Raw genomic sequence first — 144,179 nt, 5'->3', positions numbered from 1 at the left:
AAAAACAGATTAAATATGATAATTTTGGCAGTTAATGCATGTTTACTTTGGAGTTTACATTTGCAACTCGAACCAATATGGCAACAGCTGGCAAAAACTGTGGGTTTATAAATGTACATATGATGCACAACAAAAAATATGCTCAGTTCACAATACTTAATTCACTTTTGTACTTTTTTGGAGAATGTTTGTGTAGTCATATGAACTGTCTGTCTGTTTTATTCAATTAGGCACTGTGTTTTCTTTTACTTTATAACAGTTGCAATAATCACAACCTGTGTAATGCAAATGACTGTATTAGTAAATGTAATATAATCAAAATTATGTCTTAATAAACTTTTGAACAACTTCTATGTCTAATATTAGGATAAAACACCACTTGACCAAATAAAATGTCCAACTAAAAGTTCAGTGGCTTCCTTGTATTGCTGCCAGTCTTGCAGATTCACATCACCAAAGGCACATTTAAAAACGATATCAATCCAAAAGAAGATGAAGGTGAGTGATCCTGTGCTCTGTGATGCCTCTGTGTATGTAGCCCCTTTACGCACTCTCCTCTGCTCTATTCTGGGCACGCTGGATGAGACCAGTGAGTTTGGGGCTGATTTGAAGAACAATGAAGTGGATGTGCTGTTCTATAGACTGAATAATGAGGTTGTGTGCTCCAGAAAAAGCCACCCCCACCCCCCTCTCCTCCTCTCCCTCTCTCTCTCCCTCTCTCTCTTTCCCCCTCTCTCATAAAAGCCCATCCCCCACCTCCACCCCCCCTGCCCCCCTCCTTTCCCTCTGCTTTGATGGAGAGCTGATATATGCATAAGCAACACTTTCATGGGGTGCCAAGTCGCTAGGTTACAATATCAATGGCTGGTACGCTATGATCTCTTAGTACAGCCTATTTAGCTTGTGATAAACATTATACAGGCCATGCCAATTACCGGTCAGCTAACCTCAATTTCCATCATTTATCTCACCTTCACATAATGCCAATATTTTTTTTTTTTTTTTGGTTTTGTTTTTTTCCTTTAACACAGTCCATGCTGATCACTGGGAAAAATGTTAACCTTTCTAGTACGATGGAGGTACACTAGCTCGTGGCTCCTAGCTGCGAAAAGGGCATTCATTTGGTTTTAATGGCCGCCCAAACCACACAGGGAATTTGATTCATGTAGAGCAGAGCATAGTTATAGTCCAATGTTGTCTTTCTTCAACCCTGAAATACCATGGCCTTGACTGGATTCCCATGGCTATAATTAGATACTGCGGTTCTGAACCCAAGGTGAATCAATGTCTTGAATCGTCTCGTGTTCCTGCTGGAGACCAAAAGCTTTTATTCTCCTGCTTCTGTCTTTCTTTCCGCTCACTTCATTTGCTCAGGAACAAAATGGGGCACCACAAATAGCCCCGCTGTGATATTGTTGACACTCCGGACGATTGGCCATTGTGGTTTCACTGGCCGGACCACATCTCAGGGATTATTGTATGGAGGACTATATGGTTTAGCCTTGAGCAAGACCCAACCAAAATAATAGTTGGCCAATAAAGATGTCTGTTTACACCAAACTTCCACTGAGGAAATTTTGAAAAAGAGGGTAATGCATTGTCAAGTATTACAAATATAACAATTTCGCAGTTTGCTACACATTACAATTTAATTTAAAATCTAAGCATATGAAGACAGTAAATTAACAGGAAATTTGGTCACTATCTTCTCTGTGAAAAAAAAAAAAAAAAAAAGATAATAATAATAATAATAATAATAATAATAATAATAATAATAATAATAATAATAATAATAATAATAAATAATGTGAAAACAGCATTGCTTCATCCCTGGCTATCATAAGGTGTGTTCACACTTTGTCTTGAAGTTAGTCCAGTTTAGACCTGATGTGTGCCTGGTTTGGTCATGTTCTAGTTTAGTCCTGGTTTACACTGACTATGTTCACATGTACTCCAAAATTCTAATTATAATCAGAATTTCTGGACATTTTAGATTATTTAAATGACATGCAAACCACATCTCAAGTAATTAAAGTGACCGTGATCAGGAATACATTTGATGATTTTGCTGTTTACATCTCATTTTAATAATCGTATAATTTCAAAAATCTGATAATAAATCTGATTTTGAGTGCACATATAACCCCATAGTCCCTATTATAATCTGGTAAATGTGTGATCCACCCATATTACCAAACTTTACTAGTCTCCTGCAAAGTACCCATTCTCTCTTCACTCACCATTTTGGATTTTGTACTCCATCTAAGGTCCATAGTTGCCAGTGCTCAATAAATAAACATTTTGAGGAGGGGGTTATGTAGTGGATTATTAAAAATTATCTTACATATTAATATATATATATATATATATATATATATATATATATATATATATATATATATATATATATATATATATATATATTATTTTTTTTTTTTTACAAAGGCTCAAATTAGGCAAGTTATTAACAAAAAAATTTGCCCAACTGGGGAAACTCAAATCAAATTGAACAGAACAAAACTAACCCAAGCAGATAAAGGAACAGGGGTGTTTAAATACTTAAGGACCAACTAAAGCTAAACACAAAAGGGAGGAATTACACAAAATAATTAACTAATCTACTAACTTAATCAGAGTAACACAAAGGCAAATAATTATAATACAGAAAATAATAAGTGATAATAAAGTGACCTTAAAGCAAATTAAACAAACTAACTTAATAAAACTAACTAAATAGTGCTCCCCCCTCCTTGTGGAGTCATGATGGTCTCTCCCGAGGGTCCTCCATCCGGTGCTCAAAAAAACTCCAAAAAGAACAAGTGTATGTAAATCAGACTTATATAAACTAAAATGTGTGCACTCAAATTAGAATATAAGTCTAAATAAAGGAATTCAAGTATGTGTAATGCAAATAACTTAATGCAAATGAAATTAAATTAAATAACACTGACACTATGGAGTGGTGGCAGAGGTATCCATCACAGGTTACAAACATAAATGTATTTTGAAATGGCCAGTTAATAAGCTATGTGCACCATGTAGCTGTTTCCTGTAGAGCTTCACTGCACACAGTGAAATAACCTATGTTCTTAATTCAATTCACATAAATACAAAAACATACAGGAAGCCAATTTGCATTTCTTACGCTACAACATTTCTACAAACAGGTTTTGAATTTCTATTTAAGTGAATATGTTTTTGTACCTCCACAGTGAATGTAAATGGCTGTATTTTCCACCGCACCGGGCTGCTGTAAGTGTAAGTGCTCAGTGGAAATCAGTGCATCTGAATAGCATACTTATTCATCTGCTTAGAGATATAAAATGGGGATTACAAGATTTCTCTCCAGAGATGAATTTGCAGCGTTTACACCAAACTGCATCTCAGATCCTGCGCAGGGGCGTGCACAGCTCTGATCAGCTGTTTAAGGTACACTTTATCAAGGCTTAAAAACTCTTTAATTGACACTTTCTATTGCAAGTGGAATGGTGGGTCTCTGGAGTAATCAGTATGCATTAAATCTCATCTCCCTCTCTTTCTGTGAATATTAACTCCTCTATTGAATGCAGGCAAACAACAAAGACATGCATTTTCATTACTGCCTCTACAAAGTCATTTTTTTTACATAGAATACTTTTGTTTCACTTGCATAGAATACTGTGCGTTTGCAAATTGGGCTCAACCGCAATTCATAAATTTTGATTAAAGCGTAATATTTTCTTTTCAGAAAAAAAAAAAAAAAAAAAAAAGATTTTCCCCAGCAGCCGTGAACGCACCATAAATTAAACATTTGAAATAGCCTTGGCAATATCTCTTTCTCCTTGTATGCACATGAATACTGTATGAACATGTTATACTTGAGAATGAATCTGTGATTAATAGAAGAATAATGGAAGTCCTAATAGAAATTACATTTAGAACATTCATAATCTGCTTCCCTCTCTTTGTTCAAATACAAATGCTCGGGGCTCCAATTTTCATTTTCTCTTTGAATAATGAAACATTAAATTGAAGCTCAAAGAAGGCTGAAAGAGAAAGAACTTTCAAGTCAAATGTATTCTGACCTTGAGTTTGTCCTTTTTTCTTTTTCTCTTTGGTCCCAGTTCCGTTCAATACAATCAAAAGGTCATTCAAATGTAAATCTAAAACATGTTATAATCAAAGTAAATGGCTGTTGCATGTGTTGTGAGTTGTTAAGTGGACATGGTGCTGGGGGAGCTGTAAGAGGAGGTGCACCAGCTATCTTCTTCCAAATAATAACAATAAGTCTGCAAGAATCTTCGTCAGAATTTGAAAAAGTTGTCAAACCCAATATTGAAAGTCAGATATAGCAATGTTGGATTATGTGACCAAAGTGCAAAAAAGAAGAAATTTACAGTCTGTTAAATTGAAATACAATAAATAAATAAATAAATAAATGATGCCATCTGCTTGGCTTCATGGAGATGTGATAGGTTATGACTGGATATGTATCACTGCATGAAAATACCTAGAAAACATATGCACCTGAATTTCTTTGTCTATCTGTGTATTCTCACTGAGGGGGTCTTTCTTCACAAACCTGACCAGTAAGCCTTGTGGCTATCTATTTGTGCCCATGAAGATACAAGATACATGTAAGGCTGTACTGTGGAACATTCAAGGCAAGACCACTGATACTTTGCAGCTGGAGAGGATTGTGTTAAAATAAGTTCAGATTAAAGGGACAGTTTGAAATTTTGGACATAGAGCCTCATTTCCTAGTGAGCCAGAGTGTTGGAGATGTGTGAAGACACAAAATTCCACCCAGTCCTTGTATTTGCAGAGGTTGCAGGTGCTAGGCTAGTGCATGTCAATGGCCATAGTTAGCCTGCCAATAAAAAAACAGTCTTACCCACTCCATGAAGCACCCAAGGCAAATCTATTATTCCGCTAGACTATTGATGTAAATATCTGTGTTGATAGAATAATGTTTGAAATAAAACTAATCTTACATTGCATGAATTTTTGCATGTTGAGGGACTATTTTCTCATATATCAGTCCACCGCTGCCAAGCTTTCTATCAGGAAGTACAACTCGCTGCTGCTGCTCAGACATAAATCCTTCAAATGCAAGCTTGGTTTTAATTCTAAAATTATTCTATCAACACAGACATTCACATTGACAGTATGGCATTATAATTTTTTTTGCCTCGAGTGCTTTGTAAAGTGGGTAAGACTCCACCCACATAAGACTAGGCTAACTATGGCCATTGACATGCACTAGCATAGCACCAGCGACCTCTGGAAATACAAGGACTGGATGGAATATTTTAAAAAGTGTCTCCACACATCTCCAACACTTTGGCTCACTAGAAAATGAGGCCCTATGTCCAAAATTCTGAACTGTCCATTTAAAGTTTAACAAGCCTCAGAGAGACCAGTGCTTACAGTGAGTATCACACTAACAGGGAATGTTGATAACTTTTGTCACAAGATCCAGTTTCATCACTAGTAGTATCTAGAACAAATATATAAGACATTCTGTACCATTTGCTTTCAGTCCCGTTTTCCTTTTATGGACTCCATGTTGAGGACTATTGACCATCCAAAAGCAACATCCTATTTTTCCTCAATGTGAAAACCATAGATGGACAAACCGCTCTCAAATGTTACATACAGGATTTTCCCTCATCTTTGTATGGAGAAGTAATAATATGTGGAAAGTTATTACATCTAAAACATGTAATTTACCATCTCCCACGGCTGCACTTGGTAATATCCTGGGCATGGAAAGGTATAAATCTCTGTAAGTAGTTTTTATTTGGATTCTGCCATGATATAAATTGCCTGCACTGACATATTCATATTTTATTGTGGAATGCATTTTTCAGATAAACTAAATCAAGCAACAAAAGAGCTCTGGGCTACAGAACATTGGATTTACTGATCTGGTAATAGGAACCATAAATTCTGAGTTACATGCAGCAGTGACAAATGGGACATCAGATATGAAATTTCCTCTGGGACTTCCATCCTTTTTGCCAAAATGGCTTCTACATGAAACAAGTATTTATCCTACTAAGTGAAAAGGTAAGATGACAGTGCAGTGATAAAGTGTAGTGCATTTTGTATTATGATTATTATACATATGATTAAAGTTATGGAGAGGAGGTGTACTCAAGGACAGTGTTTGTAATGGGAGGCTACAATAACTACCTGTCATCAGAAGAGAGTGCTTTGAATCGCAGAACATAAGCACACTCCAAATGGTACATTTATTCAAACCATTCCAATAGTGTTTGTGTTAGGAAAGGAGGAGCACCAGCATACAGCTCTAAAGCAAATGACTGTGAACACAATGGTTAAAGGGTATGTTTTATCATTTCAAACACTTTCAGAAAATTGTATAATACTTTGGAACATTTTGGAACTGTCATTGCGATTTCTCCATGCAAACACTATTGGTTTTCAACTGATGACAGTCCATTTAGCAGCCTGTCAGAACAATGACTAATCTATTGATGCAAAAATGAGCGTAAAAGACATTTGCTAAATAAAAGAATGAGATAGCGGATTTAAAAATATATTACATTTTGTAGATCAGTGGTTTAATATTCACTTACAAATATACAAATGGGGTAAAAGTCCAAATTAAACCAGAGCGTAATAAGAATGAGGCCTTTCCTGTTGGGTTCACCTGGTTCCCTCCTGACACTGCTGTAATTCTGCAACACACAGAGGAAGGACACTTTTGGCTCTTCCTCTCCTTAAACTGCCCTGACACAGGATTTGCTGACCCTACCTGACCAGTCGTCCTGTTAAACTGCACTGAGACCTTTGACTGAAACACAAAGGCGACTGAGAAGCGTAGTGGAAATGTTACGGCAACATCAGCTGTAACAGTTTGCTGCAGCATAACTTGAATTTCCCTCAGTATTAATAAAGTATCTCTCTCTCTCGCTCGCTAAAGATTATGAATAAGGTAGACCTGGTGTGCAGTCATGCAAATTAATGAACTGTGGGCATTAAATGTGGGCTGACTGTTAATATTTACCAACTTTTGTCTGCACCATCTAAATATAGCTAAATATATGCATTTATTTGGTCATATAGAATAAGGGTCTATAGCTTTTAAGTCTGAAGAAACACCTAAACTCAACAGCCACATTTCAAACTGAGTTGCTAAAGTGAGCAGTATCTGCAGGACTAAAGATAAAATTGAGGAGGGAGGTGGACGGGGTCTGGAGGTATAAGGAGCAGTGTAATTGGTCTAACACAGGGGTTTCCATGGGGCCACATGAGAAACAGAAAATATCGTGGAGGGCTGGACCAAAATGCTTAACTCAATTCTGCATAATATTAATTGTGCCCACACGTCTTGATTTATGTATTGCGTTATTTTGTATGTGAATAAAAAATATCTCTAAAATCTCTAAAAAAGCAATGCAGCTTTTGTCCATGCATGAGGTAAAATTATAAAATATTTTTATTTTGTAATTCCAACTGAGCATAAACGGGCCGGTCAGAGTCAACCAAAGGGCTGTATGTGGCCCAAGAGCTGTACAATGCCCAGGTCTGGTCTAACAGGTATCCACACTTCAAACTCCGCCCCTGCAGTCAAATGTTTGTATCAGAAACACCTCAGGGCAGTCTTGTGTGATGTCACCAACTACTTGAAATTGCAGACTCCACTGAAGACGGTACAAACTTAAATTTAGACTTTTTGACCAGAAATTTGCAAATGAACTTAGTTTGTAATAAAACTATCAACAATGAACAGTAGACAATGCGATTAAAATGGTCACACACATGACACATGATCACACACATGATCACACACATGGTCAGGTTTTTATACAGCGCTTTTCCACCTTTAAGGCATTCAAAGCGCTTTACATCTGGGAACCACTCACCCATTTGCACACACATTCATAAACAAATATACGTAGACACTAGGGATGAGGTGGGTTAGGTGTCTTACCCAAGGACACAACAACTGTATTCATCTGTGGGAGCTGAAATTGCACCGCCAACTTGTGGGCCAGTGGATGACTGCCCTACCAACTGAGCTACTGTTGCCCATATACACAGTTTAGAAGCAAAAAAGTTGATTTAGAGTTTAGTTTTACTCACAGATCACGCAGCTACAAGGAAAATATATTAGCCTTCTGCAAACCGATTTGAAATTTCTTTGTAATTACCTAGATTTTGCCCTTTTCCCCAGATTCTAAATTATAGATATCCACATACCATCATCAGTCAAAATGGAAATGTATACTTTTACTTATATGTATGTTATTTTTCTCACAGACCCATCTCCACGCTCCCACAATCCTTAACATTTCTCTGCTGTTACTTCTGTTTATCTGACATTTGAAGAGGCTACATTTCGGGATGTTTGGCCCCAGAATCACCTGAGGGAACACACAGTAAAAATGTGTTTTGCTACAAACTCACTTGGCTATTACCATCTTCATCATGTTATTTTACTTTTTTATACAGGAGCAATGACCTGACAGAGGCTTGGCAGAAATAGTAGAGGGCCCTAGGGTGAGATCTCCTTGCATAAGCACCATTCCCATTAGAACAGCACTGAGGGGCAGTCTCAAGCACATAATATGGAGCTACATGGAGGAAATGTTTACCTAGATATCAAGTTAACTCAATATTATTCCAATGGGCAGCTATTGAGTTGTGATTTATAATTGTATAATAGCTATACTTTTTATGACGCATTTGGACTGAAAACAGAATTGTATTTGGCTACTTCCTTCCCCAGCACCATCTATTCCCTCATGGTTAATTGAACAGAATAGTTTAGTGTGCTATTAATTATGATGTGCTGAGATGATATATGGACCTGACAGGGCATTGTGGTAATAATAGGAGAGATTTATTTACTGGCTCTGCTCAGACCGGCAAAATTAATACGTTTTCTCTGATTCAAATTACGAGGGAAAATAAGAAGGAAATAGTGTCAGGCAAACGCACTAAATAACACACAGGGGGAATGCACTTAAACAAATGGGGGCTATAGGCGAGTGTGCGCGATACACACCGAGAATCAATGTTGTTCTTGTAGGGAAATTGTAAATGTAAAACGGGACGAATGAATCATGCTAATGGCATGGCTGACAGTTGTGTTCAATATTATGATTTCAAATGGCAAAAAGATTGATTACATAACCTTGTCTTTATTTACTCTATGGTAGGAGAAATATGGGCCTGCAGTATGGTGAGATAAACATAAAGGGGAGAAAATAGCTTTGGGAAGCACAGGTGGATAGTAACTTGCTATTATATTTACTTAAAGGAGCACAAGGGTAACGGGGAAGGTTGACTTGGACTTTTAATCACATTTTTACTGTTTTTTTAATAACATTTAGTCAAGAGGCCATCATATGTAATACAATTAGATATGGTCGATTAGGTCGACCACTCTCCCATTGATGTATATATCAAGAGCGGAATTTGAACCATAAACCTTCAGATCAGTGGACAAACACTGTCGATATAGTGTTGGCTATAAAACATGAAATACGAAAAGAAAAATACAGTTTACCAAATAATACATTCTTTTGCTACCTTCAACTACGGTCATTTCTTGCTAGTAATCTGAGCCGTACTATAGTATTGCCCAAACTTACAGCATTTGAAAGGTTGTTACATGATGGTGGACCATATAGATTTATTTCTAAGATGTATACTTTGTCGATAAATTAATGTGCTAAACCAGCCTTGTATCGATCTAAAGAAAGGTGGGAATCAGACTTAAACACTACAACTGAAGACAATGTTTGGTTGAATTTATGTCAGTACAGTTTATCTACCACCATCAATGCTCAATACAGACTTATAACTGATGAAATTATCATGTATATCTAACTCCAGAAAAAATTCATTAGATAAAACTACATTTTTCCAATCTATATTTTATTCTGCTCATTCTTGCATTACACCTGGACATGTGTGAAAGAAAAACGTTTCTGGTTTGACATTTGCCAAGCCAGAAAGCCACAGTCACAAAAACTTCGATACCTCTTGATCTTGAATTTTGCCTACTTGGAAATTTTGAGAAAATTGAACCATTAAATAAACATCAAATAATTTTTGGGAAATATCATTGGCAATGGCAAGAAAATGCATCACAGTTACATGGAAGTCTGATTCCCCCCTACCCATAATAAAATGTACTCAGAAATGAACAGCTGTGTGCCTTTGGAAAAGATCACTTATAGCCTCAGAAAGGCTTAGAACACCTTTGTTAGAATATCGCAGTCTTATTTGGATTTGGATTATGTGAATGTCACCACAATTGATCTCTATGTATCTATGTGAACTATTGAACCACAAAATGTTTGTGTGAAGCGTTTTTTTTTTTGGTGGGGTGAGCAGGGGGCTTTCATTCTTCAGTTGTTTCCTTTTTTGTGTATTGTATAATTCAGGCTAAAAAGCTGAAATAAAATATCAAAAAATAATTATATTGTTGTATTCTCACATAACACCACTAGATAAATATACTTTACTTCTGTCTGATAGAGTGCCAGCTCTGGCCTGACAGAAGAAGAAAAGAGAGCGCAGGTGAGCCTGAACAAAGGTCAGGTGAGGGGAGGATGAGAGGTTTCTGACATCTACTGGTAAAAAAGAAATCAAATAAACATACAGATGGTAGCTTTAATTAAGCACTTTTCAAACATACGCCATCACCTGAACCCAAAAACAGTAAGCACGACAGCTGTCATTAGATCATTTCTGGTAGGAACAGTGACATCTGACTGTGGATGGTAAAAAAAAAAAAAAAAAAACTTGGATAGACTCAACATAGCAAAATAACAAATCTTTCAGAACCCATTTTAAATAAACACTATATTCTTTTACCCATATTGTGCAGTGAATCTTTCTTCCAAGCTGTAAATCTGCTAAAGTACAACAGCTGTTTGTGGGTCAGCAGCTACTTTAGGATAATGGGTCCTGACCAAAGTTTACATTATGTGGACAGAAATAGCCATAATCTCAGTGAAACAGTATGCTCACCAAAATGACTGGTACTGATTTATAGGTACAAGAACTCCAACCACACCGCTGCATGTCTGCACAGTCAACATATAGACTTTCCACCATTGCATTTTCTAATTAAACAATGTAAACAACACAAATAACATTTCCATATAGCTGTAATTTAGAAGCATTCTTTTAACATGTACACTAAAGAAGAATGCACTGTGGACAAATATGGGATTCTGTCCATACAACCAACATCAAATAAGCATGTGCCCCACTAAAATAGCCATGTTACTTAGGAACAATCCAAGACTCACCAATGAATGTCCCTATATACCTACACGTCTTACCAAAATGTGGTCAAAATAAACTGCAAACTGCTCCTTAAGTTGTTGAATACAAATTAGCACTTTAATTTCCACCCTTTTTTCACCATGCCATTCTTGTGGCCATCCAAAATAACAAACCAGTGAGGTGTTCTTCTTAAAATTCAGACTTTATTTTCACACATTATAGCTATAAAGGTACACTATGTGGCTGTTCTGGTAGGTGGTCTGCTATCTGCTTGTCTATATGGAAATGTTATTGCTTATCTTGGAATGTTCCACAGCATGACTTTAAACTGATCTATCTTGCATTTATTGATTTGCTGGTGTTGTTACTGCTTAGAAATACTTTGAAAAACATGCTTTCTCACAGTGAGCAGCAGGGTCACTTTTCTACAGATCTGACTTGGTCTGTTGGAGTCACCGGCTTGTCTCCATGGAGATTAGAAGTGTGCAAAAATACTGAAATATCAATATATTGTATCATTTAATGTGATGATACAGTATCAGTATCGTGGGATGCTGTATCGGTATATCGCCAAGAGTATTTTGTGGTATATTTTACCAAATTATTTTGTTACAGTGCAAGAGTTTTGTTGCTTGTTTAGAGGAAGGGATTTTGACATTTGACATTTTCACAGTTTTGATTAAAATGGGTGTTTTTCATATGAACTTTGCACAAGAAGAAACTTTTATTATCACAGCCATGATTTAGCCTTCATTTTTATTTATTTGAATTTTTGATCGATATATTTTGAAATATATCATATCGAACCGAAAGTGCCCTGTATTGAGATAAGTATCATATTGTGGCCTATGTCTCTAGGTCTGTATCGTATCAACTTCATTACATTACATTACAACCAGAAGAAAGCTGCTGATTGAACCAACAGAAAGTAATAAAACCAAACAGTGAAATAGTCATTGATCAATAAAAGACAAGTTATAATAACCTTTCAGTGGAGACAAGCAGGTGGTGACCCCTCCACCAGAAAAGTTACATAGTACACCTTTAAAAAATTTTATGTTATTGTCTCATTATGCTATGTTACCATTCACACCTTGTCACAGAATTTCAGGATTGACTTTGTTTATTTTGATTTGCACTCATTATGTTAAGGAGAGGACTATAACAACAACAGGTGCATTGGTGCTGATGCAGACACTTTCCCACACTCGCTAACTACACAATGTGTGATCCAGTTTTTACCCATGTGATGTGACTTATCTGTGCCTCAGAAACACCTGGATCTTTTGGAGTGCTCAGCTGTTGCTTGAAACGAGAGCAAATTTTTGTAACATCCTTTTGTATGGACGTCAAGTAATATAGTCACATACAGCTGGAGGCAAAAATATGAGGCGATCGATTGTTACCAAAATTACTGCAGTGTGTTATGGTTGATTCATGTATTTTGGCCACAGAGGAAGGGCAGTCAGGATAACGCTGTTGAACAATACAAAGCACCATTGATTGTTTCTCAAATCCCATTCTTCTTTAGCACAAGCGCTCTCTCTCCAGTATCTCTCCAGTGTCTCACCTTGTGTCGTGTTGTGGTAGGCGCTCGGCCAGCTATGTTCACTGTTACATAAATGAAACAAGTCCCCGCTGTGTATGAAATGATGTGGACAAGAAAAGGATGATATAAACGTGTAATGGAAGATGGTGGGTTTGAACCACAAGGCTATTCTCGGAGCTGGAAAGAGATAATTCGATATGAAATGCTAAAGAAGTGGAAAAGGGACTCATTTATCGGTGGCTAATGATCTATAGAGTAAAGTTAATGCTGTTTAATTTACAGTAAAATTTATTGTTAAATTATGACTATGATCTTGGTGCAGTTTATGAATAAATTATGTGAAATACTTGCTTTTGTTTAATCTTTTTTCTATATGAAATTAAAGCAGGTATCTCACAATTCAAGGGCCCACATTCTGTTTTTCTGATTCATGTTTTAATGCCTCATCACAAACATAGAGTTGTATTTTGTTTAATTCACACATGTTAAACACAAAAACCCTGCATATTTAGGTTGTGTTTGTCTGTCAAAGAGAAAACACTTCTGTTCCACCTTGTGATGTCATGTGATAATACAGGAAGTGCACCACTGTGCTTTTAAACTCCATACGCCTTTACTAGAATCATTTGTATAATTTCAGCCCTGGATTTGCAAATCTCTACTGAACTAAAGGTAAAGGGTAGCTGTTTACTAAAACTACCACTTCATGACATCACAAGAGCACAGAGCATTTTTGGAGCTGTAGACAGACTAATAATGAAGTGTTACTCAAACATGTGAGTGTGAATGAAACAAAACACAACTCCAGGTATGTTTTTGAGGAGGTAACAACATTCTAACATGGCTTAAAACTCTCAAGAGTCAATAATGTGTAATATAGAACCTTTAAATGGTTAAGACAAATTTTTAGCCATCAATGAAGATGATATTATCAAAAAGTTCAACTAAACCAACTGTCTTCAATAAATTAAGTCCTCTTGGCTTAGTCAAACTTGTTGAAAATGCAGTTAAATGTGTTTATAATCAATACATCTAATGCTATTTCAATCATATCTGTGAGGACTTGTTGGATGAAAACCTCATTTGAACAACCAAAAAGCTTGAGCAATAATTTCTTTCTTTACAGTCCAGTCAGTTCCCAGATGAAGGCATGTTTCTGCCTGCTGAAATAGGTCCAAAGAAAAGCTTGAATTTGACAACTATATAGAATGGCATGTGCGAAATGGTAACATAAATGTGACTGGTAAACTGCCAATAGTGTAATAATAGCATAATATAGGCCTTTTATTGAAGTGTTTGTCCTAATGACTTCTGATTAATAGTTTTACTGAATCAAGCAGAGTACATAGCAGGAAACATGTTCTAACCAGCCCATTACCTAAGTATGGGGATAAAGGGAGGAAAAGAACTCATTTTTAGTATTTCACAATCGAGCAACAACAGAATTATATAAGACTAACACAAGCATAAACAGGCATTTAAGGGGCACATTTACAATGTCGGTCCATAGGGATTGGAGTAAAGTAGTGTAATCCAAACATCACAGGATGTGTAAACAAACACGTGGGAGATTGAACGCACTCGGCCGACAAGTGTTTTGATCCACTCGAGTGATTGAGGTCACCGCTGTACTTTTCATAAGTGTTTGTATAGCAGGGGTATTACCTCGAATAATTACTCTGCACTTCATCAGGGGGAGAGCACTGAGAGGAGCCATAGTGTAAACAACATATACGTACATAACAGGAAGCATTGATCCTATGTGAGACGTTATACAAACATTTATGTGTTAGATTATGTATTAAACTGACATTAGAGGTGCTTAAAGGATTTATTTCAGCTGGCTGCGATAATGCCCTGATTCAGTGATACGGTGTGTGCAATCAAAATGATGTGTATGGACTGGTATAGTCTGCAGTGTCATTGACCTACTGAATTAAAAAGCATGGATTATTATTCCTCAACATCCATGAATGTCTGGAAATTAATGTATTTTTCATAGATCCTACAATGTAAAAGGGCCCATATTACGTTATTTTCAGCTCTATGTTATAATGCTGTTTCCTCATCAAAAACATACTTGTATTTTGTTTCATTCACACATGTTTAACACTAAAAGTCTGTATATTTAGGCTGAGTTCTTCCCTCAAACAGAAAACACTCTGTTCCATCTTGTCATAGGGTAATACAGGAAGTGCTCCACTATTCTTAAAGTTCATACACCTTCACCAGAATAATTTGGATGATTTCAGCCCTGGAATTGTCAGTCTCTACAGAACAAAAGATGAATGGTAGCTATTAACTAGAAAATTACCACTACATGACATCACAGAGCTTTGGAGATGTAGACAGACTAATAATGCATGGTTACTCAAATATGTGTGAATGAAACAAAACACAACTCCAGGTATGTTTTTGAGGAGGTAACAACATGGCTTAAAGCTCGCAAGAGTTCATTTTGCATAATATAAAAACTAAACTGTATTTACTTGGGCCTACCTGACTACTGGGCTTTTCTGTGCAGAGTTAGCACATTTCCCCTTGTTTCTAGAAGGGTTTCCTCTGGGCAACCAAAACAAGAACAACAGGTTAAATTCCCCAGTTTAGGTACTCTTGACCAAGACTAGCTCAAAATCTGGAGATTGGTCCCTGTCTGTACACTGTGGAACCCTCTGCTCCTGGCAGGTTGCCCCAGCGTCACTGAAGGATGGGTCAAATGCACAAGACAAATTTCCTATGGAGACAAAAAAGTATACTTTAACTTTTGTACCTATTTCCATGAAGAACTACAGCACAATAATGACCAATACTTGTCAAATGAGCTCTCTGTAAGCTTGTTAGATAATTGCACAAAACATACCTGCAAAATTCAAAACAACTTGTGAATTGTGATCAGCTTGTACACATTCTTACTACATTACATCAAGATAAATGGCCTTTTAATCTGGAAACTCAAAGCAGCTGAAGTCAGTCTGAAGCCTTTGTTTGCATTCTCAACATCAAGAGCGCACATCAATCAGAAAAGCAGATCACATCTTTTTCAGGTTCCATTGAGGTGTATAGGTCATTGACTCATTTACACATACAACATGAAATTGGACTGTTGCCATGGACGCTGCAGTGTGAAGATTATTACGGGGTTTGTCCCGGTGCAGCTCTCATCAGATGCAGGGTAAAGCTATGGGCTACTTTGTATGCAGTTGTAGATTCTCTGCTTGCCACAGGCTCCTCTGTATCATTCTTCATTTAAGTGCTGCTTTGAAGAGTTCAGTGGACTGGAGTGAGATAGGAGTGAAAACAGCTGCCCGTCACACACCGCATCTTTACTCTGTGGACTGAACTGAGTAGCCACTTTAAAAGGGGAATTTATTATCAAATTTATTACATACTCGGGTCAATGAAGCCAATCCCTTTAAGAAGGTACAGTTAGAGGGTTTTTTTTGTTTTTGTTTTGGTAAATAGATTCAAATTTATAAAGGTTATGGCTGTATTCACTTCATGATCTCGAATAAATAATTGAATTGCTATTGAGTTGCATTAGAACTGAATTATGAAGCATACAGATGATGCCCAAGATTATGGTTCATATGTCATTATTGTGAAGACATATTGGTTCACTCGATCCACAACTAACAAACCATTTCAACAGACATTATTACTTATTCATAAACCAGCATAGGGATATTGCTACATAGAAGAGCCTCACTTTCAGTAATAACATTTGACATTCATATTTGATTAATACGCTTATGAACTAATGTCTGAGTATAATGGATGTATTAGCATTTGTTTTCTCTTAATGTTATTGATAAACAAGCTCTCTGAGGATATGTATGCTAATTATTGTCTTGAAATGTACTGCTACTGTCACAATATTGCCTAGGCTCTGTTTCATTACTTTGAGTTTACTTGTAAATAACAATAACATACAATCTCATTCATGTTATATTACAATAAATATAGGTACCAACGTTCCAACCATACTCCATTATTGCATCCAAGTACATATAAAGATTTTAGTTTTTTGTTATAGGATTGTCTGTCACAGAATTCCTCAATATCCATCAATATCTTTTTTCTGCTCAGACAAAATGGCACCTGATGGTATCTGTCCATTCCAGCCTGATGGTTATCACATGCTTAAATAAAGCACTGACTTGTTCCCATGGGCTCTTAGGCTTTACACTGCTCTGTTGTCGCTCACCTTTTCAAATCACAAAAAATATCAATGCATTTTTACTATTTTGAGAGATTTCAGTTTCATGGATGATTAAAGTCGGACCAAACACTTGAACTCCTCTTATAACCACATTGCAAACAGAGCTGCTAAATTGGGCAGTTGAAAGACTAAAGAAAGGAGTGAGGAGTGTGACTGGTCTAACAGGTATCCACACTTCAAACTTTGCTATGCAGTTAGGTGTTTTTTAGCCAGGCTGGCACCACCTAGTGCCTCTGCTCAATTTCATTTCTCTCCAGCAAATAGATCAGGAATCAAAGTACAATAGACGGTCAGCAAAAATCTCGGAAGTGCAAGTTCAGGCACCAGCCAGTCAGCGAAGATCCATATATTCAGTGTTGTCAACGAACGTGTTGTCATTCAGTGTTCCCGAGATCGAGGATTTAAAGCCAGAATAAAGAGAATGTTTGGTGAATTTCATCAAGGGGAAAGAAGTTATTGTCCTTCTTCCTAAGGGATTTGGGAAAAGATTAATATACCAGTTAGCCCAGTTAGCAGCTCATTACATACGTCACGACCAAATAGCAGCGATTGGTTAAATGATTAAAAGTACCCGCCTACTGTCGAGCGAACAAAATCTAAGGCTGCGAGGTCAGATGGTTTGTACGGAGTGAAACGAAGTAACCGGCTGATGAATCAGGCTAGGTGTTTGTAGTCACCTTGCTGTAATCAGGGCAGGCTTGTGTGATGTCATCAAGTACTTTAAATTGGAGGAACTTGAAACAGGACGCCACACACTAGGGATGTAACAATAACCAAAATATTGTGATATCTTATCGTCAAAATTCTCACATTAATATTGTAGACCCTCACAATATATCGAATTACAAGTCTCTTTGCTGAAATTAATTAGTTATGGTAGAGCAACAGCTAAAAAAAAGACACAGAGAACTACATAGACCATGATCCTTTGTAGACTTCCTGAAGAAATAACAGTTATAAGCACTTTTAAGTCTTAGTTCTTTGGATTAAGTCTTGTCAAGGCATTTTAACCTTCCTCTTGTGTTAGGGTCGCCACCGACCCGTTTTAGGTTTAAAATGTATAAAAGAACCACACAGGGTTAGTTTATTCCATCTTTTTGACTTTGTCAGGAATCTCTATTTCAACAAAATAATCAAAAACAATTTTTTTTTTTAAATTCTAAATTGCTCTGGTTAAAAATATACCCTTTGTGGTGTTAGGGTCGGTTTCGATCCGGTTATAAAAATTTGATTAAAAAGCAATAATATAACCAAAACTGAAATCATAAATGCACTGTCAGTCAAAACAATGATAACCAGCTCTTCTTCCAATAATTTGAGCTTTGGGGGAGTCTCATTTTGTCTTGTTTTCCTGTTTACCTGCACACACAGTGCTGGGAGTGGCATCCCTGAGAAAAAAAACAAGGAAAACGTGTGGTCCTTGATATGAATACTGGACTGCAGGGTCACAATATCACTTGTGACAACTTTTTTACCAGCTATGACCTTGAACAAGAGGTTTTTAGGAGGAAACTTACCATAGAGGGCATGGTAAAGAAAAATAAACCTAAGCTGCCTGTTGAAATCTCGCAGGTGAAAGGCAGGGCTTCACTTTCCTCAAAGTTTACTTTTACAGACACCACCAGTGTTGTCTCCTATTGTCCAAAGAAAATACTGAGTGTGGTACTTTTGTCTACTCTGCAAAAAGATGCAGCCGTGTCATCAGGAAAGCCCACAATTATCCTCAACTATAACAAAAACAAAGGCGGATTGGACAACCTGGACAAGCTGACTGTCACCTATACTTGCCAGCGAATGACCAGAAGATGGCCATGGTTGTGTTCAACAACATGGTTGATGCATCTGCATATAATGCATTTGAGTTGTGGACCCATATCGACCAAGGGTGGAACTCAAACAAAAAATGCAAGCAGAGAATTTTTCTTGAGGACCTGGGAAATTCAGGGTGCATGCTGAGCAATCCAGAGAGATCCAGAAGCCCTTAAGGCCTTGGTCAGACAACTGTGGAGCTCCCCTAGCTTCATCCACACCACAAAGACCATCCACACCAGCATCCTCCTCAGCCAGCCGTGCCTCAACACCAGCCACAACAATCACAGCCACAACCCCACTCAATTCACCTGACTGTAAAAGGAAGAGGTGTCAGGTTTGCCCAAGTAGTAATAGCAGCTGATAATGAAGTTCAATTGTTTAAAAAAAAAACTTTTTAGCCTCTTTCTCATTGTAAATATATACGAAATCAACCCGTAACACCATAGATGTTACTATAGTTAAGAACATCAAAATGAAAAAAAAATAAAACAAATTTATTTTAGTGATGTGTTCTAATACCCCTCAGTAAAAGTCAAGCAACACTAAAAAACTTTTATGTAGTTAAATTATTCTCTTGAGGTTCATTTGACCATTTTCTTTGTATTGAAATAGAGGGGTATACTGACAAAAATAGGAGCTGAAGCCCCCAGCAAAGACATTTTTCATGGAAAAGGAAGCCTAACAAGGTAACCAAGAGATGAGAAACAAATTTAATGATAGATAATTACTTGACGTGTATTTTACAGCTGATTTAGGACACGGGTCAAAACCGACCAGTTAACACAATAGATGGTGATGGAAAGCTAACACAGGAGGAAAGTTAAGAGGAAAAAGTAGCATATTAACAGTTTTGATAGCCTCCACAAAATATCACAATAAATATCGTACTGTGAGATGTATACAGTGGTCCCTCGTTTATCGCGGGGATTACGTTCTAAGGTGAAATCTGCAAGGTAGTCAACTTTATATTTTATATTTTGCATCCTTCTTAAAACTTATTGCTGCTGTTGTCCTTTTGTTATTTTCATCCTTTATGTAACGAACTGAAGATTCATTTATTCTGTAATGAAAGCCTACAGCGCAGAGTCCTGTACGGGTCCATTTTTGGAGCTGACCCACACAACCAGGCAAACAGTAAACAGGAACCACTAGAACCACAGGACCTGTGGCAGCTTACAGCCGCTATCACTCTTTGCGGACACCCTGCTTCAGTGTTCTCTCTATTAAGTCCAAGATTAGTCCTGGTTTAGTTCTGGTGTAGTCCTGGTTTAGTCCTGGTTTAGTCCTGACCCATCCGTATGTCAGGCTGGAAGACCTAACTTTGCTCTCGTAAACCTCACCGCTACTCTAGATTTTATCAGCACATCCTCGGCTTCTCAACCTCCTCTCATCATGCCCTTCACTCTCCTCGGCCTCACCTCTACCACCTCCCGTGTCCAGGCAGGAAGATATTTCCTAAACGACATCTAATCAGCCACATCCAACATCGCAATGCCTTCTGTCGGAGTCAGAGCACTAAAGATAACTCAATTCAAAAAAGCTACTCATATTTTCTTTTTGTGTCTCTCTCGGTTGAATTGTCCACAATACTATTAAAACATATTCAGAGTTTAATAGCAAAAAAGCTGATTTAGTCTGTAGTTCCACGTTAATGAGCTGGGCTGGCTATGTCTTTTTGATACCCCCCCTTTTCTCTTTCTCTCCAGTGAAGCCTAACCACCAATCTCAACCATAAAAGCTAACTCTGAGCCTGTCCTAATGTAGAACTGATACATCCTTTCCTTGCACGTTCCATTTCCACTGACCACAATTAACCTGATTCTGAATAAAGATTTTAAACCTATTCATTAACAAGCAGGACTGCGTTGAATAGAGCTCTACAATAAAAAAAACAGTTGTACTATTTGCCAAAGAAATGAGTTGGAATTTATGCAATTCATGATTAATGTTTTATTCTTAGTAAAATGAACCCGCTCTAATCAAGCACAACTGGAACACTAATCTCACACTATACTTAATGAACTTTCTTATTAAACACTGCCTATGCTGTTAACATCCCCAACACACAATTTAATCATCTATACTTCATCCTGTTGCTAATCATATGCGATATTTTTCATCTTCACTGGGTTCGCGATGGTTATCTTATCTTAAAGGCACAGAGGCACAACTTCTTTTTTATTTTGATGGCTTTTGAGATCAAACAGAGGCTTGTGTGAGAATATAGCGTGTTTTCTTCTGTCATATGAGGCAGATAGATCAAACGCGCAGCTGAAGAACGCTCTCATCATCATGTTCTATTTGACTTCAGTCTCTATGCTGTGTGTGTGAATGTGAGAGCAGTGGATTCAGAACAGAGCGACTGGGGAGCAGGGGAGGGGCTGTCAGAATACTAGGTCATAGCACATTTTGTATACGGTGGATGATTCTAGATATGTGTTTTATCAGTGGTGATTTGGGAAGATGTCTAAAGAGTTTAAAAGCGATTGTGTTTGTGTTTGAGGTTTAAGTTGGGGGTGATGGTGGTGCAGTGGGTTCAGCAGTTGCCCATTAACTGGCAATATACGGCTGCAATTAACTGGTGAATGCTGCTCTTTTGTCTGACTGGCTGGAACACTGAGTAGTTTTAACAGTTTTTTACATTTCAAACTTAATATTTGGGGATTTTGATCAACTAAGACGTGCAGTTTGTGCAGTTCAAATGACAGAGGTTAAGGACTACTGGACTGTGTGATTTAACCTGTTTTTCCAGTATCCTTGGCAACCCTGCAGTGAGCTCTGAAAAGCTACAGACTTTTTACACTGAGCACATCAGTATCCCGATTATTAGCCATATCCCGGTTGTTCAGTATTCTGGTTACTGCGTATACATGCGCACTGAGAAACCTGGATACTCATATCCGTGTATACATGATCAAATGGAGTAGGAGATAGTTCATGTTTTAGCTTTTCATTGATCACACGAGTGCAGGTCGTACGAGTGCAGACTGTGCGTGTGCAGGTTTAGCGCAGCTCTTAATTTTACAGTCATTTCACTCGTTTGGTCACTTTATTTATGTTGGTCAGTTTATTTATGTCGCTACTGTTGTGGTGAAAAGACTGGAAAGTGTCTTTTGGATGCATGCGCACTCAACTTTATGTTGCAGTAACCGGGATACTGTGTATACATGCCACAGGTATCCCGGTTACTATCGGAATAAACCAGCTACAGTAACCCGCTTTCTAATAACCGGGATACTGCCATAACCGGGATACTGAAACGGGGGTACTGCGTCTACATGCACCATGAAGAAACCGGGATACTCAAAAAACCCGATCATAACCGGGTTACTGATGTGCATGTATAAGCACTCACTAATGCAATGGTCCTAGGTCTGTGTATCAATTGTTCTTTTAAATTTCAATTAAGAACAAAAAACAATAAAATGTGAAGTTTGTAATTTCAATATTCCATTTTAGTGTCAAACAAAAAAAATTATTTCGACCTCTATTTCCAATATTTCATTTAAAGGTTATTTCAAATAACACCAATCAAAAACAGTCTTGGTGCCTGTTTCGAGACTGTTTTTGGACTGGTGTTATTTGAAATAAGCTTTAAATTAAATATTGGAAATAGAGGTCTTAACCTGTTTTTTATTTGACACTAAAACAGAATAATGAAATAAAAAGCTTTCCCATTTTATTGTTTTTTGTTTTTAATTGAAATTCAAATGAACAAATGGTACACAGGCCATCTTGTCTTAATACACATCACATAAAAAAATACACATGTTCCTAGTATACTACCCCGAAACATGCACAAGAGGTAAAATCTCCCAGCTAAAGTAATCCTCCTGACCAAGTTTAGCTCATGATCTGGGGCTGGGCTGCTGAGAGATTGTCCCAGCAGCACTGAAGTATGGGTCAAATGCAAAGGACAAATTTTCCTATGGGGTCAAAATAAAATATACCTTACAACAAAGAGCTTCATTGTAATTAGCAGACATAACTTGATTTATAGAGTATACAGTATGCCATAATAAAACTGTATTTATAGAAGCATTGCTGTTGCGATGTATGCTACGTGTGCCTTGAAAAGTCCTGACTAAGCTCTGGAGTGACTTTAACAATGTCGTAATGCTATCTACCATCAGGACAGTAATTAGCTTGTGAAAGAAGAGATGAATATAAAAACGACACACACAGGCTTCACTCTGGAGATCAGAGAGGAGTAGACGCCGGCACTGGAGGAGTGATTTAGATACAGTTGTCACCGACAGCTGCCAGCATAATCTCGCTGCCATATTGGTTAGTTTGACGAGCACTGATGAGCAGCCCGGGCCTTCGCCAAATCATTATTAGATCCCGATTGTGATTAACGTTATTTATTGCTGTCAGGCTGTATTACCATTTAAAGCAGGGTGGGACAATAGAGTGCATGGTTCAGCACATTTAACGTCAGTTTGGGTAATGAATGATATAGGCAAGAAATCACAATGTAAGTAATGTAATGTAAGTTTAAAGAAATGGACAGACATTTGGGCTAATGTAAAATAAATGTCCACCCGGTGGTTGAGGGATTAGCACAAGAGAGTCTTTGAGTGTATGTGGAGTTTGCATATTCCCCCATGTCTGCATAAGTTTCCCTTACTTTCAATACATGCACATTGACTCATTATAGCTGCATTAACAATCACCACAGTTTGGGACTAAGCCTGATAAATGTCATTGGTTGTCCAACTTGTAAAAACCGAGCCTACAAGCCAAACATACAGTACAGTCTCAACTAAGGCCATTGACTTGTACTCAAATTCCCCTTGATCTCTTTTATATAGCAGAAATATATTTATTTATTTGTTTCATTATTTTTCTTGTTTCTACAGTTCAATAATTATGCCTTATTTGACACCACTACCTTGTTAGTTTTGCTATTTAGAATTTCTTATTACATTTTTTGCTCTTCGTTATTATATTAATGTGAGCTACTATGTCCAAATATTTTCCCTTGTGGATCAATGACTTTTGTCTAAGTCTAAATTGGAATGTACAGTCGTCCCTCACTATAACGTGTTTCACCTTTCGTAGCCTCACTGTTTCGCAGATTTTTTTTGTTCAATTTTGCATGCTTTTTTGTTAGTTTTTTTTGTTTTGTTTTTTACAGTGCATTATGTTCCTGCAACTGCGTCCTGACTGGCTGAGGAACTGTAGACCACTGTCAATCAATCTCCTGCCGTGTCTCCTGTACAGTACAGAATGTGTTCTGCTTGCCAAATTTACATAAATGTTCAGTCCCTTGCAGTGTGATTCTGAAGTGCTGTATGTTTGCAAGTTTTCTCCCCGACAAAACCCACAATGTCGACGAAACATTCTGCACCAACAAAGGCTCCTGCACCTAAAAGGCAGAGGTAGATGCTAACCATCATACAAAAAGTTGGACTTTTGGACATGCTGAAGGAAGGTAAAAGTTATGTGGCTGTAGCACATTATGGAAGAAATTAATCTTCAGTTTGTTACATACAGAAGGAGGAAAATAGCATAAGTACAACTATGTAAGCAATAAGTTTTAAAGGATGCCAAAAGCGTTGTAACTGTCCTGTCTGAGAAAAGTGTACAAAGTGTGTGGTGAGGGGTTTTACAGACGTGTAAAAAATAAAACTGACTACTATGCGGATTTCGCCTATTGCAGGTTATTTTTATAACATAACACCCGTGATAAACAAGGGACCACTGTATCTTGTTCAATTTCAAACTATTTTCTTGAAATTTTGTGTAAGGGTAATAATAGCTTAGTTTATTATTCTCAGATATTCTCCTTCATAAATACTTAATGAACCAGATTAACTCCCATCAAATGTTTTTCCCTGACAAATGAAACAAAAATCACTGTGTACGACTGACTTTTACCTGCAGAGTTCAAACTAAGGCTAAACCAGCACAATGCTCACTTCAAGGGCTGCATGGTCCAATTTGGGGTTGAATGAACAGGCACCTCATCAAGGGCACATAAAGACAAAACAGGGCAGGGGGAGAGGAGGGGTAATGACTCTAATTTGCATTGGTTTAAAGGGGGTAATGAACTAATATAATGTTTATCTTCCAGGGCACTTTAATCCATGCTGCCGTGACACATTGCGGTGAACAGCAGTAAAGGCTGGTGTGTATAATGGTAGCAGATGCAAGGGGGTCCAAGGATGGGAGAGGGAGGGGCAACTTGTGTTGGCGGGGGGTACGCTCAATGATTTATTCATCAAAAGCACTAACCAGAAGCTTGTTTGGTGACCCACTCCTGTAGCACACAAAGACGATTTAATCTCTGACCTCATCATCCCACAGTAAAGGCTTATCACAATAAGCAATACTGAAAAATTATTGTCAACATATACTTATGTATTCTCATGTCAATAGTGGCCTATATTATTAAATTGTACAAAAACTAAATTTAAATGTGGACCAATTTTCAGTAAATGGAACTAGAACTAAGATAAAATATTGAATTAAAGTCTTTATTAGTTTGTTGGCAGCACATCTCCACAAAGATTAAACCAATATCTTTAAACACCACAACAAAACTGGTACTAAACCTGGAACTAGATTTGACCCGGACTAAACTAGGACTAGGACGGCACAGGACGGCACAAACATGGGTTCCAGGACGAACCAGGACAAGTGCTAACACCCTCTAAAAGACTAATAAGAATTCTGTGCATGAGTAAAGGGCCTGTACCCATCCATGTATTTACTCTGTGTACTCTCTGCTCCTGATTGTAAAGCTTTTTATTTTACAAGAATCAGGAAAAGTTTGTTAGCATGTTAGTTGTTGTTACATTACTGTGTCCGCATAATGCCGTTCTGGCTTCTGAAAGTAGTGAAAAGTCCTTATAAACTCTTCATACATCATGTAAGTGAAGAATAACCTTGGACCACTGCAAACTATTTAAAAGGAACTAGTTATGTTTTCCATGATCAGATAAAGTGCCTTTAAAAACACCATCTGTTACAACATTCAAAACTATTTTAAAATCTATATTATTATTGCTGTGGTTACTCATGTTTCCATCCCTTGAGTCTGACTGTTCTGAAAACTAACATCATTGAAGTTCCTGAAATAAGATGATGATGTAAAAAGGGGGTCAGCTGCTAATCTTTATTCCCATAGTAAACCACTCATTCATTATGTAACAGTTAGCGTTTGTATTCAGGCCACATAGCAGGCTGCACAGGCATTCACACACATATCAAAAGTATGGTTTATCTGTTATTCTGTTAGATTTGCCATGATTAAAAAAGTTCCAAAAAAAGAAATTGTGTTAAAAAGTGAAAATTCTCAATAGTGGAAGTGATTTGCTTTTGTTCTGCTGTACAAATTAATCTGACCCCAGTGGCCACACACTTCATTAGATGACAAAATTAAATGACTGTGACCTGTCAAAAGTGCTTTTTGAGAATTACGCAAATAGTCCACATTAAAAAATTGAATACAAACACATATCAAAGTGTAGGGAATCTTGAAAGTGTAAAAAATGTGTAATAAAAATGTTACACACTATAGGATCTGTTTTGTTTCTCTTTAATATTACAACAAATAGTGATACTAACTTAAGGGCATTCATTATGTAAACCTTTCGATACAAGTATTTTGAAATATAAAATGGACATCTTTTCGTTTACAGGCGTTTACAGGCATTACCATTACTTTAGTCTTTTGATCTGGCTCTTTTCCCTTAAATCCAGGCTTAGGAGGACAAACATATGCATTATATTGGCTAGTGAAAAGCTTCAAAAAAGACATAAAAAGAATCATACAGTAAACAGTAGTCAACAGTATCAGTCATTTATAAGAGAGAATTTCTAGCATGAAGAAACCAAAAATATCAACCAAATATCAACCAAAATATATGTTGTTATACTCAATCCATCCACCAGCTCTGATCATCAGAGGGGGAAAGAGGAAAGAGTCTTGTTTTGAACGGGCTGCAGGGAGCTGTCAGTGGGATGCCTGGAGTTATTGTTATAAAAGTGTAAAAACATGCAGGCAGACAGGTACAAGGAGATATGTGTCAAATACGTGAATATTTTATTGTGATGTATCAATAAATTATTTGTTGAATATCTGTTCAATTGATCTGTTTCTTGATCTGTCTGTTTGTGTGTTTGTTGCATTTTTGTGTCCATTAGTATTGAAAATGAATGGGTATTTAATTTTTTGTGACATGTGATAGCACCACTTCCTTAAGAGATGAAAAAGTGGCCAAAGAACAGGAGGCAATAATAATACAAAAGAATTTAAAAAGGTCCTATATTACACAAAATGGTTTATTGAACTGTAAAACATGTAATTAATGCTGTTACCGCATCAAAAAACATATGGGCGGTTATGTTTTATTTAATTCACACATGTTAGAGTAACCTTTTATTATTAGTCTGTCTTCATCTCCAAAGCTCAAAATGTTTTGTTCTACCTCATGATGTCATGTGGTGTTAGTTTCCAAGTTAACAGCTGCCTGTTACCTTTAGAGAAAAAATCATGATTCTAAAGAAGATGTATGGAGTTTAAAAACACAGTGGAGTTTTGTATTACCCCATGGCATAACGAGGTGGAACAGACTGTTTTTTGTTTGAGCCTAAATATGCAGGGTTTGAGTGTGAATGAAACAAAACACAACTCCAGGTATATTTTTGATGAGGAAACAACATTATAACATAGATCAGAAAATATTGCAATATGTTTATTAAAACCAAAAAGGCAGTCTGGTCGTGCCTCAAAATGCCTTATTGTATCATTTTTGGCATTTACAAGCACAATATTGACTGACAAGCCTTGCCAAATCTGATATAGGTAAGATGGGGATGGCTAAATATTAATGGGATGTTGATGTTGGCATGAGTTTATCCATTGGTATTATCTTTTTGTATTAGAATTTCCATTAGCATTTTCAATCAAATCACAAAACCGTAATCCTGAACACCATATTGTCAAACATTTTATAATTCCGTATAACTTCAAACTAGGATGTAAAATAATATGTTGACGGTCCAATCAGTGTAAGACTAAACAGATTCAAATGAAGTGTCTCATATGGAGGGCTGGTCTTAGCATGTGCCTGTGAGCTGTAGGCACTCAGCACTTTGTTATAATGGGAAATTCAGTCTTGTCTTGTTTGCCTGGGAGCTGAACAACTCTGCTCTGCTTGTGTGTGCTCTAATTACAGACGAGATTAGAGCGGGCAAATTAAACCGCTACCAGCCACACTTTGTAATTGCCACGAGCAAATGTTTGTAATTATGAACAGATTGCTTTACTATTGATAATTAAAACAACCTCACAACTTGTTTAATGACTATCGGGAGATCAGGCACAGAAATTGACAAAGCAAAGGAGAGCAAATTATTTTCAGCCTTTTGTTTTCTTCTACAGATTTGCTCCAGTTACCACAAAGACCAAAAATATCTGTTAGTCCATATTCCTGATTAGGGCTGGGTATCACTGGGTCCCTTGTGATTTGATATATGATACACGATACATGGATATTATCACAATATGGCAATACATGCATTAATTGATTAATTGATATTACCGTTTTTTGTTTTTTGTTTGTTTGTTTGTTTTGTTTTTCTAGAACCAAATAACATTTCTTTGTTAAACCATGACTTGTGCAAAGTTAATATGAAATAGAGTTTAAACATCAAAACAGTGAATATATCAAGTGCATTGCATAAATAATAGGGTTGGGTATCATTAAGAAGTTGTATGATACATACCTCGATACACCGGCCACGATACAATGCATATCTTGATACAGTGCATTTTCGGTTCGATACGATATATTTCAAATCGATTCAATACGGTTCAATACAAAATAATGGCAAAATCATGGCTGTACTAAAAGTTTTTGTTAAATCCTCTTCTTGTGCAAAGTGAGTATGAAACACAAACATTTTAATCATCAAAACAATGAAAATGTCAAATGTGTTGCATAAATGAGTTTCCTTCCTCTAAACAAGCAACAAAACTGTAGCACTGTGACAAAACAATTTAGTAAAATACAGCAGCCCACAATATCGATACTGTATCATCACACATCTCACACACACACGATATATCAATATTTTGATATTTTTGCACACCCCTAATAAATAAATTTCCTTCCACGAAATAAGGAACAAAATTATAGTCCGGTCACAAAAAATTGCTAAATGATACCAAAAAATACTCTTGATGATATATCGATACAGCAGCCCATGATATCAATTCTGTATCACCAAATTTAGCATCATGATATATATTGATAGGTCAATAATCAGGTAAAGCGGCCTTAAGAACACTGTCTGATTGAACATCCCAAAACATTTTTAAGCCTATGTTATTGTTGCTATAGTCATAGAATCATAGTCATAAATTCACTTTTCTGTTTCCATTGCTTGACTCTTCAAAAATCAAATGTAGTACTTCATTATCCCTGTAGGGAAATTGTCCTCTGTAGTTCACCCATCCTTTCAAGAGCAGTGGGCAGCACATGGGGTGCCCGGGGACCCATCTCTGTGATCTTGTTGCAAGGCTTGGTCTTCCTTAGCTGGAGGATTTTACCTGTGGTGCATGTTTTTTGGGTTGATGGGGAAAACTGGAGTGCCTGGAGGAAACCCACCCAGAAACATGCAAACTCCTCAGAGAAAGGCCCAGGCAACTCGGAAACCTTCTTGCTATGAAGGCGTGAGTGCTCCCCACTCAGCCGCCCTTATTATCCCTGTAGGGAAATTGTCCTCTGTATTAATTGTCCTCTGCATTTATATTAGTAAAGCTCCTGAAATAAGATGATGTAAAAAGGGGGTCAGCTGCTGATCTTTATTCCCATAGTAAACCACTCGAACATTATGTAATAGTTAGATAAAAATTGCTGAAAGATAAAAGAATACCCTTGGCGATATATCCATACAGGAGTCCACGATACTGTATTACTAAATTTTGTATCACAATATTTCGATATTTTGCACACCCTGTTTTTAATTGTCTGGATTTTGTAAGCAGTACGTCAGGCATATGGCATTATTATTATTAGTTGTGCAACCACTCGTCTAACCCCCCACCTGTTGTCAGCTATCTGATACAGACACATTATATGAAGCTCATGCAGCTGACCCCTCACTCCTCTGGCTAATGAGGTGCTTTATGAGGCCAGTGCCAGCAAGTGCACGCTGTCAACACCAAAGCGCTAATGCTACAACAGATACTAGACTCCCTCCTGCTGCCAGCCTGGGCGCAGGGAAAACAAAGTCATGCTAAACGGCTAGACTTTTATATCAAGTTCGCTTTTCTACTTTCAGACATGTTCCTGGCACCTGCTGAGCTTCTGCATGAATATTTTTGCTAACAAGGTAAATAAGCTGTCCATCACTGCTGTTGGTCAAATAATTATTGTACATCTCGCTATTTTTGGCATAAATGTACAACACCTCACCCTTATGTAATAGATAACCCATGTCATTTCATCTTTGTTCTGTTTCTCCTTACCCACCTCTTGTATATATGTTATTACTATATTTCTATACTTTATTTCTGCTTGAACATATACAATTGTGTAATTATGCCTTATTTGACCCCAGTCTCTTGCTATTGTCGCTACTTATTTTGAATTTATTACTGTCATTTGTATTTTCGCTCTTTGTTTTTATTTTATATTATGCAATGATGTGTGAGCTACTATGTCCAAATAATTTCCCTTGTGGATCAATAAAGTTTGTCTAAGTCTATAAGGCAATCTCAACAGATTCTTCATAATGCTACACAACTGCAATGATTCAAATATGCTATTTTTCTCTAGGGATTTACAATAGGGTTGATTACAATTGCCAATATCAGTTACACAAACCCACATTAAGTTGAATACTAATATGAGTGTTGTTTAATGGAATGTGTTTATGCCTTTGTGAACGCTTGCGTTTAGAATATGTACTTTGTTCTTTGATAAGGTTCACTAATGTCCCCAGAGCTTTAAGTTATTCTGTGTTGTTTTCATATTCTAATGAGGTCATGTCCTGATTTATTTCTATTGATTGGCAGCTGATTATTTGTTTTTGCGACGTTTGAAGAATGCACGATATAGTATAGCTTGTATAGCAACATATAATGATTCAGTTTAGTACATTTTACACCATTGTCACATATTAAAGGTCCTATATTACACTAAGTTGACTCCTGTGAGCTTTAAACCATATTTTTATGTTATTACCTGCTCAAAAACATACCTGGAGTTGTTTGTTTAAACAATCCAACATTATCAGTTTGTGTACAGTACATCTCCAAAGCTCATAATGCTCTGTTCCACCTTGTGATGGTTTTCTAGTTAATAGCTTGTGCCTTTGTTTGAGTAGAGGTTGGGAATTCCAGGGTTGACATTGTCCAAATTATTCTACTGAAGGTGTTTGGGGTTTAAAAACAAAGTGGAGCTCTTCCTATATTATCACATGACATCACAAGGAGTGCTTTCCGTTTAATAGAAGAACTCTGTCTAAATCTGCAGGGTCTACAAACTACTTTAACCATGTTGTAATTGTTTTAACTTTTCATGTACCCACTCAAAGTTGTGTTGAGTGAGCTTTATTCTCCTGCACTCAAGAAATTTCCATTTTCTCCTATATATGTCCACTGCTCTGTACTTTGTTCTCACATTTTTTCACTGCTCGCTGGCATGAACTGCATAGCTGCCAGTTTTCAAACAGAATTCCACAGACTTGTTTCTTTATCAAGTTGTTTTAGATCATTGCTATTTGAAATGTCTAAAATATAAAATGATCCACATGTTATAGCCATGTTATAATGCTGTTACCTCCTCAAAAACATACCTGGAGTTGTGTTTTGTTTCATTCACACATGTTTGAGTTCTACACTTTGTTCCACTTTGATGCCATCAAGCGGTAGATTTCAAGTTTTGTTACCTTTTGTTCAGTAGAGATTGGCAATTCTAAAATTGAAATTATCCAAATTATTGTAGTGGAGGTGTATGGAGTTTAAAAACACAGTGGAGCACTTTCTGTATTAGCATGTGACGCAAGGTGGAACAGAGTGTTTTCAGTTTGAGAGAAGAACTCAGCAGGATTTGTGTGTTAAACATGTGTGAATGAAACAAAACACACCTCCAGGTATGTTTGAGACAAATCAACACTATAACATGGATCAGAATATAGTGTAATATGAGCCCTTTAAACTAACAACTATCACATAAAAAAAATAAAATAAAAAATCTGGCTGCACATACTCACAGCGTTACAAGACATTACCATGTTCCAGTTGGCTGCTACTATGAAGTAATATGTATTGTATGCCTTTGATGGACTGTATACTTATTGCGCTTGGAAAATATAGCCACTTGGATTGAAAAAGACCTATCTTCTTCTTTTAAAGCCAATCTTCCATCACATCCCATTATCCCCAGTATTCATTATAGTCATTCTTCCTCCTCGGCTGCCTTTGATTTTTATGTTCTAATAAGGCGCCGCTGATACGATAACAGATGGCGTTTCATTTTGCCGTGGTGCTGTCACAAAAGAGCCAAAGTTGTGATGTGTTTGATTTTATTAGAGATGAGATTTAGCACATACATGCTACATTACTGCTACCCAACTCCCATTTCTCATCTGAGCCAGAAAATGAAAGTGTGATGAAATGCAATATAGTACCCCTCCGGCAAGAACTGGAGGCACTGGGAATTGCAGCACAATAAATCTAATGGATATTACTGCTCATGGTTCCTCCTCTCTTCTTTTTCACTCGTTATTTTTTCCTCTGCTCTATCCCTTTTACCTGCTCCACTGCTTTTATTCTCTCATATTACGCACACACATTTACATTTGCCTCCTCTGCCCCCACAGAAACTCACTTATGTTTACCATCAGATCCATTTTGAATCATCCTAATGGATTTCAATTACCAGCTCTGAACTTGAAAGCTAATGAAGTCGATGGCTTCCCTTGGCCCTCGCCGCATCCTAAAAAGCATTGGCAATTCACAAAGCACCCAGTTGTATGTACTATTCATTATTGGGGCATTATGTGGAGAAACTGCAGCTATAATAGAAACATCATTTTAAAATGTCCTACACAGACTATGGACTGAAATGGCCTGTAATTGTGTGCTCGACTGTAAATGTAAGAAATTACAGCTAAGTAGTATTATAATCTATTTAGGTAGCTCTGAAAAGTACATGTTCCAGCTTGTTCAGTTGAGGTAGCAGGCACAGCATAGGTGAGTACTTTCTTTATGTTTTATAACTAAAACTTGCTTTTGTGGTTTTGATTTATGGTTTTTAAAAAAAGAAAATTAAACTGACTTTGTGATTCTGTGTGAGCTGTTTTGCAGTAAAAATAACTCTACTAAGAATCAGTTGGTTGCAGCACCTGTGGAATCACGGCAAGCACAACTGGTAATTATGCTATTTATAATTATAAATAATAAAATAAACACATTGTAAATGATACTTAATGTTAAAGGTTCTACATTACACATATTTGCATTACACCAGAATGTTGTAACCTCGTCATAAACATACCTGGAGTTGTGTTTTGTTTCATGTTTCATGTCACAAAGTGGTAGTTAATACCTGTTACCTTTAGTTCAGCAGAAATTGGCAATTCCATGGCTGAAATCATCCACATTATCCTAGCAAACATGTATGTAGTTTAAAAACACAGTGGAGCACTTCCTGTATTACCAAATGACATCACAAGGTGAAACAGAGTGTTTTCAGTTTAAGAGAAGAACCCAGAACTCAGCTTAAATATGCAGAGTTTTTGTGTTAAACATGTGTGAATGAAACAAAACGCAACTCTAGGTATGTTTTTTTTTTTTTTTTTAATGAGAACATTATTATATAGATTTGGAAAATAACATAATATACCCCTTCTAATCAATACATACAAGAACAACAACAAAAATACAGTTGCACCACCGAAAATCACACCAGGAGCCGTTCTTGTAAGGATCTGTCTACATTGCTATATTAGATATCACCTTTACGCTATTCTGCACTTTTCAGTTCATGTTGCTTTCTATACCAGAGCTGATTAAAAAATAATGTTCCTCCAAAAGCACATCACATTTTAGTAGCTGGTCTCACTGCAGCAGGTTGAATTGTTTATCTTGGTCAGTTTTACAGTCTTGGTTCCTGTACAAACTATAAGATCAGCATTACATTCTACTTCTATAATTACTTTTACACTGAACTTGTTACTTCAGATGTCTTCATGCATTTTGGGTAATTCGTCATATACCTTCTAGAGGACATGGATGTTTGTATGTCTCTGGCAGTGATCTTAATGTAATTGGACATGACCTACATCGCTAATTAGACAGAGTTAGATAACTGTGCTGTGGTTGCTCTCATATGTACAGCTCATATTTCCATCTGGTCTTTCCATCTTTTCGTTTTGGTCATCAACTGGAAGAAAAAGCTTAGACAGATCAGTTATTACCTCAAATCAAACATCTGGCAGAAGACTCAAAATCTAATTCTAATTGTTGAGCAATTAAACGTATTTACTGAAGTAAAACAAAAAGCTGACTGCTAATTTGCATACAGTTTGTGAATAACTTCCTCAATTGGTAGCAACAGATTGCTTCAGCTTTTTAAGGTTATCTTAATTTTGTTAATGGAGTACTTAACAAATACAAGTACATCTCTGTGTATTTCCTTAATATACAATGACATATGGCCTTCTGCAATAAATTCAAGGTGACACGGTCCTTGTAGTTTAAAGTGTGATTCAGTTTTGCATAATGTGTTAATGAAGATGTCAATACATGCCTCGTATCCAATGTCATGCTGTGGTGAAAACAGATCTATTCTACATTGCGCGTTGCACATAGCTAAGGTTTAGACATGACAAAAATGCCATTGTTTCAAAACTGAAGACTGAGGAGTGAATGCATTTTAGAAAAAAAAAATATTATAGTCAAACTTAAAGTTTCACTATGTATTTTTTTTTGTTGGGGTCCATCACTGGTTTGTCTCCATGGAGATGTTAGTGCTGTGCTTGGAATATACCACAGCATGGAATCTAATTTATCTATCTTTCATTTATTCACTATCAGTTAGTTTTAAGGATAAAAACATGTGTGTGGACAGATATGACCTGTAACCTGCTGATGGTGTCACCTGCTTGTCTCCACGGTGATAGATCATACAGATACATACAGTGGAACCTTCTGGCAAAGCAATAATATTCCATGGAAATAAGCAGGTACCAGCTCCTCCATTAGAAAAGTTACATTATGCACCTTGTAGTTTAAAAACTTAACCTTTCCTGTTGTGTTCGTTGAATATATTTTCTAACTTTCTATTTCTCACAGAGTACAAGAGACAAACCCAGACACATAAAGATATACATAAATAACTCTCGTGAATATAGGGCCCAGGAGGTAGTCTGTTGTCATAACACACTGCGTCTCACCTACACGGTTGCAGTCAATTGCTCCTTTGTTCTCCTGAGTATTTTTAGTTCCTTTATCCAACCTCACCCGTGTTCACATTGGAGCTCCATTCAGTCTGGTTATATCATCAGATGCACCTTATATTAGGCCTTATACCTTTTTGAAACATATACTTGGAGAGTTGTCATTACTCAACCATTCTCTGTCTTTCAGGGAGTGAGTGCATCTCCTGCTCACTTGTGCCACATTAGCTCAGACAAAGAACATGCTGCACCCTGTCCATGGGTTTCAGAGTGAATAATGGCCCTTTAAAACTAAATATTACTTTTTAATAGTGAACAGTCCTCAATATGTCCCATAAAACAGGACACTGAAACCTTTGAATAATATTTTAATAGAGAAAACATAAAATAGTAACTCATAGAACCAGGGTTACCTTCAGTTACTAATGATGGTAAATAAATAAATATAATGAATCATGAAATAGCACATTTGTGTATGAATAGTCAGAAATCATCAATTACTTTTAACAAGTATTTTGATTGATCTGGTTCATTAATCCACCTCATGGTTGTTCTTTAAGTGTAGGATCATCAACAGCACGCTTCTCTACTCCTTAGTCTCTCTTCTCATCACATCTCTCTTTCTTCCTCTTTTTCTCTCTTTCTCCCATTCTTGGTTACTCTTTTTCAGTTTTGAGGCATCCATGGTTTCCCCAGATGTAACAATAACTGAAATATAGTGATATTGTATTGTCAAAAGTCACAATAATATTAAGTCGCTTTGCTTCAATTAATCGTTATGGTGCAGTTATAGTTAAAAAATAGAGAGAGCTACATAGATCATGATTAGGGATGTAAGAATAACCAAAATATCATGATATAGTATCGTCAAAAGTCTCACAATAACATCGTGGGCTGTTACAATATATCGAATCACAAGTTCCTTTGCTTAAATGCATGGTTTTATAGTAGTAACAGCTTATAAACATAGGGAACTACATATCCCATGATTCAATTCAGTGCAGACAACATGAAGAGATATGTTTTTTTATTTGAATTCTTGGGATTATGACAGGAATAATTCACACCAAAATCTTGTCAAGGTATTTTAAAAGCAAAAAAAAGAGTCCCATCTACAATTATTTTAGCCTCTTCAAAATATCGCAATAAATATCATATCGAGAGATGCATATTGTGATAATATTGTACCAAGAGATTTCGATATTGTTAAATCCCTAATCATGATCCTCTGCTCCGTTTCTGTGCAGACTGCAGCACTTTCATATTGAAATTGTTTGGATTAGGGCTGTCTTGGGATTTTAAAAGGAAAAAGTAGCATATTCACTATTTTGTTAGTATTTCAATAAATATCATACCATGAGATGTATATAATGAAAATATCATACCAGCAGATCAGGATATTGTTACATCTAGCCCTCAGTGAGATGATTTAAGTACTTGAAATGCATGCAATCTGTTTTAATTACATTCTACTTTGTCATGAAATATGCAAAAAGTAAATCACAAATGTTGAACTTAAACATTTCTATTCGTGACTAGATCCATGAACTCACTATATTACAGCTATTTACACCGCAACAGTGTTCATTTTAGCTGCGCCAAATGTATTCAATATCAGTGGACTATAGAATGTAGTGATGTCTTCTGAAACCCTGTAATTATTCAGTATTCATCTGTCTGTTGCACGCTGTGGATGAGGTTCAAATTGGTAGCTGCAATAAATAACATTGTGCAGCGTTTGAATGTATTTTCAATCGATATCCAATGCCATTTGTATTTGTGAGACTGTGTCCGTTCTGACCTCTCAACAAATCAATAGCAGCCTTCCTATAGGACAATATATGTTTTCAAATTGGGCTTATGTACATTCTTTGGAGGAAAAAAAAATCTTGTAGTTGCTGTTTTATTTCTGAATGCACGATACAACTCAATAATCTCTCACCTTTTACATTTACCTTCTTTACTAATAATATCAAATTGGCAATAACTACTTGATTTGTAATTACCAAATGTTTGTGACATAATTAAAAGGGTAAATATGTTACACTTATTGCTGTAAAAATAAAAGTTAAGTGTTATTTGTAGAAGTTTGTAGTGCTTTCCTCTGGGATCCTCTCACTCTGTGTCTCTGTGCTGTGGACATGCTGCTCCAGATGGCCCAGTCTAATGGCCATCTGTGGCTTCATGAATCACAGAATCAAAAACATATGACCAGTTTATGATCACTGACCTCAGCCCCAGTTATACTACCTTTAGAGACACATAAAAGACATATTTTCTTTACAACAAAATTACTCTTTTCTACTCCCTTTTCAATGAAACAATATGGAAATGCAACATACTTGATAGCAATTTTGTTAATATGCACAATAAAAAACATTTGTGAAAAGTAAAAGGATGTATTTATTTATTTAAAATGTTAAATTAATTCCAGTGCTACTTTGTATGCATTTTTTTTTTCTATTGGATGTGTAATTTTTTTATATTTTTGGCATTTTTTTGGCGAACATTTGGGGATGCTGTAGACGGTCTACATTATTTCTTAAAGACTTGTCATGATCTGCATGTAGATCTGTAATATACAGTTGCATACAAGGATCTGTGACCTTATCATTCTGGATAAGCATTTGGTCAGAATATCCTGTCCTCAGTAGGGTCAGTATTTCTATGCTTATTCCTTTCACTATTACATATATGTGTGAATTGGGATTTTCTGTGCTCACAAAAATGAAGACAAAGCACAGAAACAGACTGAATGCTGTTCAGTCTGTTTGTTTCAGTCTGCATCTGTCAATGTTGTTTCAATTACTGTTTTTCATTTTTTATAACTTGAGTACTAATTGTTCAGAGAGACACGATCACTCAGTCAACAATAAAATATCCTCTTTAATCAGTAATGGTCAAATCCACCTTTATTTTGTGATTTATGAATAATGTCTATTGACTGGATCGAGAAGGTTTGTGACCTTTAAAATATGGGTCCCCAGAAAAAAAGTTTGGGAAAGACTGCTTTAAACTGCCGAGCATGTACAGTTGACGGACATGCTCGTTCAGACCACTTCCTCCCTGCTCATTGTTGTCATCTTGATTGTACTCCGCTGACCCTGCGTTTCTTCTAAAGAGCTACCTCCCACACCTCTGATGACCGCCTCATTAGTCCTTACAAAACTGTGAGTGGGACCTCCCTCCTCCCACACCCGTCGACGAGTGACCGGGAGCCCTCCTCTCACCAAAACCTGGGTACTGTTTAACTAGCGTTTTCTCACAGCCTCAGCTCTGTAGCACGGGCCAGAGTGCACCTCCATGTTGCTTTATAGAACCAGGCTTATCCCCCTTCTCTTCACTCGCGATTGTCCGGCCACTCAATGCTGCCTTCAATCATAACGGCCTGCGTGAAGAAACAGATTGACTCTTAAATGACTGGTAAACAAGAGGTTTAACTTTGCATACTGCCTGGTACAATGGTACATTCAAACAAGTACGCCAAAACAGGGAGTTGATATGTATAATTGGCTTTTCATTACCTCTGCGTAAATCCCTCTTTCACAGTCATTTGTGTGGCTTCAATCAAGTTGATGGGTAGATGCTTTCATTTAGTTTCAGATGTTAAAGCAGAATCAGTTACTCATGCATATTTTACAGAGCAGCTTGAACTCTAGAAACACGGTGCCGCAGACATCTTCTGTTAGCCTTTTTTTTAATTCTACTGGTGAGGTAGACAAATTTGAACCTGTCAGCCATGATTTCTCAAGTCATCCAGAAAGAACTCATAAAAGAAGGAGCAACTATGTAGTTATAAATAGTACACATTTGTGGTAAGTATACTAAAAATGTGTAGCCAGGCTGGCGCCACCTAGTGCCTCTGCTCAATTAAATTTCTCTCCAGCAACTAGGTCAAGAATTAGAATACACTAGCCAGCCAGTCAGTGAAGAGCCATATATTCTGTGTTGGCAACGATTCCTGAGATCAAGGGTTTAAAACCGGAACAAAGAGAATGTTTGGTGAATTTTATGAAGGAAAAAGACGTTATTGTCTTTCTTCCTACGGGATTTGGGAAAAGCTTAATATACCAGTTAGCCCGTTAGCAGCGCATTACATATTTCATGACCAAATAGCAGCGATTGGTAAAATTTTTTAAAAGTATCCGTCTGCTGTCAAGTGAACGAATTCTAATACTGTGAGGTCAGACGGTTTCCACGAAGTGAAACTGGCTGATGAATCAGGCAAAAAAATGTGGGCCTAGGTATTCAAAATGATTTTAAACTTAACTTTGGATAAAAAATTGGTTTCTTAAGAATTTTATTAGTTGCCAAGTCTAAATCATTCTTAATTATTTGTCCATTATGAACCCAGTTTTTGTCCATGCTTTATTAAAGTTGCACTGCATAACTTTCGTAGTAGAGGGTCTGTCACCTGCTCGTCTCCATGGAAATGTTATTGTTGTGTGTAGAGTGTTCCCCAGTATAGATTAAACTATCTATCAGTCTATGACAAGGCAGACAAGCTGGTTACAGCACCATGTTACATTATAATTCAGATCTGTGGAGAGTTTCCCCTATTCACTGAAGGAATCAATGCATTTTTTGCGTAATAGAAAAACCCATAATGAATAAATGCTAGACGGATATGTTTAAAGTCATATCATTGAACATTCCAGGCAAAGCAATAGCATCTCCATGGAAACAAGCAGGTGGCAGACCCTCCATCAGAAAAGTTACACAGTACACAGGCTAATTAAGGTGTAATGATGGTGGTACCACAGTCGCTGAGATGGTTGATTGACAGTTATGTTTGCAGCTTGCTTGATACCGGTGGGGTTTCTCTCATCATTACCATTTTAAACAGCCTTCTTTGTGCACCTTATGTTCATTTGGGGAAGTAATAAGGTATGCCACTTTACACCCTCACTTACTGGTGTTTGATTAAGAGCAACTTCTATTTTAGCATATTTTAGCATCACTAAAAACTAATTTCTATGTGTAAAAAAGTACAAATCCCCACATATTTAAAAAAAATTAAAAAAATCTCTGTGTGCTGAGCCTGTCTCAAATTTTCAACACTCAGTTTTCAAAGGGAGATCAACTTATCACCTCATATTGACACCTTGTGGAATGTCGACAGAAATATTGACAAAAAATCCAGCAACCAAACTTATTAACTATTCATGCAGAACAGTTCAGAGTTAACTAGCTGGCATGAATTTACCAACTCAGACCAAACCATTAAGAAAAACTGCTACACTCGGTATTCTAACATGTACTCCACAGGGAAGCACAAATGAAAGCACCTACAACAGCAGTACAATTAGCAGCCACTGTTAGCCGTAAATCAGAAAATCTGCACAGAGCATCTTTAAACTCCAGTGTAATTTACCACCAATCTCTGGAGATTAGCTTCTGCTTTGAGCCTCATCTTCATTTTTCCATTTACTCTAAGGATGGTTGTGCTCACTCAGCAACTCATTTGCATGTACCTCCAATTTTATTCACACCTTCTTTGCCCGAATGGTGCAAGAGGATCACCAAATCATGGAAAATATCTGTAGCCCAATCCAGCGCTAAGCAAGGGGGTTGAAAATGCATTGCTGGCACTTTTTCTAGTGTTATCTTGTGCTTTGCAAATTAAAATTAGATTCTCTTCCATTTACAAACTCATTTCATATTCATCGGCATGGGACCTATTTGTTATGATGTTTTGGTTCAATTGCAAATCTAGGATGTGCTTTAGTACCACAATCATTACCTTTGTGCTATGTAACTTTTCTAGTAGAGGGTCTTCCACCTGCTTGTTTCCAGGAAGATCTTATTGTTTTTCTTGAAATGTTCCACAGTATGGCATTAAACACATCCTTCTCCATGGAGACAAACATTTGAAGCCATCAGGTAGCTTTTTAGCAGCCTATAAAAACACCTGTTACTGAACATATGCAAGCGATAAGATTAATGGCACACTGTGGAACATGCAAACGCAGTAACATCTCCATGGAGACAAGTAGGTGGCTTACTTTGCATCAGAAAATTTACATAGTGCACTTTTTAAATGAAAATAAAATACATAAAGTTAATAAGGTGTATATTTTGTCAACCTCCAACTGAATTTGAGTACATTCCCTTAAAAGTTAACAGTAGCCAAGAAGTGCAAATAAAAAGTTCAATAATCTTGACACGAACACAGATTTATACACTGGTCAATACAATATATTATCCACATGGATGTTTATTGACTGGGGCCGAGGCTGGTGACTGGTGGAGCTGCTGCTTTCTCCAGACTGCGACCTGACTCCAACTAAGTCAACACAGCTACATTTTCAACCATGAAGAAGATATTTTCTGATCTTATAAAAAACATACCCGGAGTTGTGTTTTGTTTCATTCACAAATGTCCAACACACAAACCCTCTCTCAAACAGAAAACACTCTCTTCCATCTTGCGATGTCATATAGTAATACAGGAAGTGCTCCATTGTGCTTTTAAACTCCATACACCTTCACTGGTATCAATCAGCCTAAAACTGCCCATCTCTACTGATCTAACGGTAAAATGTAGCTGTTATCATGAAAGTACCACTGCATGACATCACAAGGTGGAACATTTTTGAGCTTTGTAGGCAGACAGGCTGGTAATAAAGGATTACTCAAACATGTGTGAAACACAACTCCAGGTATGTTTTTGATGTCAGTTTTATAACATGGCTTAAAGCTCACAAGACTCTAAATTTTAGCTTTTGCAATGGTCGAGAAAACAAGTAGGTTGCTTGAGGTTACACTGACAACCTTCACTAATGTAAGCTAAAGCTAGGCTAATTATTAACCAAAAGAGGAAGTGTGTGAATTTGTTTTGGGAGGGCGTGAAGGAAAAAAATAGTCTGCTCTCTGCTACTAGGCTACTACTTTGAAAATGAGATTGTTTGAGGCCATATATCACACATTGACCTTTTGCATTAACTTTAAGAATATAAAACAGGTGGTCTATTATAATGAAAAAGACACATGCATGATTCAAATGTGTAGTAATTCTCAACAGTGTTAGAAAAGATTACACAAGTCAATTGGCTTTTTCTTCTATTGTAATTGCTAAACTAATTTTGACAGCCACTTATAGACGCTGGACCTGGCACTGCTGTCCCCGCCCACCAAATCCACAGTCTCTGAGGTTGTGGTTGGGGGAGTCAACGTTTAAAATTTCTCCTTAATGCAACCACCCCAACTTTCTTTCATAGGAGTCATGAAAGACATACAACACCACCGGACTGTATTATAACCGTTTTTTAGGCATGGTGTGGTCATTTGTCATGTGATTAGCGCTGAAAACCTGAGCTAAAGGAGGAATAAAAGCCTGGTGAATGACCTGGATGTCGCCGTGAGGGGGAGAGAGAGGGGAGGGGGCCCCATGCTCGCCAGGACCCAGACAATGGACCCCATCGGCCCTGATGCGGCTTGACAAGTGAATGACATGCTGAATGGTTGCCATGGTTACAAATGTGTTCAATTTTATGCATGCATATTCTGTTTTGATTCGACCCCCCTCCATCCTTCTTGCTACGTTTTTCATGGATGAGGAGATTTGACTAATGGCGTGCTGACTCCAAAACAGTGCACTGCTCCATACTTTTTCTTATTTTTCCTTTTAGCTTTATCGGACATTGTACGAGCTTAATATTAACGGTTGGAATATTACTATTAGCATTACTGCAGAGACAGAGCAAAGGGGGTTTCCAGCACTTCTTCTAGTGTTACCTTGTACTTTGCAACATTAAAATACTGATAATGCAGCACATATTCTTTTTCATTTCTCATTGATTTGGGGTCTGTTTCTTATGATGTTTCGTTTCAATTGCAGATTTAGGATAGAATTTTTAGAACCACAATTGTCTAACTTTTCTGATAGAGGGTCTTCCACCTTTTTTTTTTTTTTTTTTTAATCAAACATTGTAGCACAGCTTAATATTAACAGTTGGAGTATTAGCAGTAGCATAGACTAGGGGTGTGCAAAAATATTAAAATATCAATATATCGTATTGTTTAATGTAATGATACAGTATCAATGTCGTCGACTGCTGTATCGATATATATCACCAAGTCTATTTTTTGGTATATTTTACAAAATTATTTTGTTACAGCACTGCAGATTTGTTGCTTGTTCAGAGGAAAAATTTACATTTGACATTTTCACTATTTTGATGATTAAAATGTTTGTGTTTCATATGAACTTTGCACAAAAAGTAACAAAGACTTTTAGTGTCACAGCCATGATTTAGGCATAATTTTTTTGTGAAGGTATTGAATCAATTTGAAATATATCGTATCAAACCAAAAAAAGTACTGAATCTAGATATGTATCATATTGTGGCCTTTGTATCGAGGTATGTATCGTATCGGCAGCTTCATAATGATACCCAGCCCTCGTATAGACAGTACTGCACAGATAGAGCCATGGGGGTTTCCAGTGCTAATGATCTCTTAGCAAATTCCCCAACCACACTTTACTAGACCTCACCACGTGGAGTATTTCTGTGGATTTTCAACAGCTGGGCTAGAATATGCACCATAAACAACATGCAGTCCTATATATTCCATTTGGAGCCATAGTGGATTCTGGGTAGGCACATGCGACAGGGCAGGTGTGCAGTTTTTCAGGCCAACACATGTTAACTCACTGTATTTTTCATGATGCATCTGCAGGGTCATGAATCTGATTTGAACAATGTATTCAGTGCAAAGCAAACACAGCTGTGGGTTCTGGATAAGGCTGGCATGAAATTTATTGCTACAACAGTCATATAAGTTTAAAAAATAATAAGAAGAATTCTATATCCTAGACCTATATTCATAATTAATGTTAGTTGCAGTATTTTAGAGGTTCATTCTAAAATAAAAATGTTAAGCAAATGTTTGATTGTATTGACTTCTTCCACAATGTGTTTCTCAGTTCAGTGAAGCAGAGGAAGGATTTTTGGCCTCTGTGGTCCAGAAAAGAGGAGAAATAAATTTTCTCTAAACCGCCGACATGTTGTTTACAAGCTCTAAAATGTTTCAATCTACAAATGTTCACTTTTTTTCCCCCCATACATTTTATTTAGTGAACAGCTAAGATAAGACGATAAGAGAACCATTTTTGTCTTATGGTGGAGAAACAGTGTTGCAACGCTAAGTACAGGAACTGCAGATGAATAAACATGCAGTCAAAAAATCAAGGTAAAGAACTATCTAACATTTCTAGTGGAGAGCCTTCCTCCTGCTTATCTCAGTAGAGATGTTATTGCTTTGTCTAGAATGTTCCACAGAATAGATTAAACCTATCTATCACAAGGAAGATGCTACATTACAATTCAGATCTGTGGAGAGTCGCCCACATTCACAGAAGGAATTAATGTATTTTCAAGCAATAGAAACACCTGTAATGAATAAATGAATAAAAGATGTTCAATGTCACACCATGGAACATTCCAGGTAAAGCATTAACATCTCCATGGAGACAAGTAGAAAAGTGCACCTGTAAAAATATACATTAGTCATTTGAATATAATATAAAAAGTACTCTGAATGAATGAAAAGATACAAAATGAAGTAAAGATATTGACACACACACAAAAAAACAAAAAACATTATGTACAAAAAAATAGCAGGTTATGTGCAGGAAGTATAAAATGGGACTGAAGAATGAGGAAAGGCATTCATCAAACTGTGAAAGCTGAAAATCAATCTCACAGGTGGCACAAAGCCTGGCATATGTGAACTTGCCGAAGCCCTAGGCCATAGCGCAGCAGTATTCTTTAATAAAACTTATAACTAATGTTCTTTAACCAGATGTTTTTTTCTGTATCTCTTTCAAACGCTGCTAAAAGCCCCCAGTATCAGTGTTGTTAATATGTAATTTATTCCAAAGCCTTATCAGCATCCAGATAAGCTATTTTAATGCTTGGATATTTTTAGCCTGTGAGCTTGGTTTGTTTCCAGTTGTTAGCTTTAAATGAAAATGTCATTCTGCATGCGTCTTTACAAAGAAAACCCCACAACACTACATGCAGCTCCACTTGGGGTGATGAGAGCGGAATCATCCCTATCTGCAAACCTAACACGCATCAAGACAACCAACACAATAAAAAGTGTGCAAAGGAGTCACACAATGAAACTGACATATCAAACATTTTCCCCCAAGCACCAATTTATCATTCTCACTCCTGTAAAATAGAAGGCAATCTTCCAAGCCGTGATTACACTTCTCCAGAAAATTGTGTTTCATGTACGGCCGTGGACAGGAGGAATATCTAAAGTGCCAATCACACAGTGTATACACTCCAAAGCCAACAATGCAAAAGGATTCATGACAGTGCAGGCCCTATCTGCAGTGCTGAGAGCATGTGTGTCTGTGCAGAAGCAGCACTGGCCCAGGAGAGAGGCATTATACTGATGCAGTGCACACAGCCACCGTGCTTTTCAGATGACTTCCTGATAAGGCTATACAACATTGTGACCACTAGAACATGATTTTGTTATCTACTCGGCTATTACTTATTACCAAAGAACCATATTGCACAAACTGTGAAAAGGTAATGATATTTTCCTCACAATGCCACAATGCTATCAGTTCCATTTATGTAACCAACCAATCAGGGTCTGTTATAAGCTTATTCATTACACATGTGTCTTGTGTTTATATAGACTGAGAGAGAGATAAGGCGGGCGAGTGAGGGGGAGCGAGGGGGAGCTGGGGGGAGGGGTATAGGAGCAGAAGGAGGAGAGAACACACCGCTGAATGTCCCAAGCCATTAGAACAAGGGATATTTCTGCTTGACTGAGCAATTCATTCTCGACATGTCACATTGAATTTCTTCCATTATAAAACACTGCTGCCTTCTCCACTCCAAAGGCAGATTGCCTGCACCTATTTCGCCCAGTGAAATATTGCTTCTCCCTTCAAACAATCTTTTTCATCCCAAAGTTGTGAAAAAATCTTTCAAACAGTGATTAGTCTGTGTTCACAGAGAGATATTGAAGTATTGTGTGCAGGATCACAGTTTGTTTTATATACAGTGTTGTGCAAAAGTTTGGGAAGCCTATTTATTCTGTTTTGAAGAGAATTTAACTTTTCACTTCTGGCTGATTTGTTGCTGACTTTGTTGTTGATTAAAATAACAGAATTTTAGGTACAATGAACTGAACATACTTTTCCAACAAAAGAACCAAAGCTTCGTGACAAACATACTGTAAATTACTTCTTTGACCACAGTGGGACATTGCACAGTGACAATAATTTAATGCAACAATAAGCAGCTTTATTCTACTGAATCTTATTGGGGCACAGTATGGGTTCCAGTGTTTACAACAGAACATTTGCTTGGTGGATGGAGCAGTGTCTCTAATGCTTTTTTCTAACTTTGCAAACTTTAAAAAACAGGGCTTTTTTTTTTTTTACTGACAACTGTTCGAGCCTCGTTAGGAAGCAAATGTAACAAGCATACAATAAACACACATTTGTTTCCATTGTCATTAACAGGAATGGAATAGGACATTTATATCGGTACCAGGGTGTGTACTCAGATATTCTACACTAGTGATGTGCAAATATATTGAAATATTGATATATCATGATTCTAAATTTGGTGATACAGTATCATTATCTTGTGCTGCTGTAGCGATATACTGTACTATCATTTTGTTGCTCATTTCGTGGAAGGAAACTTATTTATGCATTTGACATATCCACTGCTTTGATGATTAAAATAGATGTATTTCATATTAACTTTGCCCAAGTCTTGGTTTAACATAGAAATATAGTTGCTAAAATGTTTTTTGTTCTTAAAAAACAGAAATACATCACAGAGTATATTATGCATCACATGTATTGCTATATCATGATAATATCGTATAGTAAGCTATACATCGTGTATCATATTGAATTTTGAGGGACCCCATGATTCCCAGCTCTACACCTTCAGTTTTCGAGTGGTGTATTCAGATTAGAGCTTTGGTGGAGATCCAAGTTAAGTGTGATTACCTTCCATGGCATGTTCTTCTGAATCTTCCACAGACACTTTTGCTTGGTGCTGCATCGTGAGGTTCAACAGGCTCATATATTGCCTGTGCCATCAATCGCCATGGCCCTATACATTCAGTGATGCCTGCCTGCACCACTGTGGCCATTCTTTCTTTGATATTAGCCATCACTGAGACTACAGGGATCTATCTGTTACTGTCACTCTTATATGGATTCGGTGCTGAATGGGGACTTTTACTCTAAATGCGCCGGGCTGACATGATGTAAAGAGGTGGACAGAGGCGTTTCACTGGTCCATTTGTATGATCTCTCATCTCTCCGGGCTGCACCCAACGCTATACTTCAGCTTCACTTCTCCACCGTAGCGATCCGGTAAGCCTGACTTTGCTCTCCCCACTGCTGACAGTTCTGGCAGTACAACCAACAGAGATTGATGTTGGCTGGATAGAAAACAGAGGAAGAATGGCAATTATGTCAAGCTAGGAGAAACATGTGTCTGTGCAGTGCAATACAAAAGGTCTGGCTGTATTGTTATCGTTCTCAATAACCCAAGGTGTGTTTGGGAGTAAATGGATTGCCTAGAGAGAGCAGTTCATTCTTCTGCCTCTCACTTCTCGTCACATCCAGTCTGTTTCTGTCTCGTCTTCTCTGGGCAGGAAACCCATTTGAGATCAAACATGTGGAAGATGTCAAGACCTGCAAACCAAATCTTTGCATCACTGTGTGGATTGTAAAAAATATATATATATAATTCTGTGCACATAAAAGGAATTGTAATATTTTAATTGCTTGTATCATTATTCAGCAGTGGATTTGAAGATGTATTTTTCTTGCAAATAGATAACGGGGGAAACTCACTGTCCAAAAGACTATCGCTGAAACCTTTTACTACGGATCATTCTTGGATGAGGGAATGATGACTGACTTGTACACAAGGTTTGAACCAGCTACGCTAAAGGTTGATGGGCAAAAACTCAACCCACTGTGCTACCGTTAACACACAGAACATCTAAACATATGATCTACTGGTTTCCTGAGAAACGACCAACCAATTGCGTAATGGCTCCTGACTGGTAACCTCAGTTCATTAATAACTGTCAGCACATAAAAGCAGGCTTAATATGTCTGCTTTAATCATTTTGAATCAACTACCATAAGCTTCCCTATAGCTTCTTATAGTATGTTGGGAATTTACATGTTTAGAACTAGTATTATAACTGAAAGCTAAAAAAAAACCCCCAAAAAAACGTATTGAAGCCTAACCTTGCGATCATGCATTGGAATAGAGTTGGTGAAATGACAGGTTTGGAGAGAGACAGTGGAGGGGTCATGGCACAGGGCCAGCTCTTCTGTTGTGCCTCTGTGTAATGGGCCTGCCCTCCTGAGCTCATTCACACAGCTTAATACACTGCTCCACTGCTCAGGCTGACCCAAAACGCTGCATTTGTCTTCCAGTAATTACAGCGTGCAAATCAATTACAATTATCCTGACCACATTACTATGGTCTACAATAAGCAATTTGTTTTGATTAGTTACCCGGCCGACTGTATTTATTTAACCAACAATTTGCGTTAGACATTTGTGTGTTGGCTAGTTACATGATTGGATTGTGGAGTTTACCAAACTCAAAAACATGAGGTGATATTTTATTGTTCACTTTGCCACACTGCCTGAATACATCTCTAAGTTATTATTATTTGCATGGAATCTGTGACTTTGCATTAATGTAGCATATTATGGAAATTGTCATAATCAAAATATTATTTCCATTTGATGCAATAGTAAACCATTACATTTTTTGGCAGCGTAACCATTTTTATTGTGCTCTCTTATGTTGCAGATATATGGACAGAAAGGATCATAAAGAAGTAAAATAAAAGAGCTTCCCCTAAATGACTCGTGGTGAAAATGAAGGCTAAAAAAATTAATTGTATTCAGGATTTGTGCACACCACCATTTTTGTACAATAAAACATTTTAAATATTGACTATGTTATTTTATTGATTAATGGTATTATAGGTCTGTGGTTATTCACAGCACAAGACGCCGTACCTTCATAATTTATTGGCCCACAGTTTTATGTGCAACACTTTATACTGACTACTACCTCTTAGCCAAAATAACTCAGCTGTGTACTGCCTGCAGCTTATTATAAAGCATTTATTGTCAAAGAATCAGGAAGAACATGGTTAGCATGCTCGGTGTTAGTTGCATTACTGTACTGAAAAATCTGCACTCTGGTCTTCAAAACTTGTGAAAAGTGCTTATTAACTCAACACGGTGAATAATTAGGATGATCAGCATGCAGTAACTTTAGACTCTTAGGTTAGTTTTTTCAGATTTTTTTTAATTTTTTTTTAGATTAGATACTCTAACCCTAACCCCTAACCTTTTAATTAAGTAGTTACTAAGCCTAAATAATTTAAACAAATAATTTTTCATTATTAATACTAGCTTTTTCATGATTTTGTAAGGCTTATCATGGTGGAGTTATAATAGTGTAACCAGCCTGTCAGGTGTATTATGATTGTATGTAATGCATGCCTTTGATATGATGCTGCTATTTCTGTTATCTGCCTGGGAAGAACCAAGATATACTGAAAAAATTACAGCCTGGTGAATTTGGATTGAAATTAACTGCTCACTACAAATCAAAGATGTGTCACTCAAGCATGGACAGCTTCTAGTTAATTTACGAGCACAAGATGGGGCTTTCTCATCTATATCAGCAAATAGGACATTTATATTCAGCGCAATATGAGGTTACATTTTGTTTTACACCTGTGTTGACATTTAATTCACGAGACAACGGCCAAGAGGGCAATGCTATTCTCCAAGCCATTTTAATGTATTTCGACCATCGTAAAAATGACTCACGATTTGATTGTGATAATGGAAAAGTGGACTGGAAAAGTGGATTTGGAATTGGTTTGCACATAATATCTTTTGCCATAAAAATGAGATTTGCAGCCATAGGGGAAAACAAATCAAGATCCTTTCTTCAGTTATTGGACCATGGAAGAGAGAATGCAGTTATTTTAATGTAGCCGGAAAAGAATGCCTGCTTTTATGGCTCACTTTGCACTCTATTTTTCAGCTCAGAGCACCAAGCTATAGTCAAGACTGATACAAGGCTATTTAAAACTCAAACTAAATTATAACATTTTTTATGATTCAAATAAACAGTGAAATAGCTCCAAGGACAACAGTAAGACAAATGGATCTTGTTGTATATAAAAATGCAGTGAAGGTATAGCCCCTCAGGTCCAAGTCCATAGCCCTCTTCTTTGTACACAGTGGCCAATATGTAGATTAGATTTGTGTCTCAAGGCAAACAGGCCTGGAGGGGGCAGTGTTTCAGCAGGGGACATAAATATTCATGAAGATTCCTCCGAAGCCATGATACGAACATAAGAATATGGCCAGTGACAAGCATTAGACAGTGGTCACATTGAATCAGATGGAATAACATGTGTTAGATGCATAGTGGCTGTTACTGTGATTATAGGACGTACAAGGAGGAATGGGACCAAATATAAAACATCTGCCTCTGGGTGATTCATGCTGTCGGTCAAAATGAAGGCTAAAATAAGAAAAGGTTTCCAGATTATCAAGCCAAGAACATGTTTTTCAATTTCTGGATGGCATTTCTCTCAGTTTAGAGATCAACTTAATAAAAAAGACAGATCTGTTCTCCAGACAATACTCCCAACATTCAAAAGTAAAAATGCCTTACAAACTCCATTACAAATGCTACTAAGGTAATTTACTACTAGTGCTACCATCTGCGACTTGTTTGAAGTGTTTGTGCTAGTGATGGGCAATACTTTTGATGGGAAATATATTTAATTATTATTTCAATCTCCATCATCCAATACTATGGAATGTATCATGATATAGATCTAAATGCAATACAAATGAATTTCAAAATACACTGAATCTCTTTTACTACCAAGAATTTTACTTTGGAGTATACAGATTAGAGACAGAATCCACATTTACATGAGATCTTTAATTCTGATTAAAAATTATTTAATATGGAATACAAAATAAATTCCACTTTAAAAAGACCATATAAACACTTCAATCCTAATGATTATTCAGCATTAATTTTATTTGCAATTAAACTTAATTCCAGATTAAATGGGTGGTTTATTCCGATTTTAAAGACGCATTAAATTATTCCTCAATCATTATTCCTCCTCCTAAAAATAATCGTTCAGCGCATGTTTGTTAGGTTGCATTTGTGATGCAAAGACACAGTACAAGATGGTGAAAAAAGTTTGTATCATATTTGTGGGGTCAGTCCAATGGTCCTCGTACCCGGTGCCTATGTTTCCCGGGGGAACAGCGGTATGTATTCCCCACCAACACCGCGAGCCATCCTCATCTCAAATTATCATCAATTCTGGAAACAGCAACATGTAGCCTATAACTTTGTACACAATTCACCGCACATCAGCCCGGAGCAGAAGCACTGAGTTCGGGTAACGGCAATAAAGACAAGGGGGCACTCACCCAGCGGGCAGCCCCTCCTTGGTCTTGTGCCATCATCCACGTGCATTGGTGTCGTGAGATGAATCCAGAGGCTCCGTCTGCCATGTGTTGGTTCCAGACATGGATGAGTAAGACAAGTGCGCAGTGGACTGGGTCCGAGCGGTTAAGTGCTGTCGTATACTCACAGGAAAGAGAGAATGCTCTGTGGACTAAAGGTTCGGGCGGGCTGCTCATGTCCTCCGCACTCTAGGACTGCAGCTGGTACTGAGGTGGTGCAAAACATCCAAACAGAAGCGCGAATCCAGTTTGGATGGTTATATCTTGTTCTGAGCGGTCAGTCCTTTGCACTTGGTTCTTCCCGGGGAAAGTGCTTATCAGACTGAGGCGTCTAACACCACTCCCCACTTCAGCTCATCTGGGCCCGACCTGAACCGGAGCTGCTCCCCGCTGGTTCAGGAGTCTGGGTTTGGACCCAGTTTGTATGGGCATGGGAACAGCGGTATGCATTACATGTGTAACGACAAACTGAGATGACAAAAAAGCGGGTAGCAGCTTAAGTGTGTGTTTTCTTCCGGTAGACGTAAATACGTTCGTGTCCCTGTCCAATCAGAACCCTTCCCAACTCCCAGAGTGGAATTAAATCATGGATCTCTATTATAGTTCTATGATTTAAATAAAGGCGATTTAACACGTTTTCCATGTAAACTTTCGGGATTATTATTTCCACGTAAACTTGAAGGAGAATATTTTATTCCCGGACTATTTCATTAGGAACAATAAATACGGAATTTTTAAAAAGCATCATGTAAACGTTACCAATAATGATTTAAAAAATATTGAGTAACAATATTTTCACATGAGAATCTATACTTTGACAGTATCAAAATAGCAATAATTTAATATTGATCTAATAATATTACTCTGGCTGTCATTGTGGTTTCTCTCATTTATAACTGTCAATACTGAGTGTTACTTGTACTGCTGGTATATATACTGCTACTCCTATCAAAGTTTCTTTTAGTAATGGACAATGCTACAACCACAATTTTAGTCATAATACTATTGCAACTATTAAACAAAAACTATTATTTATGCCATTAATGCAGCTTTTTCACTTTCTGTATAACAAAACACATGATAAATTATTATAAAAAATTATGATATATAGAGAAACACAAGCATGTCTCCTTTTTGTAATTAAATTAATGTATCTTGTCCACCTCTGCCTGTCAGAAAGAACAACCTCTTGATTTTCCTCCCATAGGAGACCAATCACAAGACAAACTTGTCAGTTGCTGTTTTATTCTAAACCTTAATGTAAACTACAATACAGAGGCGCTCTCATATACATGCAAGAGGAGACATGTTGTAGGCATAAAAGCCACTTTAAATAACCATTGTTTCTGACAGGTGTTCCTGTGAGACAGATGAGAAAACACAAACCCGATGATGAGGAGAATGTAGGTTAAGAATCCCTTACATTACTCTATGATGAAGAAAGTGTAACATATTGAACCACACTGCATGTATTAACAAGTCTACAGTTATCGCGCATTATTGGCTTCCCACCTTCTCTGCTGTTTTGACACGGGCTGTGCTGCTGAGTATGGGGTATAATCTACCAGACAGGTGACAGTTTCTTCTTTCTTTGCATGATAAGGTAACAATTACACCCATGAGCACTGTAATTTATATGGGAAGTGAAACAAAGGGCTTCTTTCTGTTGCAGACTCTAACTGATCTGTAGCCAGGCACAAAACACAATAACTTGATTGTAGCCTCCGAGCAGTAATCATTATGTACTGGAAATAACTCATTATAACATTGTAGGAGGTGGCTATTTGCTAGAAGATGTTATTTTGGAAGAGGGCCTACTGTTATCTGTATTTTGGAGATGTTTTTCCACACAACTTGAATAAACTTTTCGGTGGTGGTTTGTTATCCAAAAAAAATGACATTTGAATAGAAACGTTCCTCCCCATAAACAACAATGTCCCAGTTTTTACCTAGACCTGTGCTGTCAACAGTTTGCAGTATTTCAGACCAAGAATAATATATTGTGACAGTGGAGAAAGTACCAATGCAGACAGGTATATGTACCTTTGAACTTTATTGAAACTTCCCAATATCTAAATCTAAATATAATAAAACTGTCAATCTGTATCTTCTTTTACAACTTACAATGAATTATTTGCATCTGTCATATGATCTGCATCGAACTTTCTGTATAGCCTGACAACGCAGTTTACTTTTCTACAAAAACACATTTTCAGGGGTTAAAAAATGGGGCAGACTCTGTGGCCACCATTCTGTACCTTTGACATCTTCGACCACCACCACTCACTCAAGTGTGCAATATTGTGGAGTGTGCAATTTCAAATGAGTGTGCAATAATGTGGACTGTGAAATAAGGGGAGTGTGCAATCTTGTGAAGTGTGCAATGAGTGGCGTTGACAATATTATGGAGTGTACAATATGGATGAGTGTAAAATATTCAGGAGTGTGCAATATAAGTGGAGTGAGCATTATAAAAGGCATGTGCAATAATTTGAACTGTGCAGTGAGTGGAGTGAGCAATATTTGTATTGCACAGTGTATTCTTGTATATATGGAAGGTTTGTTTGTTGTATCATTTGGTTCTTTTGTGATCCCTGCCCTTGGAAGAATGGATGGGAATTAGCCTTTGGTTTTAATTGGGTTTGTTTACATTCATTTTGTATCATGTATGCCCACTAACATATAGCCAGGCTGGCGCCACCTAATGCCTCCACTCAATTTAATTTCTCTCCAGGGACTAGGTCAGGAATCGGAATACACTAGACGGTTTGCAAGAACCCCAGAAGTTGTAGATCGTGCACCGGCCAACCAGTGAAGTGCTGTAAAGCGCCTGTCTGGGTCCCTTTTGTGGTACAGCACAACAGTAAACAAAGCGGTCAAGATGAATGTAGATGAAGCCACACATTCTGTGTTGGCAACGATTCCCGAGATTGAGGATTTAAAGTCAGAACAAAGAGAACGTTTGGTGAATTTTATCAAGGGGAAAGACGTTATTGTCCTTCTTCGTACAGGATTTGACGCATTACATATGTCATGACCAAATAGCAGCGATAGGTTAAATAAAAAAGTACCTGCCTACTTTTGAGCGAACGAATCCTAATGCTGTGAGGGCAGATTGTTTCCACAAAGTGAAATTGGCTGATGAATCAGGACATACACATCTTCAAAATAAATACAATTATTCATACACTAACAAGGTGGGTTAAGATCCCAAATAAACAACAACAATGTGCAATGCAAGCAAGATGGACTAGACCATCAAAATTCAAACAGTGAACAACTACACTGCATCTGTTTCACCTTGCACAAATCTTTTCTTGTGAGGCAGACTTAACACATTTTAGTATGTCTTCGCTTCACAACTACAAACACACTGCATGAGAAGAGAAGTCAGAAAGTGCCCACAATTACTTTTGAAAGTGTTCACCTCTTCAGCTTTTACTCAATTAAATCATTTGTACATTGCCGTAGATTAAATGTAGCAGATTCATCACAAATAGTGCAGACCGCAGGATATCTGAAATTATGAAAAGCAAACTGAAGCATATAATGTAATTACTTCCGCGCTTTAAAGGAATGTCAATCAAGGGCATATCTTTGAATCGCTTAATGGGATATTGAAATATCCTCTGCAGCTTGTGGCATAGAAAGCACACACTAATTAGTATGAATCACGGACCCTGGGATGACTAATGCTGCCGAGGATAGCTTTTAATTGAGAATAATATAATGAAGTGTTGGGCTGATTTATCATTATGGGGTCCTTGTTCGTTATTGGACCACGTTGGCTCAAGTCTTGCTGTAAAATAGCCAACAGCATGTCCAGTTAATTTTCAAACAAGTCATCATTGCTTTAGATGGAAATACAAGCAGAGCAGTGCAACCTAAATAGTTGGCGCACTATATCAATAAAGACTTTCATATTGAGTTATAAATGGTTTGCCTGGCAAGTCCAGAATGATATCACTCTAGTCACTACTTACTGTGCCGTGCCTCAAGTCAAACTAAGACAGAACTGTGCAATCAGACTTATTTATTTCAGTGGAATGAAGAAGCTCATTGGTCACTTATCTTTTAGAATAAAATCCAACTTTTCTCATTTCAAATTGAGAGTTTAGTGCCTCACTCATTTATTTCTGCCATATTTGTCTCAGATTGGCTAATCCACCTGTCAATCATGCCCATCTGAACTTCAGAAGACTTACATTTTCATAAAATCTTGGAGAAGTGTGTATTCGGCAAATAAATGGGATACTGGGTGTCACAATTTCGTAATATCCATCTAGAATTGTATTCTGTCCCAAAAGGAGAACAATATCAGTCTACTCAATTTGCAAATATTTTCAAATTATGTTCTCACAAAAATATGAAAAATATGAAAGTTTGGAATGGGCAGCTGTGACTCAGTAGTTGAATTCTCTCTCAGATGAGTACATGCTGTTGCTTCACCTTGTATGAATGTGGAGGGCGAGTGCAGCCTTGATACTACCAGTCCACAGCAATGAAACGTGTGAAGTGCATTACCAAACCACAAAAAATAACAAATTAATAATAAAAAATATACAAAAGAAATAAATTCGAAAAATCTTGCAAACACCAGTTCAATAAAAGCATAAAACGCTTTATTGCATCATTTGACAAGATGTATGTGAGCAATGAATGTTTTCTTTTTTCCAATGACAGATTGCTGTAACTTTTATGGAATAACAATTTTAATTATCCTGAATAAAAGGTCACTGCATCGGTATATTTGAATTAGCAGTAAAAACACAGTGTACACGTTAAGAGCTGAGCAGTGGATAGTGCATAGTGTTGATCAATGTCCAGAGAAAGGAAGGAGAGTGTACCTTTACTGTCTAATCTGCTCCTTATTACTGATGGAGTGTAATAAAAGCTATGGCACCCGGGGGCTTGACATAAAATGCAAACACAGTGGAGTGTGAACAGAGCTGTGCAAGTGTGTGGTCTGTGGGGGCCGCTTTCCACACTGTACAGAGAGAGTTCATACTGTCTGTTCTGTGTGGTGAGCCTGAGCATGGGTTTCAATCAGGTTCAGAAGCACTGGTAAGATTTGACTGAAAAGACCAACTATGCACCCCCCAAATGAGACTGCTCGGGCTGAAAGTTTAATGATTCATATTTCAAATTAATCAGATTTTTTTTTTTTTTAATGAGGCATGCAAACTACAGTTCAAATCTCAAAATGTGCAATGCTGGAAAGAATACTTTAAAATTATTTATTATATAAAATGTATCAGAGAGAGTATTGTTCTGAATAAAAAATGGGATATAAGAATAGATTACATCATTTTTTGCATTAATTTGTCACTAATTAGTACGGATGTAACAATAACCAAAATATTGTGATATTGTATCGTCAAAGTTCTCACAGTAATATCATGGATCATCACAATATATTGAATTACAAGTGTCTTCACTTAAATTAAGAGTTATGGTGCAGCAATAGCTAAAAACAAAATGACAAAGGGAACTACACAGACCATGATCCTTTGCTCCATTTCAGTGTAGACTACAGGAAGCAATAACAGTTCTAAGCACTTTTAAGTCTTAGTTCTTTGGATTAAGTCTTGTCAAGGCAAGTAGCATATTCAAAATTTTGAACTTCCACAAAATATTACAAGATATATCGTACTGTGAGATGTATATCATGAAAATATCATACTGAGAGATTTGGATATTCTTACATTCCTAATCGTGAGTCTCCCCACCATATCGTGAGCTTTCCCACGATATTGCAATATCGTACTATGAGGTTCATACGATGACGATATCGTATCGTGAGACTTGGATATCATTACACCCCTACTAATTAGAGATCCATGCACTGCAAGAGTGTTTTAAATTTTTCACACTAAAACCATGCAGTTTTAAATCTAACTTGTGTACAGCAATGTATTAATTTGATATTAGGAAAGAAACTGTATTCTAAAAAATGAACACTACCAAATAAAAAGTTACTGTGCCAAACACATTTACTTAAAATTACTATTCCGAATACATACTTTAGTACATATATTTTGTTACTTAACTGCAGATATGTTCACGTATCCAAAGATGTGAGTCTGAATATGACTTCAGATTGAAAATTCACAAGCACTGATATCATGTTAAAAGATTTCTATTAACACTCTGTATTTGATAAATGTCTCTCCTAATTAAAATATAAGAATTATATTTTTGCGTGTGAGCAACAAAATCATTAACTTTGCATTATTTGTCATTATTTTTCTTTTCATTATGTTAATAGATCTTCTTTAATTGGAGCCTGCTTTCTGTAACCAATAAAAGACACATATTTTGCTATCATGTTTTAGTCATTGTTAAAATATGCACATTTTTATAGTATGAATTATGTATGCCTTTTTGTCTGCAAACTTTGGAAAACAAAGCAGCGCAACAGATCATTAGTGCACTGTACAAGATTTGTCATTTTACCTAATTAGAGGTTTGAGAATGGGATTACAGGCACACACAATTACTCATTAAAAAGAATTGGTTAGTTATATAAAGAAATAGTAGTCTAATGGAAAAATTCTAACTGTCAATCAACAGAGTCTTCAACTTTTTACATGCAATATTGTAATGACATGCCATGAAACTTCACAGCATTTTCTTTATATCCTGGTTATGTTAGTCTTTTTGCCATTTCACTCATTAATGATGCCATAATAAAAATTGCAAATACCCAAGCTTCAGGGGTTGTTTTTCCTTGTGAATGTGGCCATATTTACAGCTAATTAAGTAGGTAATATGCCTGAATAATGTAAACAGCTGTTCAGTGATGTTCATTTTAAATGACTTATTTATAAAACAACCTTTATGTTTATAATTATTCATCTCACTAAGTCTGACAGAGGCTTCAGGTACATTTCAAGAGCAAGAAATCTCAAATGTCTGTTTCACCATACATATTTTATGAAGCACGTCTATATAGTGGAGAAGTAAAGTCATAACTTGGGGAAAAAAAAATAAATAAATAAAAAAATCAAATGTTACATGTTCTATTCATTTGTTTGTGTTTACTGTAAGTGCTACAGTTGCATTTCTAGTCCAATCTATTAGGTATATTCAATACAAAAATTAAAAATAAAAGCATCAAAAAACTAAATACTCATTTCAGCAAGTATTGATACTAAAAAGTCACATTCACAAGACACAAACCTTTTCAAAATAGCTATTGAATGATTTTGAATTGTATCAAAACAAGCACAAGACCACACAGACTACGCCATTGGCCACTATGGAACCTACCTGCAAGACTGAGGGACTAGACAGATATAAGGCCACAATGTAATATAAAACAAGGTACTATGATTTAATGTTGAAAATGACATTCTATTGTCTAAGAAAAGAGTGTTTTTGTTATCATCATGGTATCGAAATTAAGTATCAAGTCTACGCTTTAGTGTCATAGTCGAGTTTGAAATGTTAGTATCGTGACAACATGTAGATAAATATGTTGCCTTAGTAAAAGCAGTGTCTATTTACCCCTGATTACACCTCATTTATCACATACTTAAATAACAAACATTTAACCAAGTTGTTGACGTTCTACCATTAATTCGCATAGGCGTTACAAATGGGCAAAATCACTTATTATTAAGTCGACCCCTCAGTAAATAAAGAGCATTAGTCTAATTCACTTTTGCATTTATTTCTCTTTTGTACCTCGGTGTAATTACTCCATACCCCTTTAATTGAGCTGAAGCCAGAAGCAGAAGATAATTCGTTTTGCACGTATAACCAAATGGGTCTAGTGTTCAGACTGCAGAGGAAATGACATATGGTAGAAAAGCATAATTCATCTGGAGACAGTGATACGGCGTCATCATAAAGGAAATTAATTCTATTTCTTGGCTTGGTCTGGTGCACTGCATTAAGTGAAAATAAAAAACAACATTGACCACAACACACAACTGCCATATTGAAACTACAGTAGAAGATCCAATAACATGGCCTGAACATGCTTATCTGATGCTGTTGCATATGGGGCTTGTGGGTGCATGAATACGTTTGATTGAGTGGGCGTATCAGTGTGTGCCGTGTGTTTTTATGCATGCAAAAGAACACTATCAAACAGGAACAAGACTCAAAGTGGTTTTGCATATGCATTAGTGCGTCCATAGTTACGAAGCGCGTTTCTTGGCGACTCCAGCGGATTGTTGACCATCTCTATAAGCGAGCGAATTCAAGGATTATCTCCCCGGGCAGAGCACACAAGAGTTAAGCACTGTATGTCATTGATTAGACTGTGTGTGTAGTGCATGCCAGAACACAGCCCACGTGCACAGTACTAACCCACAATAAGTGCTTTAAACAGCCTTATCTAGCAAACACAAATGCACATAATTGGAACAATAACATGTACTGAATCTGATTTGTTTCTGCGCTAAGTGCTGGAGTTATATTTGCAGGGTACTTCAGTTATAAAGAAAGAATCTTATTTTATTCATTACTTTTTATTTTATATAATATTCAATGCTTTGGATGGTTCTCTTCAAGGTACTCAAAGTGCTTTACTAAATTATTCAGTTGCTCCATACTCACTGATGGTTAGTTTCTTTTGAAGCCACGGCTGTCCTGGGGTAGACCAGAGGAAGCAAGGTTGCAAATCTGCGCCCTTGATCCCACTAACCACAGCTAATTAAATTAAATAACTCACACACACTGTATACAATATGTCCCCAAAAACACAACTACAGCATGCACTGACCTGAGCTCGAATACAACTGACCATTGGTTTAATCACAACACTCTAATCACAGCCACTGTCCATCGTCAAGTAAGAATATTCTTGCTTTCACTGCCATTTCTGTTAGCTTATTTGCAAGCTGTTTGAAGTGTACACAGGAGAGTTGTAGAATTATAGTTTATATTATGGACAAAAAACAAAAAGGACATTACATTGCAGCTCTGCCTTTCCATGCTGCTCTGCTCCCATATTATAGACTATAAATAACTTTAAAGAACAGCAGTGCTGTAATTGTCTGTGGTAGCTGTTTGAAATAAATCAATTGCTTATTATTTGCAAGTTGGATCATGTATTTTAGTCCTGAAAGGAATAGGCATTTTCATAATTTTATACTCTTTATAATTTTATACTCTGGTAAAACATAATGGTTGATGGTTATAGTGACAACTTGGGAGAACAGTGTTGAATTGAGAGTCTGTCACATGGAGTTAAATGCGGTGTTTTGGAGGGAGGGGCTTGCTGTGTTTGGGTGTGACTTAGTGTGTTTGGGGAGGGGCTGGCATGTTAACACGCTTTGCCTTGTTCATCAGTGCGACTGCTACAGGCGCTCAACTGGGACCGGAGTTGGTGTATGATCAGGCTGTATACAGAATTATAAATAATAGTTTCATCTGTGGAATACTGCTTTCCCTGTTTTGTTAAGTCATTCCAAACCACGTTGTTAGCACATGGGCTCGACCGACCACTTTAGATTGTCCAACTACTTAAGCGCGCAGTTTGTAAGTTGGACTGATAAAGTTTTGTGCCAAGGATTCGTGAGTTCCATAGCAGAGAATTGATTCACTTGTGGACATATGATTATCTTTTATCGTCTTTTGTGTGTTTTCTTCATCGTGCATCTGAACATAAAATTGGAAGGGGGAGGAAAAAGAGGAGGACTCACGCTCAGTCGCCGGTCTCGTGGCTTCTTTGTATACAGCAGCTGTGCGTAAATGCATGGGCATCTTCTTGGGCTCTGTCCAACCTTCATAGGCTTCCGCGGACTCAGAGCACTTGACCCACGTGGGGAAGGAATACGAGAGGTGAACTCTAAGCTCTGCTTGCAGCGGCAGCTCGTTTAGCCCAGCGCAGCCCGGGTCAGTGCACTGCCCGTGTTTCTCCGTTTGTGGATTGTCAGCGGCAGAAGCACACTGAGCTGTGTGCAGAGTAGCTCCTGCTTCAGCTGCGCGCCACTCTTTCAACATGGATGTACGCTTTTATCCCGCTGCCGGGGGAAATTCTATTCCAGGAGACCCACCGAACCTGGATTTTGGTCACTGTCTGGGCTACTACAACTTTAACAAGGTAAGAATCACTTTGTAATTGAGTAGTTTTTGAAAATAATTGTTCGTAAAGCGCCATAAGTCCCGTTGGGTGCCCAAGTTGCAGTGAAAAGGTAGAATGCGCACGGGCTAATCTACATTAAAACTTTAAAACTAGAGTGAACTTTGTTATCACCACGCAGTGTGTAGCGTAATTAGGCTTTGGATGCATCACATGCACGGAGTCATTCTGCTCACTAGTTTGTTCCATAGATACTGACCAACATAAACAAGATGATAAAAGTGGGCTGTAATGACAATGTGCCGGGTGCATTGCTCTGAAACAATATCTCATACGCGATTAGTTTAATTTAACCAATAGAAAATATCAGCTCACATTACGCACAAAAAAAATCAACTCAAAGGTCTAAGTAATACCTGCTCTGATATAGCGCACATATTTGTCACACTGGCCCCAGTATTCTATCTTCTAGTTGTCTTAATAAGTATGTTTGTTTACATGTTCTCTCAGGTTATTACTAGGTTCGTTTTTGTAATACTAGCTACACGTTGTAAGACTATATACGTTTGAAACAAGCAAGAGCCTTAGGCTTCAAAACATCAACTTACAACAAATTTGTAATCTTTAAGGATATTCATAAATGTGTAATTACACATGCTTAATTATTGTTAGTCTTTGACACTTGAACTTTGTCGTGTCTGGTTCACCAGCAACTTGATCTGTATAACTGGTATGAGCAATGATTATTTTGCAATGAATATTGACACAACAACATGGTGCTGATTTTTAAAGTCTAAACAATGGTAGCCCTCACCCATACCCCCTCTCTCCCTCACAACACACAGCCGCCCCCCTCCCCAATTATTCAGCCCTACAGAGCAGCCCTGTTTGCTCTTGCAATCTGATGCTTGGCGAAACAGTTACCAGGTTTGTCTCCCCTGTTTCATCAGCTCTTTGTCATGTGGCCAACTTGTCATATATGTGCCCAATTTCATCATGTCTTCATCAGCCTGCAGAATGTTAACAGCCTGCCTTTGAATCAACTATAAATATGTTCCTACTTGTAAATTCCCCAGGTCAAGTGAAATGTTCCATCTGTAACAGTAATTGGCCATAATGCAAAAGTAGGCAGAGAAGGAGAAGGAGGGAGGGAGGCTGAGCTAGTGTCTCTAACAATACAAAGGAATAGAGAGGAAGCATACAAAAGCATGCATTTCATGCTAATTGCAATCCATTTATGCAATGAACAAGTGGCCTCATTTGGATGTTCAATAAGCATACTCTGAGAAGCATAAAAGCTACACCATGACCCCCTTAACTGGCTTCACATTTAGGACTGAATAATAATCATTTAATTCAAGTTGAACTATATTTTGATTTGAACATTCAAAAGGCAGCACTTTGTACTTTTTGTCAGACAGAAGATCATAACCTTTCATTTTACATGCAATGTAATTAATCTTGTGATCTGCAGTGTAGAAAGAACTTTTTATTACAATGTAAAAAGTAAATTATACAAATATAACAGTCACTCTTTCTAGTACTGGTACATCAGTTTTAATGACTGTGAAGAAAAAGAGAGAGAGAGAGAGAGAGAGAGAGAGAGAGAGAATTGGCCCAGAGGCACTTTGAAACATCACAGATTCTTTTAAAGTTACAGAAAAATCCAAATGAGTGGTACAAAGTCAATTAGGTGCTGCAGCCATGACTAATGACACTAACCACTTTTTGGCACCAAGATGAAAACAGAGAGAAGCATGACACAATGTTACAGTCTATAATGTTCACATAAAACATCACTTATAGAACAGTCAGGCCAGCTGTGTGACAGATGACCCCTGAACACTGTCTTTGTTAACTGTTTTACTGCCCTGCTTTTTGACTTTTTAAATGTTATTAAAAATAGATCCTTCTTTAAGATAGAATGGTGGTTATGCATGAACATTAAGATGAATGTATAGTTCTACACTGTGTTATGATATAAGTAATATGAATAATCGCGTGATGCTTGGATAATAATTGTATCTTCTACAACTCATTTGTATAATGGCTTACTTTGGTTGAGCCACTCATGCAAAACACTTGAATGAATATGTCTTTTTCCAGTGCAACCCTTCAGCCAGGCACTAACATTTACATGTGAGAGCTCTAAGTAAAAGTCAGAAATGATTGACTTTAATGGTTTCATGGAAGCAGGGCTGTGTTATTTTCATATTTATGGCCATCTGGTCTTTTCTTCCTTTAAGGTTTAATAATCTTACAGTATCCATTTAGCGTGGACTTCATTACCTCCAGGCATAGAGAGAGAGGGACTGAAATCAGCAGCAGATGTTAAAATAAACTCTTCACCTGCGCTGGTACCACTTCAGCTTTATATGCTAAATTAATTCCAGCACTCCAAAGATGTCATTATGGCTTCTAGATTGGATGAGCTATATATCACCATGTTTTTAATGTTTTCTTTGTACTTTATTGGAAACTGTTAAGTAATTATCTCTTGTACAAACACATGATCTGACTTGACTGAATAAAAATGTTAGTACATAAACTTCTTAGCATGGTAATCTAGCATCAGTAGCTCTAGACATGTAAACATAATTGCCAACATATTGTATTCCCCACGACATACAAATCAATTAGGACATAGATTCAAACATTCAAACATTCACTCCTGTATCTTTATTTTGCAGTTACCAAAACAATAATATGCAGTCCTTGTACACACAGGTCTAAACACATCAAAACTAAATGTCTATCGTCAATTGCATTTGTGTGCCATTATGTCAGACTTTGACAGCTACGGCTCCCTGGATCATGTTAAATGTTTCCCTGTCCGAGCAGTGAATAGCTGAAGTGTTTTCCTTGCTCTTATAATTGTAGCTTGTCAGGGGGAAGTAGTTCAACAGATTTATTAAACACCTCATTTTCCCACTGAGATTACTGACTGGTATTTTTAGTCTTCTCCACTTGAAAACGCAGTGTACGTGGAGAACTGAAGAAAGGCTGCTGAATCTAATATTTAGTAGATGTGCATGGAAATTAATGGTTTTCAGTGGATTTTTGTAAGAATGCATCATAACAGATTACTAGAAGAAGAGATCTGAGGCTACTTTGTCATTATGCTGGTATAGGACTGCACAATATTGGACGAGATATGAGCTATGGCTCTTTAGTAGCGATATTACTTGTGTACTTTTTGACACAATAATTTCAGTTATATTGAAACTTAAATATGTAGAATACAAAATTAACATATACTTCCAGTGGAAAGTTTGGACTCACCCTCTTATTCAATGTTTTTTTAATATATATGTTTACTACTTTGCACATTTTAGATACATACAGAAAACATCAAATATATGAAGCAAGATATATGGAATTATTTGCTAAAGAAAAAAGTTATAACATTTTTTTGACAAAGCAAAATATGGGTTATTAAGCAAAATGTGGAGGATTTGGTCATAAAATTTATATATTTTTAATTAGTAGTTATTTACTTCATATATTTGATGTCTTCTTTATGTATATTCTGTATGTATATCAAATGTAGAACGTAAAAAAAATAAAAAAAATATATATATATATATATATATATATATATATATATATATATATATATATATATATATAAATATAAAATAACATTGAATGAGAGGGTGAGTCCAAACTTTTGAGCTTTGGTAGTAGATGAAACCAAAATTAAATCAAGGCTTATTTAAGACTTTAAATAATCAATAAAATTTGCATTTTTTTTATAAACCTTGGTGTTGGTGCAATATAGTTTATTGCATCAGCCAGTGCTATTATTGATACTTTTGTCATATATTGTGCAGCCCTACTTTAGGACTTTAAAACTTGAGCTTGATCCAATCTGATTCCTGTAGCATTGCATTATGCCATCTGCCACTCTGCTTGCACGCTTGAGTTGAGATGTTGACGTGTAACTTGTATGCACATTGACACAAAACATTCCCACTTTTTTGTTTTGCTCGTAAAGTTGTACCAAGTACCCCTCAAAACATATTACTTGCGTTGTTTATGAGGTGAATATGACAAAGGCACTGAAATGTTGGACTGACACAAACCATTACCCGGATCAGCACTCGTAAAGACCTTCTGTAATCCTGCCATCACTGGCCATAAATCTACTTCATTACATCTTCTCATGCATTACTCAGTGTTGGCTCATTTAGACAGAGCACTCAAAGAGATCTCCTTCAAAGTGGAGGCTTTAGGAGCAGAAAGGGCATCAGATGTCTTAACATGATTGCAGATAAAAAACATATGCCCCAGGTTGTGATCTTATGACCGGAGACAAATTAGTTCTAAATGCAAACCAATCACGTATCCATGCAATCATTGTATATGTGTCTTTACGGGCCATTGGATAGACATGCATGCGATTTCCCCACAATTCTATTTTTGCATGTGTAAGCTATTGCCTTCACTTTGCATTGTCAAGGAGCCATTCAGCTACATTCACTCTATTTTTCTTAGCAAAACAATGGTGTCATTATTATTCTACTGCATGCCATTCTCTTCTGTAGGCACCATCTATGAAAATTATATTTTGTAGCTCTTTCCTAGCATAATGTTTTACATTTATTGGAGCTTGGTACTGACACGTGGAGTTCACCTTTAAAACCGTGTCTATGAATTACTCAAAATGTTATTAAGTTCTGTAGTTAAAGATCTATAGATTTTGTGTGAGTGTGTCCATACTATTTTGTCATGGTCTGATCTTATTTGATCTTGGAAGTATAGATGGGAGACTGCTGGGAATACCAGGCGCCACAGTGGGGCAGTGGGGGCTCTAGTCATTGTGTCCATAAGCAAGACACTTCTTCTTCTTCTTCTTGGCATGAATGTCAGTGCGTGATTGTTGGCAGCCACATTTCCAGAGCAGCTTAAACATGGAATGAATGAATAATGCACAAAATTGTACAGCAATTTTGAGCATTTGAATAAGCGCTATATTTAAAATTAATGCATTAGCTTCAGGTTGTCATATAGATCCTGTAGGTGTAATTTTTCTATACGCACTGTGTTTCCAAGACCCAGAAAAGATATTTTTCTCCACCATTTTAATGTGGTTTTGGTTCACTACATCTTTGACAGCCTTAACCTTGCTGACTTATTATAAAGGGAAGGGGGGAGGGTGCCTCTGAAAAACTAGCGCTTTTACTGTGAATTAAGCACTTCTCAAAAGGAACAGTCAATCACTTCTAGTTGGTTGGTTCAATAAGCGCCGTGTCCCAGCAGTGGTTAGCCTCACTGTTAAGACACATTTATTTTTAAAGCCACTCCACGGAGAGCCGGCCATTCTGTGTTTCATAGATCTAATGCCCAACTCTTTAATGCACTCACAGCGTTAAGCCATTTTCCATTTTATTTTCTATGTTTGAGCTTTGGTTAGTAATGAAATGAAATGAAAATTGTATTAAAGATGTTTTGCTAATATCGGGAAAAGGCTGTTAAAATGAAGACTTGACTAGCCACAGTGCAGCTGTAGTGCAATTTTGCCAGTATTGACATATCCATGAAAGAAATTGAAGTAGCAGATCTTATCCTTTCTAGTGCACAGTTGTAAATATAATCATCTTGGAATCAAGTTTTAACCCAGATACCCCTCCCAACCTCTGGACTATTATCATTTATCTCAATACATGTCTGCATAGTTACGCCACACATGCATTTTGTACAATGTCAGTACTATTGTATGGGAGTGTGTTTGTTTACTCCACTATATAAACCTTAGCCATAGTGTTCATACCAGCCCAGGCCTCCTTTCTTTCACATTACCAGCTGTATTAGCAAGTGAGTGTAATGTAATATACAATCCACTGTGTGATTAATCCAGCCCTTTTTTCATCCACCCCTCCCACATCACACATTCCCACAATGCACTGTGTTACCAGGTTGCACTAAAAGCACTGACAATAGTAGCAGGTGTGCAAATACGCCCCAGACCTGCTGGACAAAGAGCTTAAATAATGGGAGTAAATAAAAGTTATATTTGAATTGGTAAATAGAAGGCATGTTGGAACAGGCTGCAGCTAAGGTCAAGGAAAAATAACTGCAATTGCACGCATTATATTTCATAATTTTAAAAGATATACAATAGGTTAGGTTATGCCATATGCTTTAATTATCCAAGTATTTTGAAATGTTTTTTGCACTCCTTTGCACCAGACTTTCTCCTTTGTTCCTCTTTCTATCCACACACCACTCTATAATTTATTACCACAGTTTGTTTCAGTTTTAAGAGTTTTAACCTTGGCGTCGCCCGTGCAAACATGTTTTCAAGTGCAAGATAAACATTTTTCAACATGGGAGCGCTGTATATAATCTGCCTCTTTAACCCTAACCAGCAATTCTGACATGACTAACCATGACCACATTGGCTTGTATAATTTGGTCCATATTGTACAGAATTGCATGGTTGCGTAGATTTTCTCCTTGTATGATTGTTGCGGCTTTTCTTATTTAAAAAGCTGATGTCTTGTTTTACTGTGAATTGCGTGCTGGAGATCAGGATTTGCTTGGCCATGGTATTAAAATAGTTTGCAGTACTTTCAGATGGGATGGGTGATAATGTCAGAAATGTATCAATAGTTTTTTTGTGTGTGTTTTTTTATACAGTGTATTCCTACAATAAAACTACCACATTTTTGCAATCCATCAGAAATGTTTTGATTCATGTTTGTATATAATCAAATCATCAAAACATTAATGGATTTTTAAATCAAAGGATTGAGATATAAGTTCTTTCTTGAGCCTTTTGAAATCGTTTTTATTAAATTTTCTAGACCATACTGACAAATTTTGAAGGTTTAAATGTACACAAAGTAATTCAAAGTGCTTTAGAGAATAAGAAAGACATTAAAATCTCAATAAAAACAAATCAAAACTTACATAATCACCATAAAATTAACATTAAAAAAGAAGAGAAAAGAATAAATAACACAGTACTTGCAATAATATCCATTTTCAATTTATCTCCCACCATCAAAATGTATGTTTCCCTGGAATACCAATATAGCTTCTTTTGTTTAGTGGCTTGAACTCGTGGTGTACTTTTACAAACCTGCCCAGAATCTCTCTCACTATTAAATCCGTTATTACACTTGTGTCTCCCGCCGGTGAATGGGAAGAGAAGCTAAATGATTAAACTGTTTCAAAGGCAGTGCAGGCAGCTGATTAGAGTGTTAGGTCAGAGTTAGCCAAGGTTAACCGTCCATAATGAAACACATTTTGAAAATAATGATACGGCGCATGGTTTTATGAAAGCTCGTGGCTGCTCAGCTCAGCAGTGGCGACCTTCAACAGTTCCACCAGCTAATCACAGTGATCCCTCTGCTCCCCCGTAGTTTTCCAGACTCCATTACCTTCTGATATGCATCTGCGAGAACAGGCTCTGAAACTGAGGTGGACCGTCACTTCATAAGACGCACTGTGATAGACTCGTGCAGATGGAAGAAGAAAGTGGACTAATTATAATGGGGAAAACATGCTATTTGTGGTCACTTGTATTGAAAAGTGATCACCACATAGGCCCGTCATGGTAACAAATTGTGAAGTGCAATTTATTGGCTAAAGTAAATATAGACGATAATATTGAAACCAAAACCATAAACCAGAATTATTCCCAAAAAAGTATTAGAAATGTACAAAAAAAAATTAGCTGCAATAAAAAAATGCAATATTTAAGTCATAGTTTGTATCTTTAATGAGTCATAGAAGTTCATAATTCAAACCTGGACAGCTTAAATCTCATTGTAGTACCAAAAGTGTCCCACTAATACAAAGAAAAGTGCCCACGATGAATACTGACCGCCAAAAAGTGTTGTTCCATCGATATAGTTTTCATCGTTACAGGCCTGTCATCACATTGGAAAAAGTGGATGCCTGGAAATTTTGGTGTGCAAGTGGTTTCTAATCTTTTCTGACTTGAGTAGAGCGTAAAATTGTAGCTCGGGTACTAGGCAAATAAATTAGGACTACTGTATTTTCTTGTTATTCTGGATCCCCATTAGTTATTACCTCAGCATTAAGTTTTCTTCTTGGGTCCACCTGCATTGATGTTAATGTCCAAGATCCTCCAAAACAAATTTATAATAAAGAATGTTTTTTAATTCAAATATGCTATTCCATTTCATCGTCTTTGAAAATCTGAAATCATTCCAAGTGTCCCCAACGGAGTGCCTGTGTGCCCGTTGGGAAAAAGGGGTGTAGCTGGTCAAGAGGGGTGCTCATTAAATACCCATATTGCTGATTAAAGTTGTGGCAAGAAAGGCTCTAGTTTGGGGTTTAAGAGCATGGTGCAATTACTGTACTGTAGTAACCATGTAGTTCAGAGATTCTTGCAGTGATTAAGTCTAGTGTAAAATACAGGCAAATAATCACATCCAAACTGAGACCACAACTAAAACAAGGTCAAACCAGGACTCTGCCAAGAAAGATGCAAAGAAGTGAAATGAGCAGTTAACCTTTTTTGAATATTTTAATTTGTTTACCAGACATAATTTAAGATTCTATTATGAAGAGACTGACCACATACACTACCAGTCAAAAGTTTAGACACACCCTCTCATTCAATGTTTTTTTTTTTCTTTATGTTTACCACTTTTCTACATTTGATGCACTGGTACAAACAGAAGACATCACATATATGAAGCAAAATATGTGGAATTATGTAGCAAAGAAAAAAGTTAAATAACTCAACAAAATATTTTAAAATATTTTTCGTATTCATGTTTCATATATATATTCAAATCCTCAAAATAGTCACCCTTTGCTTTGTTGACAGCGCTGCAAACCCTGAAATGGTTTTCACTTCACAGCTGTGCATTTTGAGGTTCAAGAAATGCCAGAAATAAAGAAGAAAAATAAATGAAAAAACGTGTCCAAACTTTTGACTGGTAGTGTAAATCAGGGATGGAAGTAAAATAAACGTCCTAGTGATTCCTTCTGTTTATAGCTACTCCAATATTGTGTAAGTTGATATAGCGATGACTATAAATTTGAAATCCAGCTCTATTAGGAAGTGAAACTAATAAAAAGCAATGGGAGCATAAGTTGAGCAGTGCAGCTGTATTGCATTTGTAGTAACTGTGGAGCTGTGTCACATCTCATTGGAGTATTTGTCATGTGTTATTGAAAAGCATGTAGCCAGCTATTAAAAGCAGCTGTATAAAGTGCACCTGGGCCATGTGGACTCACTCCAGCCCATACTTTAGGTGTTATATTGTGAACTGGCTGCTCTCCATGATATACACTTACCCAATCTCTAATCCCAATTACAGCAACAGTATTAAGTGGGCTACAAATCCTTTAGAGTGGGTACAAATTTAACAAGGACAGAAATAGCTATGCATGCACCGGATTTTGTTGAGTAATTGCAAGCAGATAGCATGCCATTAGACAGCTGTTCATTTGCACTATTTTGTTTTTCAGATTCTTCTCACAACAGGAACTAATGAAGAAATAAGACTTATTGTCCCATTCTTTCATTCATCAGCATGTGCTCTCATAACAGGCAGGCTTCAAGAAGAAACAACAGCATCAAGCATAAATCAAAGTGTTCTCTGAGCCAGGCCTAGGCCCTTTGGGAGCCTACCTTGGTGCTTAATTAAAATCCAGCAGGATCATGTTTTAAGTGTAGGTGAGCGAGCGCAGAATAACAATGACAAATCATGCCCCAGAGCATTGACTGGTGTGTTTTGGAAAAGAATAAGTGCATCTCGCTTTCTCAATCCAAAATAAATTAGATTTAATGTGAAGGGAAGCTGGTGGTGCTGTACCACTGTGGCTAATAGGTTCCTGAAGCTGCCAAAAGGAGGCTAACATTAATCTTATAATTACACTTAGTCTATTCTAATGAACAGCTCTTTATGAGGCATTATTAAAAAGGCATAATCCTACAGTTCATTATCCTTTTTGGACATTTTAATCCCTTAAGAACATTTCTCCAACAGAAAAATGAAAACAGTGATTTTTCTACGAGTATGCAATAAGAGATTAAAATGATTAGATTCTGTCAAACTTAGAATTTTTTGCAAGCATCAAAAGTCTCAGTCAGAGTTTTAAAAGCAAAGTACATTAAAAAGAGAAGTTACTCGTCAGTTACTTGTCAGCTAAAAAGGCAAGTAATATCCATTCAATTACAGAACTCTGGAGAGCCATCCCTGAGCTTCTTTGCGTTGGCTAATCAATCGCAGCAAATTGCACTGGTGAATATTTCAGACTGCTCAACTGACTCAAATACAGATGTCATGACTATATTTCTAGGAGAAAGCTGGAGGATCCTTGCAAAAAAACACATAAGATCGATGTGGTTAAGGCAGTTGGGTCGATGTCTTAATTGAAAGGTCCTATATTTCACAAAATTGACCAAGCTTTAAACCGTGTTATCATGTGGATGCATGTTGATGTTAAACCATACCTAGAGTTGTGTTTTGTTTGATTCACACACATTTGAATACTACTGCAAAATGCTCAGTTCCACCTTGTGATGTCATGTAGTGGTAGTTTTCAAGTTAACATTTACTTTTTACCTTTTGTTTAGTAGAGATTGGCAATTCCGGGGCTGAAATTATCCAAATGATCCTAGTGAAGATAAATGAAGTTTACAAAAATACACTGGGGCACTTCCTGTATTACTACATGACATCACAAGGTGGAACAGAGTGTTTTTTGTTTGAGAGAAGAACTCCCAAATAAGCCTCAATGTGAACAGTTTGTGTTTTAAACATGTGTGAATGAAACAAAATACAGCTCCAGGTATGTTTGTGTTGAGAAAACAATATTATAACATAGATCGGAAAATAGTATAGTATGTACTCTTTAATTACGCAAAGCTGAATAGAGAGATCTGTCCTCTGTGCTTTTAAAAGACATTTCCCTATAACTCAAGGTAAATTAGCTGATTACAAGTTGACAGTATTTTTAGCAACTGATATCTATTTGCTGTCTCACATACTTCGCTAAGAAATCACATAAACTGTTACAACATTGATCTATTGGATTAGAGTCATTTGTATAAGCAGCAGCTGACTGGCATGGGGAATTTGTTAGTGCTTTCAAAGTACAGTTGATATAATACATTTGCAAATTACCAATTACGAAGGTTTGCCACAGTGAGTTAAATTCACTATAGTGCCGACATAGACTCAGAAAACAACATGGATTTTATAAGGTCAAGTCAGCCCGATAGTTCATAATACACAAATGGGCTTTGAATTGTAACTGCATGACATATTCCACAGGTCAAAGGTCAGTTGTGGGTAATTATTGTATACAGCAGGGCAGTCTATTTTAACCCGGGGTCACATTGCTAATCACAAGGGCTTAATATAAATTACTAGTCTGCTCCAGCTCGCAAATTCAATCAGTAAAAAATACATATCAGATTAAGTTTGTTTACAGATAGTTTAGGTTTAAAAACAGGCTGAATTGAAACCTCTACTGAACTTATTTGAACATCGATTTGACTTTTGTATTACGTCAGATGTCCGTACTGAAAAACTCAATTTGGTTTTGTTTTTTTTCATTTTATATGTGGTCATAGTTTGTGCGATTATAGTGTCCATATTTGCATAAAAAATAGTGCTAATAGTGCTACTCACAAGGTAGAGTTTGCGTGTCTTTTGCAATTAATTTATTTTTGTTGTCGACAAGATCATACCAGGATATTTTCCAGTAGGGCTTCACGATACATGGCAGTTAAAATGGACTCACAGTTATCTTGTTATACTTATAGTTTAGACCTCAAGAAATATGTTCTGAAATGCGTGGGCTTCTTGTATTATGTATCAGGTCATATTTATCTCAAATGTTGTTTACAATGTGCACTCTGAATCCTGTTTAGTTTGACCTATTTCATACATGTAATCGCAGCTGGAATACTAAAAACTCCAATTTGATTTTTTTTTCCTTATAATTGTGATGCCCTACCAAAGATTCATTTATCGGCAAAGAATTGTAGAATTTCAGCAAAGGTGATCGTAATGAAGACACACGAAAGTCTCTCATGTGCCGAAGATGTGAGTACTGCAGATTGTGGCCTACTCTCATTTATTTCAGTGCCGAAAGTCGCAGCATGTTCCTAAAATAGAGGTCAAGGCTCCGAAACAGAAAGTGTCAGTGACCCCATTTTGAGCTGCTGCACAGGAGAAATGGGAGAGACATGCTCAGAGGGATCTGTGCTACTGCGATACAAGGGAATCAATGGAGCCTTTAGGAGAGGGATAAGACTGGTCCAACACAATGAATGGAGGCTAATTATTTTCCTTTGACCATGGATTGATTACACAGAGAATGCGCATAGATTGAAATAACCAGGTTTATCTTGTGACATACATTTCAGACTGTACTGGATTGAGATTTCATCACTGGGTATTTAATGATGAAAAATGTCTTTGATCATATTTGTCAGGCATTGCTTAGTTTCTGTAACCTACTGCAATCATGCTTCATTTACTGGTCTGACACATGTATGCCACAAGGATGTAAATATAACATATGGTAATATCTTCAAACTCACACAGTAATATCATGAGCAGTTCTATTTATCAAAATATATAGCCTCACAAGTTCCTTTGCTTGAGTAGTGGTTGGTTTAGTTGCAGCGGTACACCTGTCACCATAACAAAGTTGCGATAAATGATAATATTGAAGCAAGATACTGCAAGATAATCCCCGTAAACCAGTTTATATACCGATATACAGTATCATTAAAAAGTATGGACTGCAACACATAAATAGCAGAATGAACTAATAATTGGTCAAAGAAGTTTACTCTACCCTCTACTGCTCAAATAATACTGAGCTCCAAAGATTATTGTTCCAGCTTTCATATACTGAACAATAAGTTGATCTTGTAATTATTGTAACAATGCAGCAGCACTAAAAAGCAGAGTGGACTACACAGACAATGATCCTTTTCTCTTTTCAGTGCTTTAGTATGCTTCTATAATACTGCAAGGCTCCTTATAATACCACAATGTATACTGGACTGTGAGGTGAATATCGTACTAAGGGAATTGTATATTGTTACACCGCTAATACGCAATGACTTTTACAGTTATATAACGCAATTGCTACCCCTTACTTTTTAATAAATGTCTTTGGTTGGTTGGTCCGTGAATTGAACCCACATCCTGCTTGCTCAAGGGTAAGGATATTAAGCTGCTTAGCCAAGTCATTTGACACATTAATTCTGTCAGGACTATATACTGAAGTAGCCAATAGAAATATTTCAAAACATGGCTAACATCTGCTACTATACAGCCCGCATTCTTATGAATGAAGATTTCCTAATATGATTCTTCAAAAGTTATGTGAGGATACAGTAGTGAAAGCTTGGACTATTCTAATGACCTCACGATAATTTTCCATAGTAAACATTTGACCCCTCCATCTCAAGGCATCTTTGATCTCCAACCTGTTTTACCCCAACCAAAGCCATCTCTCCTGCTCAGAAATCTCCTTTTGTTCAGATCCGATTTAAATGTCAATGCAATAATATGAAATCAAAAGACAAAGCTTAGTGTTTGTAATTATTTAAAGCCGGCGTCTTAATCTCGATCTGCTTTTGAGTGTGGAAATGTTAAAGTGACATTTTGAGTTTAAATAGTGTTCAAAAACATTAGTGAAGCACTTAGCCTGATGGCTCCTGTCAGCAGAAAAACAATGTGTTCTTGTGCTCTCTGTCAGGTCTGCTAATGATGTCCCGCTGTGCTGTCAATCCAGCCCACAACAGACAATGGTGCATGCACTAGAAAAAGGCCTGAAATAGCTAATTGCTTCCCAGCCACTATACTGTATGTGCTTGGATGTCTTTTTCTCTGTTTCATTAGCACGCTTTAACACTGTAGTGCCTTTGCTCATTATTATAAAGAAATTAGACTTGGAGTGCCAAATCTGAGCATCTATATTTTCATTATTTCCACTAATTTGGCTGAGTCATTTGCGTTAATTTCGGCCCAACTTGTTGATTGTCAGTTTGGAGGTTGGATTCTGGAGGGGTGCCCGGGTGCATTTGCTGCCTGGACCCTCTCTGTCAGTAGCGCCAAGCAACACAGCCACAAATTGGAATGTGGTACAGCTCTGGGAAAGCAGCCAAGATTTAAATTAGACAATAACCTCTTGCTCTTTCTATATTGCCTCTCTTTTCCAGCTGCAGGCCCAAGCCATTTGTTTAATACAGTCAGCCCTGTAGTATATAATAGACTGATATATGAGTGGATGCTCAGCAGTTTGTGTTTTTTTTTTCCACATTTATAGAGATTGGACAATGGTCAGTTTGTGTTTACGGAGGGCTTAAGGCTAAGAACAGAAAGGAAGCAGGTAGAACTGTAAGATATTTCAGATTAAAACATTGTGGGCAGTGTGTTTCAGGATCCTAAAATAGCAAACTTGATTTTAACACAAAGGAATAGACCTGATACGTGATACAAAAATGATTCTTTTTTTAGATGATATAATGTAAGAGTGGTTTCATTAATGTTACCATGTGGTTGTATGCTAGTTTTTCTGCAAGAACTGGCATAGATAGGAATTACATAAACATAAACTGGATGTATGTCTGTGTGCGTCTCAGTCAGTACAACAAGACAAAGTCACTTATAAAATAAGCACCTTATCATATTTTACTGTTATAGTCCCATTAAAAGTTTTCTATCAAAACATAAACACAGCACAATCCGTATTGATTTTGATGTAGGTGAAAATATAAATTCGTATTGATTGAAAATGACTCCAGGCTGTGTTCACCATAAAGACTGTTTTCTTTGCTCTACAAACAGCTCTTGTTATTATTGCAGTAGCTCAAACCATAACATGATTTATTCCTTTAAATAGAACTTTTATCTTGTCCAACATGCAGTATTTAAGGGCTTGACTCCCTAAAAGCACTCTTCCATGGACCTCTACAAAGCTGCTAATAATGAGTATATGAGCTGGTGATGGCTCTGAGGGAGTAGCAAATGTATGTGTCCTGCTCCAGCAATAAGAGCACACTTTAACTCCCAGTGGCTTAGCGCTTTATGTGGACCAAGTCCCACAGCTCATTGCCATACAGTGAACCAAAAGAAGTAGCACAATGCAACAAAGCTATTTTTACCAGGCCTGTACCTGTGTTAAGTTTAGTTATTAGCTTTGAACCTGCAGTGTTCACCTTTTTACATGAACCAGTGTTTATTAATGTTGTCAATAATTGGTCAGCATAGGGCTCTCTTATGTAAACTATCGTGCTTTGCATTGGGTACATAAACACATAGAAATTTTTAAACTAGAGAATATATTTAACAAAATCCTGCTGAAGTGTCAATACATGACAGTATCTGTCCTTGGCACATCATCACTTTATTTATTTAAGATACAGTGCAGATTAATGAGCATCTGTTGTTACACTGTAAATGTGCTGTATATTTGAGCAAAGAGGCTTATTTTTTCTATCAATGTCGCTAAGTCTCAGCTTCCTGATTATGGGTGATTTTTGAGGGCTTTTGCCCATTCAGTTGATAACAAGGTAATATTTTATTTTGAATTGTTTTATGTCAACAGTGTTAGATTTTTATCACTCTGAACCCCATGGAGTGAACCCCATGGAGAGGCAGGTGACAAAGAAAGATAAAATGCACCACATATTACAAATACAGTGAATCTATCACAAAACAGGAAAAAAGTTATCACATAAAATCATTTTAACTTAGTTCAAAGCTGCAAAAACCTGTAAAGACAGCAGGACTTTGCTGCAAAAACAAGTTGAAATGTCCAGGGCAGCCCTTTTCACATTGTTTTCCTCGGAGCTGCTGCGTCTTCATGCTACAGCGGCTGTTGTGGGAAAGCTAGCCGTGTTTCTAAGGCCCTCTCATGGCCTAAGCTCCTTTTGTGGCACTGGGCCAATGGCTTTGCACCCGCCACATCAGAGATGGCACCCCATTTAGAGCGCTTTCTTTTGGGATTTGCTCTCGGGAGTTCCGAGTAGACTCAACAGAGAGGAAAAAACGGGCCGTTGGATATTGACCTGCGTTATATAGAGACGGCTACAGTGATCAGGCACTGGCTCTGTTATTAGATATGCTCAGAGCTCTTTGTTTAGCTGCTCTTGGCAGAAGCTGTGGCTAAGCTCTGTGGATTTATGTGTCAATATGTGAATGAGATGATTTTGTACTGTAAGGAGATGGAATAAGTTTAAGAAATGTTTCTGATTTACATTTTAGATTGTGCCAGTTGAACTTCATTTTAAAGCCTTGTGATGTAATTTTTAGCCAAAAAAATAAACAAATGAAATAAAGGCTTAGCTTTGTTATTGGGTTGTTTTTATTGCACCGAAAAACTTGTTTCCATGGAAATGTTCTTTTGGCTAAATATTCTACAGTGTGGCATAAGATTGATTTATCTATAATCTTCCAAATTATGGTTTTAACTTTCTATTTCCATGGAATTATACAAGTGACATGCCACTTCTAGAAAGTTGTTACTTAAACATAACAACAAAAGATTGAAACTTAATTACATTTATTTATAACAGACCAATTAATGCAGATGTTTTGACAAACTTTACTTTATGGCATGCTAGTATTTTGCCAATAACCCATTTCCAAGTACCAGAGATGAACACTGGGCAGGCCCTCAGACTATGAGCTTAATACTTCGAAGTACTTGTACCTTATGCATTTGAGAAGTAGCTGTCCTAATGGTAGAAGACAGTACGGGGCTGGGCATGTAATGATTTTAGCTTTAAAGTGAATTACCAATCGATTGAGCCTGCAGATCAGAACAGAGCTTGCAGGCCAACTGTGCGGACATGCTGTGTTGTGCAGTCACTTTACAAATTGACTAGAGCAGCACACATAGAGAGGGGATATATCTATATATGTCTGCTGGCTCTGCACACACAGCTACGGAGAAGTCTTGAGATTATCAGAGTGGCATCTGTAATGTGTTTAGACTTTAAATGTATATGGGAGAACAACACTGAATCTGGAAGTGATTGTAATACATTTGTGCTTTAAGTTATGCATATAAAAGCAACATTTGAATTGTTAGGTGCCATATCACACATTTTTAAGTTAGTGATTGCAGATTTATGTGTCATGTTTTTTTATTTATATATATCAGATGCCCTTCCTTACACAGCCCTATGTATTGCTTGGATGTTGCACTGGACTCCAGGGCTGTATAGTTTTCCTTCTATGAACTGTCTTTTGGCAGTATCCTGCCATTCCTCAACCCTATAAACATGCATGTATCAGACTACAATAAAAAGTCTTGTAATTGTGGTTCACTGAATGAGAAACTTGGCTCTGTGCCACTCTTGAAAGGAAATTGCATATAATAAAACACAGCAAATTATCAGGCTTTTAGGATTGGAGTTTGAATTTAAACAGCCTTGTTTTTACTTTTATATGGAGACCACTGGAAGACATATTAGCACCAGTGTCATGTTCCATTGCCCACATGCTAGGCTATGATTACTGCGCTCTGGCCCCAACTGTAAAATCACTTGTCAGCAGTTGATGTGTGTCCAAACCTCTTGATTGAATTAGCCTGGTGGGTTTTAGACCAAGAAGGAGTGAGAAGAATCAACACAAGATCTGACTATACATTTGAAGGCTACTTTGTGCTGTTTGAAGATTCACAAAGCTCTGTTTGGTTTTCAGATGAGATGTCCAGTATGCATGTAGTCCTGGCAGCTGTGCTATCAGTGCCTCTCCTGTGAGTTCCCTGGATCTTGGCTGGTCCAGTTCATGTTTACTGATAGGATCTGTGTGGCTACTTCATCATATTGAGGGTGAGACGGGGTCATGTTGGTGCAATATTGTGTTCGCCCTGAGGTTGAAATAATTTGGTTTGCTATAATAGCTGTAAAACACCTTATTTCCCACTGGGCAACCTCTCATACAAATAGTCCTGCTTTGGGATTTTGAGAGGAATCAACAGAATTACTCTTGCACTATTTGGAATACAACAGTTTGCAATATGCATTCTATATTTTGTATATAGCAAATGTGTTAAAATATTGCAACAAAACAGCAATCATATCACTAGAAATGCATGAATATTTTTTGGTAAATACTGACCACATTCTGTCAAAGTCCAGACCAAGTTACAGGTCAGATGTGTGGAGAGGCAACCCTGCTCTCAGCAAAAATACCAGCTTTTATAGGTATTTTTGAGCTATAAAACCACCTGTGACTGAATAAATGTAAGGTAGAGCTGTTTATTGTCATACTGTGGAACATTCCAAGTAGATATATCCATAGAAACAAGCAGGTAACAGACCCCCAACCAAAAAGTTAGATGGTGCACTCTGAAATTATATAATAGCCTTTTTTATTCGTGTTTTATGGATTTTATTGACATAATCCCAAAACAACATAAGAGAATTAGGAAAGTCTTACTATTCTAAATGTGTCTTTCCATTTGCATGTTAAAGTCTAGTGTACTACCAGACTGTTGTAGTAGAATATGGTTAGCTTGGATCCTGATATGACTTGAAGCCTGTCCTTGCTGAGTGATTGTTCTGACATGGACAGCACTTTCCATTTAGCAAAATATAGAAATCTGTATTCACTGGAGGAGCGCTGCAGTTTTTCCATCTGGCCGCGATGGTGGAGACAGTGGAGTCTTTTCACTCGGGATCAGGGTCCACGTAAGCTCTTAATTCTCTCCTGTTAAATGCTTATTGAAGAAATGTGCTGGTGGTGCAGGGGCAGAAATCAAAACATTAAGTCTGCTCTGTAGCCATGTGTCTGGCTCTGAGCGGGAGTCATATTACAGAGCACCTTCTTGCACTAAAATCACTGAGTTAATAAAATAGTTTGCTTTTCTGTGGATTTTAACAAGACAAAACATAATTATGCCAAATCTTGTCAAATGGGTTACGCTCAAAATAAAATGTGAAATTTGAATACTAGGCTGTTAGGGCTGGCTCTGGCTGCATGTGAATATTGCTTTTGACATGTTAGATTAGTTTAGATTTTATTTAAATTGACATTGACAGAAGAAAACTTTTGAATGTTTAACCTGAAATGTACTATTCATTAGTTTTGTCACAATAATAAAATTCTAAACTGGATTCCAATACTAAAAGAAAAGCATGTTACTCAGTGTCAATACCACATAATAAAGCACAAATTTTACCACCATAGAATTTAATTTTCAACACAAAATAGTAGGCCTGTTGTCCACTTTGTTGACTACTCACAAGTCCTGCCAATCATGTAGTCGACTAAAAAGGGGGCGTGGCAAAAGCTCTCAAAACTATCACGTATCTCTATCGATGGAGTCTGTGCAAAAATGAAAACTATATGTATCTAAAGACAGACTAAATGTGTGAATCACGAATTTAATCAGCCTTTCCACATACCCAAAAATACCAAATCTTCACTAACTCACTCACTAACCTTTCTGCTGATGTCCCATATAAATCCTTATTATTTCAATAAAATGATAAGTTGACTCATACAAATTTTGGTCAATTTGGGTCCCCATTGACCCATTAATCAACTAAAGGACTAGAGCCATACATCCCTACAAAATAGTGATTTCTTGAATATTACCATCAAAACCATTTTTAAAACTAAATAGATCTTTTCTATATCGATATTCAGATGAGTTTATAATCTGAAAATCAATAAAACACTAAATTTGTAACATTCATCAAGACAAAAACTCCTATAAAACACAAATGATGAAAGGAACTTTATTGTTTTTAATGTGGCGCTGTTGAATTTAAACTTAAAACCCCTTTGTAATAAATGTCATCAAAGGTAGTTTACATCTATATATTTTTAAGATACAGACAATGCATCTGCTGATAACACTTTGCATGATATGGTGCAGTTTTGTTGTAGACATATCAGGCAGATTTAACCAAATATAATCCCTCCAATTGTTCATCTTGTTTCCCCATTGACACATATGGCTGTTTGGCTTCTCCCCTCTCCATCTCTTGTCTTGCTCGTCACATCGTTTTAATTACAGAGGCTTCATTGTCTGCGCTGACCCATTTTTGAGTGGCTCCCTGGTTGTCAGCTGCGTGGTCCCCTCCAATCACACTTAATTTCATCTGACATTTGACTCAATCGCCTCTGCTGTGAACAGGAGCTCTCAAAGCCTTCTAAACCAAAATGAATCTACAGGAGCAACAAACATCTCTTGGGTTTTCTCCTCTGAGGGTTTTGGGGCTGCGCTGTGCCACAACATAGGAGAGCTTTTAGTGGTGACGATTGATATGGGCGACTGGGGATGAACGCTGGGATGTTAGTCACTGTTTACACTTAAAGGGGGGGGGGGGGGGGGGATACAGTAATAATATGGACCCCTTTGGCTGTTATAGGAAAGTTTTCCAATTGGTGTTTGTGCAGGAGTAACTGATTCATACTTTTTCTGTGGATTACCATTTTGCCACAAATTTGCCCAAATTTTTCTAAGGTCGCCAATGCAAATAATTGGATTCCTCTCGCAGGGTTATCCGATACGGCAAAATATGATATAGCACTGTGCTTAAAAAATGGGTTCATTTTAATATTAATGCTGTTCTATGCACAGTGCACACAACCAATACCAACTTTTAATCAGAGCCATTTCACTGAAAGAGATTGTCCCATTTAGACCTCTCAATTAAAGTAAACCCCAAGCTCATTTGAAAAGTTGAAATAATTGGATCGCTATTCAATTAAATTTAGATAAATTGTGCAGCCCTATCATGCCATTTGTAGCTCTACTCAAAGTTTTGGCATGGGTTCTTAACATATGTTCTTGGGACTACACATTGACATTGCATACTGTACATTTTGAAACATAAAACACTGTTTTGTTTAGGCCTGTTATATTTACTGTGATGACTGATCGTTCAGTATATGTTTTGACGGAACACTACATTTTTTGGTTCTCAGTATTCATCAGCCTTTTCTTACTACTGCTTATTGTTATTTTTCTGTATTACAATAATAGTTAAGCTGAAGAGAGTTGAATAAATAACTTCTATGACTCATTAGAGATGCAAACAAACAAGTGTTTCTTTCTGCCGTTAATTTAGAGCAGTTTGTGATTTTTAACCGTATTAAATATTTAGAATAGTTTTTTGAGGGAAATCCTGCTTTAGCGGTTTTGTGTTAGTAGCATAAATAAGTTCAAATATTATCGATAATCATCTATATTTCCTTCAGCCGTATATATCACACTTAAAAATGTATTATTGAGACAGTCTTGCTTCTTTCCATAGAACAATCACACTGAGCAAAATCTTATTCACTTCTGAGAATAGAGCCATAGTAACATGGGAGATGTGAGCCGCTATCTCCCTGCACCATCTCAGCAATGTTCCCAGTGCTCGGATAGACTGGGATATCTCTTAGACTTCCATTTTGTTATCTAAAAGAAGAAAGGGGCCAGAGTAACACTTGCTGCGATAAATGGATACGTAAGGTTAATTACCAACCAAGCCTGATGCACGTAACCCCCAGTCAAGTTATACAGCGTTTGCCCTATCAAACCAGAAAGACATATGTTGTGACAGAGGAGATGCTTGTTTTTATTTGTTCTTGTGTCAGATATAGTTTAGTGGGCCAGTATTACATATAGCAACACTACAGGGCTGTTGCATTGAGTCTCAGCCACCTGCTTTCACAAGTGCTCCTAGGGCTGCACATCTCACTGGTGCGGAACACTGTTAACATAGCGGCGGATTCCCAACTCTCTCCAGGGCATGGACTAATTAATGGATACAATTTGGAGTTGATTAGCAGCAGTTCTTCGGTAATTACATTCACATACAAATCGCGCTGAAAGAATGGGCGAAGACCAAGAACAAAAACACACAAAAATATATTAGCGCACTTCTCATTTCGGTCCGATCTTAATTAGTTTCCGCTGTTGTTGAGATAGCGGCCTATTAGAGGTCTTTGTCAGTCATAATATTTAAAGAACTTTGTAATAAATGCATAATAGGGATTAGCCCGATGCTTTGTTAGAATACGGGAGCATTTTCTCAGTGGTTGCGTTTCTTTCCTCTTTTTTTTCCGAAGCAGCGTTTGCACTGCTCACTCACACAGAGGTGCATTGTGCTCTTGGGCCCAGCTGCTAACCCATAATTCTTCATTCTATGTCCCATTGTTCCTACCTGTCAGCATGCTTGTGTCTCTAAAGAAAGGAAGTAGATGCCATTTTGCTAGCAGGCTATGTATGCGGCTCCAGGGGGCGGGGAAATGTTGTGGAAACATATTATTTCTTACCTAAGTACAGGGTTCTAATAACACATCAAGTGCTTTTTATGCTAATTTGTCTTTTAATGTCAGTCAAAAGCTCACTGCTGGTTTGGCTCGGAAAGTTATCACTTGCTTTGAAGTTGTTTTGATTGCAAGAAACAATGATTTTAACATTTGAAAGAGTGATTTGGGATAGTGTTGAAGTTTTGTGTTAACTGCCATTTGAATATTTGTTTAGTAAGAGAAATTGGTTGCACTAATAATTACATTTTATCAACCATAATAAACAAAAAATGTATTCATAATGATCCAATCGTATATTAAGACTGATTCCCCAAACCCCTTAATTAAGTAGTTACTAAACATGAATCATTCCTAATAAACTGTTCATTGAGGCCTAATTTGGGTAACCAGGTTGGCACCACCTAGTGGCTCCACTAAATTTCATTTCTCTCCAGGTCAGATCAGAATACACTAGACGGTTCGCAAAAACCCTGGAAGTATGAGTCCGGGCACCAGCCAATCAGTGAAGAGCCATACATTCTGTGTTGGCAACGATTCCCGAGATCGAGGATTTAAAGCCGGAACAAAGAGAATGTTTGGTGAATTTTATCAAGGGGAAAGACGTTAATGCCCTTCTTCCTACGGGATTTGGGAAAAGCTTAATATACCAGTTAGTGGCGCATTACATATGTCATGACCAAATAGCAGCGATTGGTTAAATGAAAAAAAAGTACCCGCCGTATTGTTGAGCAAATTAATTCTAACGCTGTGAGTTCAGATGGTTTCTATGAAGTGAAACCGGCTGATGAATCAGACTATAATTGGAGTATAGTTACTATAATGTTGTACTGTGCAGTATTTTATTTCTGGAATGGCTGGTCTTGTGACAAATCTAAATACAGGTGTTAATTCTGGAGTTGTCTTTTGTTTCTTTTGTTTCATTTACACATGTCTGAATCCTTTTACCCTTTGTTCAGTAAAGATGGGCCATTCCAGGGCTGAAATTACCCACATGATTCTAGTGAAGCTGTATGAGTTTAAAAACACAGTAGTGCACTTCCTGTATTACCACATGACATCATAAGGTGAAACAGTGTTTTCTGTTTAAGACAAGAACTCAGCCTAAATATGCAGGGTTTGTGTTTTAAACGTGTGAATGAAACAAACCACAACTCCAGATATGTTTTTGATGAGGAAACAACGTAACATATATCAGAAAAGGACATGATATGAACCCTTTAAATTTGTTCCTAGGTCTGCCTTTGCGGTTGTAAGTGTTCTGTGATTTTCTATTTCTCCTAGTCAGTGTTTGTATGGTAGCCCAAAAAGGACACGCCAAAGCAAACATGACTTTTTACACAAAACACACTATTTCAGTCAGAATGAGTTAATGTCAGAAAGTACTGGGGTGAAATTGATTCTTTAACCTACATAATACCTCAGTCATTCCACATTAACCCTTTCTCACATCTCCATTCCTGTCCACTATCAAGGCGTTCCCATAGGTTATACTGAGTTAATAACCTGCCAGTGCGTCTTGATGCTCGGCTTTGTGATGCAAACACAGTCTTAATTGCCATCCCACAAGAAGTGAATAGTCTGACCGGATTCTCATTACTCTGCTATGAATCGACATGGGCCTCTCTCTATGTCACTATAATGGCAAAGTGGCAGCATCCACTCGGGCGAGTAGTAGGAAGAGGGTTAACACAGTGAGTAAACATTCACATGCACAAGAGCTGTGTTTGAGTGACAGATGCCCACCATTCAGACTGTATAGTGGCTATTAGGTGGACACTTGTAGCTCATTGTGTTGTTTTGCTTTCTCTGTTTGCAGTTCCAGAATAACAACAACTACATGAACATGGCCGAAGCGAATGGGGCGCTGCTCAATGCTGGGGATGTGAGTACCGTATATACCTTTTATATGACTTCAACTGAACAAGCACAGTGCAATAGGGCTGCAAGATTAAAGCGCAATCGAATCAAGATCTCTATTTGAATGAACCTAATTAGCAAATCGCAAAGACTGCAATTTTTTTAAGTACCATAATTTCTAGGGATGCACTGAAAACTTACAAGTATCTGATATTGGCACCAGTATATATATTTTCATGAATCAGATATCAATTCCAAGATATCAGTTCAGTCATTATCGCATTTTGATTTGATAAATTGGTGTAATAAGACGATTTATTAGACAATGTTGGTTCTAAATGTGTCGTAATATTATCAAACTTGTATTTTTTCAAAGCTGTTCTGTGCTTACAAAACACATTTGGATCATTTTTCACCATATTCCATTTGTGTTTAGGTAATAGATTATATTTTCAGTCAGATATCATGACAGATATTTGAAGTATAAGTACTATAACGGTGACTCTTTATCTGCACTTGTAAATAGTTCATATATTTTAATGTAAAATGTCTGAAAATTTCAAAAGAAAGCTGTTTGTGTTAGATTAGAAGAGAGGGGTGGGATTAAATACATTTTCTTCTTCCCACTCCTTTTTGCACCATTTCTTTTATTTTTTGTTATTGTTATTTCTGCTATGATTCCATTAATGTTATATGTTCTGTTGTAAAAGAATGTAAACTTCTTACATGCCGAAAAAAATACATAAATCAGAAGTTAAAGTATCAACATCGGTATCAGAACTGTAAAAGCTGAATCGGTGCATCCCTAATAATAACCTCCACAAACAACATATCCTGTTTTATTCTACATAAAACTGGTAACGCTGTAGTTTAGATCTGTACAAACATGCGAAATGGGATCCTTGTATTAGTTTGTCATTTCTTTGTCAATTCTCCTGGACACATTTAAAATACAAACTTTCAACAGAATCTTATTATTATTATCCCAAATCTAATCACAATCACAATGCTTTTCAGAAAAATCTAAATTAGATATTTTCCCCAAATCGTGCAGTCCTACTGTGCAAATAAAATGGAAACAAATTGCATTTTTATTGTTTAGATATGTCACCATTTTATTACAAAAAGAAATTGCATCCAGATTAGACCCAGGTCTCTTTATTGCTGCGAAGCCTTGAACATTTCGATTGAAAGAGATGAGGGGACTGCAAATTACACCTAGCTTTTGAAACCTCCTTTTACCGACAATTTGCAAGTGTGTATTTTTCCTTATGACCTTCACAGTAATAGAAAATACCAAATTATATTCCTTTCATCAACCAAAGTCATTTATAATACTGGAAATATGCCTCAGTCCAAAGTTCTAAGAAATCTAGGATATTCTCACTCTGACTGTCCTGTTTAAAGATTCTTGTGAGCTTTAAGCCATGTTACAATGCTGTTACCTTTTCAAAAACATACCTGGAGTGTGTTTTGTGTCATTCACACATGTTTTAATATTCCTGGATTATTAGTCTGTCTATATCCCAAAAGATAAAGAGTAGTTTTCAAGTTAACAGCTACATTTTACCTTTAGTTCAGTAGAGATTTCCAATTCCAGTACTGAAATGATTCAAATGATTCTAGTGAAGGTGTATGGAGTTTAAAAACACAGTGGATCACTTCCTGTATGACCACATGACATCACAAAGTGGAACAATTTTTCATTTGAGAGAAGAACTCAAGAAATATGCAGGGTTTGTGTGAAACGAAAGACAAATCCAGGTATGTTTTTGATGAGGAAATAACATAATAACATACATTAAAGCATTGCATAATATAGGACTTTGACAGTTGACTAATATCTTATAACAAAACCATGATATAAAGTTGTAAATATGCCAGAATTATGCTCTGTATTGCCACATGTACTTTACCGAGTCATATAAGGTTGAACAGTGTGCTAAATTTACCCTTTTTATTCCCCCTCCGCCCACTCCGGCTACCCTGTCATTAGAGACAAGTGCACCAAAAATACTCAGCCTCCTCTGTGGTTCAAACGGGCCAATCTTCTCCAGTTTAGATTCTGTGGATGGATCAGGCTCTCCAAACCCACCGCAAAGCCCCATTAGGCAGCCCAGATACAGTAGATAGACTTATTGTTATGGTACATCCACTGGGCATTGGGGATGACCTCAGAACAGTGGGCGCTCACACAGAGAGGCTGTTGTGAAAGGAGGTTTATTTCCACCTATTCTCAAGTAACTAAATGCAATGTCACTTTTGCTGTTTCTTAACCCTTGTCTGATTGCATATACTTTTGAAACTCTGATCATATAAGTGAGGATGTATATTTTACTATTAGGCATACTATTACACAGTGGAGCTCCTTGTATTGAATCTTAACACTTAAATGGAAAAACACCCACAATGGTATTTTAGGTTTCTCTTTTAATTCTCTTTTAGTGTGTGGTCATATTTTCCACAAATAGGACATAATTAAATGCACATAGATTAGAACTACAGCAATTAATCTGAGTAATTGTGACTAATTGACTATTAAAATAAATGTAATTGGATTTTTATAATCTTTAGTTGTTGCTTAGATACAGAAAATACAAGCCAAAATACATTTTATAACTAAGACAGAAGCATTATTACATTAAAATTGTAAAGAAAAAAAATAATAATAATAAATCAACGATACACTATATTCTATTTCAAAGCCTCCACTGATAATATTTTCACTTTAATCACATTTAAATTAGTTCAAAAGGTTCTCTGGGTGCAACAGAAATTATAATTGCTTGACTATTCAATCGATTGAAAAAAAAAAAAGCACTAGATGCAGTTCTAATACATTTCTAAATGTGACTAGTACTTCCTGACAGTTCATAGACATCCGTGCCCTCCCTCAAATAAATAAAGGCCAACTCTACAGAAGTGCTATAAACATTATTTTAGGGGCCTAACTCTTCATGTGAGTGGATCCATGTATCAACAGGGGGCCAGGGCAGTGGGGTAACGCCAACGCAAGCTGCTTTGAGAGCCCCCCAGCTGTGAGGCCCACTCTGCAGTAAAGGAACAAGGGGGAGGGTTTAAGGTTTGAGGATGAGGGAAGAGCCGTTCTTGTAGAAAAAAAAGTCATTTGCATTTTATCAAAAGGAACAACTGTTTCCAGTGTTGGGGCACAGATGGTATTGTGCTTAGAAAGAGCCACAGAGAAGAAAGTCTTAAGAGTGGGGTTTATTTCATCAAACAGTAAGGTACAGTGTTATTGTTGCAATTCAAGATTCATTCAGATTGCGTTTAGTTTGGTTCAGTTTTGTGGGTTTTTGCTTAACATTGAATACACTGTGTTCCTCCAAGGGCACAGTAGAGGAAGTATGCCATACACTAATGCTGCATAATGACAACTGTCCTCAATAAACCACATGCATTTAGCCAGACCATGTTAGTGAATGTAACTTGAATCTAATTCTTTTTAAATACACATCTCTTATTTGAGCACAGCCTTGCATTTTGTGTAACTACAATATACATTTTTTGGCAAAAACTAATGACAAGAAAACAGTTGCATAATTTCTTAATCAAATCAAAATCATAAGTTGAGAAATCAGAATAGACTGACTGAAACATAGATGTGCTTCTGAAGAGGAAGTAATAAACTAATACAGTTTTTCCCACCTTCGTGCATAATTTGACTTTCACTTGCAAATTATGGCCTATTGAAACTTACCAAAATGTTAAGGGCTGCACCTAGTGATTATTTTAGTTGTGGGCCAGTCAGGGCACACCCGGGTTTACAGGGGTGCAAAAGGGTGCACTGCAAAAAATGTTTGCACCCTCATTTGAGGTGCCTAAAATGTCACTTAATGGAAGCATGTTATGTTTGCACCCATTTGAAACTCAAATGCACCCCCAGTCAGTTTGGTCGTGGCCGTGCCTGAGGTAGTGATTGCGTTTTTGCTTAGTCGACTAATCAAATGATTATCAAAATACACTTATGATTATTTTTAATAGTTGACTTGTCACATGTGGTCAATGAATCATTGCTGTCCTAATATTTAACCAGTTGATACGCTCTTTTGCGAATAAATTATTATTATTATTTTTTTTTTTTCCAAAAAATGATTGCAAACTTTGCCTTTGTGATGAAGACTAGTCATTTACTACCACCTCTGTAAAAAGTCAAATTTGAAGTATCTAATCCCTTCTCTCAAACAGAAAACACTCTGCTCCACCTTGTGATGTCATGTGGTAATACAGGAAGTGCTCCACCATGTTTTAAAGCTCCATACACCTTCATTAGAATAATTTGGATAATTTCAGCCCTGGAATTGCCAAACTCTACTGAACTAAAGGCAAGCTGTTTGCTGCAAGGTAGCTGTTAACTTGAAAACTACATGACATCACAAGGTGGAACAGAGCATTTTGAGCTATGAAGATGCAGACAGACTAATAATGAAGGGTTAATCAAATGTACGTAAATGAACCAACACATAGCAGGCATCTTTTTGCAGAGGTAACAACATTCTAACACGGCTTAAAGCTCACAAGAGTCATTTTGTGTATATAGTATCTTTAATTGTTTTACTGCATCTACAAACATGTAATACACTCTTAAACATCTACCCATGTTTCACTACAAGTAATCCCAATCTTGCATGCAGCGGGGTCCTGCTCCTTTTTACATGCCAGCTGTATCATTTACCTTGTGCACTTAGAGGAGGAGATAAGATGACCTTGGTGCACTGTCTAAAGCATACATCCTCCACTGCTTTCTCCACAGGGAAAACAATACTGTACTCCGAGATTGTGTTCCAGTCAGATGGATCACTTTACTCCCCCAATCCAATTAGAGCTGCGTAATCAACTATAAATATGTAGAAATGGACTCCAAATTTGAAATAATGTTGATGAGGGATAGTGGTTGTTGTCATTTGAGTAGCAGCACTTTCCCAGTGTACATGTTTGAAACTGGATCTTCACTCTGGCCACTATTGATCCTGAGGTCTATTATATGCAGTAATCACATGTGGGTACCTTTAACAAGTCTTGCTTATTGCAATGTTTATTGAAGGAGGTCGAAATATTGCCTTAAAAGCCCTTTTCTTGAAATTGAAAAAGAAACAGGAGGAGTGCAAGAGTCAGTTCATCGATAAACATCTTTTCATCACCTCCATTTCAATTACTGTACATGTATGGTGTGGTTGGAATTACCAAAGGGATCGGAGTCTAGTGGGGGCAAAAGCAAAACCATTTTGTCAGAATCTATATTATATTTTTGTCGAGTTGGTTTCACAGCGTCTTGCATCACTACGTCTGATTGTAGCTATTCTTGGTTCAATAGAGTTGAATGTAACACTGATTGGACAAGATTTTTCCTTTTTTCAAAACAATAGACTATAGCTGCAAATTTGTAAAGTGTTTGTAAAGTATTTTTAGTCTCTAAGGAACAGTCATTCATCAGTTACTATTTACTGACTGAGACATCTGTATAACTAATTTTGTTGGAGCATGGATAGTTCAGATGTCTTGTAGTGGTAAGAAACATTTTGGATAAAAGGGCAGTTCTATAACAGGGAATCACGTGCATTCTGTCTTGAGCAAATGAATTAAAAAGATAGTGTCATGACATGCCAGATGGATTTGTGAAAAGCGAAATGCTTCAAGACAATATTTCCTTTGTTATTGCAGTTCGTAAGGGCATCAAAATAAAAACAAGATGTAAATAAGCAGAAGGAAAGTAACTATAAACTTTTTAACTAATCAAATCAAATTACATGACACAAGAAATACATGAAGAAACACATATTATGGCTGTAAATATACAATCAAGATGCCCTTAAGCAGTATCTCTCAAATTCATGAATATTTTGCAATTTAAACAACTAATAGATTAATGTAAAGAATTTGCATTACAATTACAACACACAACTGAGACCAGCTGAGCAAAATGTCTTTTCCCATGACTTTCTGAGTACATTACGTTATACTAGCCTGTGTCTGTCCTCACTCTTGGCTGCACTGAGCATTTAGAATAATTTAAACGGATTATTATGAGGTTACCAATGCTAAAAAGAGAAACATAATCTGCCAAAGCCCCCAGAGACTCTACTATATCAACATTTATCTTGTGTTATGCAGGATGCCATTAAACATAGTGTAACAGTGTAACGGCTCACTTTCATCATCTGAAGTCATGTCTCATAGCCTTCAGACGAGAATCAATCTTAAATCTATTGTCACTGTCAATCCCCATAGCATAGGAATGGTCCAAGATTGTGCACACATTATAAAAATTGTCTAGTGAGATCTTTTTTCCAAGTGTTTACATTTGGATTGGACAAAAAGGTTACATGTTGGCAAGTTACATCTCTTACAGTTCCAAAAAGCTGTACAAGAATGGAAACAAAAAATTAAATCTAATAAATACAAGACTGTGAGGCCAAAATTGCAACCTGAATATTGAAATTTATATATTTGGAATTAGAAATGAAGTCCCAATCTTGTATTTCGTCTCATCTAATGGAAATTGTTCTTCTCCCATTTGTAATATTAACAGATTGTTTGTTATTTTATGGAGAATTTTAAGTGTTCAAGCAGCTCTTTTTATTACCCATGACATGTCATTTTTCTCTGGTTCACTTTCACTCGTGTCTACACTTCTACTTCAAAGGTCAGTGTCACTCTCTGGTAGAGAAGTAGAAACCACCTGAACCTCTCTACTTCCTTGACACTCATCTCAAATCTCACCTTTAGTTATATAACACTGCAGCAGTCCAGAGGAGCCACTGGCCTATTTAGTCATGTCCTGCTACTGTACTGTACTGCACTCCCTCAGCACACGTGTTCATAGTAGAACTCAGGCATAATGGACATGTTGACCAGAAGTTGTACGTATAGCTTGAGGCCACACGTAGTAGTAGTGGTTTACAATAGTGAATTTAATACTTCTTTTGACTGAGTTGAATGGTTCAATTTCTCAAGTTAAAATTTCTGATACACACCCAACAGATTAGATTTGCCCATTTTCTTTTACATGAATGCAGAATAACTTGGGATGCTATGACATAAAACTTTAGTGATTGATATGTTTTTTTTGTTTTTTTTTCAAATTTCAGTAGAATTGAAATGACTTATTTCTGCTTTGAAAATTATTGCAATGACAATTTTCGCAGTTATTATTTTTCTGCGACTTGTATAATCACAGTAATCGGTTAACCACATCATTTTGTTATCCTTGCAATTGTGACACACAGAACTGTTACTCATCATGTGACAATGACACTGAATCAGCCTTTAAAAAGCCGCTACACAGGTGTGACTTTATTCAGTGTTATTCACCGTTGGGGAAAGTATAAAAAAATACTAACAAGATCATGACCTGGACTAATTCTTCACAGTAATCTTTGCCTTGGCTCGTGGCACTTGTTTTATGTACTTCCTAAAGAGTCTATATTTAAATTACATGCTGCTGATGAGGCATTATTGTGACATGATATTACAGGGGAGCAGTGGTAGTAAAAGGTTTTTCCTCAGGTGATTTATACAGCGCTGTGTAAGCCAGAGGCCAGGCCTGTGATAAATACTGCTTTGGCTCCTTCTAAAAAGAGCAGCCATTCCCTCACTGTGAAACAAGCCTTGCAAAGTGAAACATGGGTCGGGAGGAGGAAGACAGACGAAAAGAGAGAATGAAAACTCTATTAGCTGCGTATGCTACTGGAATTCATCAGTGCTTGTCAAGACAGCTGGCCCGAACAAGCTATGAATTAGTTTTGAGTGTCTGTGTGCTAAAGAGAAGGGGACATTAATACTGTCTAATCAAGGGCTACGCTGGCATATTCCCCATGTAGCCTCTTGTCTGTTATTCCATACCCCGCTGGAGACAGAGTCGGGCGGGGCTAAACCAGGAAAAGTCAGCAGTGTTCCAGGTTAGACGCAAAGGCAAACTGGCAGTATGTTTTGCGGTTTCAGATCATTGTCTTTCTGATGTAATACGATTTGTTTTCTTACCTTATTCCCAAAGACAGATGCAGCTATTTTCATGCAACAAGTTTTGCAGTAGTTTTTATATCAGTTTTATCAGGTCTGACTCAGTCATCCTGGCACTGTTTCTCACAGTTTTGCCCTTAGCTTAGTTTCATAACCGTCCCTGTTATGGGGGTTTAGGTTTTCAAGGTTTTATATATAGCTTTTGTTGTAAAAAGCACATTTTATATCATTAAGTAAAATTATTTGGTAACATTTTAACTAGCCAATAGGAAAACAGTATAAAAACTCAATTAACATTACTGACTGTTGTGACTCAGAAAGCTCAAAAATAGGCCCCAGGACCTACAAAACACAAAAACTATCTTACATCTGTGGAAAAATTGACTTGGTTAGCTCTGAGGATGTTTTATACGTTTTCCATGCAGGAAGTCATGTCATTCAATATTGGTAATGGTGCTGCTGTTACTTTAACTGGATTTGAGCTCTTATGGAACTTTGTATAATTGCACTTAACAGTAGGTGAAGCGCGTTAAGTTAAGATGCTTTTCTTGTTATGAACACGTGCACACTTTTAAGAGGTTTTTATCATTACCTTAACAGCACTGGTCAGTCCTAGCACCTGAAATACCCTTGTGCTTATATGAGATTTCTGTTGCAGGAATGGAAAATAAAGATACACTTAACTACAATGCACTTTTAACATTCATAAAAGATAAAAAAGTTTACATTTTATATACTTAAAGAAGACATCAGATATATAAAGTAAGATATATGGAATTATGTAATAAAGAAAAAAAGTGAAATAACTCTAAAACTAAGGATGGCTACCTTGAGGATTTGAATATAAAATATAAAAATATATGTAGTAGTTATTTACCACAGGTGGGACCGCGTCTTAGATTTGAAAGTCTCAAGTAAGTCTCAAGTCTTTGACCTCAAGTCCGAGTCAAGTCCCAAGTCAAATACAGGCAAGTCCAAGTCGAGTCTTGAGACACTGGCCCATAAGTCCAAGTCAAGTCCAAGTCGTCTGCTTAAGTCATCTCAAGTCTTTAAATTAAAGAATAAAAAACATAGTTTAGATTTTTGCTATTTATGACTTTTAAGATAAATTGTGCTTAAAAAAAGCATAGTATATTTATATGCGAGTATTTATAGAGTATATAAAGACAAGATCTTACTGTGAATCATTACGGTCAGAATAGAAAGAATTTAGATTTAAAAGTGCTTCTCAAGTCTTCTCAAGTCACAGGCCTCAAGTCCGAGTCAAGTCCCAGATCATAGACCTTCAAGTCCCAAGTCTTAGTCCATTTTATCAAGTCAAGTCTAAAGTCCTAAAAATAGTGTCTCAAGTCTGACTCAAGTTCAAGTCACACATAATTTCATATTGCTTCATATATTTGATGTCTTCTGTATGTATAAAATGTAGAAAATAGAAAAAATAAAGGAAATAAACATTGAATGAGAGAGTCTAAACTTTTGACTGGTAGTGGAGTTCCGGTTATAGTATTGGGAGGAGGAAGAGAATAAGTTGGTGTGGGAGTTGTAATAAGCAACATCAATATCTAGTTGTAGTCATTTTTTTCCACAGTGCTGTGTGACCCTTGAGAATATTTTAACACAGTAGCTCTTGACAGTGAAATGTTCTGATGAAAACAAGATCCAAGTAGGTGAACATTTCATCTCAGAGAATCCACATAAGCAAATTAAGTGTGACCAAAAGCTTTAATTTAAAAGGCACAAGGATTACACTGTTTGATGAGCAGATTTGAGGGCACGGGTGAGAGGAACAAAAAGAAGCACTTCTGGCCAAGCGTAATAATCTTTGAAAATGTTCTCTTAAACCCATCTCGCTACGACTTGTATTTTCAGCACACTTCAACAGCCAGTATCCCCTGTCCCTAAGATTAAGGGCTTTTATCATGTATCCTCTCTGTGGGCCATGATTGCCGCTTGCTTTTTTTTTGTGTGTGTATGCTTTTGACGTCCACTACTGCGCTCTTGTGTTCCTCAAAGTGGACTTTAATAGGTTTAGGAAATGTTACATCTTAGTGCACTTACAGACAAGAGTATTACCTCGGCCGAAGCACTCCGCTCTTAAACAAAGTTGTCTGATTTAATCCCTGGTGTGTTAGATAAGGCCAAGCACTATTTTTATTTCTTTTATTTTCCTTTATCACATTCCTCTTCTTCACAGACGTTCCATACACCCAGTTTGGGAGATGAGGAGTTTGAGATCCCGCCCATCACACCACCTCCTGAGACCGAGTCAGGCATGGGTCTATCAGAAGTGGTCTCTCCATACCCGGGCATGTCCGAGCATACGCACCTGCACCGGGGGCACCTGCTGCCACAGTTCCCCCCACAGAGCCTGGAGCTGCCCTCCATCACCATCTCACGCAATGCTATGGACCAGGAAGGAGGACCAGGCAATAATGGCCAATCTGTGGTAAGTTAAATGAACAGAAAACAATACGTGCAAGTACACCTGTCACGTTAAGACTGGAACAATATATTTTATTGCTCAATATTGATCATGTGTACAGTTTTTTTTTTTGTAAAAGTGGGGAGATTTGGGGTATTTTACTGTAATACAATTACATTTGAGCTGTAAAGGTTTGAATAAGTAACTTCTGTGGTTAACTGACAAATAATAGTAGATTTCACTGGGCTTTAAATGTTTCTTTTATTGTGACAGACCTGCACACAAGAGTATTCTGCCTTACTTTTGCTGCAATTATGAAGTCTATTTTTCATCCAGTCACTCTTCAGAGGTGCACTAGGGAACTTTCTGGTGTGGGATACACCACCTGCTTGTCTCCAGATGTTGTTGCTTGACCTGGAATGTTCTTGCATATTCAATTACAGGTGTGCAAATTGCAAAAGATTACACTCTTATTGAGAGTGGGGTCACCTCTCCACAGATGTGACCTGTAACTTGACCTGAAAGCCCTCTACCAGAAAAGTTTCATAGTGCACCTTTAAATATATTTTACTACTCACTACACACACTTACTACAAGTTTCTACCAAACACTTGTAAATATTTGAAGTTGTTTTGTTTCAGCTTTGATCTAAAAAAAAACACAAAAAAAAAAAAACATAGGAATTCCCCCAAAATACGGTATGTGTCAACTATATATATTAATCAAAATCAAGATCAAAATTATAAATATAGTGTTTGTAATTTGGTCCTTTTATATAGTTTTCTTTCTGCACATAAAAGCAGCAACTGACAACTCCATGTTCTCTAAGGAGGAAGAGTTTTTGGCCACTGCTTTTCAGTCTGTACTGAAGCCAATAAACTAGCGTTTGGAAAGCCAGAGATAACTGCATTTTCACGGCGCTAACTCATGCTTACATTTTTGTGTCAACTTTGGAGTAGATTTTATTGCCATGCAGACACCACAAGACCACATCAGTGAGAGGCGCATCTGCCATGACTGATTCTTAGGAACATAATAGCCTCTTCCTCTTTGTCATAGTTGTACCTGCTGGACCTGCTGTTTTTGCAAAGTAAAACCGTGGTTTCAAACTATAAACTGCTGACACCTTTCATCAGCTCCTAAATGGTGCTTTTAGTGAACTATAATGTCACCTTGGCTGTTTTTAAGTGTGGACACATCTGGTCCGGCATCTGGCCTTGTTTAAAACACACGAGGCCTATGATCACATTGAGTAAATGTCACCAGATTATGTTACTTACTGTGAGGATTTTTCAAGAGCTTTTCAACCTGGCTCCATCTCATGTGTGTGGTTTGCAGATGGTGTAGAGGTAACAAAATGCATTCATCTTGTATAGAGGAAAAGACAGGAGCATACACTGACATGTAGCTATTCATTATTCATGCTTCTCCAGATTCGACTGCGAGCGCTGGTGCATCTGTGTCACTATCTGTAAAAAGACCACACAAAATCATTCTTTTGTTTTTTTTTCTATGAAGATAATCAATAAAACTGCTCTTACCTTATCACCTTGCATGTTTCAACTGTGCAAGAAAAAAAAACATTCAACTTGATTTGCAAAAACAATAAAAAAGAATACAATAAATCATAATTACAGACAATTATTTGGGTTTTAATTGGACTCGTAATAATTTGAAACAATTATTTAAATACTGTCAAAGTTAAAGTGTAGAGAAAGATTAGCCTTATTATCTTGCATTTGTTACATTTTATGATTCAAGTTTTAAAAGCCACTCTTAATTAGAAAATTGGCTTTGCTCCAGGTTTAGTGGGGCAAAACAGCTCTCATGTTTTTTTTAGAACAGAACTGTTTCAAATCTGATCAAATGCACAGACTTAGACAAAATACCACACCAGTAATACACATTTTCTGAATATAATGTTTGAATCTTTGAAAATCGCTCTCCAATCCTTTTTATTTCCCTTTTGTTCTAATTCTCCGTCAAACTCTACGGATGGCTAGACAAAGGAAAGTAGTATTCACTGTGGTCATGTTGCTACAGTAGATTGTGAGATTGTTGTCGGAGTGTGGAAAGCCATTTTCAAATGCCACAATCGTAGAAGCATTGAGGAGGAAAAATGGAAATGTCACTGGCTGACTAGTTGTCTCATAGACCTATTACAAACATAGAAGGCTTCATTTAGGTGCAGAGAAATGAAAGCACACAAGCCTGAGCGAGGGGAGCGAGTGGTATTGATGGAGAATTCTTCAAAGCACAAATGGTACTGCATTAAGAACTGTGTTGAAAGGAAACACATTTTAGCCCCTTTTCCCTGGAAGCCATGTTATATATTTATTTACATTCCATATGGTAAAGGGTTATAAACTTTTACAGCTCTTCCCCATGCTTCCCTGCTTCTGGCATGTAAAATAATTGCAGCTTTTAAAATATCTCCGCCGCAGTGTACAGTAAGTGAGCCCCAGAAGGCATGGCCCTAAAGAATTTTCATTTCATGGTCAGTTAAGCTCTCTACATCTGGAAGAAACGGAACCTCGGCACAATTACATTCCGGACTGTTCTCTCGACTTGCTGGAGGATTAGATTTGATTCTCAAACATTATTCCTCTTTAACACTATTTGCATGGCTCATGTGTCTGATTGTGCGGGGACTCTATTAAAAACCCAATGTAGTTTCTTTCTCCGCCTTGTCTTGTCTATTGTCGCCATTGCACTCCTCAGTGTTATCGGCCATCGCACATTGTAGCACATGAAAGCTAGCGTTGCCCTTTCATTCCCACCGCAAATGGGACTGATCCCCAAAAGTCGCACCTACAAAGCCATTGGAAACTCTATTCATCTGGAGATATATCTGAATAGGGAATACAAGTTCTAAATGAGATAAGTAACAGCACCGTTGTGGCTGCTTTCCATACCCGGTGACAGTGATTAACGCGGGCGCTGAGAGGGGTGTTTTGTCATTTTGTCAGCGCACTGATAAAGCAATGACAACCTTATATACATGATTACATTCTGGGTTATTTGTTATGGCTGCAGGGGCAAACAAATAAACCATGCACTATTGCAATTACATTTTTCATCAAGCCCCCGCGCTCATATTTTCCAAACGCTTTTCCTTGTTTTTCTCAGTATGCACTCACGCTCACTGCAGCAGAATATTTAGCGTGTTGTCCCTTATCGCAAGCAAAATGAGAAATCCATCCGTTGCGTATACCTGGGCTATTTTCAAAGCCTCCTTCCATGTCATTGCGTTGCCAAGTGTTCTGCTAATTCCTCTCGTAATGTTGGGCGTATGTCGGGCTAAATTGGCCACAGATGCTGCAGCAGCCCCTACAAAGAGAAATGCATTTTGTTTCGGCTGCTCTGTGCCTGGCAAGCCCTGAATCCGAAGTCATTATTTATTTAATCTGCTCTCCTAACAAGCTTCTGACTCTCATTTTTGTCTCGCAGCATGTGTCCTCCTGATTTGTGATTGACTCTCAATAGTGCCAAATAGTACTGGAGTTAGAGCTGCCAGTATTGCTTTATTCACAATTTCTTTTCGATTTTCTCCTGGCTGCACAGCAAGGGTCTGGGGTTCTATTTCAAAAAACACCTGGTGCCTTCGCTACATTTGAGGTTTTTTGTGACAGTAAGCATGAGCTGGAATAGGCTCAGTGTATTTCACAATTGGACTTGAAACCGCTAACTACCTATAACATGGGAAATATATGTGTAATGTCATGTGCCTTGAGAGCTAGATGTGACTATCCATTTTTTTCACATTTACTATTCCATATATTGAATATAATATATAAGATATTCAGACTATGAAGATGAAGGACTCAGTACAGTACACCATGATAAATATCAACAGGACTAGGGGCACACCGATCCAACTTTTTCTGTTCTGATACATTGGCATTAAGTATCTACAAAAACCTGATATTAACTCAATTTTAATCACATAAATTGATACTAGGGCAGAGGCTGAAAATATATTTCCTTTAAACACAAATATCATAAGGTAAATAATGATCCAAATGTGGTTTCTTGGAGGAAGTACAGAAAAGCTTTGAAAATATATTAGTTCAATTTGGTGTGTGTTTGGGTTGAACACTGGCCAGTAAATTGTCAAATTACACCAATTTATAGACCAAAATGGGATATCGACTGAACTTGATCTTGGGATATTCGATCCATCAAAATGCAGATATCTGGTGCAGTATCATATGATTGCATCCCTAAAACTGTCCTGCTATTCAATACTGGTTAGTTTAGTGGTTTATTATTAGTTTATATTATTATTAGTACATGTTGTTAGTTAATAGTTTTCAACACACAGTTTACAGCTTTAGTGATCAGTTTAATTTATCGGTACGCCTTAATCGGATTCCCGTGGTTCACAGTGCATATAAACTAATAACATTGTAAAGTCATGTGCACCAGCGGAAATTAAAGGCGCTCTATAACTTTTCTATTACCTTAAGCGGGTGACAAAACAAGGGCACATTACAGGTCTGGTCTGCTTCTCTGTTAACTGCTCACAGTTAACATAGAAAGCATGTTATTCAAGGTATTTATGAGTAATACTAAACCACTACAACAGAGTAACAGTTGCATTACCTTTAATGCTATATTCTGGAGCATTCTAGACAAAAAATATAATCTCCTTGGAAACAAGCAGGTTTTGTACTCATCCACATAAAAATTACGTAATGCACTTTTACAAAAATGTTGTGCCAAATAATATCTTAATAGCTGTTTCTGCTCATTTCAGTTACAGTACAGTTGTGTATTTTTACTAGGCTTTTATCACTACTCTCTCACCTCTTCTTCTTGTCACAATCTTCCTGCTTATGAAGACATGTCAGTAATACGACACTGTGCCTTTTGCTAGCTTAAACAGTGGGTGAAAATCCATTTGTAGTTTTGTAGTGCACATGATTTGATATGCCTTGATAGTGCGCTGATGTGTGGGAAATATAATACCATAAGTTTGGCTGGTCAAAAGCTCTCCCCAGTCAAATGGAAAAGGTGGGTGCTCTTGCAGAAAGCATGTTTTTCTGCACTTGCCTCTTATCTCCCTCCCAAGCCACGACGCACTGACTTGAGTTGTACATCAATTTAAGAGAGTGGATTTTTTTCCCCTCCTTTCTCCTGTTCTTTTTTTATTCTTTCCCCGGACAAGCAGCTATTGTGACATATTGGGCCAGTCAGAAATGAAAGATATTCATGCAGGCATGCAATACTTGTAATGAAGTCTCAGTCTGACCTTCTGCATGATTGATTCTGTAATTTACTTTTCTCAGGCAGCTTGCACAATGGAATGATGTCATGTCAGACCACTTTTAAATACCCATAATGCATTGCAAGGAATAGTAGAAGGGGTCATTGGTTTTACACAGGGACCAAGGGGACAGAATGTAGTGACCAGATTTGTTTTGAAGTCAGGGTTAGAGGTTGGAGGAGTGTGTATGACTTAGACAGGGCAGAGGAAAGAAAAACAATTTATCTTGGTGCTATTATAGCTTTCACAATTCCATTTTTCTCATTTGGCTTAAGCACAGACTTGCTGAAAATGGAAGAGAAGAAAAAAATAAAATGGTGTACGCTTTTGGACGGCAAGTAAAGGAATATGTGCAGGGCGCTGATAAACTATCTTTAATAGGAATGACCTTTCATGCTGGCGAAAGTTACTGGGGGATTCATCCTAATAATTACCGATTTTACCCCTCTCCTGCCATGGAACATTTCCAAGAGCTCTGGCATTGATTGAATGGAAATTGAACTTGTTAACATTCTTTTCAGCCTGTTACAGCTTAGTACACAGAGCAGCAGCGTTCATATAAATTCTCCTTAAATTCTGATTTCCAATATCTTTAAAAACACGCTGAACCAAGGCCTGTTTTCATTGACATTGGTGTTGAGATGTTTATCGGCACATTCAGTGAATGCATAATATGTTTTACACCCAGCTGTTATGTGTTTTTAGAGGAGGGATTTTTTTCGCACATTATCGCTACCAGAAACTACTACTATGAAGTGGTTGCATTGATAAGTACGCCAGCGGTAACATACAAAACATGCTATTTTTAAAGGAGCTACCTGATGTTCACTGGCTTAAAAACGTGGAAAACAGAGCTGGTTCATTTGAAACAATTTGCAGAGGTCCAAAGTTATCCCTGACATCCCTTCCTCGCATACTGAGCATCCTAATTATTCACCGTGATTAGTTTATAAGTGCTCGCAGGATCCAAAGAGGTGTTTTGACATGAGAATAAAGCTAAAAACGACTAGCATGCTAACACGCACTTCCTGATTACCTGATGCTTTATAATTACATGCAGACTAGGAGTGTACAAAAATGTCAAAATATCTATATATCGTTGTGATACTAATTTTGGTGAGACAGTTTCTTTAACTTGGGCTTCTGTATTGATATATTGTATTTTTTTGTAAATTTTTTGGTGGACCACACTACAATTACACCACTATACAGATGCCCAGCCCTAATGCAGAGAGAATACAGCAGACTTACTTTGACCTCGAGATCTGCTTATACAATATATCTGTGCTAGGGCAAGACAAATTTTGCTCAAGATAACATGGGAAAAATATGGTACAGGTCTTTTAAGTCTACACAAATGATTATAGTTGTACCTGGTTGAGGGAGAAGACACATCTGGCCACTGCACACTTGAGATAAAGACTTGTTTCCAGATTTATGATGACTATCAAAATTTCTAGTGAGATTTGTGCCAGGACCGCTGACAATACAGCAATCAAAATGCAAATGAGTTGGAGGCGAGACATTCGTAAACACTTCCATGCTCACAATCAACTGTTTTTCTTTTAGCACAATTTACCTTTTCGGATCTTTCCATTGGTTAACTTCACACGTCCATTAAATGCAAATGTCCTATTCATTTAAATTAGCGTCCATTTTTTATCCCACCTGCAAATCAATGACGCGCGGTGAATGAAGACATCTAACGTTCATTTATATGATTATATCTCTGGTTTTTAACTCCAGTCATCAATGGCACCATCCAAGAGGCCCATTTAGGAGGAAATCACCATATTCCAAAACAAATGATACGATGGGCCATTGCTCCAAGTCAAATGCCATCATTGGAATTGAACAAAAGCGTTATTATACAGATGGCCAGTGCTAATGAGCTCAGTGTGCATGTCTTTGATGTTCGCAGCCAGTCCAAAGCCAAAATAGCTAGACACATTTTTGTTCCTGGTAATAAAAACGGCAATAACACTTGGAAGATTGCGGGTTGCACATATGGAAATCAGACATTTTTTTTACTGTTATGAGAAAACTCTTTGATATTTTGATAACATTATGTTGCATGTGTAAATATAAATCACTTCTGCTCACTTGGTAGATTGCGTTTATGATAAGGTGTATGAGAGAGAATTGCATTGTAGATCTAATATGTTTGTGTTGTTGAAAAGGTGTTACAATATAGTTTCGGAAGATAGGCATTCATAAGGTTCTTTCAATAAAGCCAGGTGTGTGGGTTTTATGATGTGTTGTTGATGGTGGAGGAGATTGCGTCGCTGCCTCTGTCTGAATGCCAGATGGGTGTACCTGGGGAGAACAAATCACCTTTTTCTGTGGCGTTCCCCCCGCACAGCCCTGGTCCATGTCGGATCTGCTCTCTGATCAGTCTTCTCTCTGGGAAGCTGGCAAATCTATTGTTCATCCAATAGGCACAATCAATGCAAGCACACTGTCTGATTTTCCAAGGAGTAGATGTTTTACTCAAATAGGCTGTTATTACATGATTATTTGACTTATATAAGGCAATCTGTTACAGAAAACTCACATTGACCCTTGTTGTCAAGCTCAACTGTGTTTTGAACAGTCAAATACCAAAAATTTCTGATCATGGACAGTGTCACAGAGTCAGAATCTAATGTCCACATTTGACCAATAGCCTTACTTGATGTAGCATATGCTTTTGTTGGGTCATATAAGCAAATCTGTGCCTTATACCCGAGCATTTGCACACCTTGATATTCAGTGCTGATGGTTGCTACTCTCAAATATAACTTCATTAATTAATTGTTTCTCATTGGATGAGAATGCTACAAAACAGAACTTCTGCCATGCATAGTTATTGGTATAGGACTCATATACTGAATTCATACCCAACCTGTATTTTATATCCATTGCTGTTTGATTGTATAGCATCTTCACTTGCATTTTGATTTCAAAAACAGTACCTCACATTTCCATAATGTAAAGTCTATAAATGGCCAGGCTAATGCGTGCTTATAAAACACTGTTCCTCACTTGTGGAGATAATTTATCATGTTCTGTAATAGAGCCAGTAAGGGCCAGGGACAAGATGACATGTGATCTGCCACATAACAATCCACAGCCTCCAATGACCCCATTTTCACTGTGGTAAAAAGATACCGCTTCTTACAGCAGGGTGTCATTGAGAGCGCAGAGACCATTCAAGACTACAAGACCTCTCTGCCAGTGTTAATACATAACAGCAGGCAGTTATAACATACAGCATCACGCTGATTTCATAGCACTGGTACTCTATTACTAACAATCTTATCTCTATCTCCCTACAGAATGTTGGACCAGGCCATATGCGGCAGTACCAACCTAACCCAGCCATGGTGATGAAGTCTATAATCAACATGCACAGTCCCAATGGTATGATGCAGAGGAATCAGCTTTCCACCATTAACCAGTCGCAGATTAATGGACAGCTGAGCCTAAATATGGGAGGACACAACATCACCCACACATCCCCCTCACCACCTGCCAGCAAGTCTGCCACGCCCTCTCCCTCCAGTTCTATCAATGAGGATGATCAAGATGACACCACCAGGGTAAGAGAAAAGTGGAAAGAAAATTATCTATGTCTTTTGGATTATATTGTCTATAACTGTGTACATTTTTTGCAGATGATTGGAGAGAAGCGACCAGCGCCAGTAGATCCCTCAAAAAAGCCCAAGACTCCCAAAAAGAAGAAAAAGAAGGATCCTAACGAACCTCAGAAGCCTGTGTCAGCGTATGCTCTTTTCTTCAGAGACACTCAGGCGGCCATCAAAGGCCAGAACCCCAATGCAACTTTTGGAGAGGTGTCCAAGATTGTTGCTTCCATGTGGGATGGCCTTGGAGAGGAGCAGAAGCAGGTACGTTTCAAACCATTCTATGTGTTGAAACACTTTAAAACATTTATACTATAAAACTCCTATACTTTCTACTATAAAATGTCAAAGTATGTGCAATAAATGTGTTAACATGAATATCTTTGACGACTCCAGGTTTACAAAAGCAAAACCGAAGCAGCCAAGAAGGAATATTTAAAGGCCCTTGCAGCATACCGAGCCAGCCTTGTTTCCAAGGTGAGAAATATTTTCATCTTCTTTTCACATGAAAAATGTGTTAATTTGACACAAAAGTTGGTTTCATTACTTCAAATCCTCAGTGCTGCACTATTGTGTGAGAAGGTGTGAAAGAGATTTGTACTCTCTGTAACAAGTGTTAATGTAATCGGAAGAACGTGTACATAAAGAAGTGTTGTTTTGACACAGGCTGCAGCAGAGTCAGCAGAGGCACAGACCATCCGCACGGTGCAACAGACTCTGGCCTCCACCAGCCTGTCCCCAGGAATGGTACTTCCTTCTCCACTGAACCAGCACCCCTCCATGCCCTCTGCCTCCCAGGCTCTTCAGCAGGCCATCCCTCGGGCTATCGCCCCCAAGCCCCTGCAGATGAGACTAGGGGGCAGTCAGATTGTCACCTCTGTCACAGTGTCCCACCAGAACATGAGTCCTGGGATGCCTCCCCAGATGCTGGGGCAGATGGGGGCAGGAGGGGGTATGGTTGGGGGACAGTCGTCGGCCGTGTCCCAGATGAGCCCACCCATGCAGATGCATCCACAGCAGATGCACCAGCAGCAGATCCAGCAGCAGATGCAGCAGCAGCACTTCCAGCACCACCTCCAGCAGCAGCTACAGCAGCAGCAGCACCTGCATCACCAGCAGAGCCTGCATCACGCAAACCACTTCCACCATCAACAGCAGCTCCAGCACCTGCAGCATCAGGCACAGTGTACTCCCCACTCGCCTCCGCATCACTCCCCCAGCACCCCACACTCCGCCCCCATAGGCAGCCCTCAACCTGCACAACAACAACAAGCGCACCCCTCCCAAATCCAAGCCCATGCCCAGGTCCTGTCCCAGGTCAGCATCTACTGAGCCCAAAGGAACCGCTGGACCGCAAAGAGAATAAAAGCATCATTCCATGTTGCTTTTTCACGTTGCACTTAAGAAGTGTGTAAAAGATTCAGAATGTTATACAAAGAACCTGTTTATTGTTCAGGACTATAGACTGTATATAGCTGGAGCCAACCATCCACTTTTTGGATGGGATGTCTCAAGGTATCCAAATTATGTTTATAAAGCTGTCTCAAAGACACATTTGTTACATAAAGTCTACACAAAAAGCCATATCACAAAATTATAATGGAGTGTAGAGTCCATTTTAGTTTCTGTTCATGTCATAAGGCTCTCTGACACATGCTCCAGTTGTTGAGAGAAACATGTCTATATACAGACTATGTTCTGCGTGGAAATGCACTCGTGTACAGGGGGTAACTAGCTGGTTTGTCTATAAAATAGGCTGAACTATGACTCCAGTCTGTCAGGGCATTGCCTGGCAGTTGTTTGTGAGGTCTTTGAGTTAGTGGACTCCAAACTGACTGGGCACTCAATATGTTGAAAGACGTGTGTCTTTCACTGTTTTATTTAACAATAAAGCTTTATTTATGAGGCCGGAGTTGACAGTCAAGCAGGCTGGCGGACATTTTGAATGCCACAAAAGGATTTTAACAGCTCGGCTGTGGACTGAATGACTTGCTGGAAACCAGTAAATCACTCGTCGCTCTGTGGCCAAACACTGGCCAGTGTATACCAAGACTTTCACTTCTCCAATCTGTCACTTTTATTCATTACATTCACACATTTTGTCATCAAAAGCATGAAACAATGTGTTCAAACTATCAGGGTTTATAAGGCCGTGGTATTTGAGCACGTTTCAATCATGTCACAATGTGGCCCTGGCAGGACACAAAAGAGGAACAGAAGGGAAAAAGCTTTGAGAAACTGAAAGGACTGACACAGAAGCTCCATGAATCATTGATGTCATCACATCCTCAAATGTAGCTGTAATCTGCTGTACATGTTGTATGTGGAGAGTCCACTGTACCCAGAGAGGATTCACCTGCAGTGGAGAACTGGCAACCCAAACCTTTCTTCTTGAGATGTTTAATTAAATTATGTTTTATTTTGTGTAACAAAGGGGATATTTTGTGCTAAATACAAAATTCAGGATCAAGGCAAGTACCTTAGTGGTGGATGTATTTTTACTGCTCCTTGATACCACAGTTGTTTTAAAAGAAATTAGCAGAGCCAGTTTGCTGCACTGCCAAAGCCCATTCACGGGGCATTGGAGGTATTTTTGCCAGCTGTACAAAAGTCCCTTAAATGAAGTTGTACATTTTTCATATCACCTGATGTAAAGTTTGAATATGTGACGCTTTAATGAAAACATTGTTAACGACCTGTGGATTGCTATATCACATAGTGCATTTCTGCTCTTTTATACTTTTTTATGAGTTACAATAGAAGCAAGTCATTTTGTTTGTAATTTGCTTACAGACCTACTGCTTTGGAAAACTGTGCATAGAATAAAAGGATATTGTTATGAACTTGGACATGTTCTTTTTTTCAGCTCACAATAGGATCAGTAATTTAATGTTTAATGATTTGTGCTCAGCCATGAAGACTTATCCAGAGACATTCCATCACTAATATGATAGTAGCCATAATTTTGTATGAAGTATTATATATTTCTTTGTGTCTCTGTTCAAAATTAAACTATCAATCACAGCTATTTATTGTACGGTGTTTTCTGTTCCATTTACTTTCTCTTCAGTCTTAGTAAAAATAAAAGTTTAAACATAACATTACATGAGTATACAACAGCTAGTGAGGCTGTTGTAGCCTAAACCACTGCTTTTGATGGGAGCTTGTCAAAATGCACAATGCATTGATACATGAGATATTTGGCAAAGTGGCCATTTTGTTCAGTAGAAATTGGGAGGAGCAGTGGGCTGGCTGTCAAAAAGATTAGCAGTGGATAACACTGGTGAATGTAACTAACAAACCATGTACAGAATACAATTAATAAGCAATTTTGTATTATTTGAGTCCTTTAAATACTAATATTATAAATTATCCATTTAATCACACATGCCCTGCTTCAGTAGTTAGTCATAATGTTATGGCCGAACAGTGTGAATCCGTCCACTGTCGTGAAAACTCTTGAATATTTTTGTTCCCTGGGTATCTGATTGGACTATGATTTTGAGTAAAACAATGTTAATATTGGATAAAGTTGGAATGTAACCGGCACTTGTCTCAATAACAGTCTCACACATGGGTGCACTGGATTCTGCCTCCTTTTTACTATCTTCCAAATCACTTCATTTCCAAGACATCCCCAGGGGTTTGTTGAGCTCCCCTGAATAATATGGCTGGTGGTGGGGGGAGGGATGCAGGCAAACAATAATTATCATATCTGCACAAAAGACTGGCCAGAAAAAAGCTCTTTCTGAAGCAGCCAACACATTTAAGCACGAGTTAATGTCTGTTCCAAATTAGCTGAGAAGAAAACCTGCTGTTTCTCATCTGTGATACCACTTAAATCATATTTTCAAATTTCACTTTGTTTTCAATTAGTCCATTTTAGCGAGGCATTTGTAATTTGGATCAAGGCCCGTCGCAGATTAGCTTGTGTGTGTTTGTGGAAGATGCCTATTTCAGTGCTGTGAGTAATGCCGGCATCTGTCCTGTCAGAAGCCAGAGTGAAGAGGTCCGCTGCAAAACTGCAAATAAGCACTGGCAACGGGCTTGAAGTGCTTATGATAAAATGAAAATTAAAAACAGCAAGTGGCGCGCCTGACCTGAATCTTAATACGTTTGAAAAGAGGAATAGAATGTGCGAGCGAGGTGTCCATGGATACCAAACACATGCTTTAAAAACACACAGTAATGAGGCCGGGGGAAATGGCTGTTATTATTCTGAACAGATTCACAGCAGAGCCCATTAATAATGCATGGAGCTCCTTGTTATTCCATAACCCCTCAGTACTGCGGTCACTGTGTACAAATATCTCACAGCCGGGGTTGGAGTTATGGGACCACGGCAATAAAAAGGTTACAGAGATTTTTCCAAACAAGCCCAATGTACACACTCATTTGCAAAGATAACACTGGCTCGATACCAGGCCATAATTGGCTTAATTAGAATGGATGAATGGAAATAGTTCTTGGTTCATTATAGAGCAGTGATTCTCAAATATATCATGTCAAATACAGTCTAAGAAAATATTTGCGTTTCAAAGTACAATCTTCCACAAACAAAAACAGCCACTCAAGTTTGAACTATTGTTTGCCAACTTTGAACACAACAGTGTACACGCATAAATGCAATGAAAAGAAAGCAACATTTGCAATAATTAAATATACAGCCTATACAATTTAGCATGATCCTTTAGCTGGTTTCACTGCGCGGAAACCGTCTGACCTCACAGCATTAGGATTAGTTCACTCGATAGTAGGTGGGTACTTTTTTTATTTAACCAATAGCTGCTGTGATGTAAGTAATCCCGCAGTAAGAAGGACATTAACGTCTTTCCCCTTGATAAAATTCACCAAACATTCTCTTTGTTCTGGCTTTAAACCCTTGATCTTGGGAATCATTGCCAACACAGAATGTATGGCTTCGTCTACATCCATCTTGACCGTTTTGTTTACTGTTGTGCTGTACGACTTAAGGGACCCAGAAATGCACTTGAGTTTGATATCATGGCTTCACAGCTCTTTGCTGATTGGCTGGTGCACACTCTACAGTTTCCAGGGTTCTTGCAAACCATTTAGTGTATTCCAATTCCTGACCCTGATAGAAATTAAATTGAGCGAAGACACTAGGTGGTGTCAGCCTGTCTATATACAATCAACATAGGGGCTTGAGTAGTACTTTAAAGTTACTGTATACTATGTAACTATTCTGGTGAAATGTCCACTTGCTTGCCATGGAGAAGTTATTGCTTTGCCTCAAATGTTCCACAACAGGGCATTACAAGTTTCGATCTTGGAGACAAGCAGGTGGCCATAAGAAAAGCGACATAGTTACACCTTCAAAGGATCTTATCCAAAATTACCAGCACATTTTGCTAATTAACAATGTCTAAACTCAGTAAACATGGCAATAGTCACTATGATGTGCAAAAATAAAATATTTTTTGCCCACTGATCTAATAAACCATTACTTATAAGAACCATCAAAACAACTGAAACTCAAATGTCCACTCTGCAATAGCATTGTTATAAGAACTGAATCAATACTTGCAATGCCCTCAGTGCTGTCACCTTGATGATGAAATATATATTGGCCACTATGACATTAATGTGTCATTTGAGCAATACAATCATGAGCTGACCTAATTGCCCGGCCCCTCCCCCTTTGTGGTCAGTCACGGGCATTGTGCAGAGTCAGATGTGGAAGCTGGGGGGATTCTGTATTTGAATGATTTATTTGATTCCTTTGTTATTTTCCCATTCAATGCACAAGTACAATGCAGCAATAACAAAAGCCCTGGCTGACACTGACCATCTGACCACGCTGCTTTCTCTGGTCTGGACTTCATCTTACAGAAGAAGCAAAAATTTGAGTTAAGTTGGGAAAGTAATCTTAGAAGTCCTATCCAATCTTTGTTTACAAGTGAGATTTAGGCCTGGGGTCAAATGGATGCTAATGTTTCGGGAATTCTTGACCTTCTGGAAATGAATTGAGCTCAGAGAACCAAACCGGTGACCTCTCAGATGAATGGTGAACTTTGTTTTTTGGGGGGGGCGGGTAGGGGGGTTTGCTGTCTGCCATGTTGGCTAGCTGCACTTTGACTTTCCTGACCGATGCTAATGCTTGTTTGGAGAACTTTTGACCTGCCAGACTAAATACGTTCCACTGCCTCCCAGCAAGTAAAAGTGTATTCATAGAGGGGCAGAATAAATATTATGATGCCCTGTGTAACCCAGTGAAGAGGTTATCAGAACATTTGACTGGTGTTTTTGTCAATTACTGGAACAGATGTGAGGCATTAATCAAAATCACTGTCATTGCTTTTATATTGTCTGTTCCTCTCTGTTTCTCTGCACTTGAAACACACACAGTTTCCATGTTTGGATGTCGGAGAGATGATGTTGCCGTGGTGACAGTGATTCAGCCATTGCTCTCATGCCCCTCTTTTGTTAAATTTAGACATAACAACTTACCAGTATGTATCCAAACCACGAGACAAGTGAGCATCTGTTCAAGTGCAAATGGCAAATTGCAATTGTAATTTATCACCTATAAAGCAAAAATATATATGCAAAATATGGTGGAATAGCTTGCCAATTCATTATGGTTGGTGGTTGGACATTTCTCTCATCTTGCCTTTATAAATTTGGTAGTCAAAATGGCTTACTGGTGCAGATTTGTGGCCATTGTCACTCCGTTGACACTGTCTGATCTCATTTGTCGTTGTGTCCTTAGGCAAGACACTTCAGCCACCTTGCCTAGGTCAGAGGGGCTGATGGCGCAGACTGGCAGCCTTACTTCCATCAGTCTAGCACAGGAAAGCAGTGAATGTGGCTGGAGGATATTGCTGATAAATAATGTAATATTTTATTTAAAGGTGCACTGCGCAACTTTTCTGGTGGAGGATCTGTCTCCTCCTTGTTTTCATGGAGATGTTATTGCTTTGCCAGAGATTCCACAGAGATTAAACCTATCTGTCTTAAGGGAGACAACTATAGGCTACAATACAGGTCAGATTTATGGAGAGGCAACACTATTCACAGAGAGAATGATTGTATTTTTTGAGCAATAGAAACAATAATGAATAAATGCTAGACAGATGTGTTTAATGTCATACCATGGAGACAAGCAGGTGACGGTCATTCCGCCAGAAAAGCTGAACAATGCACAAGAAAAATCAAGATCATTTTTCGTCTTATTTCATTCTTCTGCAATTTGCCATTACACTACTGCTAACATCACACAGATCATAAAATCCAAATCTTACATTTATTGAACAAAACTGTCAGCGTAACAATAGCATTTACCACTGCTGCAGAGTCTTGCCAGTATTTAGCTGTCTAAACAGATCAGACGCTTCATTCTGTTCCTCCACCATCATTATGAAAAAGCTGTCAGTGTTTTGGAAAAGCAATTTTTTATTGTGACACATAATCATGCCCCAGAGGTTGACAGATGTCTTTGGGAAACTGTTACTTTTTTATTTGGACTTGTTCGGCGCAGAAATGAAAGCACTGCCACTTTCCCCATTATAGTTCATCAGGGTTTTATAGTCCGTTAGCTCAGCACAGCGGCGGATCTTTTTTTTTTTTTTTTTTGCTGCAACTTACTTAGCCCCTGTTAATGTAGGCTATTACGGCGCCAACATGTTTCTATAGCAACCCCATGTGATAAAGACTACCAGGAGACTTCAATGATAGATCACACATGCACGCTATGTCACATCCAATTAAGTTAAACTGACTGTACAACGCATTATGCCATGGAAATCGATAAATATGGATGGTGCCCAACTAGGTCTCCCCCTTGCTCTTGCCTTGTTTTCTTTCATCCCCTTATAGTGCGACAGTGGGCCAAGCCAAGACAGATCATGCCACTAGGATGTCCCTTCTGCTACAAGAGGCAGGTGCTGCGTAGACACCATTGAAAAGTTGGCCCATTCAGTGCAACTCCTCTAACGCTCTATTCATGCATAGCAAAACACCATCTGCTCCTGTTTTGCCCGGAGCAATCACAGCTGACCAGAAAAAAAGAAGAAAAAAAAGGAAAGAAATCTATGATAACAGCTGTTGCGAAACAAAAGCCAAACAAAGGGGGCGAGGAAAAGGTTACAGAGTGAGTTGGACAGAGCAGAATTACTGAGTGAATGGACAAGTGCATTAACTGTGAGTGGATTTGGATAGAAGCAGTTAAAGACCAGTTGAGGAAAAGTTGCATAATGGGCATAATATAATGTGGCCTTAAAACAAAACAAAGACAGTGTTACAATATAAAATTTTAATTTCTTATTTGTTTTGAAGTTAGCGATGATTCAGAAATTGTCCATCATTTCATTAACATTCATTGTTCATGCTGAACTCTGTGGTTCTAAAATGGAGTCTCTAGACTTTAGTCTTGGGAATTGTAGGCAGATTTTTATGGGTGAGGTAGCAGCAGAAATGAGCCATACAGTCACTCCAGACTGTTTAGTCCAGCTACAAGTACACAGAAGCAAATACATTATTTGACTATTCAAACATACAGGCAACCTGGCTGTACTTATGGACCCCATATATGGCTCAAAGGAAAAATAGAGAAATATGTATTCCACCGAGCTATGCAAAACAGATATTTGCCTTTAGCCAAGACACACTGTATATACATAGGTCATTAAAGACCAGAGTATTATATATTATAATATATGTGGCCATTTTTATGCAGTCTAAATTTAAAAATATTTATTATAGTATTATCATATTTCTTTCATTGCAATCTTTAGTGAACAAGATATCAAACTCAATATCCTTGATAATCCAGCCACAGGGGTCAAAAGCCAGTATGCCCTGGGTGCTAGTGTTATTTATCTAGATATTTTTTTAAATTGCCTGTTTCTATTCTGTTGTTGTTCTGAACTGTGTTTTGCAACACTGGTATGGGCCAAATTCTTAAATAATTTTATATCTTGCCAAATGTGTAAAATGTATTCCAATATAAATCCCCATACCATAACAAGACAATCTGATCTTGACTCCAGTCCCCAGTGTAAACACAACCTCTGTGACACTGATATATGCTGATAGAGCTACGTGTGGTGTCCTGCCCACGCTCTACGCTGTATTGTGCTGTGATTGGCACTAGTTCCTTAACCCCAAGAGGCCTGGCTGATCTAATGTATGGGCCGCTGACCTGGGGGAGGGGCTAAGAGCCAAGGTGAAAGAGTCGACAGCTTGCATGCCTCCAGACCTCAGCTGCCAATGCACACACACAGCTATTAGCAAACCACTGCTTGAGCAGGATACATGCGATTTATGAAAACCACACTGTTGTTGAAATTAACCATACTGCATTTGTTGGAACAATTTGCTCTGATATGATGCAATTGTGATTATAATTACACATACAATTACCAAAGGAAAAACTCAAGAAATTAACAAATTAAGAAACTATACTATATTATAAACTACTATACTAAAAATACTAGAGCTAGAAATACACATTAGTGTCAGCTATTAGTACAATACGGAAAGAAGACTAGATCTGATCATAATACATGGGTAAGAATGAGAAAGTATGATTTGATATCATATGTTGAGTTGACAAAAAACAGACCTGAATCTAATTGCATTTGTTTTATAGAGAGCCATGGTTTATATATATCTTCTTTGTGCTACACTGCAGATGGCTACACTCTCAGTCCTAAACCACTACACAGTTAAAGAGTCACTATATACAATGCTATATTTATAACAGGACTTTTGTATCCTATAGACACTCCAGGAAGCATCGCAACAAGTGAAAGTGACATTTGCAAATGCATTTTGTACCTAATTTGACTATGGAATATGCAAAGCGTCTGTAGCTGAACCCTAATGCTTGGAGAGATGTCATTGGTTAAGCTTTATTTACAGGAACCAGCTCTACCTGTGGCGGTTGAGCTGCCTATTTGACTAACAAATATGGCCCCAACACGTTTGCAGTTGGTTGCACTCAATGGCTTGTAACCTCCTCAACTAGACAAAGGGCTGTATGTTTACTATTGTCAGCCCTGCAAATAACTGGGGAGAGGGAAAATCGAATTCAAATGATTCTTACTATTTGAGCTCTATAACATATAAAGAAAGGATACAATCAATGCAATGAGAACTTGTAAAGCCAAAAGTTGCCAAGCAGTAAAAGTGCCATTGTGAAGTAGTTTTTTATAGTTTTGGGAATGTTTTGTGGTTTACCAGCGAGTACTTTAAGTCTTAGCCAATATTGCTACTGTACAAAAGTGCTAATTTGCTTAATGTTACTCAAACTGATGTTAGCCAGTGTACTGAGAGAGAGAGCACAAATGACCAAACAGTGGTAACTTAAAGAGCTGCTGTTAGGGTCAGGAGCAGTGAGCTGGCCTGCTGCATGCCTGGACAGTGTACAGCACAGTTGTAATGAAGTGGGCAATGACAGGACAGAAGACAGGCTCCAGCCCCTCACCATTAGAGGTGATTTGTCTCCAAACCGATCCCAGTCCTGTAGTTTTATCAGTTTAATGCTCAGGCAGCCTTCATTATTTCTTGGCCGGGAGGGTCAGGGTCTCTCCAACAGAACAAGTGTGGCTTGTGTTTGTGTCAGAGAGGGGAGAAGAGGGGCGGGGCTAGTGCCTGACCCACACAGCCATTCAGCCTCTCAGAGTGCTCCATTGTTCAGGTGGTCTCTTTGTTCGGGCCCTGTGGAGAGAGCAGAGGGGCCAGCGAGAGGGGAGCCAGGGAGTAGAGGGTGCCCCAGGTCTGAGCTGGTCCTCTACACATTCACACCTACAGAGCCCAGGGCCCTCCAAAGGCCAGAGTGCTCATAGTGTTTATGGTGTGAGCGCTGTGGTAACACGGACACTTGAGTTAACACACAGAGGAAAGGCTTTAGTGTAGTGGGGTCCTTTTTTTTCCCCATCTACACCCCAGGGTTTTACCCAATATTAACTTTTTTAAAATATAAAATGTATATATTTTTATCTTTAACAGTTGGATTTCATCTTAATTAATGAGACTTGAAATTTATTGATTTCTTCATTTTAAAAGGTAATAGGAATGAACTTAGATTTCGATTTAGACAAACTTTATTGATCCACAAGGAAAATTATTTGAACTTTGAACTTTTTCAGGAGTAGAGTTGTTATTGCTTTGCCTTTCTTTATAAACATGTCTTTATTCAATTTAAAGCTGTTCATATTGGAAAATACACGTTTAGAGCAGGGCTGCCTTTCCCCAGCTCTGACTTGCCTGGTGGCATCATCTTCTCTTCTCACTGAAGATGGAGAAGCACCACCTTAAAGTTACCATCCATAAGTTTATTTTATTAATTTTTTTCACCAGTAGATGAGTAGATATCAGATGTGAAACATGTCCCCCCTCCCTCCTCCCCTCACCTGACCTTTGTTCAGACTCACCTGTGGTCTCTGATTTTCTTTTATCAGGCCAAGGCTGGCACACGTTACAGACAGATAGAAGTGCCATAGATTATAGTGGTGATATGTGAAAATATGTCAGGTTGGCCAGTCTAATTACTAATGGTAGCTTTACGGCCTTTTTCATTGATTCAGTAGGATCTTGTTCATGTGTAAATACAAAAAATGAGGTAAGTAAATCCACTAGCTTCATAGCATTCATATAGCTACATAATATTCTCCAAATCTTCAAGTATAATTTGGCATATGTTACTCCAGATACCCTACCTGGGCCAAACTTGTCTTAATTTTCATTAGCCTTAGGAGAGCAATTCAGTGACAACATGGAGCTTTTGTGTGATAACCATTAGAATTCGGTGGACTCGGCCTACTTGAGTAATCAGCCAGCCTTTAGCAAGCTTTTGTTTACATATACCACAGCCCACAAAGCATTGTGATTAGGCAAAGCTATCTAATCTGCACTTGGCACTCTCCCAAACCAATCCAAAGAGCATTAGAAAATGTCATTGTATTATGGTGCTAGTAATTAAAGAGCACATTATGATTCATCTGAAGAGAGTTACAGGATGAAATTTATCAAAAAAATCAAAAACATATTTATAGGTTTGTTACATAGGAAAATAGTGTAGACAGTAGACAGCAACCTATTATCTTACCAAATATATACTGTAAATGTCCCATTATTTTCCTCCTCGGTTGATTTTTGGCACTGACTGACTCCTTGGTATTACTATATATATATACATTCACACATGTTCTCATACATATTCTCTCAAACTTCATGAAATCACAAGGTGTAGCAGAGCATTTTGAGCTTTGGAGATATAGACAAACTAATAATAAAGTGATACTAAACATGTGCGAATCAAACAAAATACAACTCCAGGTATGATGAGGTAACAACTTTCTAACATGGCTTAAAACTCATAGGAGTCGATTTTGTGTGATGTAGGACCTTTAATAAAAGATGTTATTTTTCTACTTTGTATTTCGTGCAGTTATTATTGTGACAAGTTTCATCCTTTTTCTTTGCTTGAGCCATTATTGATCTTCTAATCAAGACCCACACTATGGAAGTACGCCTTTGTCAAACATTGTCTCATATCTGCATGCTCCAGGTCACTTGTCACTGGGGGGCCTTTGGGGTTTGTCTGATTTGTCTCTCACGGCAGTGGGGTTGGCCAGAGCAGAAGAGAGCCCAGCTGAGTAAGAGGTTATTCTATGCAAACAGCACAGTGCCCGCTCACATCAGCTGAAGCCAGGGTGCACTCCATTTGTCTAGCTGCTCTGTAGAGTGAGTGGGGACTGGATAGTGGTTGGTCTATTTATCATAGCAGCCGTAATGTGCTAATTCTGTGTTCATAATCTGAGCCAGCATCATCGATCAACATCCTCTGAGTCGGGCCCCTCCCCCTCTGTTCACAATGCAGAAGGGGGTCACTCTCCAGCACAATGGCCTAATTTTACCATTTCACTATGAAACAATATAAATGAGCTGCTTCTGCCATTGGTGATTAATGGGGAAATCACATCTCCTCATTCTTCCTTGTTATTAAAAAGACGTGTTTGGGATGAATGGGACTAGAGATGCACAACTCGGCACTTCTACCGAGTTCATATTATATTTCATAATGCTATGGAAAGCAATTCAATGTGATTTATTTAGTGATGCACTTCTTGTACGAAACAATATTAACTGTAAGGGTGTAGTCATTTTTCTTGTGTTTTTCTACTTTAAATATGCATGGTAAATATGAGTGAGTATCATTTTGTTTAAATTTACCATGTAAGTAATATATTTACATAATTTAGTTTACCTTCAAACTTTAAAAGGTATGATAATATATAAATACTGCATGTTGAACTGAGATATTATTAAGCAGAGTGGCCATTTTCATTTTGTGGATCAAGAGGGGTTGAGAAAGTGTCCAAAGACTTTCAAGTGTTTTGTGAATATGAATTGTAGCTATCGAATTACTTTACACTAAGACCCTTGTAGTAATATTTTACAGAATATGGTTGAAGCCACTGACTTTGGATAGTAGTATTCTGAGATCCAGAATATATACTTGACATAGATGTGAGTGTGGTCATCAGTTGGGCCGGGTCAAGCAGAAGTAAACAGCAAGACCAAAAATTCAAGTTAATGCATCTGATATAAAAATGTATTCAACAGATAGGATATGTACTCTAGTTTATGAAACTGTTTACCTTTTTTCTGTACCATTTTTGGTTCTAAAGTTACATACGTTTTAAACAGACCATGTATGAAACATGGAACAAAAATTATTTCCCAAATTTCAAAGACCTGCAAATCATGTAAATAAACTGATGTATTTCATCATATCTTGTGTTATTCGATCTTTGAACTGTTGATGAAGGTACATGATTTTTCAAAAAAAAAAAAGTATTTAAAATGATAAAAAATAGCTTGGACATATTTTATAGAAATAGTTTCCTTTCATTTTCAAGCAATATTAAAGTATTCGGAAGAAAAAAGTCAACAAATTATGCAAAATCATGCTTGCACAATTTCCCTCCATTACTTTTCCCTCTGTTACCATGACCTTTCTTAATAAAAAAAATCTCATTACTCAAAAAGTAAGAGGTTTTTCAACCTAATCTTGTACCATATGGTAGAAAACTATATGAAGCAAATAGTCAAACCAGTTTGTTAAGGATATGTAAGTGAGAACCGGTAGTTATCGCTGTTTGTATTTATTGCCCAAAAAGTGCTTCATATTTCATTCCCTCCGTTACCGACATGAGTTTTAAAATTTTTTGTCAACAACTTGAAAGAATATCGCAGGGTTAACTTTACCCTGTTGGAGTGTTAACTCTTTCCTACATTCTAGTACCGTACTTATTTCAATAGTCCCTCTAGTTTCTGAATAAGAGCTATTTGAATGTAAAAAATCTGCCCGTTTCCCTCCGTTACCACTTGACTGGACCTAGTTGTATTTCCTTGCGTTCAGGTGGGCATAATTGACAGGTAGATTAGACAATCAGGGACACTCCTGCTCCATCTGTATCAAAACAAATACATCTGAGTATGAGCAAAAAAGAAAGGAAAAAATATATCACATGGACTGAAAAATATTGTGGATTTCTGCAGAATCAATGAGAGAATCACTAAACTTGGTTAGGTGAGAGAAATTACATTTTGTTGTAAATAACAGATGATCAAAGAGCTAATTCATTTCACATGCATCTCTGAAGTAAACAATACTGATTGCACGGTCAAGTTTGAGCCTGGCTTGAGGTGTGATGGAGGGAATGGTGACCAGACTCATTTCGCTGTGTATTTAAAAACAGACATATCATTTTGTTCTTGCCAGGAAACTACTATTTGCACCTTCCCTATATGAAAAGTTGATGTGTTTTAAAATGCTTATAACAATATAAAAAATCATTCCAGAATATAACCATCCAATTAATAAATAAACCACCCAAGTCCATTTTGGGTATAAAAAGATGATCAAAACCAGCATCGCAGACACATAGCCATGAGTTACTAGTAAGTTGTAATGGCACTTACTTTGAATTCTGCTATAAAACACATAGGACTCCACAGTTTTATATCATATACAATGTTATGAACCTAATCTAATGTGGCTGGTTGGAGTTGTGATGGTGGACAAATGAAAGGTGACACAGCTAATTCACAAAGCAGACTTCAGACAGTGCGCCAGCTCTGACCTTTCCTATGACTATGAGAACAGAGTAACTCACAATGGAGCTGTATTAGAAAATAAATGAAAGCTTCTGCTGCAAAGGTCACAACACATGTTTCTGTGATGTGGAATAAAGTCTGTTTATAAGCAGGGCTGCTCTACTGCTACAGACCCAAGTCACAACAAATAAACTACTCCTGAGTTATTCAACTTTTTATATACAACAAGAGTAATGTAAGAAGGTCTATGCAAAAATAATATTCACAGTTTTGAGAAACACACCACAGAAAATAGTATCACTCTGAGCCTGTACTCCTTTAAAGCTGCTCTGTGTAACATTTCTAGTGGAGCCACGTGATGTCTCCATGGAAATGTTGCTTTGTCTAGAATGTCCCACAGTATAGATTAAACCCATCTATCACAAGGGAGACAAGAAGGGTGCAGCCCTACACTACATTACAATTCAGATCTGTGGAGAGTCACCCCTATTCACAGAAGGAATTCATGTATTTTTGAGCAACAGAAACACCTGTGATAATATAGATGCTAGATGGATATGTTTAATTTCATACCATGGAACATTCTAGGCAAAGCACAAAATCTCTATGGAGACAAGCAGGTATTGGACAGTCCACCAGAAAAGTTGTGCAGTGCATCTTTAACACTGAACCAGCACTCAATTTTTATAATGGGATTACATGGATTATCATAACATTCACCAAATAATTTATGTTTCCAATGCAGTTGTGTCTGATTGTAATTTTTGATCTTTCATGTGCTGAAGTGGATTGCGTTGTAGTACTGAAGTAGTTGTGGTAGGAGTAATAGGAGACTAGTAGTAAAAGCAGGAGTAGCAGTTATAATTGCATAATACTAGTTTTCTGTCCAGTTAGGAATACACTTCTCCAATGCTTTAAGGAAATGAGTGTGCACACTGGTTTCATCTCCAAAGGTTCAGATGGGTGTAACAGGTGGATTAGCCCATTGTTTCCCAAAGACTGGGTGTTGACCCTCAGGTGGGTCGCAAGAGATTTTTTGGGGGGTCGCCTTGTCACGATCTGCATGTAGGTCTGCAATATACATATACATACATCTCCGCACACCACCCAGCTCCTCACTTGTTTAAAACTTGAGTCATACTAATTGTTCAGAGAGACACGATCACTCAACAATTAAATATCCTCATTAATATTCAATAATGGTCAAATCCACCTTTATTTTGTGATTTATGAATAATGTCTGTCGAGAAGAGTTGTGACTTTTAAAATATGGGTCCCCAGAAAAAAAGTTTGGGAAACACTGGATTAGCCACTCAGGAACATGCATTATTAAAACAAATGTGGTTACTTATGAAAAAGCACTGTTACCATAATCTGAGGTGACTGAAGTTTTCATTTTGTGCGAAATGATAATCAATGCACTCCTATATTTCCCCTATGTCACTGAAATAAACAAGCCCAAACGTACGACTCTGTTTGAGAAATGCCTGAGAAGGAGGTGAACTGATCAAACAAAGACTTACTATACAGAATACAAAGAGAACTAGGCTGGATCCCAAATAATAGTAGCAGTAGTAGTAAGTAATTAGGGATGCACTGATCCAGCTTTTCAGTTCTGATACTACAGCTTTTAGTATCAACCAATACTTGATATCAACCAATACCAGTGCAGAGACTGAAAACATTTCTTTCCTTTAAACTAAATTAAGTAAGACAAAACTGCTCCATGTAGCTGTTATTTATTTCTCAAGTACCAACAGAATAACTTTGTATGAATAAAAGTTGAAACATTATAAGACTTGGGGGCCAGCTACAATCAGGAAATAATCTTAATACATCAAATTCTATGTCCAACTAGGATACCATCTGAACTAATATTTGGAAGCTGATATCCAATCCAGCAAATTTTTCAGTATTGGCGCCGATATCTGGGATTAATATCTGATCGGTGCATTTCTAATAGTAATCGGAGGCACTGTACTGTATTTGAGTTATTCAAAAGTATATCTAACACAGGGTCTGAATGCTTCCTCTAGCACTTCATTGTTGTAATCTAATACTAGTCTACCATAGTGGCATGATCCCCTACTTGCATATGTGCTAAATCCAGTGACTAAAGTCCTCTTATACTGACCACTCCTATGATTCACTGACACACTGTCCCTATACTGAACAGGACACATGACAGACTAGTGCATGGCAACAAATCCCTGGCTTTGAAAAGGTCATGCAGCCCATAAATCCAGCGATTCAGTAAAACCAGATAGATTCCTCCATTCCTTGTCCACTCGTTCATATTTTCCCTCTCTCTCTGCCCCTTGCTCTAAGTCATAAATGGTGATTCACGGCTCCGTTTCTGACCACGCCAATGATTTTAATTTTCTGTTTTCAGTGTAATAAAGGCTGACATGAGAATGAGCCTTGGGCAGGGACTTCTAATGAGAAAATGAAATTAGTTTTTCAGCTGACTGATCAGAAACATTTCATACATTATAATCAAGCTTTCATTTGACGTGATTTGTTTTGTGTCTACTGCTTGTGTAGCGCACTGTGTATGTGGGTGGGTATTTGTCACATTATGCGGACCTGCCACTTTTATAGAGACAAAAATCAGGACAAAAACGTAAATTCTTTATTTTTAGAGCTACACCATGGTATGTTTGTTAAAATAGATTACAGTTAGTCTGGTCAGTGTCCCCAAGAAGCTCGCAAGGCCACTACTGTGTGTGTGAATGTCCCAATTTGTCCTTACCTGCACCACCTGTTATGTGACATTTTCAACCTTTTCTACTAGAACCAAGATTGAGTAATACTTTGTGTGTGCACTTTTTGATTGTTTAAGACATTCCTGTCAGATATTATTTAACAGGGAACCCTCAAAGTTACAGGTAACCTTACAGAAATGGAATCTGGTAAGAATTCCTTCTTACGATATAGAAGGCAGGGGTTTTGTTTTGTTTTTTTCAGATTTGTATGTAAAACACTCACCTCCAGAATCATTCCCAAAAAAAAGCTTTTTTAGCTTTTTGGCTAATTTGAATTCTAGGAAATGTTTGACTTTCATTTCGGATACACGTGTTTATTGTTAACTCTGGAGAATGTTTCTTTCAGTGCATGCTTGTTTTTTCTGGCCTCAATCATGTTTTATTCACAAACACTGAGAGATGTTTCACCTTTACCACCTCAACAAACAAATGGTGTGTTTGCATCTAGAGAACATCACAGCATGCCTGCCTTATGTCTCTGTTAGACTTGCTCGGCCACTGGAAGCACCACAGTCCATCTGCTGCTGGGACAGGACACTGCACTGGAACACTCAGAGGACAAGGTTTTCAAATATTAAATACTTGTAACTGGGGCATTTAAGCACTAAAATTGTCCAAACTTTGAGGAAGTGAACTGCTCAGTGCAAGTAAAAGAAACAGGGCTGTCACTGCCTCTTTACATATGCATGATTTATACTTTTTACTCATATGTGATGGAACAATGTTTCACAGAAAATTTAAGTTTACTATAAAGAATTTTAGTTTGATAGTTTTATAACCCCTTTAGTGATTGCTTCTATACCACTTACATACACTATTCTATCAGAATGAATGTGAACATGACTTGAAACACTTGAAACTGTGTATATCTTGTCCAGTGTGACAGGCTGCTCTCCATACAGTAGTGACTCATGGTGCCTTCAGGTACACTCTGTTTTACTCACACTATCAGCTCGGGAGCCATTGTGCTCATGTCAGGCTGCACCTTTCTCTCCATCTTTAATAGTCTGTCTGGGTATGGTTAAATCACTGATGCATTTGTCTGTTGCTTAGCAACACAGAGATGTTTGTTTGGATGTCTAAAGGCCAGAGTTGATGCTCTTTCAGTTAAAAAGAGACTGTTCTTTTCAGAAGCAGCCTTGTTATTATCAAGAATTGTGTTTGCACAATTTATTATTGTGAGAATTTGAAATACTGTTACATTCTGTCTAAGTTTTGAAGCTCTTGGGATTAGACTACTTATGCACCAATAATGATGGTGTACAGCATGAGCCTGTTTACATATGGCCTCTGGTCTGCTCTCTGCTCTTTGGAGGAGGTCATTGGGTCAGGGAATGATTAGGATTCAGATTGTTACAGGTCTCAATAAAAAGCGGGTTTAGTAGGAAAACTAGGATAATTATTTGACCCATGTTTTGGGGTTGAAGGGTAAGGGTCATAGAATATATTCATAATTATTCCCTGTGGATGATAAAGGAAATCCATCATTTCAGAACACTTCATAACAAGAGCATGCTGACACAGTGAACTCAATCAAATGTTACATATTGATGCACAAACTAAAGCATAAAAAATAAAGGTTTCAGAAAAGGGGGCTTATTAACGATTTGAAATATATATTTTGTATAAAACATATTTCCCTTATAAGGTACACTTTTCACACTGTGTTAAAATATAATAAGAAACTACCGTATGGTGGAAATTGTCTCGCAAATGCACAGATCTGTTGCATTATTCATACATGATATTTTGCCACAAGCAAATTTAACTCTGCATACAGTAAGTATGTAATATATTCATATTCACTACCCTGTGGAAAAGGCTGAAATAAATAAAATAAAGCATTAAATAGGAAATAATAAATAGGAAATCTTCTGTAGAGCACAACCCATAATGCATTGCATCTCCTTGTAGTACATGCTTTCACAACACAGTCAATCTGTTTCAGAAGTAAATCTTTTCCCCATCACCACTCCTCTGTCTGAATACAGTGCTTGAGGTTATAACAGTAGTGAAAGACATCCCATAATAGCACTAAAAGGAGAAACTTGCATCATTAATCATGTCTTCTTTTCACGCTGGAGACTGGGAGATTCAGGTCTGTGTGTGCAGACAATACATATGAATGCTCCCAGATTGGTCCCACAAGGAAAGAAAGGGAACTCTTTAAGGGCACATTCTGAGCCGTCACTCCACTGACTGAAATGAGCCAATTATTTCTAGGACAGCATGCCAATTATAGAAATGCTATTCATTCACTGTGGACTGCTTGTTTATGGTGACCAAACAAGTATTTTACCACAGGAGCCTTGAGTCTTTGTTGGACGAGTGACCATTCAGAAAGAGGCGTTGGAGACAGATTGTAAGATGAGGTAAAGTATTGGTAATATTTGCCTTAAAGGAGTCAGTCCCCAACTGCATTGTGGAACATTCACAAGCAGCTGTTCGATTGTGTGGCTGCAGCTGATTCAGTGTGGACACCATTATGCCCCCACATTTTGATCTTCATTTTTTGTCTGCTAGATTTTTTACAAGGTGGAGAAAAGCATGAACAAAGAACAACAATCTGGTTTATCTATGTACATTTTCTACATGTAAGTAGTATTTTTTTAAATGTATATGTAGTATAGTCATCACTGTTACTGGAAATGGGCTTTCTTGTTTAAATAAAGATTATTCAATGAACCACTGTGCTGGATGTAAGATGGTATATGCATCATATAACTTTCAAAGTTCAGTCTCTGGAACAATTCTGACTGGCCATTGTTGGATCACTGTCAACATGTTTTCACTGAAAAAGGCATTCAATCCAATTTCATTGAGTTTTATATATATAGTGTATATATTTTTTTTTTTTTTAGGTTTGGGTTAGAGAACTGAAATAAATCCACAAGAGTAATGTATTCTTATGTAAAACCTTTGGAAGTGAGTTATTCACTCCACCAGAATCTAAAACATGAAAGCTACTGCCCCAGTTGGCTGTATGTATGTCACTGGACCAAAACATGTCATAAATACAGACAATAAATACAGACAAACAGTGCAGCAGTGTACTGTGTTACATTAAAACAACTATTTTGTTTTTCTTTGGTCGAACTTTGGGACTAATTAATCATTATTTGAAGCTACATAAAACCAACATGCAAAAGCTGAATTTGACTAAATCCAATTACATCTAATTACTCAGCTTACCTCATCTGAATGAGGGAGCAGTGGGTGGATGTGATGCTTGGCTGGGTCTTAGTCAAGTGTTTAATGACACAAATGAACTCTGTTCTGTTCTAAATACGCTTTTTAATCTACTTTTAGACCAAACTGCTTCTGCTGCACAATCTGGGAAGACAACTCATCCAATTGTCTTGTGTCCTATAGCTGATGATTTGTATTTTTGGATACTCATATTTTTGCTGCTCTTGAATACATAATGCCAGCACTTTTTGTCTTTTTGTTTTTGTCTTAAAACTGTGAATTAGTTTTTCAATAATCACTTTCTAATTTAATGAAGTGCTTTATAATTAGATCAGACAGACTCGCTGTATTTTATACAGAGGTACCTGAGTCTGGTCCTCATGCCTTATGTCGTGGTCTTGCAATCAGATTCACGTTTTGACTCATGTGAAATGAAGGAGCTCATTGGTCATCCATCATTTTGAAATAAAATGACATTTCTCTCACCTCAGAGTTTTGGCTTTGCTCATTGATCCTGCAGAAATCTGCAATGTTTTTCAGTCCCCTGTGATATTTTTTTCTTTCTTTTTTCCTTGTGAGCAGCAATAATTGTTTTGATATGGACAGACCGTACGTGTCTGTCCTAATCCACCTGTCAATCATGCCCCTCTGAACTTGAGATTCACTGAGGACCAGATTCACATCTTCATAAGGTTTTGGAGTGTGTATTTTGGACCTCAGGAAAGCTTGTACAATAAATTTGCATTGGGGCAAGGCACATTTTGCTCAAATACTTGGGGAAAAATTGGATAAAGGGCCTGTAATAAACTCATAACATCTGCATTACTATTCACACTCGCTGTCTCATTATCCATCACTCTTATTTGGCCAGTGTGGGCATTTGGAGAGTTGGTGGTGCAGCTCCTCTTGTGTTGTGTTCCAGTGGATTAAAATGACTGCTGACTGACTGGAGCAGCACAATCCAGATGCTTCGAACATGGCACCAGTCACAGGTCTTACAGGAAAAGCTTTCATCCTTTTGTTTGCTCTACATTCCCACAATGCACCTCATTAGAATCCCATTCTCTGCAGGCCCCTTCTCTAACTGCACTGTCAAACTGACTCCCACCTGCTCTAAGGATGTGCACTGATATTGTGCAGTGTGCACAAGGGAAATCCAAATAACTACACTGTATAAATATCTTATGAAAGAAATGACATGTTCGGTTTGTCAGGGACTACAATATTTGCAGCCACTTAAAACCAGTTGAAAAAGAAAAGAGAAGAGAAGTGAATATGAATGACCAATGTTCCAAACTGAAGATAACAGAACACATGAATTATCAATATGCTTGGGATTATAAACTAATGAAACACTATACCAACTAATCCATAACATAGAAATAAAAATGCATTATTTAGACATGTATTATCCACCAGCATGCTTTGAACTTTGTTGAAAACCTGCACATATGGTCTTTCTTGTTTGTTAGGGCTATGTCATTACCAATATTTTTGATATAGACAGACAATTTGCATCCATGATTGGCTAATCCACCTGTCAATCACACACATCTGAACTCAGAGATTCAATAGAGATTCAATGGTGACCAGAATCATGTATCAATAAGTTTGTATTCTTGATCCTGGCAACTAGCTCAAGGGAAACATTCTAAATATTGACCTTTTTTCAGCATCTTGTATATTGGAAGTTAAATCTCTTTTCACAAATGGACTGACTTTTACTACTGCAGATAAACAACATTTTAGTATTTTTTTAAGTTTATCTTTAAAAACAAAAAACAAATGATTACCCATTTAAAAGTGTTCCCCATAAACTGCATCATATTTTTTATTTGTCATTTCCCTGAGAGGAAACTTTTCAACAATAGGGCACTAACTAACAGCAGCTGAGTGATTTGGATGAATGGCATCTGCTCTCATAACATTCATAGCACTCCAATCACAGGTGTACGTCTGGAAACACAATAATAACAATTCATTTCAAAGTATGTAAGCCACTCAACCTAGTAAACACACACAGCTTGAGTGTTCAGTACTATATAATGCTGCCCAAGGCTAAAATATGTTTTATATGAAAAGCTGGGAAGATACTTTTTATATAAGATTTTGATGAACTTTCTGAAGTTTTTTTCTTTATTTGAGGTGTGAGTACTCAGAAAGAAATCATCCATTCTCATTCACAGCTCTGTGCTTACAATTCTTGGAAAAAATGTAGGGTTCAAAAATTTTGCATAACTGTTTTCCAAAAACAAAAATAAGGAAATGAAAATGTGCTGCTCGCAACGGTGAATTGTCACCATGGAGAGAAGGGCCAGCAGAAAATCATTTCTAAAGTTTTGAACATGTGCACATGTGTATTTGTCATAACATTATCATTACTTGAATGAAACTAAGAAGTAGCTGTTCCACTTCCACTTGGTTTTGTTGTCAATGTTTTCGATTATTAAACGCATGTGAAAGCATTCTTTTTTCTAAACTGTTTTGGGGAAGAGGATGTATTGTATTCTCTGCGAAATAAAAGTAGAAACATTCAGTACCAAATTGAAATTGAATTAAATTTAATCTGCAAAATCTTCAGTTATGTACCTTATCCTGTAAATGTTTCAATGCACGTTAAACCATCAGAACGTATGCATGTTAAGAGTGAACTCTGAACACCTCTTCCTTACTGTTTTGCTTGTGAAGGATTCATTTTCTTTTCCACAGTATTCAAACATGAGGAACAGGCCTCTCTGGGGAACTGATGTTTATCCTCGGATCTCAAATTCCAGTCTTCCCAAACTGGGCATGACTGACCTGGAGAAGCACAGATGCCTTCTTTATTCTGCTACTAGCAAGTCTCTCAGGACAGCGCCCAAATATTCACAATAAAGGGAATGTGAATTTGTCCTATTAAATGTTGTTGTTAGTTCCTATCCTATTAAAAGTGTTTTACTGTATACTGAACCCTAACCTCTAGCCTTAACCTTATCTTAACCCTCTAAGTCTTTAACCCTAACCCTTTTGGCCTTATAAATGATAGAGATATGTTCTGCCTTCATCATATATAACTCCATGTAGTGACTCCTGTGTGCATTCCATTTCCATTCTTAATATAATGTTGCATCTTTAATATACACATGGATTTGCAACCATGGTATTGCATTTTGTATACATTAAATTACTAGGAGACAATGGCAACATCAGCATCTTGTAGTGTGGTAGAAAATGTTTCAAAAGCAATCATCTGGCCAGAGTTTTTGAAATAACTGCCAACTGTAAAACAGCCTCAATCTGAAGGCACTGGTCTAAGGAGTTTTATTTTCCCCAGAAGATTAGTCCTGCCCTAGGGGAGGAGGAGTTATACCTGGAAATGACTCTGACCTGATGTTTATTTAGAGACTATTGTTCTCTGCCAGCCTCTCTCTCATATCTCATAAGTTATACCTGATTAGTATATGACAGGCCATGGCTTTGTGGTTTGACCAGGGTTTGAAGAGACCAAACAGAAGGTAAATTGTGTAAACCACCATTTCTGTTTAAAGTTTCAGGTACAACTCCTCAAGTAGGACAGGACTAATCTAGATCCCCTTCCCTCAGGGCAGTATAAAGCTCTCACATCAGTTCTATCAGACTGAAAATCTCTTTTAAATGGCAGTCAAAATGTCTAAATTTCAAACTCAACAGTGTATCTTTGAAACCTTTTTTACCATGGATCAGTCCTAGACACCAAAACACTTCAGTTAGATTCATTGTAACATTGTGTTGTTTAATTATAGTCCTACATGGGGTCCACAAAGGGATTTAGTTGCCTATAGTAAATTTACCCTATTCTGATTTGTCATATACAACAAATGTGTGACCCACAAAGAGGTCCACCCTTCTCACCGTGTGCATTCACATGTCTTTAAATAGCTTATACTGTATCTAATTCAGTTTAATTGATTTCTTTAGTATTTTCAGTTGATGGCTTTATGAAAAGGGTAATAGACTGGCAGAGTGCCCAATCTATCTCCTTTGTATTTGAAGAGGGTTTTGTCACAGAATAGAGCTAAATATAGCTGAGCATAATTTGTTAAAGAGTTTTTCTGACAGCCCATCATGTCAGTTTATTTTGTCTTACATATTTATAAGTGTAAGAGTGAGCAGGGGGTAAATGCTTTCTTTGGAGATGATCAGTGACCGCGCAGATGAGAAACTGGATTGTGTGACTGTACAGTGAAGAGCCTCAGGACAGACACAAAGATCCCCCTCCGGGAGCACAACAAAAGGGCAGGTGCAACTTCCTGCTCCCATTCACTTGTGTAGAAAAGTGAGACTACAGCAGCAGCTCAGATACATACTCCTCACTGTCACTTGCATCAGAGGAGAAAGACTGAATAAAGATGTTCAAGATTTCATCACAAACTGTAAGCTTAAAATAATGTTAAATTAGTTCATTATGCAATATTTGTTAAGAATGGATTACCATAAAACATACTTTGTACATCTGCCCATGTAACTTTGCTGGTGGAGGGCTTGCTAAATGCATGTCACCATGAAAAGTTTACTGTGTCCTTGGCTTTGTATTAAATTTTAATATTAAATCTCCATGGAAACAAGAAGGTGACTCCACCAGGCCAAGTTACAGGTCAGATCTGTGGAGAGGACACTTGGTCCACAATAAGAATGCATGTTTTTCAAGTAATATTTTTAGCAATGGAACTGAATATATGATTAGATTCTTTTTCGCTCATATTATGGAACATTCCAGGAAAAAATATCTTAATGGAGAAAAGTAGACCCCTACCAAAAAGTTGCACATGAAAGTTCTAAAACAAACATCAGTGAATGAATGAATGAAACATGGAGATGTATTCTCTTTATTGTCTTGGATTTTATATTCAACAATGGGCTGTCTCTTTAATTCCAATCAACTCTCATAACATGTAAACAAACCCAACATCTTATCTTTTCAGTCTTTCAATGCTACTTATAGAGCAAAATATTTCCGACATGCTGCCTGTATAGGATTATGAAAAAAAGCAACAACAAAAAATAGTCAATTAGCTCTCCTTGTCTTGCTGGAATCTCACAGAGGCTACAGTTTTTAATCACGCATATCATATGAGAATTATACATGACATTGATGAATTATGCATGGATAACAGTGTAATCAAACCAGCATTCATAAAGCTAATATTGAACTCAATGGACTCTTTTGTTCATTGTGGCTGTATGCATTTCTTTGGCATTGACAAAAGGGTTAATTTCTTCCATGAAATCTACATTTGATTAGAACGTGATTGAATGAAATAAAAAGCAAATTTCCTTGACATAAAAACCGAGCTGTCACGCCGGTGAGATAAATTAATCAAATGAAACCAACAACGCCCCCATTTGACATTTCCTACAACACAGATGGCTGCTCCTCGGACGACCAACAATGGACATTTAAAGGGCCCATATTAAGCTATTTATAATGTTGTTTCCTCATCACAAGCATACCTGATGTTGTGCTTTGTGATGTTGAGTTCTTCTCTCAAACAGGAAACACTCCACCTTGTGATGTCATGAGGAAATACAGGAAGTGCTCCACTGTTTTTAAACACTATATCTTCACTAGAATCATGTGGATAATTTCAGTCCTCAAATTGCCTATATCTATTGACGTAAAGGTAGATATTAACTTAAAAACTACCACTTCATGACATCACAAGGAAGAACAGAGCATTTTAAGCTTTGGAGATGTGGACAGACTAATAATAAATGGTTACTCAAACATGTGTGGATGAAACAAAACACAACTCCAGATATGTTTTTTTTCATGAGGTAACAACATTATAACATGGCTCAAAGCTCACAAGAGTCAATTTTGAGTAATACAGGACCTTCAATAAAGAAATAAAAACTTTTGATTATGAATCCTATCAATTATAGATGTCTTGTGGAGGTTGCTTTGTCTGGGTGCAGTGCTAGATCAATGCTAACCCAGGTGATCCGGTCAGCTCTGGTTCTCAGAGCCAGTTCAGCCTGTTGTTGTCTTTGAGCAGCAGCAGGTGGCTTGCGTCCTTGGGTTTTGTTGCTTGTGAACTTGAGCCTTTCTGGCACATCAGCACATTCCCAGGAGAGCGCAGTGATCAGGTTCAGTCTTCAGTGTGCACAGTTGTAGCTGCATCTCTGAGCAGTGTGTGTGTGCGTGTGTGTGTGAGGAGGGCGTGTGCGTCTGTCAACAGGTCCTCATAGCATTGTGTCTCAGGGGTGAACAAAACACCACAATGGGACAAGATTTGATACATGTGTCAATGGATGTTTTTCAAATGGCGGAAAGCAAACTTCTCAAGATGCTCATTGATGTAAGGTTGTAATGAGTTACCGAAGTGCAGCACTCAAAGCTCGATCTAAACCATAAGTTAAACAAATTAAATGTTATTGTTTTTTCCCCCTTTTTTTAAGTTTCAGCCAAACTTAAAGAGCCCATGTAGTGTTTTCTAATCTATGTTATAGTATTGTTTCCTCAACAATATGCGTCATCATGCGTTTGTTTAACACACAAACGCTGCACATTTAGGTTGTGTTGTTCTCTCAAATGGAAAACGCTCTGGTCCACCTTGTGATATCATGTAGTAAAACAGGAAGTGTTTTTAAACTCCATACACCTTCACTAGAATCATTTGGATCATTTCAGCCCTGGAATTGCCAATCTCTGTTCTGAAAAAAGGTAAAAGGTAAAAACTGCAAATACATGACATCACAAGGTGTAAGAGAGCATTTTGAGCTTTGGAGATGTCACCAGAGTAATAATAAAGGGTTACTCAGACATGTGTGAATGAAACAAAACACAACTTGATGTATTTTATTGATGAAGTAACAACATTATAACATGGCTAAAAGCTCACAAAAGTCAATTTTGCATAACATGGGGCAGAGAAAGTATTTGTCCTTTGATTAGTAGTGATTGATGATGAGGCATTGGATTTATAAGTGCCTTTCAGGAGCACTATGAGCACTATGTAGGATATAGGGTAGACAGACAGAATCCAGGCTGCCAATCTGCACCACCTTGCCTAAGGACACAACAACAGTACGCACTAGACTAGAGCCTCTCTAGCACCTAGTATTCCCAACAGTTTCCTATCAGTGCAATCCTGGCCCTGCTTAGCTTCTGAGATTAGATGAGTTTGGGTCTGTCCAATGTGGTTGCCATGATTAATTGCTCTTGATGCACTTGTTTTATGTGTAACCCGTTCTGTGGTGTCCTAACGAAAAACATCAGCTGACTGCTCTCTTCATTGGGACCCACTGATGTATACGTTGTTGGTGTGATTTCAGCTCCCACAGATGGACACTGCTGTTGTGTTATTGAGCAAGACAGTTAACCCACAGTCCCCCCAGTGTCTACATATCCTGGTGTATAAAGTATAAATGTATAAAGTGGTTTCTCAATGTAAAGAGCATTGAGTAACCAAGCTTGCGCCACCTAGTGCCTTCGTTCAATTGAATTTCTCTTCAGCAACTAGGTCAGGAATCAAAATACAATAGACGGTTTGGAAAACCCACGGAAGTGCAAGTTTGGGCACCAGCCAATCAGCGAAGAGCCATATACTCAGTGTTGGCAAGTATTCCCGAGAATACAAGGATTTAAAGCCAGAATAAAAATAATGTTTGATGGATTTCATCAAGGGGAAAGAAGTTATTGCTCTTCTTCCTACGGGATTTGGGAAAAGCTTAATAGACCAGTTAGCCCCGTTAGCGGCACATTACATACGTGACAACCCTAATAGCAGCGACTGGTTAAATGATGAAAAGTACCCGCCTACTGTGGAGCTAACACTGCGAGGTCAGACAGTTTCTATGAAGTAAAACGAAGTAAAACTGGCTGATGAATCAGGCTACACATTGAGTGCCTTGAAGGTGGAAAAGTGCTATTTAAAAATGTGACCTTGACCATGACCATGATGTGACCAAAATATTGTTTGATTGGTATTTTCACAATTGCTCTCAAACACCAAAACAAGACCATCCACAATCTCTGGAAAACTGCTAGAGATGCACTGTAAACATGCCCTTGCTAATTAGTATTCCTTAAGTGCTCTTTGTTAACCAGTTCAATTCAGTTCAGTCAAAATGCCTCTTTGAACTAGCTACTTCTGTTTGGTTCTCCAGCAAAGGCAGCTCTATGTCTATTTTCACCGCTCAAAGGGATTTTTCATACTCAATTGGGTATGGAGAAGAGAGGGGAGGAGAGGAGGAAGAAGTAGTGGGGGGTAGGGCACCTCAAAACCCTGTCCTTGTTAACAGAAGATGTAAATAAATAGACACAAACCCACGTCGAACTAATCAGGAAAACAATTACCTCCCTATTTAAAATGTTCCAGTGCGCTGCTGGGAGAATGACAAGTAATTTCCCAACCCTTTCATTTTATGTCCACAGAATCCCGACGAGAAGATTAATGAGATCTTTCAGTGGGATCCCACCAATGCCTCTGATCAAATACATCACCTTAACCTGCCATCTCTGACAACAAAAGACGCTTTATTACCACAGCCAGTTATTAAATCAGCTCTTATTCCAAAGCACAAATGTGTGTAATCTGCCTATTGCTCTCTGATGATTGTGAATTTTATGGGCCAAAGACTACGGAGGGTGTTGCATGTATCGGTGCTGTTTAAGTCAATGAAAGCATATTGTATTATTCATGGTTATAGCTTCCCTGTCACTTTGCGAGAGGCATGATATTTCTCTTTTGTTTATTGTCTTATCAGGCGAGCTATCATTGCTGTTGCCATCAAAGCTGACTTTATGACATGGAATGTAATTGAGCAATGCAAAACTTCAGCACATCATATCCTCAGTGCTATTAAAATCCAAATCAGAAAAGGCTTGAGAGGGGAATTGCAGCATGCTAAATCAATTTGGACTTTGTGATGAGGTCATGAGTTTGGGCGTATATGAAATAGTCAGGCTGAGAGGACACACTTCATTGTGGCAATAAAGAGTGGAGGAATGATGATCATGCGTTTTGACTGGAGGCTACCGACACAACACAGGCTCAGGGAAAATGGAGGCCATGTTAGCCCTCTGCCCCCATCCAAACAGTCCAATGAAAAATCCATCTGCATTGCAGTATATCACCGTTTGGCTGCTGCCCAGATGTGGAGTGCTCACTCAAGAGATGATGAGGGAATGGATACGTGCACAAACAGTGTCAGTGTTTTCTTTCTAATGTGCGTTTGTAGGAAATAAAGTAAATGTAGTTAACAAAAGGCCTATGTAAAATTGTCTTTCTATGGATTTAGGATTCCTACTAATATAACATATATGGAGGGATTTCTTTTTAGAACGAGTTACTTACCATTATTTTCTTAACAAACAAATGTAAAATTATGTTGATATTTACCACTAGTACTATCTCACTTGCCTGAGATCCAGAATACACACTTCTCCAGTATTTTACACAGATGTTCATTTGGTCATCGGTTGAGTTGAGATCGAGTTGAGATTGGTGTGATTGACAGGTGGATTCGCCAATTAGGGACACACATGGTCTGTCAGCATCAAAACAAGTATGCCTGCTTATAAGAAAAAAAACATCACAGGAGACTGAAAAAACATTTCCGCAATTCTGCAGAATCAAAGAGCGAGGCACATTTAATCTGAGATAAGATATGTTTGATTTTGTTCAAAGTTATGGGTGAACAGTTCATTTCACATGTGTCACTGAAATAAACAAATCTGATTGCACAGTATTGAATCTGGCTCGAGGCACAATTTGAGTGGTGAGCAGATTGAAATTCCTCTGTTTAAAAATACAGAGATATCATTCTGGAATTGGTAAGTAATTACCCCGCATTTGCACTTTAAAAGCCCTATATTACACAAAATTGACTCTTTTGGGCTTTTAACTATGTGTAAATGTTGTTACCTCCTCAGAAATGTACCTGGAGTTGTGTTTTGTTTCATTCACACATGTTTGAGTAACCTTTTATTATTAGTCTGTCGACATCTCAAAAAGCTCTGTTCCACCTTGTAATGCCATGTGGTGGTAGTTTTCAAGTTAACAGCTACCTTTTATTTTTAGTTCAATAGAGATTGGCAATTCCAGGGCTGAAATCAACCAAATTATTCTAATGGAGGTGTATAGAGTTTAAAAATTCAGTGGAGTACCTCCTGTATCACCGCATCACATCACAAGAGTGTTTTCTGTCTGAGAGAAGAACACAGATTAAATATGCAGGAACTGTGTGTTAAACATGTGAGAATGAAACAAAACACAACTACAGATTTGTTTGTGAGGAAACATTATACTAAAGATTAAAAAAAAAAAAAAAAAAAAAAAAAAGGAGGCTTTTTAAACAATAGGAATCAGGTATTAAAACATTCAACCAAAAATCTGATGAGCTGAAAGGAAACTAGCTGCACAAGCCTGAATCTAAAATGTCTGCTTTATATTTGGACCGTGCTCTAGCATGTCAGAACCATTTGGTCCTATGTGTCCAGTCTTTGATTCCACACTTTGTACTACTCCAGGTCTAATTTGTAGTGAGCTTGACTTCAGATCTCAGTCCACTGGCATCTGGCCGAACAGCTGCATGCACATAATTGGCCCCTCAAATTGATCATGAGCAAAGCCAAGACTTGTACATTATGCATGCACCTTCACAAGATGAAGAGGCACTATCGTTTGGAGCAGAGGATCATGTATTCTGGCACCTGCTTAAGTCTGACCACAACTTCAATAAATCCTAGAATAAAATATTACGATTAAAATAAAGTCTTTTCCCTCATAAACTGTTTGGTCCAAAGTTATTCCTTGCTTTCTCAATGCTTTCCAAGCATTCTAATTATTCAGCACTTTCATAGAGTTTATTAGCGCTTTTCTTAACTTTCAGAAACCACAGTTTTGCTGTCACAGTAAAGCTAATTGCAACTAGCATGCTAACAGTGCACTTTCTAGTTTTAGGATAAAAAAAATTAAATTAATTGCAGTCAGATCAGTCTGCTGGTGTTATAATATATCTGTATTGGGGCAAAACATTTACATTGAAAAATTGCCATTGTGAGTCTTATCATTTTGGTCTTAAAAATGTTCATATTAACTCGCTTTACATAATCCTAGTGTTTTTATTTCACTGTCTCCCTTAGTCCATTTCTTTCTTCTTCACAGTCTATGGCACAGCTACTTTAATTTCAGAGATTTCTTTTATCTGTAACTGAAAGTGAGAGGGCTAACCACTCTGCCACCATTCACCTTGTATTGTAAGTCAACACTTATGGTGGTCATAAGTTGTGTACCGCTCATGTGTACAAGGCCACATACATAATCATTCTGTATAGCTCACTTGAAAATGGTTGCAGTGTTAGCCATGATCCATGTTCTCTTGTGACACATTTGAAAGTAGCCCTTTACTGTCATTTGTTAAAGCAGCAGCCCTCAGATGGCGTTGAGTATATGAAGTCCAGGTGATGGAATAAGTGTCTCACAGTAAATTGTACGCGGAGTGTACCATTCTTCAAAAACATCATTTTGGGTTCATTTCATACACCACACAAGACAAAGCCACACTGTAACAAATGGGGTGCAGTGCATGCTGAATGTTCCTGTCTGCGGTAATGAGACTCCATAACACTTCCCTGCACAAATGCTTTTTGTCAGAATTATATATTGTAAGAGTATAATACTTCAGATAGGTGAGAGTTTAAGATTGTGCTTCTCTTTTATGTGTTTTTAATGAACATTTTTTTTAAAAGATCAGAAATGATCAGTAAAATTATTCAGATCTTGATTTAGACTCAGGAATGTAAAGTTGAAGATTTGTCACCCAGAAAAGGAACAAATAATGAGTTGGTTGGAAGGTACGTTCTTTATAATTATGTTTTAAGTGTTTAACATAATGGAAAGAGCATGATGAGTATTTGGATAAGGATCATTGCAGGTTCTGGACAGAGGTGCAGTGGTTGAGGAATAAAATGTTGTATTTGTTTAAAAGTGCATTGTGTTACTTTGCTGGTGTAGGGTCCATCATCTGCTTGTTTCTATGAAGATGTCATTGCTCTGCCCAGAATATTCCACACTATGACATTAAACTGCTCTTACATTTATTCAGTTACCTTACATTTATTCAATTACAGGTAGTATAGCTCAAAAAAAAAAAAAACAGGCATTCTGGTTCTCCACAGATCTGACCTGTAACTTGGTCTGGTTTGGTCTCCATGAAGATTTAATACCATACTGTAAAACATTCCAGACATTTCCATGGAGAAAAGAAATTGAAGAACCCTCCACCGGAAAAGTTGCACAATGCACCTTTAACCTACATGTATTCAGCTAGATTGATTGTGAAATAATCATCAGAGGCTGCAGCACAAGCAAGAAGAACATGCAAACAAAACAAGAGGAATATACAGATAAATCTTTCACTCCTTAGACTACATGTTCTTGTAAAGGAGAGGGTAGTGACTGTCATGGTTTAAATAAGTAACAAGCCTTTCTGTGTGACGTTTACATGTTCTGCTCTTGTCTTGTACTTGTGATGAAGGTTCTTGCTTTTGATGAAGATCTGGACATTTCTGACCAGCAGTCAGTATTAATGCACAAACAGACTACCCATGTGTGCAGTGATTCTTCTTAAGGTTTGATTTAACTCATACTTTTCTTTTTTCTTTTTTTTTTCTTTTTGTGCACGAATACATTTGTCTCAACATTTTTGAGCAGTACATATAAAACTCATCTAATGTTTTTTGCACCATGCATGTAAAACTCATTACTGTTTCCCTTGGCACTGGTAAACACGACTTTTAGTAAAGTGTGTCTTACTTCAGAGTGTATACTGTCAACAAGCCAGGGAAAAAATACATTAAAATAGTAATTACCCTCCAAGACAATTTTAATTAGCAATCCAATCGACATAGAAAACAGAGCAAGAAGCTGTTTTTAATTAACCTATGCAAATGACTTACTGTTTCATTATCAGAGGTTGTGTTTATTTAAGAGAACAAAGCAAATTGGACTGAAAATGGCTACTAACTACAAAATATTCATGTTTTAAGACCTTCAAAACACTTGATAAAAAACGTGACTGTTTCAAGTTTAATTAACTTATTTTTCTCCACAACTTGTTTTAAATCTTCGCCAAGGTTATTCGAAAGTACAGTTTCACTATTAATTTAACAGATCAGTGTATTACTTTTTATTACGGCTCTGCTTCTGTAGAAATCCGCCGAGTGATTATTTGATGTTTTCTCTTATCTGCGACAGTCACAACACACTCCACAGTAATAATAAGTGACATCTCCAAAATGAAAGGTCCGTACCAATTTCTCTAGCAGGGACGGCGCTGTCACCTTGAAATATTTGGAGGTTACTGGGGGAAGAAACTGTAATTTTGAGCCCCACATAGTTGTAGTTTTTGAAGCTGTGACAAAATGTAATGATTGCTATCCTACCATGATCCCTTATTTCCGATTATGCACCATGTTATCATATGCAACGCTTAGGTGATTCTTACCAGCTGAAATATAATACAAATGAGCATCTTGAGATGTGGGAAAAGGCTGGTTTTGTAGCGACATGTCTATTGTTATATGGAACCTCCCGCGTGGAACTCAATAATGGGTTAGAGTTGCATGTGCGGCATTTATTCTCCTTCTAAAACACTGCTCAGGTTGATGCAATGCTCAGCGCGAACAAAAGCGCCTTTGTTTGCAGTGGCAGGTTGAGATGTGGATGATTTTAAAGGGCCGGTGCACCAAAGCAGAGGTCACTGTTACATTGTGCGGAGTTGATAGTGGTAAGGATTGTGCGTAGAGATGTCAGTGTATGTTAGAATGAATTGAATTTGTATTTCACATCCCTTTGAGAAAAGCTGGTGTTTGTCTACAAAGATGGAAAAATAACTACCTTGATATGTACTCCAGTTGAATAGTTGTTGAGTTTCTGTGCACAGCTCGCACTCAAGTAAATGATCAAGACACAACATTATGCAGATATTGTTCAAAATTTATTGAAAAGTCCTATTGCTGGGTTGCAGATGACATCACAACATTCTATAGGCCAATATTATTTAATACAGCTGAGAACAACTAAAATTATTATTATTAAATTTAAATTTTTGTTACAGTAGAGTGAGATTTTGGTCTGGTTACTCATAGAAGATGATCAGGTTCAACATTTGTGAATTTAAATTTTTAGATATTTGTCATGAATGTAATCGATAGGAAAAACTGGCTCTTGCCCCCATCTGGGAGTATGGTATCATCACCTTACTCGTATCTGAAAGCCACCAACATTATGCAAAATAGATTATTGTGAGCTTAAAGGCATGCTGGAATGTTGTTACCTCATCAAAAACATACCTGGAGTTGTTTCGTTTCATTCACACATGTTTGAGTGAGACTTTATTATTAGTTTGTCTACATCTGCAAAGCTCAAAATCCTCTCTTCCACCTTGTGATAACACATGTTTTTTTTTTCCCCTGGAATGCTTGTCAAGCAGGACAATAAAGATCTGCTTATCTTTGTGCTTGTATCCTCCTGCTGGATCTCATGACAGCACCACACATGGCTGTTCTTTGCTGATGGGTATTGGTACTGACAGTCTGCTCATTTGAACAGAATTAATAGATGCATTTTATGCCATCACTTGGAGCTCTGTGTTAAAAGGAGATAATCATTTTCTTAGAAGAATATGAGATGAATTGAATATTGATTTTGCTGTTAAAGATTACTGCTGTTTGCAGTGTGTGATGCTCCAGCCTCAGTTTTATCTAGTGTTATGAGATGTTAAAGCAAGTTGACAATTACAAATGCATATCAAAGGCCATTTCAATATACTGTAGTCAAGTCAATACTGCTGCAGTCAGGTCACAGTGTCTCACATAGGTAATCAAATCATGTATGGTGCCAAAATGTGATATAAAATGTAGCAATGTATGAGTGGGTTGTAATACGAGATGAACAAATACATGCCTAGATATAGTTTGTGTGTTAAGGTTGAATAAGTTTATTGGCGGCATTGCCATTCTCATTCAAAGTCACTGAGCTGAACTGTTCTGCAGTCTAATAGACATTGTGTCAGTCTAAAAAAAAAAAATAAGAAATGCAAGTTCAGACTTGATGTGCTAAAAAGCTAGAGATCAAATGCCACACATAAAAGTAGCTTTGACAGGGATCACTCTGACATTTGACATTTCAATAGTATTTGCCTAAAAACCAAAATGCAATACATGACAAATCATTCTTTTTGAAGGATTGCTTGTCAACATAGTCAAAGTCACTACTGATCACTTATAGGTAGAGTTTTAATGCAGATTCCCCAACAGACCCTATTATACAGGCTTATTGGCATCTTCTTGTCCTACAGCTAAATGAAAGTCGAGTTGTAATAATGCTTTTCAGAGATGCTGCTGTACTAATATAAGTGCAAGAAAGTGCTTAGTTTTAAATGTCCTATATTATACCAAAGTAATTCAAGACAAAACTCCTGGTATGTTATTGATGAGGAAACAACATAATATAGCATAGATAATAGCAGATAGTATATCAGAAAACAGTATAATTTGGACCCTTGAAAACAAGTTCTTTAGCTGTTTGGTTTCTGGTAACTTTTGTATGTTACTGTATATGGTAAGTTTCTTTGTGGAGCTAGTCAGTCCAAGAACTCTAAATATTTCCGACATATGGAAGGGTCAGAAAATCTTCAAACACATCATCATGCATCGCCGCAGATCTTGAAGACTGGAGTCCATCTAAAGGATCATACAGTAGGTCTATGGGGCTAATACAGTATAATACAGAAGTACAGAAAACACATTAAGCCACATTAAGCACCATTAATGAAAAAGAACTTTAAACAATAAACAAATCAAGCTGCCATGTTCACCCTTTTGGTTTCAATTTTGTCTTTGTCTGCCATCCATTACAGCTTGTTTGTTAATTATAGAAGGGCAGCATACTCAGATAACAAGTAACATTTCACTGCTGCAGTCCAATTGATTAGATGCAAAACATAATACTGTTTGCTGTATTCCTTCTGCTAAATGTAATTGGATTTTCAATTTACTTATATGTAAACATAATTTCTGTGAGATGGGCTTGTCACTGCAGACTGCCTCTCCCATTATTATTTGACTACACTGTGTTGGAGCAGATAGATACATGATAAATGAGCATCCAGATGGTAGTTGCTAGGTTAGGTTGTTTGTGCGTCTCTCCGTGCACTAAAAGGCCTCTCTTAGCAAACATGCAGGCTATGATTAGCAGCAGAAGAAATGCCACAGACACACTTAATTACTCTTTTCACTGTTTCCATTTCAAAGACTAAAGTGGAAAGCAGAGACATCAGACTTAATTGTTAAATGTTAATATAGTGACTCTTGATATCAACATAGAGCCTTACAAGTAGTTCAGTGATACATGATGGAAATTCATAAGACAGGAGTAGGCTGTGATTTAAGATCTGGTTGGAGCAAATTCTTTCCTTTTCTCTAGTAAACAGAATTCAGTTTTCTTCTGTGATGAAACCTATCTAAATGACAAGGGATGGCAGCGGCATCTGGCTGGAGGTTTGAATAGAATAGTGATTATTCTAATGTTTAAAGGTTTTATATTACACTAAATGGATTCTTGTAAGCTTTAACCCTTCCAGACCGACGGTGTACCTGGAAATATGTTTTATATAACCGCGCGTAAGCAGACAGTTGCATCTTTCAGAGCATATTTCCGGCATAAAACAAGTGTCCAATAGGAACTTTGTTTTCCGCCAAACGCTTGCGCTCCATCCATTTTCATTGCCCCAAACTTTTCCAAAGAGTGTAGTGAGTCAAAATGGTTGACTGCTCTGAGCGTTTATGTTTGTAACAATTGAAAAAGCTGGTCTGAGTGCAGTTCTTTCTCAAATAAATGGCAAATTACACATCTCGGTCTGTGTAATCGCGCAGAGGCAATTACACTTTTTTTTTCTTTTTTTTTTTTTTTTTGAGGGCAATAAGGATATTTTTAGTTCACTTACAGACTCGATATTTTGCACTTTTGTAGCTAAGGCCTTAAATTAAGCATTTTTGTATGTCCGAAAAGTTGTGTATATATGTTTGCTGTATGTTTTGTACAAAAGAGTGTGAATTTTCTTTTCCTTTTTTTTTCATTTGTATTACTGGTCCTGTAACTTTTATAACAGCCATATGACACAAGTACAGTATGCATATTGTGAAATAACAGGTTATAAAAGGCTGAAAAAAATATGCATAACACATCATTATGGGGTAAAAGAGGGAGTTTTAATAGCACAATTAAGAATAACATCCAGGCGATAAATGTACTAAAATTTTCCTTAGGTCTGGAAGGGTTAAGCCATGTTACAATGTTGTTACCTCCTCATAAACATATCTGGAGTTATGTTTTCAAAATGCTCTGTTCCACCTTGTGATGTCATGTAGTCGTAGTTTTCAAGTTAACAGGTTGTAATAGCCTGGTGGCAACCTTAGCGGTTTTAGGAGGAACAGAGTCAAGTTGAGCCAGTTTACAGTGCAGATCCCAGTGCATTTATTAAAGACAAAACAAAAACTATTTACAAAAATTCCAAAAAGGTTAAAAACAGGCATAGCAGTTACCTGCGCTCACACAGCACCTCTCCCTGAACAAGGTGAGGCTGGCTTCTTTTAAAGGCCCTGTACTAATTGGGTGAGTCCACTTTAACGATCAGGTAAGCTCCAATAATTTGTACATTTAATATCTAAAAACAACTATCAAAACAGTGCCCAAACAACATCCAATTACATTCATTACAAAATGTATATATCTTTATTTAAATTAGCAGTGTTCAATGCCCTAAAATACTAAATAGAACCAGTTAAAAAAAATTGTGCTCCCCTCCTCCAAACAACATGGTTGGCTGCCCCGGAACCTTCTTAAGGTGTTCTGGCTCCCTGGGGAATCTT

The 144,179-nt window shown here is 37.5% G+C and overlaps 1 protein-coding gene across 1 annotated transcript; it reads left to right on the top strand.

Moving 5' to 3' along the window:
• Positions 1 to 61,169: 61,169 nt before the first annotated feature.
• On the top strand, positions 61,170 to 108,189 carry tox3 (TOX high mobility group box family member 3). The gene is made up of 7 exons (XM_055154676.1): positions 61,170 to 61,868; positions 85,908 to 85,973; positions 96,120 to 96,371; positions 104,934 to 105,197; positions 105,273 to 105,503; positions 105,636 to 105,716; positions 105,906 to 108,189. Exons 1-7 carry the CDS (start codon positions 61,767 to 61,769, stop codon positions 106,569 to 106,571), a joined length of 1,662 nt encoding a protein of 553 aa, XP_055010651.1. The 5' UTR covers positions 61,170 to 61,766; the 3' UTR covers positions 106,572 to 108,189.
• The last annotated feature ends 35,990 nt before the right edge of the window (positions 108,190 to 144,179 follow it).

This window comes from Boleophthalmus pectinirostris, unplaced genomic scaffold, assembly GCF_026225935.1.
Source record: "Boleophthalmus pectinirostris isolate CB_2022bp ecotype Guang Dong unplaced genomic scaffold, ASM2622593v1 HiC_scaffold_19, whole genome shotgun sequence".
Classification (NCBI taxonomy): domain Eukaryota; kingdom Metazoa; phylum Chordata; class Actinopteri; order Gobiiformes; family Gobiidae; genus Boleophthalmus; species Boleophthalmus pectinirostris.
The sequence above is the reverse complement of the archived record's forward strand: the minus strand, read 5'-3'. Positions and strand labels throughout refer to the sequence as shown.

Bases quoted from the DNA above. Each gene is read 5' to 3' on its own strand.
- tox3 (XM_055154676.1), top strand. From the start codon at position 61,767: ATGGATGTACGCTTTTATCCCGCTGCCGGGGGAAATTCTATTCCAGGA. The intron at 96,372-104,933 runs GTAAGTTAAATG...ATCTCCCTACAG, and splicing joins GCAATAATGGCCAATCTGTG to AATGTTGGACCAGGCCATAT. The intron at 105,717-105,905 runs GTGAGAAATATT...GTTTTGACACAG, and splicing joins GAGCCAGCCTTGTTTCCAAG to GCTGCAGCAGAGTCAGCAGA.